Source organism: Seriola dumerili, unplaced genomic scaffold, assembly GCF_002260705.1.
Source record: "Seriola dumerili isolate Sdu_G_001 unplaced genomic scaffold, Sdu_1.0 BDQW01000219.1, whole genome shotgun sequence".
Lineage (NCBI taxonomy): Eukaryota > Metazoa > Chordata > Actinopteri > Carangiformes > Carangidae > Seriola > Seriola dumerili.
In genome coordinates, this window is record NW_019174474.1 from 621,075 (window position 1) to 742,970 (window position 121,896).

Consider the following 121,896-nt stretch of genomic DNA (forward strand, 5'->3'; position numbering starts at 1 on the left):
ATACACTTACTTCCTTTCCTGCGTTCAAGAGCTAGACGGGAAGATCGTGTTCTCATAACTGCACACTTTCATGGAGTTTGTTTAGTTTAGTTTAGTAATACTGGAAAATGCCTGGCTCTGCCTGACAGTTTCTCCCTGTTTCTAGTCTTTCTGCCAAGCTAAGCTAACCAGCTGCTAGCTGTAGCTTCTTATCGAGCCTACAGACATGACAGCAGTATTAATCTTCTCATCTAACTGTCGCAAAAGAAAATGGAAAAGCATAGTTCCCTAAAATGTTAAACTATTCCTTCAAGAAGATGATGAAAAAATGACCCAGTATTAAAGATGGAGAACAAAATGTCACTTTGACAGAGGTCTGAAGTGTAATGATAAATGCACCCATATTTGCCTCACACATGACAGCCGTAAACAGCGTTTTTAGCCTGCAATGCACAGGACAATTGCCCATTGTCTCACTTAATTGATGTCAGAGCTCTGAGGTGCATTAGTGCGTTACAGGATGTGCCCATGCTGGTGTGCATTTGCCCTCTCCGCTGGGCGAGGCACCGGGCCCCGCCCACCAGCTGCACAATACAGCCAGAGCATATTGATTATACTGCTCACAGAGGCAGAATAAAAGCAGAGTGATATTTTTTCTGATTGACCTGTCTGAGTGCTATAGTTGGGGACAATATTGGCCACGGTGGGCAGAAGGCCCACTGTAGAGGCTTCTTCATTGAGCTTTTCCTCAGCCTGCAGGAGCACATGAAAGCAAGACTGATTTATTGCACAGGAGAGGAAAGACAAGCAGGGAAGGAGCATGCACAACACAAATCCCTCACACTGTCTAATCTGCAAACATGGCACATCTCTGCTGGTCAGTTTAAGTTATGCAGTATCACATGCGGCCATTTAAACTCATGCTATGCCATACCACCTGGTGGGCAAAAGATCAATGGAAAGATTTGGTTCATATTAAATTCTCACTTTGCTTGATTAAGTTACCATCTTTTTCATCTTGCTGGCACTGAGCTGTGAAAACGGAGAACTGAGATTGGGTATCTTATCAGATATTCTAAGATCTAATTAAAACTAAATGATTTTCGACATTCTAATTGCTTGAATCCAGAGCCTGTAAACCCCTTTTCGTGTCTCTCTGGATATTTATCACCGCCAGCGGATTTAAACCATTTATCAACCACACAGAGGGAAATGGTGAGATGTTAATAAGTATACAGTATAAACTATCTCATGTTGGACGGAAAAAAAGTGTGCTCACCTCAAGTGAAGGAGAGCTACTGAGGAAGGAGGTGGACTTTCCTGATTACAGGAGACAAACAAACAATCACAATGTGGCACTTGGCCACAGTGATATTACTGCCACAGTGGGGCAGTAGTCCATTAAACTTTAATCCATTACTGTAGAATGAAATATCCTCAGTAGCAGCATACTGCATAATTCACCTGGCAAGAAATAGCGTTGAGGGTTAGTAAAACAATAGCATCAGTCTTTGGAGAATTAAAAAGAAAAACAACCAAGAACCACTGGACTTCACAAACAGTGATTATTGCTCAGAGCTCTCAAGAGAGTCCTCCATTAACAATGCTGCACAAATCAATGTTTATGACCATCATAAAAAAACTGCAAACTAGAAAGCCCCCAAATCCCGACTCATCCATAAAATCCGTACTTTACACACCAGCTTCAAGCTGATTTAACCTGAAACCAGTCCACTGGTCCTTGAACTCCCTGCTTTTACTGACCCTGCATTTCAGTCCCAAGAACAGATGAAGAGGAGTGGAGCACTTACTGTCCACAGACACTGATTTTCTACAATATAATCAGCATCACTGAGACATTCATAGCTATACTGCTTGAAGCGGAATATCGAGGAGAAGGGGGCAAACCTGTGGGGAGTAAAGTAGCAAGTGAAGCAGCTACAGGATGCTTTCTGCTGCCCTTTTCCACGCTGTCCATCTACATAATAATGAAGCACGGTCTGCATTGTCTGTATGTGAAGGAAACAGTCTAGGTAGTGTTTGAACAGAAGTGGTAAAATGAGTCCTGCCCGCATGAAACAGTTGAAAGGTCATTCAACCCATAATACATATTATTACGATCTCTTCCCCTTGGTGATTGTTCACCTTGACTTACTTTCCTGTTAATAGCAGTACCAGTATGTAACTCAAATAAATATAATTAGAATAAATGAGAAATGTAAGTTCTGATATATCAGAGAATCTAAGCAACATATCATCTTTGTTTGTTTCTGGAATATACTTTTAATTGATATTACACAATACATTAAATCTCCAGTTTATGAATTTGTAGATAAGACTCGGATATTTTGAAATTGATATTAAGCTAAAAAAAATGTTTAATACAAATACAGTGGTTAGATATTTTAAGAAAAGGCAACAGAGAATGTAATAGGATACGCATAGTTACACAGGAAAGGGTAAAGAAAGCATGGATTATTCATGTCTATTCCCACAGTGCAAACAGCTCCTTTTTGATGGATTGCGCCCGGGGCACTCCTCCCTGCTCAATACCAACAGTCCCAGGCAGCCGAGTCTCATGCTGCTCCACGCAACCGGGATGATGAGCTCCCCCAGAATCACAGACAGGGCCAGCGGCTCTCATCTCCCCCTCTATAGTCAGACATAATGATGGTGTGTGGTCTGAGGTGAACCTAAATTTAAACTAGAGTATCGAGAGGAGGGTAGTAGAGCAGAGAGGTATAGTGGGAGACAAGTGCTGATGGCGTTTGACTGAGCTCATTTTAGTTTAACTGAAGGACAGGACGTAACGTGGATGGAGCATAACGGTCTGTCATACCAATCAGCTGACAGGTGGAGGTGCAGAGAGGCGGGGGACAAGTACGCAGGCACACTGTCGCCTTCAGCAGAGTGCAGCAACAAACACCAGTTTGTTATCCAGAAAAAGGCTTTGGAGTGTGTGTTTGTGGAGGTACAGTAGGCGAGATCGGCTGGATCAGCTCCAAATGGTAGCAGTAGAAAGGCTGCAGGGGCATTAAGGCAGCAAGATAGTGAAGCTGACGTCAGCCACTTCATGTACCAACACTGCAACATTTCATTAAGGTTTTTAAATCACATTCTGGATCGTTTTTGCCGTATTTTGTGTTAATTAGGTTAAATAACAAATAATAAAACAGAGAACAAGGTTATACAAAAAATTAATCAGCAGTACGACCTTTAATAAATCAGAGATCACACACTAGTTTATCTTTTTAATACCATATAAATAAAGAAATTAAAGAGAAATGGGGAAAAAAAGAAAGAAAAAAATTCTCAGATATTCAGAGGCTAAAACTACATAACTGAACACATACAGTATCTAAGTGAATACATTCAAAGATAACTGGGCTTAAAGAAAGCTCCTGTGACTCTTGCCCTCAATGATGTGCTCAGTCTGCAACACTGAAATAGCTTTCCCTCTACATGAGCTCTGAACTGAGCGTGAACCTGAGCTTTTTTTCCAGCTCCATTTATAAGAGGCCTATCTGTAGACAGCATGAGTCTTTGCCAAATTTCTCTTGGCAGAGGATTTAAAAGACGTTCAATATAAAGAAATCCAAGACGATGTGGGTCAAATCTCAATAACAAATGTTGCCTGAAGCCATCAACACCCCAGACAGCCAGTGATAGAGTAGACTGTCTGGCTCACTGATGAGAAACTGAGTAATCCTGAGATTTCACACTTTCAACACATTCCATACCATCTCCCAGCATTCAGCAGGTGGAGATGGATAGCAAATGAAGCCGTGTAATGGTCAGCTAACCATTCAAAACACCTTAGCAACAGTTACAATCCTTTATGCTGCCGGTCTGATCGTCAACCTGTGACTTTGCTGTCCTCCAATGAGCTCGCTTCGCCGCAAAGGGGAGGAGGCAGCCGTAGGCAAATAAAGCAGGGACTCGAACAAAGGGAGGAGGCTTCAGAAACATTACATTGCCTCTGTTGGACCATCAGTATTCCCTCCACATCCACTGCTATCTCTCCCCACACTCACTGAGAGTGCTATTTAGGCTTGTGTGTAATTATTCTGTCACTTAACAGGCAGAAACCATGCTCCATGACTGAGCGGACCCAATCTCGACAATTATCATCAACACTGATGTCGTTCTCTGGCCCGGTGAGCAGAACAAGGCAAAGCAATTTTACATAGATATACATTTTTGTCGCCGATATTTAGTCTAAACTGCAGAGAGAAATATGCTGCATTAACATTCAGAGTGAGTGTTTCTCAGAAGCATGAGCCCAATTTTTCCCTCCCAAAATTAATGTTCCTCATCCTCAGTGACAGAGAGACTTCAGAGACACATGCAGATCAACACATTGGTCTTCTCCTGATGTTGGAGTTCAGTCAGTACTTGAAAGGTTAGCTCTATCGGCGAACACAGTGATGGGACTTTATGAAGTATCCCAGATTTCCTGAATGCAAATTTCCATCATTAAACCTTGACAGACATATGTCAACACAGAAAATGCAGCTCATATCAATTACAGATTCAGTTCTATCTTCTCTGTGCTAATATGGCCTTTCAAACTGTAGCAATGGCAACATGCTCACAACACTACACACCACAGCTCTGCATTTAGACCAGTTTAATGCATCTTAAACCATAAATACTGACAGATGATGCCTTCCTGTTTCTCCTATGCCATACTCATTACATCACATTACATTTACTCATATGGCAGATGCCTTTATCCAAAGCGACTTACAAATGAGGCAACTTTGGTGTCTTGCCCAAGGACACTTCAGCATGCGGACAGGAGGAGCTGTGGATCAAACCGCCAACTCTGCGATCAGTGTACAACCCACTCTACCACCTGAGCCACAGCCACCCACACTACACTCAATCCCTGGATACTGGATTCAAAGACAAACCTGTTGAGCCTTACATGCCGTAGGACTGCCTGAAGATATTTAAGGCCTTTAGCAAGTCACGTACTAATAATTCATATTTAAAAGTGACTTGCCAAAATTAATCTCATTACATTCCTAATGAGATGAACCACAATAAATCCGTAAAATTTGGTCACTTTCGGTTATTCCTTGCACTGTGCTCTTAGTTCTTTGTGCTGTAATGTACAATCTGAAGCCGAGCCCACACAACATTACCCAATAACTCCATCCTGTTTGGCGGCATTGTACTCTTTGGCTGATTACCTCCCTGTAGGCCTGCAGTTCCTGGAGCTCAGTGAAGAGCTTCTCCTCCCGGGAGAGGCCAGTGTGTGGGCTGGTGGGTGCAATGGGTCACCTCCTGACTCCTCCGCCCACAGGAACTCATCCACTCCACTGTGCCTCTAAACGCAGAGATGCAAACATATGTGATATGCTGGGGAAATAACACTGGGATTTTTTTCTTTTGTTCAAATGAAGCCAGTCTTTCCCCCAAATGTAAATTACACCACTGAGATTCATGTTGTCATGGCGTTTTCAGGACAGACACCTAATTTTAGTTTTACACAGCTTTTAGATTTGAATTCAAAGTATCTAGAAGGGGGATCCCTCACCTAAAGTATATGTACAAGCAATAATACTCTCCTCATTATGAAATGATTTACATGAAAACACATCAAAAATAATTCTTACTGTAGCTTTTACCTTTACCCTAACCTAAACCTAATTCTAACCCTATCCCATAAACCAAGTCTTAACCCTCAAACAGCCATTTCAACTTGAGGGGTCCAGCATTTTTGTCCCCACAAATCTGTTGGACCCCACAAGTATAGTGGGCTGACACACACAGAGTCTCACCAGCTGTTTTACATTCCAGGGGAGACAGAGAGCCAAGCGGACTCTTCAACTGAAATTAAACTGTTGTGTTTCGCAAGATGTTATAAAACACACTTCCACAAAAATCAGGACCACAGCTCAAAATGCCTTACTAATCGCATGAACTGCCCTCCATCCTTCCAAATCTTTGAAAGGGCTAATCAAATATGCTCCCTCTCCCTTCACAGGCCTAATCCCTCTTAGTGAGAACGTAAGAAACGTGCCACCTGCTTCCAGTCATACAGCTTGAGGCCTGACTGCCCTTGTGACACCACGCTGCCCTTAATCTCATGAACAAATGCATATAGCTTCATCTAGCCTGGATAATACAGCTGGACCTGGACTCACTACTGCATGCAAATGTATATGTATTACCACCCTCACTTACCACACTCATGATCATTTGAATTAACTTGCTGAATGGGATTAAGACCCAAAATATGTGTTTATGAGTGTATTTTTCACAAAGGCAAAAGATTATGAAAGGGGGAAACAAAGAACCCCACACTTTCCTTCTACAGATTAAACCCTATCGAACATAATAAATGTACTGGAATGATGCCAAACTGTCCTCTATGAGTCATATGCTCTGGTCAGCATTGAAACAGACATCATTCTTAATTCAATCTGATTTAATTCCATAAAAATGCTTTATCTCCAGACAGAAGTAGTGAGACTGACAACTGACTGCCACAGCGTGGACAAAACGCTTCCCACTTCTCTTCAAATCTAAAGTGGCAAGATAATCCAGGTGTACAGACAAACAGGACACTGCAGCAGAATATGATTCGCGGATTCTCTGGAGTCCGATAAAAGACTTTTTTAAGAGAATGCATGTAAAGATTGATGCAGAGTTTCCAGCTTGTGTTTTGAGCTTGTGTCACTGCTTTCAGTGGAGAGGATGACTACATGTATGTGAAATGTATGAGGATACACTTTGCATGAAGCATCAAACTGGACTGAATTGTATTTGCCATTCTAAATTCTCTAAAAGCAGCATACATAAAAACACTTTTCATGAAATCAAATACATATAAATACTACATATAAAATCAATCTTGTATTTTGTGTTCAAAAGAGCCCAGCACTGTCATCTGATTTCACAAACTGCCTACACAATATTGTCAGGATCAAATCAGACCAAGCTGGGATCTGAGTTTACTGAAAAAGTAGAGCAGCAGTGTTCAGATGGATCTTCATAGTAAAGTTGCCTTTAATTTGCCATTGCAGTAGCCCATTCAGGATAACATGGGTTGTTTAAACAAGGATGGAGATGTCAGGCTGCATTAGCATCCAGACAGACTCTGCACCCAGAGGATTCAGCGGTGCCGGGAAAATCAGTCATTAAATTTGCAGCTGTTCTGCAGAGCTTCACCGTCTGCTTACGGGATGAGGGACAGCGTTTTATGGCCAGGATGCGTTCATCTCAGCACAGGTTCATATTTCTGATTGACCTCACAGATAAAGAGACGCCTGTTGACATATGACACAAAAGCCCAGGATGTTTTAGGTAAAGTGTAGTTGTAAAAATATGTGGATTATATTTTCATTTCTGAACTGTGGAAGAGATGGCATGCCATCTTTGAACAGCAGGGTCTTGAAAGTGCCCATTCAATATTTACAGCATACTAATGTTACCAGCCACCAAAAAGGACTGTGCTAAAAATACACATTAGTCTGTAGGTCATGCTTAGTCCTTGCTTCTATATTGGTTTCTAACTGTCAGTGAGTGGTGTTCACCTCATTATAGGCTTTAAAAACCTGTTTACATGTGCGTGAAATGTGAATTTCAAAATCAAAGCTGGATGCCATTATAAGGCTGTCATTTTCCACAAAATTATTCAGTGAAAATCACTGAACTACCGTGTGAAAGTCTGTGTGACAACAACATGTTTATAGGGTTTTTTGTTTGTAAAAACATTTAGAATATTTTCTCACTAAATAATTTTCAATGTAATGCCTTAGAAGCCTGGTCTCTCTTTTCTTTTAGTGTTCACACTATAAACACTATAAAAAAGATGACTGTAAAACACATTTCCACTTGCCATTTATGAATCTTTTCAGGTTTGTTGATGTGGCAGCCATTATTCTGAGGCATACAGTATTCACAATTGTTGGTCTGTCATTATCTTTTTGATTGCTGTCGAGATATTCGTCACTGCCCGCTGGCAGATTTTCTCGACCACAGCGGCTGAACAGTGACTTTGTTTACTGCTCTTTGCTCATCTATTGTAAACAAAGGATTTTTGTTGTTTCTCATTTCAAGTGCCCTTCCCCCGTCTACCTTTTGTCTCTGAAAGCCCTGGTTTGTTGTTAGAAGCCTTCAATTGGAGCCTGGCTGGCCTGCCCCCCTCTCCCGCCTCAAAGGCGGTTGCAGATGAAAAATTTATGACTGTATGCCTTGAAAACCTCCACATTCCATTTGAAGTGCTGCTGTTCCTCTGATGCTGCCCCCACTGATGGCGACTGCGTCTGCCGTCTTCATTTGACCAGTGCTTTTCCTCACAGTGGGAGTGCAAATCAGGGAGAGAGTGTGGGATGGCGTCCATGGCTTTACACCCCTTTACTGATATTCACTAATCAAGGAGAGATTTCTCTTGGCTGTGTGCAATAAGACATTGATTAGCTGACGGTACACTCGCCCCCACACAGCTCCCTCACAGTACAGCGATTTGTCTGATCTGGCTCTTTGTCTCATTTCTATATAATATCATATTAGAAAAATGTTGTTGTTCATATTATACACATGTGGTGTTGCACCTTACACTCTTAGGTGTAAAGGTTATATTCCCTTGCAGGATGCTCTTTCATTAGAGTGTATAAATGACATGTATAAATTATGGAGGATTACACCGTCCTGCTACCCGCTCAGTTAAATGTGCTCACTGGCAATAAGTACCAGCATATTCAAAACCCTCTCAGGTATATATTGGCATTGTCCTTGAGTTTCATCTATTTCACTACAAAATACATTATTTCAAAGGCCAATAACATGCAGTAATGCTTTACCAATATATATAATAAATAATATTCCCACACTGCCATGGCAGCCTGGCCATTACAAATGGCAGGATTTGTACTAAAGAGTCACTCTACTTAATACAATTCCCATTTGAGTCTATTTAAATCTTAATTCTATCCAAAAACAACAAGAAAAGAAAAGAGAAAAGAGTTTTTCCCTTCAAATTTTGTTTTGTTTTTTCAAAAGTGCATTTTAGTGCAATTTCCCCAAAGAAATGCCACAAATAAAGACAAGACAAAGCAACAAGTAAAAAGGGGCTTATCCTAAACATTGCAACACCAGTGAGGATTTTTTTTGGTGAGTATGCTTTTGTTTTTGGAACCTTTAGCTTTGGAAAATATCATGGGACATGTTTCTTTTATTTTGACAATTTCCAGATGTTGCACATATTGTTCATGTTGTCTATTACTAAGACTGCGTAATCTTCAGATATGTGTATTGAGTAACACTAATAGATGTGCTACTGGCACCGTTTCATATGGCTGTGATCTGTGTTTTTCATTCACTGGGGGGGGGGGGATTTAATCACCATGTATAGTTGCACAGTGATAATAACAACCTCTGTGCCAAGGCTGAACATGTGGGCGTCTGTGCCCAACACCTCCACTTCCCTCAGATCCTCAGTAACCTGGAAGAGATATTTTCCCACATCCCTTTGTTCAGTTGTGAAATGTGCAAATAGAGGAAACAATAAAAACAATATGCTAGGGAGTGAACAAGTAACCATAGACACCCTGATTATGATATTACAAAACAAGAGATTTATCCTGACTTTAGAGTTTCATGGAAATATACAAAGTCTGTGAAAATGAGTGACAATAAAGATCTCTCACACAGGTTGAGAAGAGAATAAGATGGTCAGTTTGCTTTGTAATCTGAGTCCATTTACAGTACATTACATATAAAATGTCAATAATTAAGATTTGATTTAACACAAGACTGTAGAGAAATTCTTGTGTTCAAAGACCTTGGCAAAGCCTGCTCTCATGCATCAAGTCACACTGGTTTCTAAGCAACAGGTAATTTCACAGCGCACACCGCTGTACGTGCAGCAGCAGCTTTTCATAGCCAGGTTTCAAATTTCAATTTAAAGTCACATCTGATGGCAACCTTGAGCCACTCAATACTGTTCAAAGCTCTGTTCAAAGATGGGGGGCATTGTGACAGTTGTCACTGGAATAATTAGTTCAGGACAATGAGGAAGCATTCATCGTCAGCAGCAAGGTCGTCTCCAGCTCCACATGAATCAACATTCCCCTGCACGACCAGCGGTTTCCAGGCGCGGGCTCAGCTTGGAGAGTTTAAACGGCCATGATGGAAACCAAATCACCGCAAGGCGGCTTCCGTGAAGATCAGAGTTAGCAAAAATATTCAGGGAAACTCTCAGACTCCGTTTTAAATGATTCAGCAAGATTGTGTGATAACGTCAGACTGTGAGCGGAGACTATTCACAGGTACTTTGATGCGATTGAGAGTGACGGCAAAAAAATAAAATATTAATTGCATGAGTTTTTCATAACATTGTTTTCGCTGCCTTGAAAGTCAACTGGTGACACACTGATGAAGATGAATCAGTGTAATCATTATTTTTCAATATATTTATCAGGATCAGGAACTGGCCAGAATTATGGTAAAGTTTAAGTCTGGTGATGGCCTTCATATTTCCTCTTATTAATAAATCCTATGAAAAGATGTAAAAAATGTGTTGTTCTTTCTATTTGAATAACATTTGCTGAAAACTACATTACCCAACTGAAAATCTAACTGTGTATTCATGACAAATTTTGAAGGATTTACCTCTTCAACAGACTGACACATCATTGGCTTTGTCGATCTTTTCATGGTATTTATTGACAATAAGAAAATTTTTTGAATATCACCTGCCTTGTCTTTTAGTGTTTCCTGTGTCAATAAGTGGTGGGCAGATAGGATGATCGTCTCTATTGTTTACCGTCCAAAACAGTGCCATATTTCTCAGAACCAGCCGATAGCGTTAAAAATCTATTTCCTGCAATGGATTGACCTTGACAAAGTGCTACTGTTAACACACAAACAAGGCAATCAATACAAGAAACAGAAATTACCCAGTTCTAGCCTTTTTGTCATGGCAAACATTTTGACATCACTCATGGCCACAAAAACAGAGGTGTAAGTAATGAAGCTCCACTCTTTAATACTGTAGGTGTGTCACTTTCCATGAGACGCTGCCATTGTTAATGTTGGATCATTTGGTTAGACTTTTCAAGGAAAAGGGTGACATGTTGGACAAAGTAACATTTAAATCCTCTAATTACATTTATAGAAATGTTTCTTAAACTATATGCAGCATGTAGTGTTCAGTCAGAAAACGCAGTCCAATTCATACACTAAAAATGTATTTATTCATACACAATTCTCTGCCCGTCAGTACAGTATGCAGCTGTTATTATATGAGGAGAAGTGAAATGCTATCCTGACTGAACATGATAAATCCCAGCATGTTTTCATTTTGGTTTTAGGATTCTACAAAAATAAAGCTCTGCCGCTGCTGCTGCTGCTGCTGCTGCTGCTGATGGACTACAACACAACACAAGCCGAGTCTCACGGGATTCCAGACTAGTCAATAATTCAGAGTGGGGTGAGAAATTTTATAAGGAGGCAGAAAGATAGTGGACAGTAAAAAAAAAACAAAAAACAGGGAGAAAAAGCAAAGAGTAGATGTGGGGGAGTGACTCCTGTTTGCCTGCTCCTGACCCAGAGCAATAACACGCCAGCAGAGGCTTTCAGGGATTCTACCTGTCAATCAACAAGATACTCCTTACAGGGGAACGGTCACTATGGAGTACAGGAAAACAACAATTTTTATTCCATTTTCTGTGGCTCCCGTTTTACAAGAGAAATAGAGAATGTGAGATAATACGCCAAGGAATGTGTTGGCCACACAGGTATAAACAGCAGACACTGGTGCTGACAGCAGAGCAGCAGAGCAGGGTGTCTGCAGCGTAGATGCAAATCACTGCAGAGAAGATTTGCATGAGCTGTAGTTAGCAGCTTAATAACAGTATGAGTGATGATGTGAGATATTAAACTGGCCAGTAGCATGTGTACAACTGACAACCAGCCTGACAAATGATACAGGTAATGAACTACAAAAAACTAATTCAACAGGGTAAAGAAAACTGTTTTTTGTACATGACAGATGAGGTGAAGACGGAGGTTAATGATAAAAAAAAAAAAACATGGTTAAATAATATTTATTGAACAGAGATAAAAAAACAAGAAGCCTGGTCAATAAACCACCTTCCTGTTGCTGTTGTGTATCTTGCATTTTCTGTTCAAATTCAAAGCTTATGTCATGACAAATACTCAGCTTGTTTTTTTCAGTCACAATGAGTGGAAACACAAATGCATGGTACACGCATTTCACGACTCACTCCAATAATTTATAAACTCACAATCTGACACCACAGAATAGATGTTGTATCAGTGTTAGAACAAAGTGGCGTGTCTATGGCAGACAAGGCTTTTTTTCCACTTTAAAGCAAACAGCCAAAGGCATGTAACATCTAAATGTGGCTGCCTGCTAAATAAAAGGAGTCTTACAGCGCGGTGCCACTCTTTTTCTCCAGAGGCAGAAATCCCCGGCAGGTTTGAGGCGGATCTTTTTGTCAGGATCCGGGCGCTACTTTGAAAAATAATGACGCTCTGTGGCGTTACGCTTTTGTGTTGTGCACAGTGAGGGTGAGCCGTGTGAAATTCAAAGACAACCTATTTCTATGCCCCTAATGCAAACACAAAGTCATTCTGAAAAGCAACAATATGACATAATAAATGAAGTTTATTCTGCAATATATATAATATTTATAATATATTTTACTGCACAAGTACACTGTCATTTTAAAAAGGGAAACTGGGCACAGTAAATGTATCCACAAGCTACAACACCACTTCTGAACTGACTGTACCTTTGGGGTCTGTTAAGCAAACTGGCCCTGAAGTGCCACTATCCTTCCCCCATATGTGCACCACCTCCCATCTACTCACTGGGGCACGTACATGCAAATGACAATCTGCTGCCGTACTAATTAAGGTCTGGGTCACGTGAAAGAGAGCGGTGTGACTCCTTCAGCTCAAAGAGGCGTTTTTATGATCCAATCAGACAGTGAGCGGCCTACTGATGAAGGCGAGGACCGTGATGTTATGAAAATCGTGTCAGAAATCATCTTTGAAGGAGCATTTCAGGACTTCACAATAAAATAACCGCATTCTGCCCTGCCCATACAATGCCCACAGGGGGTTTCCTCACTGGCTTATCGTCAAACCTCTCCGGGAAACATGACTCAGTTTTCCATGGCGGTCATATGGGGAATCAATACCATGATGTCACTGTGACAGCAGGTGGGTATTAAAACCAATACTGATAATACATCAGGGAAACTATCATCGCAAATGCAGTAACATAATACTGGGCAGATGTTCCAAAAAGTGTCCAAAACCACTATTGCTAAATGTATGTAATATTTCTTTCTTCTGTAAAGAGAATTCAGTGGTGCACTTGTGATCGTAACATCACAGAAATAACATCACATATTGTCAACAGCAGCAAATTACAGAGCAGGTTTCCTTTGAGAAGCAGGAGGTGACATGAATGTTGCTTTGACAATCAACTCCTGTCTTTGGGAATCACCGCCGGCTTTTATCAGCTGCTCCCATCTCTGAAACACATCAGTTCAGATCATCTGAACTGAACATTTCACGTCTACCAATTCAACCAAGTAACACAGCGAATGCTCCAGTTACAGCGTTACACAATATGGTAATTTATAAATTACACAAGCTTTTTTCTCGTGTCAGAACCTGTTGAGCAGAACCTTATTTATGGCTGCTATAGCATTCCTCCTTTAGTGTCAGATGAATACATGTGTCTTTGTTCAGGCAGTGACATGTGGAGAGCAGCCTTTTGCTAATGCAGTTTGGCATGAGTGATCTTTGCAGGGGACCGACACAGTGTGATGGCACTATGGTCTCTATGGGATTGACCATCAGCTTCAGAGAACACCCAGATTCCCGGTCGTCTGGCCATTTGTGCTGCACTGACTTTTACAAATCATCACGCTGACCACTTCCCCGCCTTCAAAGCAACCACCGCAATCCATCTACTCTGACGGGAGTGATCGCATTGGTGTTTAGAAACTTCAAAAGAAACCCAACTCTTAACAGTGCAAATCAATGTATAATCTACACCTTTCTGTATCATATAGCTATTTAAAACTTATGTAAGGAGGCCATAAACATTGAATGTGTAACTATTATCTATAATAAAAGGCATTCACATCAACAGTCTAACATTCCTTATCTCTTTTCTGTCATCATTTGTCTGACTTTTTCAGAAGTAACCAAGCCTTTATCTCCTCGGACAACAGCAGCTTTATGACTGCAGGTCAAAATCCTCCCACCGACAAGAGACCAGGTAGAATCCATTATCTAACTCATGGGAAACTATTTTTCCTATGCTTCAATAACTTTTGTTATGAAAGGAAAACAGATCTGATTGATTTTGTGCCCCATGGAAGCAACGCGATCCTCTATATTGATCCTCTTCAACTATAACACAGTAGTCTCAGACGCCATAATAAATCCTATTGGTAGAAATAATGATAAAGACTCTCTCTGACTTACTTTCACATATACTGTAAAAACAAAACCTCTGATCTCCCATTCATTTCGGCCTGACTAAGGAATACTATTATACTTATGATCTTTATTCTCCCAAAATGTGACCAATACATATACTGTATGTGGAGGACAGAAAACCTTGAACACTATATTATCAGGTCTAGCCCAGGAGGATATACTGCAAAACTAGTATATTTTATTGTATTATGATTTTAATAATATTGTCAACCTCCTGTTATTTCAATTTACTTGTCATGTCAACTTTAATTTATGCTATCCATTAGAATTATGACATAAACAAAATCAAAAATTTCAGATTGGAAACACTAAACATGTAAAACTAGCAATCGGCCACAGTTCTGCCTGTGTGGCCAATAAGTGGGTGTTCACACAGACACCATTATCAAGCCTCTGAAGCCAACATGTAGCCTTCGAAATATCCTAACATCACTGTCTGTGGTGCATACACCGACATATCCGCACAGCTGTTGATAACCGAGACAAGCTCTTGATTCAGCCTCATTCCAGCAGAGAGGTGTGAAAGTCAAGCATCTCTGAGCACACAGTGAGACACGTCGGCAGCTTCAGACTATGAATACATTATTCATCAGAAAAATCTAACGCTTTGCAGATCAGGAGGCATCGTCTCTTATGAAAAACTGGTCAAACTCAGGCCCTCTGGCACAAATGATTCTCTGCTGAAAGGCATGCTAAATAACAACACATTTGATTTTCAAACACTCTGCTTGGAAGAGTCACTTAAGATTTTATTCTAGCAGTGGAGAATACATAAAAACATTAAATTTATTTTCAATGTTCCTGCTTTTTAAACACAGTGGTGATCAGCCACAATACTGAAATAAAGGTTGGATGATTTCCAATTTATACTGCACACATGAAGTCAGACACAGGGTCTATTAATGTGTTAAGAAATGAATCAAGACAAAAAAGAAACCGCTACATACACGCACAAACATGAAATGCGTAATCCTGTGTGCTCAGAGAATCAAACCTAATCAGTATTTCTCTGCCCTCAATTAGCTCTTTTGGGACATTTTGGCAAATCTCTCATTTTGATAGCAATTATGTTGGGCACGCTGTGGTGAATTTTTCATTCCATAATTAAAAACTCAGAGATGTGAGAAATGCAAATCCCCCATCAGGCTGAGACGGGACATGTTGCTTTGACGGGGGAAATCCGTATTCATGGCGCATTATCTCGGATAAATTCTGTGTGTGGATCATTTCAGTGCCTTTCATTTTCTTTTTCCTATATGGGATATTTGTTATGTTTCTCTGATTTAAGAGCCAACTTTAAGGGCTAGTTCGCTCTCCTTTTCCTAACACCTAATGAAATCTCATTCTTAAAAAGCAAAGTGCAAAATAAAAAACAAACAAAAGCAAATCATGCTCCCAATTCAAGGAAAAAAATTAAAGGTTGTGAGAATATGTCAATATGATTGAACTCTGTACCCTGCAGTTTTATAGGTCATAAAATAAGACTGCAACATCCCAAATTCAACAACAAACCAATAATCCACTGCACACACAACCCACTTTAGCACATCGCCAAATCCTTTAAATTTATGCTTACACAGACCACCCAAACACACACACATGGAGAATGACAAAATAGAGGCCATGGCAAGGACGTCATCTATCACACTGACATGTACAACACCCCAACTAAAGCAGACATCAACACACACACACACACACACACACACACACACACACACACACACACACACACACACACACACACACACACAATCTCAAAGAGCAATAACCACCTGATATCAATAACAGAGAGAATCCTTCATCTATTTGCTGCATTTTACCCTTTTTTTATCTCACTGGATCAGAACAACACACAGTGCATACACTGAGCTGCCCACACAGTCTAATGCAGTCTAATACAACAGCTCTGCAATAAACCTCATCCTTGTAAAGCTTAAATTGTTCAGTTTTGGTAACACTGTGTCGGAGAAGTATTATATCATTGATAATTTACTTGTATTGTATTAAAAGGTGACATTTTGTCCAACCCCATTTACACACATGACAGGAACATTAGCTTGTATTGGTGTAACTAATAAACTGGCAAGTCAGTGTAAGTGCACAGCTACTGTATGATGCCTGTGGCGTACTTAGATCAAGTGTAAGTCATTTAAGATAAACAGATCATGAAGATCAAATTAAAGTGTGTGTGCTGCGTTTGCCAAGGTGTTCTCCAAACAGTTATATAAAGAGGATTATTACACCGCGGCTCAGACACGACCCCCCCGCCCCACCATGAATCCAAGGCGCTTGTCAGGCAGGCACAGCAGGAACGTGACAGACTGAGCGCTGTGTCTGCGGCAAAGTGATCATGACCACTTTAATAACTATCAGGAAGATTTGTGGTTGTCAGAGGCTCCTTAGATATAACATCCCATTCTCAGCGCTCATAAACTGGGACATAAATCTTCCCCTCCTGGCCTGCAACAATAACAGTGATATATCACAACAGAAACGACCTGTATGACTGAAATTGATTTTTTTTTTTCCCTAGTGGTCGCTTCGGTCCAATCAGCCTTAGATGTCAAAATGCAATATGGAAGCACATCTAAGACATAACTTGATTATTAAAATCCATCAGACAACACTGTATTAAATCTCACTAATCATGTGTGTTAAATTTGAACTGAAATTAAAATTCATCTTTGCTAAGAAATCTGTTTTCTGGGTATTTAAGTTATGTTTATGTTTTGATAGTGCCATGAAGTCCCCCCTACATTACCCTACTGAATACATTAGTTACTCTGAGTTTGAATCATGACTCACAGGGTAACGTAGAAAGTGCTGAGGTGGGGAGAGTTCTGACAGTCTGTAACAGTCTGTGTGCTGGTTGAAAATAATGTCTTGTATCAATGTTCGTACGGTCTATGGGCTATGATTTGCTCCAGTCAATAGCACTCCACAGAAGTTGACAGTGCGTCTCCTAGCACTGGCATTCAGTCGGTCAACTGCTGCCGTGGAAACACCCCCCACCCAGAGGCTTGAAGCTTAGACACGAATTGAAACACAGCTACTGTTTCTACGCATATGTCCAAAAACTGTTGTGTACGTTTTTTGAAAGATTTAAGAAAAAAAATATGCACTATATTTTATATTTCTATAGACACAAAGACTTAAAATTATAATGGTGAATTTTGTGTGTAATTTTAGTTATGTGTTCAAATCAATCAACTCTTTCTGTTACATGTGAACAGTGCATATGGACTCATTGGCACTATGTGCCCATGTGTAAATTATTAATCAAACATTACAATGTAAATGCAAGACACCTGGGTGTAAAACAGGAGAGGATTGTTGGAATATGCTTATACTGACTGAAATTTACAACCGGCCGACCCAATTCAGCTTCATTACAGCTGTCAACAGAGATAAGCAGTTCTTTCATGTCTGCTCAAATGTACATGTTTTTCCACCTTGAACACACACAAATCCAATTATGTTCTAATTGAGTGTTACAAGGCTCATTGATTATGACAGAAGCATGGCAGCAGACTGAGCGGGAGAAAATATCCCCAGTAATTAGCCACCGGCACCCAGGAGGCCTCCAGGAGGCATGATTTAATACTGAGGCGATATTTCTCAATATTACTCAATTTGAACTGACTTTGCCAACAATGAAATGTTAATGTTTATGGAGAACCAAATAAAGAATAAAAGAATAATCAATTCCAATGGACTCCAATAAATGATGGGTTTGTTTTATTTATTTGAGGCATCTTAGATGAAAAATACTGCATTACATACAAAGCAATGACTAATAAAATGGACAGCTTTCAGAGCAGAAAGCTAACTCAGTACAATGTTTTTCAGAGGAAAAAGTGGAGTCAGCTAGTTAATAATTATGATGGAAAGCCATTCCACATGATTGCTTTGCTAGTCTCAACAGTTATTTTGCATCAGTGTTCAGTTTTAACAAAACAGACCTGGAGAGAGATACTGGGAAACAGCAGTCAGAGGAGGATGTACTCACTAGCTTTTATGGAAAGGTCATAAGAAGGTCAATTTTTCCTGGTGAGTGGAGGAACGAGTCTGGACTCTTTCAGGTGCATAAAAAGCTTCCACTTGGGATTTCCACTTCAGTGTCAGCGGCAGGAACCTGGCCCAAGAGAAGAAAAACAAAGTTTAATTCAAACTAATGCCCATACAGTCACCAGCAATGTGGGCCCTGAAGTGCTGAAACCCACCCTAAACTGTAGTTCATGTTATTCCTGTGAACCAGAGTCTCTATAAAGGCCAGAATCTAAGCTCTGACATTAATGAGGACAATGTCTCTCTCTCTTTCTCTCTCCCTCTGCACTACCCTCTCTAATGAGTCGAGGACTGTGCAGTGAAAGACAGTGGAGTCTTGTGGCTAATATGCATTTGAGAAGGGCGTCTTAGTGCAAACAATCCTGATATAATGATGCCATGAAACCACACGAGGCTAATTTTAGCGGTGACACTTTGTATCACAACTGCTCCGGTTATATGTGGAGGTGGATTTGAACCGGTGTGATTTCCAAACTCCTTTGTTTGGAAAAAGAGAAAATGACATGTCTCCGGTGTTGTTGTAGATGAGCCTCACTCATCTTCCTTAGGAGCCACCGTGCACTCGTCTCCACAAAACAGGAGCTAATGATGTTCTTCACAAGGGGTCTGACTTCATGAAGGGACACTGAGCACCAACTGCCCTCGGTGCATCAACAGTATATCAAAGCAAAGACACAATATAAGTGTGTTGATAGAAATCTTCTCCCTCATCATCAAACAAGTTAAGTCTGGCAAAGAGCCCCTTACCAGCTTTGACATCAACATCTTTATCTGAGCCTCGTACAAGCAGAACCTCGATCTTCAGGTGAACATCATCATCATTATCAAAGGTAATAATGCTACTGTACACAGAGTAAAGACTAACATTATTCTGTGAAGACCCTTAGCTGCACCGGTCTGCACAATGACATCAGCGCATCCAGAGTTGGTCTGAATGATGTCTCCATCGGCATGTTGCGCAGCAGCTAGTTTCCTATTTTAGTAGAACTTCCCGTTCACCATGATGGGACTCCTATTCATTGTGACAAAACTGCTGAAAAATCAAGAGATATGCGTCAGAATTCATGGTGACTGCTTGCAGAGTTGATGCAACTATGACAGGAATCTCCTCCTTAACCTGAAATGTCAACATGACAAAAAGTCCAGCAGTTTGTCACAAAGGTCACTGAATATACAAAACTTTAAGACACAGTTAAAACTCATACACAAACATATACTTTGGGATGAACGCTTAAAACAATAATTTCATCCAAAGAGGCTTCAGCATCGTTCACCTATAGTTTCATTCATTAATATAAATTGCTAAAGGTCAGCATTCTGCAGCCTTGACTTGAACTTGTCCCTATTAATCACATCTATATGTTTCACAACAGCTTTTCCTCAGTTTTCATGCAGCTGCACTTTTATGATGCTCTCACCACAACAAGATAGAGACAGTTCAAAGTCCCATCACCACACACTCGGCCTCTCACATGAGGTGTGGAGGAGGAAAAAAAGGAAAAGTTGCTCTTGAGGTTGTTGTGTTGTTTATGTAATTATTGAACTTCTCAGAGGTGGGTGTCTGGTGGGAAGTGATTAAAACTCAAGTCATCTGAAATTCTCCAAACCAAGACACAGACAGCACGAGATTAACACAAGGTAAGGTCCTATAATATCAACTTGAATTTCAGGGGATTATGTGGAGCTAGTCTGGTGTGACGTTTTAGGGAAATGAAAGTGCCAAACAAAACTTTATTTAAAACCTTGTGCATTGCTTGAGGAAATTAGCTGTAGGTGCTAAAAATCTTTCTTTGACATTAATCAACCCTCAATGCCTACCCGACGCTGCAGCACACCTGCAGGCCGTCGATGAGTAGACCAACATCTTAAAGTCTAAAAAACTGATTAACCAATGTCGGTAATATAAAATACACTCGCAATAAAACACTCTCCTATCGCGATACTTACGACTTTGCCACTGAAAGGCGCACGTGTAGGTCTGATAATGTAAATACACACAAAAAGAAACAGTACACATTCATCTCCTCGTGTGAACGTAGCTAGATGGTTCCACCACATGTGAGGCACAAGTGACTGAGTTACCTGTCATGGCGCTCAAACTGAAGGTCCCTTTGTTGCCAGAAGCTCAAGCTCAACTTCAAAGGCATGAAATGTGTCTGTTTGAAACTGAATCCAGGGGATCCAGAGGACCTGCACGGTTGCTGCAGCTGCACCTCACAGAGAGGAGACAAGCATGCTCGGCTGTGGGAAGTGGGACAACAGTGCCTCTGCATCTGCCTGCTTCACCGCTGTATATTGTTTTAAACAGTGCCAAATGAAAAATAAGTGTGTTTTACTTCGTACATCTAGAGCATAAATGCTTACACATTTAACAGACAATTAATTGAATCAGTCTAATGGCTAAAGAAACAGTTGGGCTACTCAAAAGTCCCTGAGTGATGATGATATGGATGTGTTCAAGTGAGTTATGGAAAATAGAGCACTGATGCGTCATGAACGTTTGAACCACATTCGGGATGAAGAACTTTCAGAGGTAGTGTCAGCATTTTGTTTTATATTTAAACATTAATTCTGAAGGATGCTCTTAATGTCTTTTTTAAGTATTGGAGTTATTTGCAAACTGTTTCCTTTTCACATGTAATTAGTTTGTGGATGCTTGACTTGTTACTGTTGCTGATGTTGCTCTTTATTAAAAATGGATTAGTAAATAAGTAATTCAATTATGTTTGTTTTTACAAGGCTCTGCTTAATATTTTTTCCTACCAAAGGGCTTTTTGAGCCGACTTCCTAAACCTGATACAAGTAAGATGTCTGGCTCAATCAAACTGCCTCTCTGTGATGTAATTATAACTGTTCAAAGCATTCTTTGTTCAGTGACCCCTTTATTTGCTGGGCTGCTTTTTCTTCAGGAGCATATTTGATTTGGTGGCTTAATGTGCTTGAGAAACCATGTTTTCTCAGGAGTGTTAGGAGGGAAAATTTGTTGCTTTTTAAAGTTGTGTGACTGTAATCCCGGCATAATGAGTGTATGCTGACATGGAGGCAGTGTTGCAAAACTGACTTAGTCTCAGCTGGCTGCGGCTGAATGCAGGAATTGATGCAGACATCTTGCACAAGATATATGCAACCTGCTGTGTTGCTGCTCTGTATGTAGTGGTAAACGTAGAAATGTGAATATGTTTGCTGTAGCTTTATTCAACTTGTTGAAGAAAGAAAATAATTGGAGCTAGGTGTTGCTATGACCCTTGACCTTAGTGTGTCTTTGTAGCACTCACATGCTTGTGCTTTTCTTACGTCGGAGGTCCTCTGTGATCATTTTGCCTCTCTTTATACGCTTGTTGCTGTTATTAGCTGACTTGAATTCCTTGGCTTTTCTGTCCCCTAAGAAACAAGTAATGTTGCTGTTTTGAGACCGTCTCTTATCATGAGAAACAAGAAGCAATGGTAGAGATCATGAGGAGGGTAAGCAGGATACAATAGAAAGGAATGAAAAAAAAATCTGATAATTAAAACTGTGATGTCGGGGAAATGAACCTCAAAATCTGGTGTGATGGGACAACTGCTTTTTTTAACCTCTATGTGCTTCTAGACTGTGAGGATTTAATATGCAACAGAGATTTGTTATGAGTCAAGAGTTAGCCATCGCTGACGACAAGATGAAATACGATAAGATAAGGTGCACCTTAATTGTTCCTCAGGGAGGAAATTCCAGCTCCAACCTGGTGTGATGAGATGTGCCAATTCACACTGAAATATAAGACATATAAACAATCTAATATAATTTTCTTTAGGTCTTATTATGGATCAACCAGTAAATTCTTTCTACCGAATGAATGAATGAATCGGTCTATAAAAAATGGTAAATAGTAAAAAATGCCCCTTTTTTCTGACCAAAACCCACACACAAAATTTACAGTGGTATAAAATAGAAAAAAAGCAGAAGATGTTAACACTTGGAAAGCAAGAACCAGTGAATTAATGTAAATTATGTGGCACTTTTGCTTGATACACAACTTAAATGCTGAAAATTGTTAGTGATTAATTACTGTTGCTCAGCTAATAAAGTAATCAACCAATTATTTTGGCAATAATGTTTTTAACAGGAAAATGAGAGGAACTTAAGTGGTCTGTAACAAATTGAGTTTATCCATTAACAACGCAATAGATTTTGCTTTGGTGCTTTTTCATTTTGATTGAAAAAGTTGTGATAATTGAAGTGGTAAGTTGAATTTATTCTCTTAAGGAATGTTTGGCTATTATAAATTCTACTCTCCAATGTATATCCACACAATGGAGAGAGGTCCATTTTTATTGTTGGATATTATTTGCATATGATGAGCTAATAAAAGACACCACTGGAATGAAAAAGAAAGATCTAGAGGAGCTTTGGTTGAATTCCCCTCCTCTGGGCAGTGTGACTGCACATATTGTTAAATCCATTTCATTCTCACATATCGTGTGCTAAGTTTAAAACAGATTTTCCCCTTTTCTCACTATATTTGTACAATCTTAATTAGTAGTTTACATGTTTAAATAACCCAGTAACAGGTTACCTGGTTTTTAAAACTACTTCCACACGAATATGCCCTTGAAAACATTTATCTTAATTTATCTGCTGAAGACAAGGTACTGGGTTGAATGAACCCGTCCTTGATCCTTATCAAGCTGAAGGTGAAGAGGCAGTGAGGTGAGCTGTGGTCTGAGTGTTGTACTGAAACTATGTTTATTTGGTTCCATGTTGTTGTCCTGGAGATTTACCTGGATTTAGTTTTGGTAACCTTTCAGAAATGTACCTGAACCATGACAGAAGGAAACAATGTGAGAATTTCCCTGTTATCAATGTGGAACTCCGCTCTGATAGGAAAGACTCATCCCTCCCAGCTACCCACACAGTCCTGGCCACAGTTTTATAACTCTGCACACCTGACTCCTTCAGTCCACAGGTCCAATAACACAGCTGCAAAAAGTAGATGTAATCCCAGTAAGCCGCAGGTGGCCTTGTAGATTGGCTGCCCAGATCTCCACATTTTTCCCTCCTTTCACACACTGCCCCCCCTCTCACTCTCTTCCCCAGGCTCCCCTTGTGGTGGCAACCCTCAGCTGAAATAGGGCCTTTGCAGGGTGGAGGCAACACACTGCAGCCAGGACCTGTCACATTACTCTCAGCTCCACAGTGGGACCAGGGCACCTGAGTACAGCTTGTGAGGGAGGGTAACAGAGTGCCAGTGAGAGCAGACCAAATACACGGAAACAAGGACACCTCTGCAGCAGAGTCCGACTTGGGACTTGGGAGACACTTTTGCCCCTTGAGTCGAAGGGGATTGCAGCCGTATCGCTACCGATTGTGGTTAAAAGTTCTTCAGCTCCTTTGTAAGACTTTGGATCTGTTTGGAAAAAGAGAACAATGGATAAGGATGCTCTACTGGACTACGAGTACCCAGACCTGGATCCCGTGCCATCCAAAATTGAAGTCGAGTAAGTACATGCTCACATTTCTAAGGACTAAACTTTAGTTCTTTTAGACCTGAATGCCATCTGCTTAGTTTTATGTGCTTTTATTGTCTGTTTGTTGTATTTTTGTTGTATTGTATGTTATTCATAAGATGAATTGGTCCATGCTTAAATGTGCGTTAGTAGTTAATCCAACTTTTGTAAGTCTGAACAGTTCTGCAGTGAGATACAGCTATCATTGAGATATCAAGTGACACTTGGCACACTTCACCAGAGCCAGTGTCAGTGTGTGATCTTGTTCCCATTCATATTATTTGTAATATTATAATAGAGACTGTATCATTTTCATGTTTTGAGAATGTAGGTTGTTATAGAAACTGGTAAGTTTTGCCCACAGAACTTATTAGAAAAAAAGTATAAACAAAACTTGGGTGCATTAAACCCCAAATGACTCATTGTTTGAACATTTTACTGTTCTTTTGTTTTTCCAAACACAGACAATGAAGATGTAGCACATGAAACCATGCAACTTTGGACATAAGATCCCAAACTCTGAATACTGACACTCATTCTTTACTCCTGACCAATCCCACAATGCAACAGGGTGTATGCAATTATTTCCAGTCAGTTCTTTTGGGATGATTTGTTACGTCTGAGTTGCTTTTGTTTTTGGAAAAAAAAAAAAATCCACCATGTTTCCATTGGTACAGAATGACGAACAGTAAAACTGTTGAGTACTGGCCTCAGAAATAGATGGAACAAGTGTCGTTTATCACCAGCCGCCATGTTTAGCTAATAAACCGTCTGGATGTCGTGTAAATGAAGACATTGTGGCGAGTTGTGGTCTGAAAAGCTTTTGTGTGGCCACTACTGTAGCTCACTAAGCTAAGCTATCTTAGGTACAATTCCTCTGCCTTTGTAAACACTCAAATGTCCTGTTGGTCTCTGGAAATGTGAATCTTAACATTGGCTGAAATTTACAAACGGTCTGGTGCGGTGCCGGAGTCTGTGCTGTGAGTGCCAAGTTACAATATCCACACATTGTTTGGACAGGTAAGAGACTGTTGTGAAAAATGTCAAAACATCCAGTCTGGAAGCTGCCATCAACGTGCTTGCAGTCAAATATATGAAGTAATTTTAAAGTCCCCCAACTTCTTTCATGTATGATGCCTTCCCTGTTTGTCAAGAGTTGTAATTACTACCCCATGACCAGGCATTCCTGCTTCTCTAGTGTACAGGAACGTGAACATAGGCATTTGTTGTTTTCCTGTGTCACGCTGATACCAATCCGTTTAAATGCAAATCTCTGCTGCAGGATTTCAGCTACAAAGTTTCCACCCACAAATGGTCCTGACAGTGACGTGTGAAAGGTTTAGGGAGGTATACTTTAGGTCAGCTCAGTGACTCAAAGCCTTGAGTTTTAAGAACTGGATTTATTGTTTTGCTCTCTCTTCCTTTTTTTAGAATAATCCCTCCATGTGACCCCACTGCCGATGACAGGCTCTACCATATATGCATCACTGCGATATCTGTAAGTCCACTTTCCCATTGGATTAAAATAACATAACATATCACACCCTATCCTGCGATCCCTTGTCATTCAGTCATTGGGTATATGATATCAAACAAAGCGTTTGTGCTGCATTGAGAGATCATGGTTTTTGAGATATCAGGTCAGCCCTGTTTAGTTATCTTCACCCAGGAAGTTACTCTATGTTTTCAGCTCCATTTGTTTGTCTGATAGTTAGGAGATTATCTCAAAACGCATGGAACAGGTTTGAATGAAATTTGGTGGAACATGTCCAAGGAACAAATGGTTCTGGACAAATGTTTTTTTTTTTATTGATGCAGACCCAGGTGTGGATCCAGGGCTCAGGAAGGATCAGAGAAAGCATTCACATCACAATATCAAACATTTCTTGCTGGTCTTGAATATAAAAAAAACAGTCACTTGCAGCCCAAAAGGAACAATGAATGTCTTTTTTGATGGAGGTCCTGACCCCACAATGATGACTTAATATATCAAATTAAGACTGGTGCAAGTGATTTCTAGTTACATCACACAAACCGATTAATACAAATACAAATTGAATGTATAATAATTAAGCCCAGAAGATTTACCAGTTTGGTCCTCAGGCCTAAGTCTAATAATTGCACATAATATTTTGTGTGTGGATTTCTCCTCCTCTCATGTTTACATAATGATGTTACTTGGTATTCACTGATTCTCCTTGTGATGTCTGTTTAAAGAAGAACTTAAAAGTTGATCGTCACTGGCCCAATTTAGAGCAAGGAATTCTTCCCAGCCTTGTCTTTCCTGAATGTGTCACGGGTCATGACAGGTCGTTGAACTCTCACCGGTCGGTGATCCTGAGTGATGACACTTGATTCAGACCACATCCACGGGGTGCACTAATGAGACGCTGAGGTTCGGCCTTTTGTGGCATCAGCTCCCCTCACGATTAGACAGAAACAGGGTGATGCCTGAGCCCTGGGCAGTCCACAGCTGCATACTGCTGTGCAGGTCATGCTAACTGATGTATTTCCTCCTCTAGCTTGTTGTAATGCTGATCCTAGCGATCTTAGCCAGACGCACGAAGGTGGGCAACAGACAGAAAGGACTCCCAGGTTTACTCAGGTGAGACTCTTTTCTGTGTAATAAACACCATGGTTAAATGTGCAATGAAATAGCTGCCCACTACTGCTGGATGATATTGGTACCTTTTGCCTCTAGATTGAATTACTATTGATCATTTTTCAAAGATTTATAAATTGAATTCCAGTCTTCCAGGCAGTTATCGGCTTCCATTCATTTTAGTATTGTTTGAAGATCAACATGCAAACACTTCAGCTAAGATAGGAAAATCTGTAACAGTGAACATTTACCATGAGAGATGCATATTGCAGGTGGCATTGTGATTACAAGCTCAGTTTTTGAGAGCATTAGGACACGTGGATTTTTGAAAAAGTCTGAATTTGGAAGTTTGTCACCTCACCCACAAAAGGTTTTTAAAGAAGAGCCCATTTATAACTCAATTATAATACAACAAATCTTATCGGCACTAACTTTGACTGGCTGATGAACCGTTGAGTAATTAACCTCAAAACCTTCTTGAATGGACATGCCCAATGGCCAGCAGATAACACTGGTCATACTGCGTAACTTGTAGGTGTGAGTGTGTTGTTTCTGGAGCTGGGCGCCAATGAAAAAGGATTTTCATGCTCAGTGAAACTTCTGTGGATTAATAGAGTTTGAAAACTGTGATGGATTTTCTTGCCTCAAGCAAAGTGCAATACTCAAAGTTGAGTTTCATATCACACTGACATGAATGGGAGCCAAGGGCAGCCTGGGAGGTAGAAAATCACAGTGAAATTGTCTTATACACTTATAACACTTATGTGGTCCTTTGAAGTGTGATCATTTCTGGTCAATAACTGTTTCATCCAAATGTGAGGCTGCTAACATGTGGACTCTAAATACCTGCTCCTTGATTTCACAGTCCAGTCAACTTCCTGGACCATACACAGCACAAGGGCCTGGCAGTGGCTGTGTTTGGAGTGCTCTTGTGCAAACTATGGGGCCTGGTCATATCGCCAAACCCCCTCCCCTTCACAACAGATTCTGAGAACAAACGTGAGGAGGTCATCTTGGTTCTTCCTGATCCAACATCAGTCTATTCAGTGTTTTCGCTTTCACATTGTAAATCTTCTATAGCTGCTCTTCATCATGATTTTCCTTAAAGTTGGATTTTGGATTTTATCTTAGCAATTAAAATTTCCCTCTTTTGAATAAGTGGACAAGAGAAAGTATCTGTTAGGAGATCAGACAGAGTCAGATGGATAGATATAGCTCTGTAAACAATATTTTTGTTAAATATCTGTATTATGTAATTGGATTATTTCTTTCTGTGTGTCTGTTATTTTCGACTCAGGAGTTTGATGGTAAGCTTCACAAGAAGCTTTTTTTTTTCTTAAATGAAATTACATAAGAATTGACTGTAAGGAGTCAGTCGCCTGCTACTTTACACAATCCCCGAACAGGACAAGCTTCAGAGTAGGAAATATAGTTGTTGTTCAGCATTGTGTGATCTTAAATCACACATAGTTTCCATAGATTTTCTCCAAAAACTGTGCTGAAGTGAAGCAGAATTAGTTGTCAGAGTTATAGCCTCATGTCTCATGTCACATGCTCACAGCTTTCACACACTTGTTTGTATTTGCAGAGAACTGGGTGATTCTGGGAGTATTCTACTACCCCGCGCTATACTACCCTCTCCTGGCATGTGGCACCTTACATAATAAAGTTGGCTATGTGCTTGGCAGCCTCTTGTCATGGACACACTTTGGTGTTCTGGTATGGCAGAAGATTGACTGTCCCAAAACACCTCTGGTAAGCAAATAAAATGATTCCAATTTATTTATAACTAATAGATTGGTGTGGAATCTGGTGTCTAAGGATTGTTGTGTGTGCCATCTGTCTGAGTTTTAAGGATTATTTCAAAGACAAAGCTGAATTGTTTTGGGTCTGGAAACCCATTGATTACCGAACAAAGCTGGACTGTTGCATATGTAAGAGATGATGTGATTTGAAAAGATGGACACATGGTTGGGGATTTAAACCTTTCCCAGTCCCAGATTTTGTGCTACATTCCTGTTGTTTGGGTTTTCTGTGCGATGAATGTCTGCAACTCACAACCATTAGTTCCACTGTCTGTTGGTCTTAATCAAGAAGCTTTTTCATGGTTAATCAGTTTAGTGTGTGTCAGTATAAGAGAGACATCCAGTCATTATGGCACATTGTCATGGTTGTCTTTTTTTTTCTTCTTTTTTTTTCAAGTGATGCCTGTCTGTTTATCCCACTATGAGCTGGCATAGATGAAACACTGCAGGGAGCATTTCAGCTGAACTGAACGACAGAATAAATTTTACTGATTAATACTATTTCTTTCTAAACAAACCAAAATACACAAAGCTATTTGTTCCCACTTTTTGTGTCAATACAAGATAGTTTTAAGATGTATTCCTAATGTGTTTTTCCAAAACTCCCAAAACAAGTTGCTTTGATTTTAAAATCTTCTTTTATTCCTTTGTAGATACACAAACACTACTCCCTTTTCTCCAGCTTGCCCCAGATAGCTTGCTTGGCATTCCTTAGTTTCCAGTATCCCCTTCTTCTATTCAAGGGCTTAAAGGGCACAGAAAAGAACAATGCTACAGAGGTAAGTTTTGATTTTCAGCAGTTCCTGCATGTTTGATTCAGGATGGTTGCAAAGTTCTTACAGCACTAATTGTTTGGTCTGCTTACATAACAGACTGGGTAAAAGTGTCAATGTTAATTAGAAGTTTAAGTTCAGGTAAGCCTGAACTATAAAAAAAAAAAAAAAAGAAAAAAAAAAAAGAAAAATCTCACTAAGACGCACATTTCCTCTCAACCTGTGCACGTGAAGAACCTTTATAAGCTGCCTGCTAATCAAGGGGTTTATCATGCTCATACAGTCTGGGCTGAGGGAAAATGTGAAGTCCAGCGCAGCACGCCAGTGGCCTAATCATTTTAAGTAGATTTGACGTAATTGGTTTATGTTATGTTCTTGATCAGATTATGAAAAGGTTGCCTTGTTTTTTCACCGAGGAGACACAATGCTGTGTTTATTTGATGCTAATCTCAGCATGGGTGTGACAAAGCCGGGGTGAAGCCATTGCCTGACCCCCCCCCCCACCCCCCCCCCCCCCCCCCCCCCCCCCCCCCCCCCCCCTTATTGTAAGGCTTAGCTTGTGAGCAATGCTTTTTCCACATGTTGATGATTACAAAATAAAGTGTAAATTTAAACTACCTAATACCACTTACTCCCAGAGGATTTCAGGAATATGGACTGAAACATTGGTGACCCCAAAAATCACATCAGTTAGTTCAGCGTTGCCACACTATCCCGGCTTGTTTACTATTTTATTGTCATGTGGTTCCTCATATGGTTGCTGTTCTTTTAGGATCTAAGCAGCAGCTACTATAAAGACTATGTCAATGAAATGCTCAAGAAGAAGAAGCCCAGCAAAATCAGGTGAGAACTGCAGCCTGTTATCAGTAACCCTAACCCTGTTACATAGCTATGTTTTTCTTTTGACATCTCTTCAGTTGAGAATTTGTGCAGCTCTGAGTTGGTGTGTTTCCATCATGTACTGATTTCCCTATTGAGTTTATGAGTTATAGTCGAGAACAGACTTCAATGGGGAAACAGCTGGTGGGAAATGTTTAGGCCTACTGTCCTGACCTGGACAGATTGAATAGTGGATGTCAATGTGGGGTGACCATCTTTTCTTGGGAAACAATTAGGACAAGAGTGTTCTAGGAAAAAAGGGGTCAGTTCAGGCCATATTTGTTGTTGTTTTGTTCTTGTATCTCTGCCAAATGGTGCTGTCGAGTGTATAACAAAAGACAGATGATCTCTGTATCAGAATGGGATGTCACTTTGCAAAGATACTGAGTGTTGTTTTACTGTATCTTCCATGTGCACATTAAAAAGAGATTAATGTAGCATTTCACATGATTCACCTCTGGTCAGACTAGTGCGGACTAGAGAGACCAATACATGATGAACTGATGAAGCCGCTTGGATAAGAGGCGAAACGTCTTCCACAGACAAATACAAGTCCAGTTGCCTTCGATTTAATTTGAAAGAGAGATAACTATGACCTGGACGAATGAGAACATTCACAGACAGATTCACCTCTGGGTTTAGAACTATTTCTTTACCAAGTTTTGGAGAGGCTTCTTCCTTTACATTTTTACATTTTAAAGAATGTTCTTGTCGGTATTTTAAGCTTTTATTAGACACAGTTAGAGAGATGACAGGAAATGAGGGACTCACACCAGGGACATTCACAGTCAGGGTCTTGACCCCTTAACTATGTGGCGCCCCGGGATGTTTTAGTTTTTAGCTTACAGGAAGAGGCTGTTTGCAAAATCACATCTGTGAGTGTAAGAGTTTCCCAGCCTGGAATATATCTACTAACTAAATACAGGACTGTCCCATGTGGTGGTGTAAAAAAACATCCACTTTCCTTTGTCTCTTTATTCCATATGAAAAGAAAATTTTTAACTGAGGTCAATGATGTGCAAAGAATATCTATTACAATGAAGTGGCAGGGAGACTAGCTAGAGGAAACAGGTTGCTGCTCTTCCTGTTGTTGTGTCCTAGACACTAAATCCTGATTAAGGAGAATCCACTCACTGGGGCAATTTTTCTACAATGATCAGCATCTGGAGTATTTTTGCAAAGTAATCATATCTGGTGGTTAAATGATTGTAAATCTTTCCTTGTACATTCGATGCAAATGACTAACACAGAGTCACACAGAGCTTGTTATCATGGTGAATTAGCACCAGGAAATAATGCATTTCCTCTCTCTTTTGAAGTGCATGTTTGACTCATAGAAAGACCTTTTCTCTAACTTGATGTATGCAAAGATGGTGGCAAAAAAATGGCTCATTCATTCACAAATCTTTCCTACTCACTTGTGTGAATGTGTGCGAAGCCTTTAAATATGTAACTCTGTTTACCTTTTCACCTCAGCACATCGAGCACAGAGACGCCCAGGCTCCCTCAAAGAATAATTGATACTGTGAAGTCGTACATTTATACACCGGAGGAAGGTAAATATGTGAACTTGGTTTCTTTCATTCCTTAACGTGTTATCTCCTGTTAAAGTTTAATAACAAATTTTATTTTTTGTTTTTTTAAACAGCTTTCCGTTTTCCACTGAAGTTGGCTATATCTTGTGTAGTGTCATTCATAACGCTGTATCAGGTAAATACCGTATCTACTATTAGACTTCATGATCTTTGATTTACATAGATCTATTATAGATCTAGATCTATTATTACATTAACTGTCAAAATTCTGATTCAGGGCAGCACTCCACTCATGCACTGCACAGGTATATTATGTTAACTATAACATAGTACATAAGGTCAAAGTGATAATCGCACTGAATTAACCCCCTGACCTTGGCCCGATAACTCCATACTCTGAATATCATCAGATTATATTTTATGCTCCTAGGCTCAGAGTTTCTCCAGTAATGAGTAAATAATGTCCTTTTTTTCTTTTCTTTTTTTTTGTAGGTGGGTCTCCTACTGATCTCAGCAGTGGTGCCTCCCCTCCAGACCGCCCGTGCAGGAGTCGATGAGGACGTTGCCAACCTTTTAGCTGGCTTCAAGATTATGCTGTCTCCAGACAAACATGAAGTGGTCAGAATCGTGGTTTATTACATGTGGTGTGTAGAAGGTGAGTGAAACCATTAAAGCAAAAGCAGCCATTTAGTGATTGGAGAGACTCTGAATACAGTTTAATCACATCAGACCCTTCTTTTCATATACCACAGTGATATTAACATATTTTCATGAACCACCCAATACAAGCTGCAGTTACTGTACTCTGCATTGCTTGCTGCAAAAAAAAAAAAAATATATATATATATATATATAACATGCGAATTGTCAATGAATGACATCCTCATACAGTGAACAACCTGAAGGTCATGTGCTATGTTTTTCTTGCAGTGTGCTTTGTCTCAGCGATGACCCTATCTGGCTTGGTCAACCTGGCTTTGCTCATGCGGTCTATGGTTCTGCATCGGTGAGTTTAAGAACAAAACAGTGTTGTGGCTCTCTTTATCTATCATGTTTATTCTATTCTCTTCCCAAAGTTTCCAAGAATCATGAATGTGCTTTGCATTCTGGTTCCTTCATTATAATGTAATGGGTCACACTGGAGTTATTATAACATAATGGAGTTCTAATCATCCAGACAGACAGAGTAGCATTCACTCTGCGTTAACTGCTGCTGGAATTGAAAATGGCTATTAAGATAAGACATGAAATGCTCTGCTATTACCATAAATTACGTTGTATTAAAAGAAACGTTTTCCAAGTCGAGTATTGAATTGCATTTCAGCCCCTATCCCCTGCTAAATTACCTCTTCAATTTGCTATATAATTTGTACATTTAACAATAAAGTGATTTATGTATTGCATAGTCCTGCGTTTTCTTGATTGTGTTTTTCTTGCTGTAGGTCAAACTTAAAGGGGCTGTACAGAGGAGACATCTATAATGTTTACAACTGCCAGAGAAGTATCAGGGCTTCCCGGCCAGCACTGGTCTGCTGGATGGGATTCACCAGCTTTACGGCTGCTCACATCTGCATCGGTACAGTCCCTGCACAAACTGAATAGTGAAAGAAAACAGCAAAGATTTTAAAGATTTTTAGGAGATGCTACTAAATGTTTTAAGTTTAGTGTCCTACAGTTGAATACAGTACTGGGGTGCGTATGCACAGTATATCATAGATACTCTAAGGGTAAAACACTAACGGCAGTTCCTCACTTAGGCCAACAGCCATAGTAAGCTTTCATCATTTCCTTTTACATTATTATTTGTAGTAATTCTGTTCACACTACTAAAATGCATCTAAATGCATCTCTCTAGCAACCAAGTGACCAGCTAGAGATGTACCAGGGTTTGTGAGGTTACACAGTGAAAAGAATGATTGTTCGCCCCTCCTCTCAGTGTGACATGAGAGAGAAGTCGGTGTGCCGTGTAGATTTGTTGGATACAGGACAGGGTCTAAGCCATGAGGCCCTGAAGCTCTGATCTTTCCCCTGCAGGCATGATCGTCCAGACCTTGGTATTCTTCCTCTGCCTTCTGATCGCTGTCTTCCTCATCGTCATACCTGTCCTGCACAGACAGAATCTGATTCTCTTTCAGCTCCTGTGGAGCATGTGGTGAGCATCGTTACATCTCTCACTCATTACTTCCTTTTATAACATGGCTGTTGGCGCAACTAAAACCTTCAGTTTTGGTTGATTTTAATGTTCCGACCATGAAAATGCTTCAAAAATTTATCGGACGAACTCAAACGTTTCATGGTCGATGAATAACTGAGGCTACTTTGTATATGTACATGTATGTTCTATAGAAATGACTTTGGCTCTCATGTTTTGAGTGCCTTCTGTCTGGCTTGTATCACCACAGGAGATGTTTGATGGTTGATTTTTGTCCCTTCAGGCCGTTCTGGCTGATGATTGTCTTGGCTGTGTTGATTCAACACATCACCGCCAGGTTTTGCTTCATCAAGAAAACAGCGGGCACTCGAGACCTAGACAACAGGTTTACTATATTTGTTGCTATATATTGTCTGTATTGTGTTCACTTATTTGTGGTTTCTAAGTGTTTTGATTTCCTGATATACGTTCTATCCTATCTCACAGGGGTAATCTGTTCCTGCTGACGTACCTGCTTTTTCCAGTCAATGTTCTGATCGGGGTGCTACTGGCGCTCTGGCGCATGATCATCACGGCCCTGTTCAACATTGTTCACATGGGACGCATGGACATCAGTCTTCTTAACCGCAACGTGGAGGCATTTGACCCAGGTGAGCAAGATATTCTGCTCTCTGTATAGAGCCATATTGTAACTGTCTACCACACTGACCACACCAAGGCATCAGGTCAAGTTCAATGTCATCTGCATAAAAATATTTCTTTATGTAATGAACAGCTTGTAGCGTGGCGGTCTCACCTTCACCAGTTCTAGGTCTATTATATATTTGTTCAAATAAAAACTAGCAGCAGAGCATTGCTAGGGACATGAAAGCCTTACATTACATTGCTCAATTATATTTTACATTTTCCTTTTTCTTTTTAGTCTGACACATGATGTTATTCATTGGTATTAACATCATGCTTTTGCCTTTGTAGATGTCACTGTTTTTTTTTTCACTCTCACTGTGGAGGCTTAAAGAGAGGCAATTTTCTATGAGTAAATGCACTTTTACTGATCCCACTTAGAGGCCAGAAATGCGTATCCTCTCCACTTTACCCCGCTAGCACCTCACTGTAGCTCGTATGATATCTGTATTCTGTGCAGTGCAAGGGACTCTAATTGCGCACCGATTTCTGAGCCGGCTGCAGATTTAAGACATCTGTTGTCAGGAAAAGCAGGTGGTTAAAAAAAAAAGGAAAAAAAGAAGTGTGATTGTATGGCCATTATGTGTGATTGCCTCAAAGCCAACATGGGGTGCAGTCCTATGTGTTTATTGCTTTTGCCCAGTCAGAGTAACCCCCCTCCTCCTCCCTGTGTCTGTCTGCAGCCTACCGCTGCTATGCTCATTATCTGAAGATTGAGGTGAGCCAGTCTCACCCTGTGATGAAGGCCTTCTGCGGGATGTTGCTGCAGTCTGTGGGCCAGGATAGCAATGCTGCACAGAGGTCACGGGATGCTGAAGAGGGTCAGTAACACAAAACTCCGTCCACATCATATTGACATCAGTGGAGGTCTATGGCACAGAGGAATGAGCTATATCAGGCTTTGACTACACAGACAGTACTTGTTAGTGGGATCATTGATGGTTTTTGTGACAATAAGGATGATATTGAATATTGCGAGCCTCATCCTTTAAAGATAAACAGTACATTCCTTTCTATATTAAAGGCATCTTTAATTTCTCCAGAGGGGTTTAAAATTCAGTAGCAGGTCACTGTAACGCAGGATCAGATCATAACACTTTCTTGTGCGCACAGAAGAAATAAGAGCTTGGCAGCTCTGATTTAATATGTCAAGAGCAAATTGAGTCTTGCCCTAGAATAATTTACAGACCTGCTACTGGTCTCAATCAAATCTGTCATAAACTAATCAGCTGTCCTTCTGGCATGCCTACACTCGCGTGAGCCCCTCAGCCTCTGTCACCAAGCGACAGCGTAGTCCTGGAGATTTAACCAATACAAATAAAACCAATATATCATTTATATACAACAATTTACCCAAAATATGAACAGCAACTTCAAAGCCGGCTGCTGCTCTGCAGCGATGGTACTGACTCAAACAGGAGGTGAGTTATAGTCGCCTACACGTTTGGTGACAAGTGAACGTACATCATAGTGAGAAATGCATCAGGCTTCATCTGTTGTTGTGGAATCCAGTTCTGTCTGGCGTATAGTCACAGCTGAGTCCAATTACAAATGCACAGTGGAGATGTTGCCTGTTTGTATCTAGAGAACAATGCATTATCAGGAATAATCTATTGTATTACAAAGATTAGTTCTGGGGTATCTGAATACATATATGAGCTGCGCTAATTGCCTGTTTCATATTCATGTAGCCCAAGGGGCTTAAGCTTTCAGTGTGTTAATAGCAAGCCCAATATGCTCGTACCATGCTTAGAGGATTAGAATATGATTGCTTTCTATTATTACTCTTTCTGTAGTATCTAGCTGGTCCCGGGTGGCCTTCGACAGTCTTTTCCCATTCCAGTTAAGATTTTAAAAAAATCCTCAGAATACATCTTGTGTATATATGACATACCTTTGGTGCTATAATGATGTCTGACTGTCCGCAGGGATCCAGCTAGTCCAGCAGGAGAAGAAACAGCACAAAGTGTCCAGTGCCAAGAGGGCCCGCGGGCACTGGCAGCTCCTGTACACCCTGGTCAACAACCCCTCCCTGGTGGGCACCAGGAAGCACTTCCAGCGTCAGACTGCAGAGAGCTTTCTAAACGGAAGCCTGAACCGCAGCACCAAGGAGGGGAGCAAAAAGGAGGCAGCAACCAAGGAGGCAGAAGCCACTGCCAGAAATTGAACACGAATGTGACCCTGATTAAGGATTTTATTCAAAGTGTCTCTTGGTTTTTGGGCAAATTCTGCAGTCACATTATTTGTCAATCCCTACTGTATATGTGTCTGCATTTGTTGAAATAAGTGCACTTATAGCTCAGTGTCTCGTGTAGAGATATTCAGGAAGCCCTTTTCTGTCTGTCTGGAGATTGTGTGTTTACTTTGTGCTCTTCATGTTCCTCTGGTTGTTTCAAGTGTGAGAGCCACAGTCTCCAGTCAGATGGGAAAGCTTGTGTGGCACTGCTCTCCCAACTAAACACACTCACTACACGTCATTTTCAACACGTTTATGTGCTTATTTTGGGAAAGCACTCGTGTTATTTTTCAACCGGCAGGTTAATCACATGTGTTTTCCAATATGTTGTTATTATCTTCTAGTGCAAATAATGCAGAATGGTAGTTGCCCAAACTAAACACATGGATGTGCAAAACACTGGAGCATCCTTTTTAAAGAGGGTATTTATATTTAGAACTTTTCACTATTTATGACTTTACAGAATGAATTGTTTTCATAGACTGGGTAATGCATTTTCTTTTTTCCATTGTACACATTTTGCGTAATTCACAATAACCTGTGGAATAGGAACTACCAGACAAATGAAACTGTTTATATTTCCTGTAGACATTTAAGTCCTAAACCACTTGCTGCTACCAGTGTAAAATCTTATCTGGTTTCTGATATTCACCAACATTACACCGTCTGTCTCTGCATTGACATTTAAAATTACGACTTTTAAGTCAAATTAAAATATAAAATTTCCCTCCTGATTACTGTGAAAATAAAACTGAAGCTAACGTTTATTTTTTTTCTCCCACTCATCACTTATATTAATATGGAATATTTCATTCTAGAGTAGGTAAACTTAGGCTCCAAATGCATAGTGTGATGCTGATGTGAAGTGATGAGCGAAATGAAATGAACTCAACTGGACCGACAGGAAAATTAAGACAAAGGAGGTCTTTTTTTTTCTTTTTTTCTTTATATCGGCGCTTTCATACGCAGCAGTTTACCTTTTGCATTAACACACTAACGCCTCAAAAATCACACTCTATATATCGTTTCCTCTTTTGTTAGAAAATACACAGGAGAGGGAATAAAAAAGCATGACAAATTCAGCTCCTTCAGAATCCATTTCAAACTTATATTGGTTGTATCAAATTATATTAGCGTGATTACTTTTTTTCATTTCAAATGAATTTAGAAAATAATATAGCTACCTGAGCTCTATTTTTTTTCCTGGAGTGTCTCATTCTGTGTCCGCGAGTTCAGTGACGAATCCAGAAAACGGTCTGTATAGTTTCATATGTTTTATTAATTCCACTTACATAAAATTATATCAAAAAATCTCCAAAGGTCACGGGGTTTCTTGTTTTACAACATAGTTCACAAAAACTCACTATGCATCAAATTACAAGACAGTGAAGCCGTGAGACGCTCACACGCGCCCTCTCTGATGAGGCTTCAGTTAAACTTACCGTCGTAAAAAAGAATAATTTCAATTCACATGGCTTTACATCACAGGTTGACAGTATAACATCTAAAGTCCTCTAGACTACACTAATAAAAACCACACAAGGAAATACGTGTGACATGCCATGGACACGTTCATTGTAAAAAGCGAGAGTAGTATAGCAAGCACCCGTGGATTAAAGAGGTTAAAATCGCACATTTTTTAAAGCCTTATACGTTACGTGAAACAACATGTTGGTAAAGAACCTGGGATGTCCCGTTAAGCACAACACAGCTGACGGTGAAATTTCCCTTTTGGGACTCACAGGACAGCGGGCAGGACGCTGCTGTGTGCGATGTCAGGCGCAGTGACGCCGAAATCAAATATTCTATCTGCATCTAATAGTATCATTTCATCAAATCTCATCATCCAGATTTGTTGGCTTCTGCTCCGTGGACGAGTCAGTGGAGTCGGAGTGCCGACACCTGAGAAGATAATTGGCCCGTGTGAGGTTTCTTTTAGAGAAGGCTCATCCACAGACGCACACAGCTTAGAAAGAGCAAATTTTCCCTGATGCCAGTTTGTTTAAAATGGCTTTGCAATATATGGCACTTTTATTCTTATTTTTTGCTTTGCTTTTTTTGTGCTCTCCAAACCGGCGATTAAATTTTTTTCTTTTTTTGCTTTTAATTACGCATGAACTCCGCTCGCCTCGCCGTCCGTGTCTGTCCTGCAGAAAGGGAACACTTCGTTGTTTTCATGTCAGTCTTGAGGTCTGATAAACTAGAAGTCTGTGCTTGCATTGTAAACGTATGTTACCTATTTTAACCTTACAGTAACGACAAATGTCACATGAATCAATTCACAATCTCAGTGACTGGCGGAGTAATTTCTGAGGTAAAAAAAAAAAAAAAAAAATTAAAAGATCCACCTTTTTTTTTTAAACAGGCGCCGTCGTTTTTCACGTGTAGTAATGGTGGGTGAGTTACCTGCTTGAATGTAGGCTACTTAAAAGTAAAATATTTTACATGATACTCGCAGACATCAGCGGAGCTCAGCGGCTTGGCTGCTTGTAGTTGCCGTTGATCTCCTCCGAGATGTTGACTGCCTCTGCTCCCAGCGGTAATCTGTCACTGTACTCCGAGCCCATCTCGAACTCCTCCTGGTTGGTTTTGGAAGAGGAACCGGGGATGGACTCGGTCACCACGCTCCCCTCTGCCTCCCCCTCTCCGTCTCCCTCCTCTCCCTCGGCCTCTCCCTCCCCTTCGCCCAACTCGCTGGGGTTGAAGGTTTTCTCTGACTCCACAAAAGACGCCCTGGGATCAAAGTCTCCAGCCATTTGTTTCTCCATCTGATCCGGATTGTGAGCCTTCATGATCAGTTTGTAGGTCTTCCCTTGGTACTTGTATAACAAATGGCAGCAGGTGGCCCCCAATAAGGGAACAGTGGCCAGAGCCAGCAGGAAGATGCTGACAACAACGATGATAAGCAGGGAGGGGATCTTCTTCCTAGTTGTGAAGACCACTTGGACTTGGCAGTCCTGCCCCCCATAGGTGAGACAAAGTGTGTAATTGGTGCCAGGCTGTAAACCACGGAAGTGGTAGGCATTAACCCCTTCTTCTATATTGGACCACTCAACCACAGAGTGTCCATTTCCTGTATTTACACAGAGGTAGACCATGTCCAGGGTGGCTTTACCGGATGAAGACTGGTACAACCCCACGGGCTCTTTATTCACTGTTTCCTGGTTTTCAGTTTGACTGAGATGAAGGTTAGATTTGCTGCTGGGAAGCTGCAGCGGATTCAGCTGAACTTTGGCCTCCGTCTCCGACACCTCTAATGCAATAACACCAAAATCAAAGGTGTACTGCTTCAGGTCCTCCAAGCTCATGTTGAAGGCATGGTTGGAGATGTATTCGCTGCTTTCTCTCACACCGCATTTGGTTGCAAAGGTGGGGTTCTTTATAAAACTGCCAGTTGGATCCTTGCGGTTAGTTTTGTCTGAAGCTTCAGGACTGCCCTTTGTCTTTTCTTCAGGCTTGGCCCAGTCGATCACATTGTTTTTAGAGGGCTTGGTCTCTGTGGGCTTTTTAGCAGACGGATGGATTTTGCCATCGGTAGAATCGAGCACTGAGTTACTGGCATGTTTTTGGGTGCCTGCCATAGCCACTCTAACACTGCTCTCTGCTTTGCCCAAATCATTCACTGCAGAGCAGCTGTAATTTCCATCTTCCCTTTTACTCATACGAGGGATGATGAGAGTGCCGTTTCTAAAGACGAGAAATCGATTGTTGGTTGTTTTATCATTAATTGGCGCATCATTAATCTCTGCAGTGGATGGCAGAGGGAACAGATCGTTTTGATTTCCTGCAATTACCTCCCAGCTGACCTGTGGTTTGGGGCTCCCTTTTGTCTCACAATTTAAGATGACCATAAAACCCTCATAGAGCTCTGTGTTCTCAATGTTGGGCTGGTAGGTTATAGTGACAGTAGGGGCCCTACAGTCCAGTTTAGGTATCTTTGTAACCAGTGTGCCTTTCAGGTGTTCAGGGGCCTCACATACAATTGAATTTGGCTCAGGGACAGAAATCTTAGTTGTTGTGATCCACTCCCTCAGCCACTCCAGGCTGCAGGAGCATGTGAAGGGGTTGTTAAAAATCTGAAGGTGGGACATGGAGGAGAGAGCGCTGAAGGTGCCCTCCACAATGGTGCTGAACTTGTTATTGTTAATGCGCAGCGACCTCAAGTCTTTGAGTGTGGAAAAGGCATCCTTTGGAAGGTTCACCATCTCATTGTTGTTCATTTTCAGAAGCTGCAGGGCGGTGAGGTTGTGCAGATCCTCCCATGGAAAGTTCACAATCTTGTTGTAACTTATGTCCAGGTTGCGGAGCTGGATCAGGGGGGCCAAGGTGTCCGTCTCTATGGTAATGATCTCATTGTGGGCCAGCCAAAGAGAGGTGACCTGAGTGATATTGATGAAGCTTTTACTTTTCAGTAAATTGATCTTGTTGGCAGAAAGGCTGACGGTGGTAACATTGGATGGGAGGCCCACAGGTACCACCAGCAGGTCCTTGTAAGCACAGTCTGCAAACTGGTGGGCAAATTTATCCTGGCAGCTGCAGAGCTCTGGACAGCACTGCACAATGCCAATCACAGTAGTCCACAAGGCAAGGAGCTGCAGGAGTCTTCTCGCCATTTTCTGCACCTGCAAGTATCAATTACCAGACATTAGCCAAATGACTTTTTTTTCTTTCTTTCTTCCTTTCTTTTTTTTTTTAAAAATCAGATGCCTACATAACATCCATTATGTCCATTACAGCAGCGGATATGTACTGTGAAAGCTTTTATCTCATATTAATTCAAATGTGTAGGCTAGGTTATGCTTTTTTAAAAGGCTCAACAGCACTTTTCAAAACTGCATTACAAACTAATAAAAGCAAAGACGCTGAAAACAACAACACGATATGAACAATACAACTGCTGCTGTCATATCTGCAAGCATCGCACACAGTTTCCCATTGCCTTTTCCCACAAATCACATAACAAAAACAACATTTATAGCGTTTATTTTAGGAGTTTTGGATATCCATGCACATTTGCTGTGTCTCATCTTTTTGCAGCAATTTCAGGGTCAGGTGGTCTCTCCTGCTCTAAGCGCGTTTCCACAATCCGGTGCGGACAAACTGGCGCTGTCTGTGGTGTTGAAACCATTTAGATTTTTGCAGTTACTTGAAACACTTTACTTTAAAAAAAAAAAAAAAAAAAAAAAAAAGTTAAATGGCAACATGTCCATTTGCTGTACATTGTACCTTTCTACACTTACGCACAGATGCCCTTGTGATTCACTAGAGTTGCAACTGGCCTGCAGGGCGATTTCTTCCACCTCAGCTTAGATTTGGACACTGCTCATTATTTGGAATTTATTTATTTATTTATTTTTTATCATTATTTTCACGAACAGTAACCACCTGAGTAACTACTGAATCGTCTTACCTGTCCAATGTTAACTTCAATTCCTGTGTCTTATAAATCACCTTCGGAGTTCACAATCCTCTGAAACAAGTTTAATGGTCGAATAAACTCGAGTCCTCATGTGTTGTGGATCCTTTCACATGACTTTTGCAGACCTGGACAGCGCGGATGAAGGGCGGTGGTGGGAACATTTTTCCCGGTGAGTCGCTGTTGCAATCCGACGGCGCTTTTTTCCTCTCCAGCGAGAGTGGGATCCACTGCGCGTTCCCGTCGCCGCTGAGCGAGAAAATGAACCGTGAACGCGCAGCCTCTCCCATCTCTCTCCTCACTATTAAAGATACAGAAGCTCCGGGTCCTCCACCCTCAAAGAAAATTCATAATTTAGAATCCCATGTTTAATTTATTACCCCGGCCCAAGCCTAATCTTTGACCTCATTCGGTTTGCCTGTTGTCTATTGTCTTTAAAAACCCAGAGTTTCCAAACGCACTGACAGATTTTAAGTTTAGTTGTGCTGCAAGAAGCAGGTTACAGACACACTTTCCTGCAGCATTATTAGAACTGATCTTCAGTAATTACAAACAAACAAAAAAGCAAACAAACAAAAAAGAAGAGTCTGAATGTCAGCAGAGTACGAAAATTAAAAAGAGGCAAAATCTCGAGCCACATCAAGAGCCAGATCATTTGATGGCATTTCATTATAACACCGTTATGTGACGCCTGAATTCATTTGTAAGCTTCAGTGAATATGTTATAACCGGAAGTGGAATAGAAAGCTATAACAAATTACTTTAAGGAAAAACAAAAAATTGTTATCTCAACCTGAAATATTTGTGATTATGATTTTGTAACTAATTTGTTTTAAATTCATGAGACCGCCTCTGACTTTGAGCATATTGTTATCTTTTTTTCTTCAAATAAACGTTATTATTCATTATGTTTCCTTAATTGTTCAGTCATGTTGATTAGTGTTAGTACTTGAGGAGACTTGTTTCCTGCTAAAATACTGCCATCGTCTGGTGTACTACAGTATGAACTCTCTGTGACATGCAATTCAAACAAAACTCCTCTTGGCCATAACAATAAACAGTGGTGGAAAAAGTAGGTCTAATAGTAATAATGCTATATACTAATAGCATACATATCTATGTACATGTATATAATGTGCATACATGTACATAAACATATATACATATACACATACACACACATACTCATATAAACACATAACAAAGTAACAGCTGTATAATGCACATATTTCACAGAGCACTAGGAAAGGCCATCTTAAAATAGGGTTGGACCTGCTTGCTATGTCTCAAAATTAGACTTGAGCAATGCAATACACAGCAAAACTCAACACAATACACACTAAACATCATTAAACATTAAACACACATTAAACTTCACATTAATTTTGGACAATTCTCACTTTATCTGAATTAACTCGAGCTGCTGAAGCCTCAAACTTTAACTTCAGATAAATTTTCAAATGTATTATTATTACACTGAACAAGGAATCTGGATTTTGCCATCCATCACTTACATCGGAAACATCTCAGAAAATGATCTATTAATGACCAATATGGACAGGACAAATGATTGCAGCAGTTTTAATTTACATATTGAACTTTAACTATCAAAGGTTTGATACTGTAGTTAAGGTTGGGGGTTGTAAATATGTCAGTCCTGTTAGACAACAGTGACCTCTGCTGTCGAAAAACTGCAGTTGCAGACAGAATCTGAATAATTTCTGTAGGTCAACCCACAAACCTCACGCTTACAAATAATAACATTAAGAGTGCTGACACATCAGGCTTCAAGCTAAAGAGTCCTTACAGTGTTGTCTGTACTGTACTTAAGTTCGACGCACCTTTCTGATGAAGACTAATTTAAGATGGAGGGCCTGGGGATAGCAATTTAGTTGACATGGATGTGGTTGGGGTTCTGAATTTATGTCCGTCCTGTTAGACGACAGAAACCTCTGCTGGTACCGTGCTGTAAATACAGACCATGTTCTGAGTATGGTTACAGTATTTTTATACCATGGGGTGTGGTTCCAGTAATGAGCTTTGTTTGGTTTCCTTTCTTGGAAAAAACAGACTGTCATTGTTTGTTTATACTCCATTACTGCATTTATTTTGGCTTCCTTCCAGTTGAATTGACTTCCTTCTAGTCCTGTCAAGCACAACAGGAAAACTGCAAACTGCACTCCAAGGCCTCTGGAGTTCAAAGTACTCATATCAGAGACTGGAAGCTCACGGTCACCATATCGCACAGTTTAGACTGCAGCCTGGTGCCATCTAGACTCAGAGATGGCAACAGTAAAGAGATGTAGATCCTGAAAGTATCTTAAAGTAGGCTGTCAGAAAAATCCTATCAGTGATGCTTAACTATACAGTGTAACACCAAAGGTTGCCAGGAAACCATGTTGTTTTAATCCTACAGTATGAGCAAAGAGGGCTAGGATGACTCATAAAATGACTCATAGACACCAAAGACTAATCATGTGGTGATCCATAACAACATGTTTTACATTTACATTTCAGCTAAGAATACATGCTTCTACCTGGCCTGTAGGTAGACTTAATCATGGGAGGCAATTAGCTGTTAGGTCAGGTGTTGTGTCAGATCCAGCTTAAGCCAGAGACTTCATGATCTGCATGAAAGTGACCCGAGGCTGACTGCAAGACACATGCACATGCAAAACAAAAACAAAATAACTCAACACAGCATGCAGAGCCACATCTCCCTCAGCTGTTAAAAGTCTGTGATGAAACCTCAGATGAAAACAACTGTGAAATTGTGGTGTTAGGTGGAGCCTGTGGGCAGAAAGAATATTTCACTAACTATAGGGCATGTGTTAGTCAATGTATAATAAATGAAAAACATTTTCCTGACAACCCAACATAGCAACAGCAGGGTTTGGTCACAAACAGCTAATCCGCCCAGACGACTGTGCTCTGTGACTTTTGTGCTGTTCATGATATTCTGCCTTCAGTATCACTAAAAGTCACAGCAGTTCACTTTGTAACAGGTATTGGCAGTGTTTGTTTTCTGAAAATAGAAATCGTATTCAGAGATGCTGTGTAGATGTGAATCCTGATGTTTCCCTTGGATTTAGGATAAACAGCATGAAAATCCTCATGCAGTTTCCCAGTTAGTTTATCTGAAAGAATATTTGATGAGAGTCCAGGATTTCCACTCAAGTGGTTTTGGAGTGATGGGAGTTTGTGTCTCTCCTTGTGTAACAAGATGTACTCATTTGGTCATCCTGGGCAGCGTTGAGACTTTGGATCCAGAAACCAGACAGATTAGGTGAAAGATTCTTATAGTGTTGTCTACTCTCTGATTAGGATGCACCTGGTTTACTGAGGGCTGTCTGATGAAGGAATGACCTACTAAGGAAGAATAAATTCAAATTATATGATCTATGATGCATGGATCAACAAAGAGAGTTATGAACGTTATGATTTTCAATTCCATTTTTCTTTTTTTTTAATGATATATATTAATTTGCAAAATATACAACATATACAACAACAGACAGGTTTTGAAATTCTAAGGACCCATTGCTAAGTACAAAAATCTCAAATATGAAAGATTTAGCAATAAAATAAATGTTTAAATCGTACCAGTAGTGTTTAAATAATAAATATATTTATCTTAGTAGTTTATACCATGTCTTGTTTGAAGCGAGACATGTTAAAAAGAATGATCATTGAGGAAATAACATTTTCCTTTTCTTACAAGAGGAAAGTTGAATTGATACACAATAAAACGCAACACTGCTCACTTCATTGTATTCAGCTGTTTTGCTGCTACAGCCTCACTTGGTCTGGCAGTAGCTTTTGGTTGCTAAATGTTAGCTAATTATTAGTTTAGTTATTAGTTAGCCTAGTATTCATAAGCAAACTTTTGCCAGATATTGCTGTGTAATGGACATTACAAAGCAAATTACATTACAAAATTGGTTTAACATTTACCATTACCTCATTTAAAACATCAGTAACAAATGTTTGCACATTGTGTGAGTACAGTCAAAACTATTCCCTTCAACGTCCATCACAAAACTGTTCTACGCAAGTGCAATAATATACATTTACATTTATGTTCATGTATGTATGTTTTATGTGCAAATTTAATTCTAGACGTGGTCTGCTCAGTAGCAAAAACATCTTTCATTGCATATTTTTCAAATAGCTCCCTACCACTTGCTGTTACAGTGGTAAAACAAAACTGAAACATTCAGCGAAGGTCTCTGGGTACTTCCTCCCTTCCCTAAAAACTGTGACACTGAATGAAGTAATCTGAGTGAGGCACAGAGGAAAATCACACGGGAGCACAACAGCTTCTTGACCTCTAAAGACTCAGAGAGAGCCACAAGATACCCCTCTATATGTGCAGGACTTAAAACTACACTACATCTCCTTACTGTATATCGGTCGGTGGCTGTCTGCCTGGAAGCTTACATTTTAACGCTGTGCTTGGTTTGTGCTTGGTTTGTGCTTGGTTTGTGCTTGGTTTGAGGGTTAGAGTCATATACAGACTGAACCCTGTTTAAAGGCATTCCCTCAGATTACTTCTTATACCTCCCCTCTTTTCCTTGTCTTAAAAGAAAGACAAGTACTCACTCAATGAAACATTACAATGCTTCATGCAGGATCAAGATCTAAACAAACTCCACAGGTGAGCTAAGCTGCATCCTGCTGTTGATTGGTCGTGATTTGCTCCTTTCATAATATCAACCTTTTCCTGTTCTAAACTTGGCGACAGCTTGTTCCTGTAGATTTGAAACTCTTCTGCCAAACACCTCTACTATGTCAACAGCTGCACTAAGTTGGTTTGAAGTTCACAGGAGGAGTGTTCCAGTTTGAGTTGTTGTGTTACAGTGGATTTCCTTTAGTGCTGCCTGTGTCCTGGCATGATTAGCCATGGCAGAGGAAAAAGGGCCTGTGAATGCTGATGCTCCATTTTCAAAATGTGGGGTTTGGAGCAACCGGAAGACCTTTCAAAGAGAAAATAGAGGAAAGTTTAAATAATAATTAGATGAAGCACTGCTACAGCCAGTCCAAGTATGATAGATACTGTCTGCGACGCAACATCGTTTTCTTTATAAGGCGTCTCACTTGCGGTCTTTGTGAGGATCCTTTGCTGCGTAAGGTGATATTTTTTCACCACTTTTGTGTAGTCTTTTTCTTTGGAAACACACTCGTAGACGCCATAGTTCTCTTGTGTCATGGCAGGGATGAGGTGCAGGCAGTTAGACTGCATTTGCAGACAAGGGCTGCTCTTGCCTTTGTGCTCCCAGGTGTAGACCGCATGGTAAGAGTCTATGGGGCACGACAGGTAGAAAGGGACACTCAGGGCGACTGAATGAACCGTGCTCAAATGCACTGGTGATGATGAATCTATCTCCCGTCTGGTCCGGTTTACTTGCTTTTGTCCTAAAAGAATTAAAACAAAATAAAATATAGATCTGATCTTAATTTTGTGGGCCTTTAGCCAGTGTGTAGTATGAATAATGGCAGTCATTAGTTACCTTCTGCTGATGTGGGACACACAGTTGTTTCTCCATTCATGACATTTTGAATGCCCCCACTGTGAACAAAAACAAAACATGTTCCAAGTAGTACTTTTTTTTTCTTTTCTTTTAATGTGATAGATGATCTGCTTTTTCTATAAAATGTTTGACTCTCATTGTGCACTAAAGGGTCTTGGTGTGAACAATGTCCACACTTACGGGACAGTCGGGGTGCATCCAAACTTAGTCCAGGCACAATATGGGTCCCGGGCCAGAACACATGTTTCACAGGAGGAGTTGTATTCCTGACACTTCTGGAGGTCCAAGGTGGAGATTTTCTCTGAAAAGCCCATGACTAACTTTTTCTGAGCAATGAAAGACAAAAACACAATTTCCCTTTAAGCCTGCATTAATAGCTTTCTTTTCCAACTTGAGTGCGGTGCAATAAGCAAACCAAAACAGTATTCAAGTCAAACAGAGAAGGGAAGCAGCACTTTTTGGAAATTTGCACATGTGCATTGAGCATAATCGTGAGATCTTTGACATGGGACTAACTATAGCCCAACTGTGCTTTACACATAGTCATTTGAACCATTGTTAATATTCAATATTGATATCTTAAAATTCACTTATGTGGCGAATTGGCGTTTTAAATGAGCTGTACCTTTTTGGAGTTGAGTTTCATTGATTGTATGGATGAACTGTTGGAGAGTTGAGTTTCAGAGATGATGAAAGGTTCAGATCCGGCCTCTAAGACTTTATGGATCTTCCCAGAATCTGTTGGAACAACACACAGAGAGCAAAATGAAATGGTGTTATTTTGGGAGTGCTACCTAATGCTATATTTTTAGCCCATTGTTTCTAGCAGAGATTATAAATAATGCATGATTACAAGAGAGGTCAATGGGGAAACACACAGAGATTCCACAGTTTACCAGTGGCTAGAAGCAGGATGTTATACATGTGCTGGTCCACTGCTTGAACTCGGTCCACAACTATCTTGGTATAGTTGTTGCTGCTTATATAAAACGGAGCTGTGTAGTGCATGGAGTGAACCCAGTCAGTCATTTCAGGGTTATCCTTCACCACATTGACTGTGGCCGGTGGCAGTCTCCTGCTATTTGGAACGCACTGAGAGATACATGGACACAAAACTGAATATTTGCAGGTTAAGCAATTCTGACGTCATCAGGTATACAAAGTACAAGTATATACAAAGTTGTATAAAAGCAAATTCAAGACAAACTCCTCCAGCTGCAAACTGAATAGCTGGAACAAGCAAGTGGTTTTCTCTACAATTTACTGCATAGAGAGGAAATTCCACCCATTTATGTAACATGTCTGAGTTTTTTTTTTTTTTTTTTTTTTTTTTAAATCTACACCCAGGCTCTGTAACTGCAAAGCCACATTGTAACAAAACAAGTCCTTACCGTTCCTGGCCTTGGTGTGGGGATGTCTTTGTTGTAGCCTTTGAAAGTTGAGGTCTCAAATATTTCTTCAATCATTCGTATAGAATAGATGCAAACTGCTGTAGAGTTCCTAGCAGTTAAAAAAAGACAACCGAGGTTAGCATGGATAGCACAATACCTCAAGAGTAATGATTGGATTTTTACAAAAGTTTTGTGGCACAGGGCAGGGCACAGAAGAACTGAATAACTTTTCATTGATTAGCCAAATTGAGTGCAGTCCTCACAAAATAGATCATACCAGATTCATGCAACCCCATCAATCAAACTTTGTGTATCTGACAGAATAAGTGGGAAATCCTCCAAACTTATTGACAAATATTCAGTTTCCACTTCAGACACAAGGGCCCTGTCAGTTTTCAGAGGCTTGGTTGAGTGCTAGAAGGGCAGCTCCCTTGGCCATCGAGCAAATACAGCACATGGTGTGAGAATCTGCTCAGGATGGAATTCAATGAGGCATGTCCCACTGAATTTACACATAATGGTCAGTTTACTTGTTATGAGAAGTACCACTCAGCTGGTTTCATATCTTATGAGGCTCTGGGGGAGCTTTGTCAAGTCTGACGAGATAGTCCCGATGATATGTAAATTCATGCCTCGCAAACAGGGGACATTAAGTTTGAAAGAGCCTCCTACTGGGCGGGGCCAGTCAAATGAAATGATGGTATTATAGCACATGACATAACGTTATAGTGCATAATGTTATTCTTATGTGTGGGTCTAATCTTGAATCCTAAACCCACTCATAAGACATAGTGTGTCAACATGTAGCCTCAGGGACACATATTAGATCATATCAGATTTAGTTTTTTGATATCTGTTTATGTTTTGGTCACGTGGAAAACCCGCTCTCCATGGCGGTTGTTATTCATGACAAAGCTTGTTCAGTAACACACTGCGTGGGTCCAGACCTACAGGACAAGGTTAGTTTTGTCTCCAAAACATTTCAAAATGCTGAGCTTTCAATTTAAAGCAAGAGCTATTCTGTGTTGCCCAATAAGCGCTTTACTCATGTTGCTGCCTAGTTGCTGACAATAAAAAGGAAGGAAAAGTGTCGAACCAGCTACTCGTGAAAAGGGCATAGATTCTGGTGTCGTGCCAGTCCTCGGCATGCATCACATAGATGTCTTGGAGACGGCTGAAATACAGCGACTCTAATGGAAATCCACAGACAAGTCGGGCCTTGAGAAAAGATGTCCACATGTTCTGGAAGAATCGTTTTGATCCTCCTTCATCTACCTGTAAAATAATACAGATGATTTACACCGGGAAGACGCTCTTTCAATTTTCTTGCTAGCTGAAATTCATCAACCAAGCGTTATTTGATAGGACTGAGGTGACATGGGCCATGATAAGACAAGTCTTGTTTTGCAGGGATGTCAAATAACAAGGGTGAAAAGACAGCAGTTTATCAAGGAAGAGGAAGGCTGACTCTTGGATAGTGGGAATGAGACCACCCTGCAACACACCTTTGTACTACTACATTAATCTGCTTCAATACTTTAATTATGTGTACACTTGTCAGACCCTGGCACTGTATTTACAAAACCATGGCATATCACCTTTCCCACTATAATTCCATCACCCTTTGTTTTTTTAAGCACAGTGCAAGCCAATAATTAATTTCCAACAAGGTTATCATATAATCTTTGATGACAGCTTGAGCCCTCAGTATGAACACATCCATGTGCCATAACTCTTCTGATAAACCTGTAAATAGTGGTTGACCTTAAACATGGTTCCCTGAATGAAACAAAGACTGACGTCAACATCAAATAACACTGCTTTGACAGATGGTGGCACTTCATCTCCTTTGACTGGCAAAGCAGGAGACGCACTGACAGAGCATGAAATTATTATTGCATTTCACTGAGCGTTCTTTATGAGTCCTATAGGCATATATCAATATCAATGTATTATACAGTCTTGTTCTCTGGAAGTATTTAAGCGAGCTGATCAAATTTCCTGAATGCTGTTGAAAGGAGCTTCAGTGCTTCGTATCGTATCTCCTTTTGCATAGAATACACCGGACTTTCTTTATGAAAGGAAAGGAGATAATGGCATCCCACAATTCTGTGCAGCAGCAACATTTATGTGGTGCACCATTGTGCAATAGTTTCACCAGGGTAGTCCCATGTAAATGTAGAAACAATAGAGCATCTATTTTATATTTGTGACACGATGCAAAACTTCTTCCTTGTGTGATTGGCTGAGCTCCAAATTCATGGATATAGATCTCTACTCTCTCAAATCTAGTTAGGAGTCGTCATGATGAGCAAGCATATTGAATTTATAGTTAACAATATCATCATCATAACGAAACACTATATACATAAATGTTTCACTAAATACCCCCCATCATGGAATGCACTGAAATTAACTTTCTCTACTTAACAAATGTAAAAAAAAAAAAAGGTCAAGAGTGCCTATGCCAGGAAACTCTATATACTTAAATCTTTCTTATTCTATATTTCTTTCATTTTATGTTATATCAGCATTTTAATCCTGTTTGTTTTGTGCTTAGAAAGGAGTATTTACGCTCTATGTTTTATAAATAAAGTTGGTTTAATAAAAAAAAGTGCAGTCAGATCCTCTCAGCGCCGCAGTTGCCTTATGAATTCTCCCTCATATTTCTCCTTGACTTCATAATATTTTCCTTTGAGGTCAAGGAAAGAGGTTAGCCCCCCCCCCCAGAGGTAATACTAGTCTTTTTCATCCAATCAATGTTGTTTGAACCATAGGTGGACAGATTGATACCTAATACTGATAGTACCCATACCAAGTCCTATTTGAAGTATCGACGCTAGCACCAATAGGATTGGCACCAATAGGACTGATCCGTGGCACATTAAATCACATTCTTAGTGCACACTCTCTTCTTCTCTGCTGCTGTTGTTTGTTTGCATGCAGTGATCATCTTGTTAGTTCAGAGAAGTACTAAATGTTTGGTATATTTCTCTCTGATAATAAAAATGTATTCAGAAGTAGCCTATCAATGATGCATTGAAGTCAGAATTGATAAATTGCTCTCTCCTAAATGACAATACATTTGCTGTTTTTAATGATAAAAATTGTCATGCTTGTAGCTGCACCCTTACAACCTTATTTTTCATATGAGATCACATTGACATTTAATATGAATACTGTATCATCAAAACTAACAACAATAGAAATGTTCCAGCATCAAGTAATCAATTCCTATTGACCTTCCATGTTACTTGAACTAGACTTGGATGACTATTAGCTTGATTACTAAAGCTGAGCTAATGAGGTTTTTGAGAGCTTAGTGGTTTAGAAAGGTGTGAGCTTCACTGACGTAAGCCAAGTGCACTCCAGTGTCCTGCGTACCTTACAAACTCTGGCAACCCTTGATATCCAGGGGTCGGCCTCTGGGCTGTGGTCCGAGTTCTTTTCACGGAAAAATATGTATATTTTATCATTCTCAGGATCTTCCTTTCGCTTCACCCAGGACGCAGAGATGAATGTGGGCTCTGTGAAAAGAGGAGGAGGATATGTTTATCAAACTCCACTGTTTACAGTATAGTGCAGGATCAGCACACGTGTGACGCAAAAGCTTGGCATGGAAAAATCAACACGATAATCACTCTGCACTGAGGAGTGAACAGTATGAGATAAATCGTTGAAGTGTTTCTGGAAAAAACGCCCCGATTCACGTTAAATGATACTCAGGAATCAGATCAGAAACATTAATTATTGCTTATTTTCCCTGTTTATGGCAGCATTTTGTATTGTCACATCAGAATACTGCAGTGTAATAATCATCAGACATTTCCGTCCTTTCCTTTCCCACCTGAGACCCAGTTGTCATACATCCACACATTAGTTCTGCTGCCAGCTTTCCTTCTGAATTGCAATGAACTTCTGTCAGCACCCAATGGCGCTGCTGCATATAGGTCCCCATCTAAAAATATCAGAGACACATCACATGAAGACGCAGAAATGTTCAATTATTGAGAATATTTATGTGAAAATGCACTGGCTTGCCAACTCAGTACTGTCACACATGACTTGTTATTGTTACATAAGTCTGCAATTGTGAGCCACACTATTTAAACCTTCAAACACATGACCTACAGTAATGCAAGAAGCTGTACTATACTGTACTGTACCTACCTACTGTGATTGATAGGGAGTTCTGGGTGTACACGAACGGGGAGATGCCCGTCCCCTCATAACTCTCCACTATTTCATGAGACTGGTTGTTCACTGATGAAAACTGTGGAACCACAGACAGCCAACAAAATGTTAGGATAGTTCTATAGACAAGTGTGATGGAAAAAACACCGAACCACCCAACACCAGCCACCCATCACCCTACCTAAATTATAAAACAGGGTTGTTTGATTAAAGTTTAATCAGAACCACAACTGCAGCTGTGCCCCGCTGTTACCAGAATAGCCACAAAAAAAACTGCAGTGTCTCAGACGGATATGATATCAAAGGACCAGTGTGTAGGATTTAGGGGTATCTGTTGTTGGCAGAAATTGAATATAATATCCATAATTATGTTTTCATGAGCTTATAACCACCTGAAACAAAAAAAAAAATCATGTTGATGTTAACCTTAGAATGAGCCCTTCACAGAGCCCACCATGTTGCACCGACATGTTTCTACAGAGCCCAGAATGGACAAACGAAACACTGGCTCTAGAGAGGGTCTTTTGCGTGTTTACATTTTATCAACATTCAGTTAGTTGCAATCTGCAGTCTCACTGGTCATTTGAGTATAACGTGTAACACTCACAAGTTTCCAGCACTGTGGTTTGTGTCCATTTGTCCCACAGACAAACAAACTGTCCTGAAACTTCTCAATGACAGTGATGACATTTTCACAGGGACCCTATGGCAGAGAGGCTGTTATTGCCAAGTTGTTACACAGAACAGATTGTATATTTCATTTTAAAAATCCATTACTCAGCATACTTGTTGAATAGTCATTTCTGATAACATAAATCATCATTCTCTAGTCACCAACCTCTTGGCACTGCTGTTGCCCCGTTGTTTTCAGAGTAAATTTCTGTGGGAGAAATAAAATGAGGCATTATAAATGGAAGATTAAGATTTTTAAACAGTCCTTGTCAGTTGCTAACCAAAAATAATATTGCTCTAAAAGCTCTGCCCAAAAATCTGGTGCTTTTAGTGATTACTTGATGTTTGAAATAGCTGGAGGATAGATAAGAGTAAAAAGTATGGCACCTATCTGAGATTTTCTCTCTCAGGTTTACTTTCTTTGACCAAACTTGTTTCACTCAAGATAATGTCTTTGAATGGTTTCAGTTGTTCCTGCCACAGACTGGTATCCATCAGTGAAATGAAAATCTATGTGTGTCTTACGGTCAGAGCTGTCATCTGCTCTAGTTTAATGGACAACAATCAATAGCCCATCCTTCATTCATTCTTAAGAGTGGATGAATTAAAGTGGCCTCATGAAAGTGTCTGGCATAATCTGAATTTTCTGGTATACATGTGCAATACTATGGAAACTCTTGTATGTTGTATGTCATCAGGGTCTGTTTGTGACGTGTTCACCACCAGCTGCACTTAATCAGGAGCTTGAAGCCAGAAATGGCTTTGAAAGGGAGTACCTGTCAGTGGATCACTGAAAGACCAAGAGAACAATGGGTCTGTCACAGCCATCTGTTACAGTAATATCTAATTATGACCAGCTGCACTTCCACACAGATATCAAGCTGAGAGTATACATCAATAAAATATGAGACGACTTGATAAAAACTACATGCAAGTGCATTTCTGCAGGTGATAAAATACATGAAATAAAAAAAGATGAAAAGCAATGGTTCACCCACCTCTATGACATGATAGTCATCCATGTCAAGTTTTAACACAAAATCAGTCCCCCCGATATACATCTCCTCAGAGTCCTCATGATGGAATAAGACACTATGATTCTGATAGACTTGATATTTAAATCCACCACTGACTGTATCTGAGGGAGGGACAAAAAATGAAGGATCACATTGTCATATTTTAGACTTGGGAGGATGTAAGTGAAGATTCAGACTGAACAATGTCAATGCCCGCTTTGTGCAGTCACATCAAAAGATCTACTGTCTGTTTGATCCGATGAACAAAGTTAAAATAAAAGGTCTTGCTGAAAAGCTCAGAAAAAAGTAGTAAGAATCCAGAAGTATCCAAATTGTTTCAAATAGTTGTGCATCTAGCAGCGGTAGCTCCCAGTACAGCTCCCAGTAAATTCCAGTCCGTTATTAGTACTGCTCAAAGTCTGTGTGATCAGTTCAGATGTACAGAACTTTATTACAGAAACACCAAGAGAAGGAAGAAAAAGCCACTACAATTGAAATAAGTCTGGTGCTGTAAAGTTTGACTTCTAATCTCTCTCTCTCTACTGTAGCTGTAGAGTTCTATGGTCATTTTTGAGACTATATTGTGGTTTGTCATATGCAATGACAAACCACAATGTTTCTGAAACTGTTTTCCCTCTCAAGCTACATTAATAAAATCATCATTAAATTTGTAATTGAATTGTGTGCATAACAATTATGACTATAATATTACAAAATTATTTAAATATCATGTATGTGCAGGTGTTAGTGTTTCATTTAAATGTATACAAATTATCTTAGTAAATTTAACCTCTGTTTACTGCATGATTCTTGTAAAGTGTGACATGGGCTGTATGCGGTGGTATGTCTGCAATTTTGATTCCCTCTCCCGGTGTTACCTGTTTTTTGGAGAGTAAAGATGATCATCTATCTAAACTCACGTATATGTTGGCGAGTTTAAAAGGGATCTGATGACAGGATTGACTGCAAGCCTGTTTCTAAACAGCTACACTTATTCGAGACATTAATTTTACATGGATACCTACATTGCCAACTAATTTCTCAGTCAGTTGTTCAGAAATGAGAAATGAAGCTTACCCTTGCTCAGAAGTCTTGGAGTATTTTTAGATCCAAGAATCGGCGTGTCCTTCAAATCGACACTAAGGACTAGCTGAAATTCCCCGGCAAGCCAAATGTAAATGATGACAAATCGCTTCATTTTTGTGCCTTATTTAGAGAGTATGTATTGTGCCTGTATGTATCAACTCTACTGAAGCTGCTCGCAGCTTATCGGAGCAGACCGAATAGGCTAACCAACAGAGACTGTGGCTTTTGCTGCTCCTCCTCCTCCTCTTTCTCTTCCTCCCTCCCCTAGGCTGGAGCCTATCCCAGCATCCTTTGATGCTGGGATTTGAGAGGCGGGGTACACCCTGGACAGGTCGCCAGTCCATCGCAGGGCAAACACACAGACAGACAACCATTCACTCTCACAGTCACACCTATGGTCAATTTAGAGTATTCAATCAGCCTAGTCCCCATTTGCATGTCTTTGGACTGTGGGAGGAAGCCGGAGTACCCGGAGAGAACCCACACAGGCACGGGGAGAACATGCAAACTCCACACAGAAAGACCCCGTGTCCGAGCCGGGACTCGAACCCGCCATCATTTTAAAGTTAAAAAATCTAAAAAAAAAAGGCTAAAAGGGGTCAAAAGTGTCAAATACTGTTTGTTTCTTTGCAACTGTGAGACATATTTCAGCCCAGTCACACACACACACACCCTCTCCCTATTCTCTTGACCTCATCTGTAAAGTGCAAGAATGCAGGTGTTGTTGTGACTTTTGACGGGAACCTTTTCTGTTCCCGTGGGCAAACTCCACCCACATTGAGTGGACACTCAGCAGGGGAGGGGCAAAACATATAAAGATTCTCTGCAAGGGAGTCCTACCAACATTACACTCTGCAGCTACATATGATATACTCTCTGTCACAGCTTTACAAAATGAGCAGCAGAAGTAAACAGGTGACAGCCCAGGAGGCTCGTGTGACAGACATCAAGTCAGCTTTTGAGCTGGTCATGCCCAACTCAATACAGAAAATCATTATCGAAATGGCTAATCTAGAAGGAAGGCGTGTTTTAGGGGAGAAGTGTAAGGAGCAGGATGAAATGCATTTAAATGCATATCTGGGGGTCCTCATCCTGGCTGGGGTCTATAAGTCAAAGGATGAATTAACAGCCAGTCTGTGGGATGCAGACACAGGCAGGGCTATATTTCGTGCCACAATGTCTCCGGAGACTTTTCATATTTTCTCCAGAGTAATCCAATTTGATAATCGAGAGACAAGGGCTGTCAGACGGGAGAGAGACAAGCTGGCAGCTATTAGGACAGTGTGGGACAAGTGGGTAGAGCAACTTCCACTACTCTATAACCCAGGCCCTAATGTCACACTGGATGAACAGAAGAGGTGTCTCGTGTTAATTTATCAACATCACTCAATAAAAAAATTTCAAAATGTAAAATAAAATTAAAAAAAAATTAATGTCATGTAAAAGTCTTGTATTTTATATGTAGGTCTTTCCAAAGTACATTAAAAAAAGTTTTAACATGCATTTTTTGATGAAAAACGAGTGAATTATCCTCATTGAATCATGATCTGTGAGAGGTAAAGAACACCATTACACTAAATATTGATTGAAATGGTTAGTAATGCAGTTAATAATGAGATATAAACAATGTTTATTGGGATTTTTTGGTTTCTGACACTTCTGGATAATTAAACATGCCCCGGGTCAAATTGACCCAGGAACATCATTGCTGTTCCTGAGAAACGAACATAACAGGAGGGTTAACAAAACAAGAAGCTTACACACAACATTGGTGAAGCACAGGGAAACACAGGAACTTAAAATAGGAGACAGGGAAACATGAACAGACTGAGGACAACCACACATGAACAGGCATGTGAATCGACGAAGACAAAATCAGAAATCAACAGACGAACCGACACAGACAAAGGGGAGCACAAAGACTATATAGACAATGGAGGCAAAGGTGATTGCACACTAACACACAAGGAAACCAATTACAAAATAAAACAGGAAGTGAGAAAAGTCCAAACAAAACTAACAAAAAGTGTCTGCCATGGCAAACTATGACAGTTCCATAGAGAGACAAATAAAATAAACCTTAAAAAAAAAAACTCTGACTCATCCGAGCTTTTCATCAGACAACATTTCCACTGGATATTTCCATTTCCACTGTAGCCCACTAAACCTTCCCCTATTTTTCCCCAGTAAATATATATATATAAACATTGACATCAGCTCGTGAAAGCGAAGAACTGACCAGATACATGATGCTCTTTTGTTTTCAGCTTTTTTCACCGACTTCTTTTCAGCCCAGTCCTCGGATCTCTTGGCATGTTGCAAATGATCTTCTAACATCCAACCTGTCCAGAATTGTATGCTTAACTTGCATTTGCCCACGTTTGTCCCACAACAAATTCTTAAACTTTAGATCTGATCATAAGATCAATCTTCCTGCCTATTTGACACCATTAGGAGAGCACACCTGTCATTTGGCTGAAGGCAGCCACAGGCAAGCAGCTGGCATCTGAGTTACTGCCCCCTACTGGATTTAACTAAGTCTGAAGATGTATACTTTTCAGTCCTGTTCCCTTTTGCCCCCTCTACATCCTTGTCATCCTGTCCCGTCTTTCTGCTACATGTCCTACAAGTAATGAGCACATGTTCTACTGTTTCTGTTTGGTGACAAACACCAGCATAATTGTTGCATTTTACTAAACCCTGTAAACCGGCAATAGAAAATCAGGGAGGCACTTGTTTGGTCCCAAATTCATTCTGCAGCTCAAAAATGACCTCACATATACAACCACAGCCATAAAGAACTACTGTATCTTCAGTGTAGCACAAAGAGCTTTGCAACAGATGGTATGGCCCCCACAGAGCCCTGACCTCAATGTCTGATTGGACGATACAGCTTAAATCCAAGCTCTCCAAAAGGCTTGGAGCAAGCTACCTGCCAAGTACCTTGAAAAACGGTGTGCAAGTGTACGTGAGAGAACTGGTGTTGCAAAGGCAAAATATGATTGCATCAAATTTGATTGAGATTTTTTCTGTTTGCTGCACCAAGTATAATAAATAAAAATTATAAATGGCCTCATTTACAGCATTTTTTCACAAATGTCTAAAGGTTTTGCACATGACTTTTCCTTCTTTGGCCTTTAGGTAGCATTAGACAGGGTTTCCACAGGTTTCCACAAAACCAGTAGTTCATTGTCTGCCTCCCCTGTAGACTGATAGATTCAAGCTGGCCCAGTACCCAATAACAGTTGCCAAGGTCTTAAAGATATGATAAAGTCATAACAAAAGGGACCTTCAGTTGCTAAACCTTGGGAAAGTACTGCCTGGACTGCTGACTTGGAAATGTAGTAAGTTTTGTATGCATTTAGATATGCCCTGCAAAGAATGTGACCTTCAGAATTTGGTGGCACATAGTGTTAACTCTTTTTTTTTTAAAAACTTGTATTGCTCATCTCTTCTCCTCAATGCATTGAGCTTCAATAAATGCTTCTAAGACATCTGGGTCTCCTGAAACTGCTTCCATCACAAATTAACCAGATCACAAGATTTCAATCACAGATGTATCCCTTTTGTTTGTCAAAAAGCAATTCACAGACAAAGAAATAATATTATCCTACATAGCAACACTAACTTCTGTTTGGGGTAAGTTCATTCTGTTATCAAATTGCAATAACAAATAGATCGAAATAGATTTGTGTGATGTTTGAGAGAGATAGTGTTGCTCTGTCAACACCACTCATACATATAGATCATATTCAAATCTATTGTATTTAACCATGTTTTACAACTGTAATCTCTGAGACCTCAAACAGAAGTATTTTACGATTTTCTCAAAAGCAAAGCATCAGTTCAAAATCATGTTCATAAGCCATTAAGTACATAAGTAGGAAAAGTCAAGGTGACTCAGCAATGCAATGTGTGTTTTATTTAAGATGTGACTGGGCCCAAACAGAAGATTCAGCTCAGGACCATGATCTTTTCAAGCTGAAAAAATGCCACGCCCCGCCCCGCTCCCCCATCGTCCAATCAGATGAGAGGAAGCAGCAATACTCTTCCTGTTCATATTGTTTTTATTTGCAGCTACTCAGCTGACCGACAGCCATGGTAAACACGTTTAACAATCGTATTATTCAACAACTATTGAACTCGTTTGCTTCTTTAGAAGTCCTTTTATTCAGATGACGTTTTAGTTGCATGCTTTGTAAATGCTTTACGTATTTATTTAGTTCAACACTATCAATGTTTAGCCCGGGTTTCAGGTATGGCTAGCAGAATGGCTAGCTTAGCTAGTAGCATTTAATGATGGATGGCTAATGTAAATGCTCACGCTGCAGTGTTTGAGGTGATGCTTTTGTTGCAGTACATTATATGACACATTTATTATGTCTTGTCTGATGTAGCGGTTCCGTTTCTGTGGAGATTTGGATTGCCCAGATTGGGTGCTTGCCGAAATTAGCACATTAGCGAAAATTGTGAGTAGTTGCAAATTACATATACGTAATCAATACAGCAATATTATTTTTCAGTGTGAGTTTATAGTTTTTTTTGTAATAATACGTGTGTCTTCTGCCTTACGATCTGTGACAGTCAAGTGTCAAGATGAAACTCCTGTGTGCTCAAGTGCTGAAGGATTTGCTTGGGGAAGGCATTGATGTAAGACTTTGACACATAGTTGAAGTTATACACACACATTTCACCCACAATGATTAATATTGCTTGTCTCTTTACATTTTTAGTATGAAAAGGTTGCAAAGCTTACTGCAGATGCAAAGTTTGGTAAGTCTCCCTTCTGTGGAAAAAGTATTTAGATCTTTACTATACCTACAAGTGCAATAACGGTATTTTAAGATACTAGACACGTGACACTTTACCCTCCACGCAGTTTCATTCCTTATAGTGTAACTTTTGTATTTGATTTTCTTATTGCAGCTTCCTTGTCTTATTTGTTTCATTTGTACATAGCAGATGCACATATACAGTGTACTCGTTTTTTAGTTACTTCTATGCATTTGTTCCTATACTTCTGCTGTAGTGACATTTAAGTTTCCCTGCAATCAATAAAGCTTATCTTGTAATTTAAGTAAAGGTATGTAAGTACTCCTATACAAATAAAAGTCTTGCACTGAATACTGAAGTAAAAGTACATATTATTGGATTGTTACTGATGGTGTAATGTAGCATTTTGCTGTTGTAGTTGGTCAAGGGGAAGCTACTTTATGTATGATGTAGTGAAAAACAAGTATAAAGAGGCACAAAAACTCACATACAACTACCTCAAAATTGTTCTTAAGTACATTATTTGAGTAAATGCTCTTACTTACATTGGTACTGCCTTTAAATCTGACTCATTTACCTTACACACAAGCCCATAACATTATCACACTTGCATTGTATTGTTTTTTTTTTTTTTTTTTTTTTTTATAAAACATGCATTCGTGACATCATTCCATTTTGCAGAGAGTGGAGACATCAAAGCTAGTGTGGCAGTGCTCAGCTTCATTTTCTCCAGTGCAGCAAAGCATGATGTTGACAGTGAATCTCTATCCAGTGAGTTGCAGCAGCTCGGTCTGCCAAAAGGTCAGTCCCCTGTGGTTCTCCATGTTTGGTATAAAAATGCTGATTATGTTATGTAATCTATGCTCACACATGCCCAAAACTCTTGCCATGCTCCCATTTTTTGCCAAAAGGAAGGATAGTAGAACAAATGTGTAAAAACACCATCTGACCAATTTTTTAAACTACTTGTAATATTTCATTGCTATTCTGCATTAAATGGAGCTTATTTAGCAGAGCCATATAGCTGTCAGACAACCAAAGGCTACTGAATACAGATATTTTCAAGATTTGCACATTTGTTATGAAACTATGCCCAGAATATGAGTCCCAGCAGGTCAAATATAAATTGAAAATGGACCTTAGTTCAGAGAACACAAACAATGGCCTCATTTCCAGAAACATGCAGGTCATAAATCACAGCCTATTGTGTTATTGTTTGAGATTATTGACTATAATTGCCTATTGTGTAATATATTTGGTACAACGTGTATTCAGCTGGTACTTGAAGGGAACATTGTACAGCAAGGACAATGCACTGTGGTGTTGTGGGTGGTGTGGTGCATTGTGACTTTGGTGCCCCACTAGTATTAAGCACTCCCAGTTGACTCCGCCAGCTTGAGATTGTGTTCTATTTTAATGCTGTTTAATTGAGTCAGTTTATTGAGTCTTAGTACTGCTGATACAACATTAAAACACTTTTATGTGAATATGCTTGAAATAAATCCTGACTATTAATTATGCACACCTGACCTTTTAGAACACACAACAGGACTCTGCAAATCATATGAAGACAAGCACTCTGCACTGCAAGACAAACTCAGGGAGACGAGCCTGAGATGTAAGTATTTCTGTCTGTCTTGCCCTCTTCAAAGAGGAAGACAAAAACTATTGATGATGAGCGCTGCTATTTGTGAGGCTGACTAACTCATTCTGCTCTGTCATGAATTTCAGTAGGACGATTGGAAGCAGTGTCATGGCGCATTGACTACACCCTGAGCTCCAGTGAGCTACGAGAGGTGAATGAACCTGTGATTCAGCTTAAACTCCAGGCACAAGGAGCAGAGTCAGGCTCCACAGAGACGACTGTTGTCTCTGTCTCTGCTGACAAGTTCAGAGTCCTGCTTGCAGGTCAGTTCTGCATTAGTCAAATCACAATTTTCTGATGGTTTTTCCTTTTCAAATGAATTTTATTATTTATTTTGTTTATTATATTCCTTTGTGTGTTTCTACAGAGCTCAAACAAGCCCAGACAATGATGAATGCACTATAATGAAGTCTGACCTCAAATGTCTGATCAAGAGCTGAATCGCGTGCTGATCGACTGCCAAAAGTGCCATACCTACATCTTGTACAGCCTAATTTGTTTGTATGAATGCAGTTCAAAAATTTTAGGTGAAAGGGTCATTCCTTATTTGGAATAACTGATATTTAATTGTATTTTTCTGCCACATTAATTGGTGAGAATGTTTCCAGACTGGGTGATTTGTCACTGAAGCAGAAGTACCGATTTGACCATTTTTGTAAAATATTGAGTATTACTTAACAAAATTTGATTAGAATGATGTTGATAATTTGTGTGTTGTCTTAATATGCTCATATATAAATAAAACAAATAAATAACATGTAAAACACTGAAATATTTCTATCCTCGCCCAGGATCCGTAACGACTACATCGCCCATCATGCATCGGGCTGCTCGGTTTTCTCATGCTAGGTTACTACGGTTGTCTACCGTGCATCTAATATGAACCTGTTTCAATGCATCATTAGAGAGTATGACAAAAACATCCACTTAGATCAGAAATACCTGAGAATTACTCGATTACAAATAACAAGCGTAAGAAGCGCGGAGATCTCGCGATACTTTCAAAAGAATGATTGGTGAACGGTGATGTTACACAAGTTGTTTGGTAACAAGCATGTTGTGAAAGCTTTGTGGTTGGTGACATGTGCCCATTGCTGCAGCGCGGTGTAGAGTGGAGGAGCAAGACAACCTCTGTAGGTTAAAAAACTGCACTTTCGGCTTGATAAATTAGCAAGTTTATCAACAGCGAAGTCTCTTTCCTGGTTTGGGTAAGTTATTTGAACCGCCGTGCTCTTTCACCTGAGTGAGCACGCCAGTTTTTACCTGTGTGTGGTTCCTACCGGTACTCTCTCCCCTTGTTATGGAGCAATGTAGAAACTGGATGTTTTTTTTCAGACTGGGTGAAATGATTAATCAACAATACATTCGGAACACGCATATTACAGTGGCTTCAAACAGCCTGAGACCACATTGAAAATCTGTAGTATTTTCACGTAAAACTAAATAATCAATATGTTTGAAACACTTAAGAATACATGAAGTTATATAATGTACTACACTAGTGCATTTGATCATGTACCCATTAGAGGCTCATTAAAATAATTACATTTGCAGACAGTGTTCACCTGTTATAAATAAGGCTGTGCCTCAAGCTTCCAGTAGGTCATTGCTTACCAAGTAGCACTGTAGGGAAAATGACATCAGAAGAAAGCGAAAGTGTTGGAATACATCAAGGGACGAGGCCAAATGCTGGGCTAAGATATACCAGCATTTAACAGTGGATGAATGGTCCTATTTTAAAGTCAGATTTACTGATGAATAAAAGTTTGAGATTTGTGTATGTAAGGAGGCAAACAGTAGAGAGAATGATACCACAGTATATCAAACCGACAGTGAAACATGGTGGTGGGAATATTCAAGTCTGGGGTGTTTTGCCTACTCCGGAGTTGTACACCTGCACCAAATTGACCACATCCTGGCTTAGGAGAAGTACTAGCCCATTTCTCAGAGACTGCATTCTTCCACTTCATACTGCAGCAGGATAATGACCCCAAACACACCTTAAAGCTGTAATGGAAGCAGAAGTATTTTGAATGGTGGTCTCAGACTTTTGGACCGCACTGTATGTTGTATAATTACTTTTTGATATTTAATTTATTAAGTTAGTTTAATTAGTTAAGTAGTTCATTGTAAACACATTGAGTGTTCAGATACTGAATTAACTTCAAAAATAGCTACCATGTGTAAGTTTTTAAATTGTATAATGTAAAATATCTCAAGCTCACTGAAAACAGATGACATGCCCTCAGTATTTTGTGACGTTATCTTTGCTCAGACACTTTTTTTCTCTGCAGTTGTAGCACAGCTTCATCTGTTCCATCAAAATGCCTGAGGGACCAGAGCTCCACCTGGCCAGCCTTTATGTAAACAAAATGTGTCAGGGAGTAGTGTTCACTGGACCGGTCAGAAAATCTGAAGTCAGCAAAAGTCCTGATGTGCCCTTCACCTGTGAGGCCTATCGCATCACAGCTGCTTCCAGAGGCAAGGAAGTGAAGCTCACGCTGACACCCATGAAGAGCGATAGCCCTAAAGAGCGGTTGAAAGCAGGACAAGAACAGCCCATGGAAATTGTCTTCCGCTTTGGAATGTCTGGCTATTTCCGTCTCACCACAGAGGATGAATTGCCCAAACACGCCCATTTACGTTTTTATTCCAACGAGACACCCTGCAGAGTGCTGAGCTTTGTGGATGCACGCAGGTTTGGCAGCTGGCATCCCAATGGAGCGTGGCAGCCTGACAGAGGGCCCTGCATCATGTTTGAGTACAAGAGCTTCAGGTTAGCCATGTTACGAGTGTCACTTGTGTCCCATGTTCAGTGAAAATATCACTATCGCACTGACCTGTAAAACATTTTGCAGGGAGAACGTCGTGTCGCACCTGTCTGACCGTGCTTTTGACAGGCCCATCTGTGAAGTTCTGCTCAATCAGAAGTACTTCAATGGTATCGGGAACTATCTGAGGGCTGAAATCCTTTTCAGGTGATAAACATACGCATCCTGCACAACTATTCAAATGACACATTATCCATTTGTACATTATTATTACAGATACTGACCTTATTAAATGGGTCGGTATCAGGTTTGACATGAAAATCCATTTTAATTATGGTTTATACAGATGTCAAATTTGGGGGAAAAGAGAGCACTGGTATCAGATCAGTACCCTGCGTTGAGGTATCGGAATCTGATAGAATCTGATCCAACAGAAAATGTTGGATGAGTTCATCCCTGATCAATATTACAGTATTTGCTTGTTTAAAGGGGAGACTAAAATATTACTGTAGATGTATTTGTATGTCTAGTCTGCAGATGGATATCCTTGCCAGATATAACCAGTGGCATGCACATTCACAGGACAGAGAGCCTGGCACTCACAATAGGTTTATACATCGCTACATGTTTTCCAAGGTCTGTTTCCTTCAGATATGAAATGAATGGTTCCTTTCACTTTTCATTTTGTTACTCTCTGTGGGGAGCTGTGCTGATTCAAACACTGAAGACAAGACAGCCTTATTGTTTTACAAAAGAAGAGGCCTTTAAGTACAGTTTTGTTTTTTTAAAGGTTGAACATTCCGCCCTTCGTGTCTGCCAGGACCGCGCTGGAAGGCCTTGAGTCAGAAGATTTATATGAAAGTGGCAAGCCTGTGAAAAATGAGATTGCTGACACAAAGGTGAAAGGGCCCAAAAAGGACAACCACATTTCTCAGATCATCAGACACTCAACCACAATCACTCTGCATTTTCTAACACTGCCTCTCTGTTTTCCTTCCAAAAGACCTCCGACAGAACTAAAAACAAAGGAGTGAAAGTGGAGATGGGGGACCTGCTCAGACTGTGTCATACAGTACCTCTTGAGGTGGTCAACCTAGGTCAGTGATCACGTGTCTCAAGGATTGTTAGCTTTCCTTTAGAGAAAGGCTTCATCCTTACAGTTTCATTTTTCTGTGAAATGTCTTTGATTTTTTGAAACCTTTTATGACTTACTGTAGGTGGAAAGGGCTATGACCCTGAGAAGGCAGACTACTCTGACTTTGAGGCGTGGCTGCAGTGTTACTACGTGGATGGAATGAAATCTATCCGGGACCACAATGGCAGAACAATGTGGTTTAAAGTGAGTTCAAGGAACAGCCTATATTTTAATCTCTGGCTCAAGATTATGTATATCACTGACACTAATACATACTGTTCTACCTCCAGGGGGACCCAGGCCCCATGGCACCTAAAGGTGTGTAATACTTGAATACATAAAACACCTTAAATGTATCTGAAACAGTCTCACTGATCTGGTGTCATCGATTTTGCTCATCACAGATTCAAAGTCCCCCAGGGCAAAAAAGAGAGCAAAGAAAGAAGATGACCATGATTACACAGACAAGAAAAAGGTATTAACAGATTAACAGTCTTTATTTTATTTTGTTTTTTTTGCTTGGCTTGTATTAAAGTCTACAGATGTACCTCTGAACAAAAGTTTGATTTCATTAGTTGGCCAGGAGTCGCTCTGAAAGCACAACGAAGAAAAGAGTGGTTAAACGGGAAACTGTGACCAAAACGCCAAAAAAAGAAAAGGATGGACGTTGCAAGGAAGCCAGATCCAAGAAAAAACTGACCGAAAACAACCAGGAAGTAAACACACTACAGCACGAGAAGCGATCAACTGCACATAGGAGGGCGAGCAGCAGTGCAGTGCCAACTGCAGGTGAGCTCTTCATATTCTCTCAAAGTGAAAAGTTGTTTCAACTGAGGGAATTTTAGAACCAATTTTAATCTAATGGATTCCTCCTTGTTGCAGGCTCACTGAGGCGGAGCAGCAGAGTTACCAGACAGAACAAGTAATAAAAATGGGGGAAAAAAGGGAGGCATGTTTTTAAGTTTTTATACTATCAACTATTTTTTAATAAAAACACACTTCTACAAAATTTCTGCAAGTGTTTGATTTGAAACAAAAGTATTTGGGGCTTTTTGGCAATAGTGCGTCCCTCAAATAGATGTGCTGCACTCAGTTTCAATCAAGTCTAGACTCTAAGTCCCCTGACAGACATAATAGACTGTAAACAGAGCAGCACCTGATGATTAATTTCATAGTTACTGTGAAACTACTAAATTCTACCTTCAGGACCAATGTCTATATTGGTCTGACTGTCATATAGTCTGAATTCTTGATTTGTACTAAATTTAATTCTCTCCATCACACATACATTTAATCAGTATTCCAGATGTGATCTCCCCAAGACTTGATAATCACAAGATGAGAAGAAGTGACACAATTTGAAAGGGGCTGAAGTTCAGAGTAATTCCCTCTGATGTAATGTATGCTGGTTGGGTGTGTCTCTCCAAGAGGTCACAACTGAAAGAAGGGAGGGGAAAAATAATAAAAAAAAAAAAAAAAAGTTAGCAGACTATACGACATAAATGATGCCAGACAGCAGTTAACACCAGAAATAGAAATACTCACTGCCATGCCTCCTTCATTGAAAGGGTGGTGCAGAGAGTTGCAGTCGCACTGCTCCCATGTGACTCGTACAGGCGGACTACAAGTGCTCCCTTCCGGTCCTCGGCCTTGTCATGCATAATCGTGCAATTAGAGTAAATAACATTTAATGGGCTGAGTGGATTAAGTCAAGCTAGGTCAAGCTGAGTGCTCTGGATACCTGCTTAATGGTTTCCAGGACGACTGCTTCAGTGCTGACAGAAAAGGCACTCCAGGGCACAGTGTCAGGAGTGCAGTGGATTAACCTCAGAGGGAAGTTGAGGTTGTACGAACACTGGATCACAGAGGCGTCTTGGAAGGATCCTATACAAAACACAGTATTATCACGTTACACTTGTGTTTCACATATGTCACAGTAACAGTTTTAAATTCTAATGAATATGCTTTATTTTCAAAAATGCATCTGAAACACAAATAAAACCTGTATGTGGCATGATTGCATAGGTGAAATGGTGAGTCCCCATGTCAGCATTGGCATCTGGGGCCTTAGGTGCTCTCAGTCTACAGTAAAGACATCCACTGTTAGATGCAAGGTTTATTTAAAATAGCTGTAAGTGAATTGTACTATTTGTAGAATTTGTTGTATATTAACAGTGGGAAAACTCACAGGGACAGCGTCATTGTGTTCTTGTGGACTGAATAACCGTATTTGCAGTCATTCAGCAGTGCAACTCCGAAGTTGTGCTCTGACAAGTCAGCCCACTTGTGACCCCAAACCTAAGACAGAAACCATGATGTAAAACAGGACATTACAAAGCACTTCAGCAGCACTACCGTCATTCTAACAACATCACTGACATCTGTTGTCCGACAATTTCGGTGTGCAGGACCAAAACAAGCCACAAGGTTCGGCTGTCAAAATACCTGTGGGGATCAGGGAAGATTAAAAAGAAAAATCACTACTCATTCACTTGACTCCACAGTGGCGTACCTCAAATCTGGCCCAGTCCCATGAAGTGTTCCTGTGTGTTGGTCTCTGCAGATGGCCAAACTGGATCTCGTATGTTGCATTGGGGTTGTGCACTCGCACCGGGAATTCCACCTTGAGAAACTTGTGTGACTCTGCCCACTTCACCTGAAAGTGGAGGATTCATCATTGGGGATTTCTTGGGTACTGAAGAATTCGTCTCAAAATTTCTCCAGATATCATTGATGTTGTAAGGTACCTCTGTGTTGAATTTGATGTAAGGACACATGGCGTCCACGACAATCTCCTGTGTGACGGTGCTTTTATCACTGATCCTGAGGGTGAAGCTGACACTCCCTCGTAGCCCACCTGAGGACACCACATGGACAGGCTGCACCACCTCCAGCACCGGCTTCCTGTAAGGTCACAGTATTCATATCTACAATAACTGCACACACTCTCATGAGTTTCGTGGTGTCATAGGATGGATGTAAGAGTAATGACTGACACCTTGTCTGAAGATGGTAGTCCATTACATCCCAAGCATCCCAGTACAGTGGGACATCATCAAACATGACAAACTGGTTCCCATGGCAGCTGTCAGAGATGGCTTCTCTGAAACCAATAAAGGGTGAGACAGGTGTTTATTAATGTTAATGTAGTAGTAGACACAGAGAGATGTTTCGCATGTGGTTTCACAGTACCTGTTTGTATTGATTAAACACAGTGAAGCCAAAGTGCCATCTTTGTTTACAACAGTCCGTAAAGTCTCGTTCTCCATGAGGACGGTGCCATCGGCCTGTAATGTTACACAGCACCTCAGTTGTCCAAATTAAATTATAACATACAGTGGCTAAATTAATTAAATTATCTATACCTTATATAGTACGCACCTGAACAGTGACAGAGACTGGAGTCATCGGCTGTGCGTCTTTGACAGGAGATAAACCGACACTGGGGACTCTCACCAGAGCTGCAGCAACACAGATACCACATAACATCAGATATAAAGTTGTAGTTTCATAGGGCAACAACTTAATCGTTATGAGTATCTAACATACCAAGATCAGGTTTACCAGCACCATCTTGAATTTGGATGACTTCATGGCGCTCCCATGGCAGAGAGTTGAACACACCGACACCGTTTCCTTTGGACCCAAGGGCTCCACACGCCTCATGCAGCAGTGCAGTACCATCACTACGGATATCTAAGACACATTGTGATGTAGTTTTAATTTTGGAAAATTCTATATAACAATATGGCTCTGATTTTAATGGACAGCTGCTGTAATGAAAACTGTACCTTCATAATACCTGAGTGCATCCTCCACAACCATCTCTATGCAGCTGCCAGGGATCACATCATGGAACTGGTTTAGAAGCAGCAGCCTGGACGACAATGAAAAAAATCAAAAACATCAATGAAACAGTAACAACAGAGACCAGTTATTTATCTATCAGCATCATCAAGCTTTAATGGGTGTGTCTGGACCTCCAGAGCTCCTGCAGTTTTTCCACAGGATACTTAAATGTCCTCTCCCGACACAGGGCCAAGCTGCTGGCTACCTCCACATCATGAAGGAGGCTCTCACACTGGCGGTTCCCTCGTTTAATCTGGAAACAACAAAGCAAGCATAAAGATAACTGCATTTTATACAGCACAAACATTTTTAATTGTTTTAACGCATAATTAGTTGGCAGTGTTTTTATCTTTTCATTGAGATCTCCTTATCTACTCCCTGCATGACCCTGCATAAAGTATGACCCTTTTTTTCCTATTTTGTGGTGTTGTGAGGGACTGTCTTATTTTGTAAGATACTAGTGGATCTTAGTAAATATATATATATATACTAAGATTGGTAAATGGTAAAAGGTAACAATCCGAGTAAATCCATCATGTAAATAATCTATACTATTCAAAAATATGCATTTTATAATTTTATAATGCACAATTCTAGTTATTCTGATTGTTCTATCCTATTTTTGTTTTTTTCTCAGAGGAATCCTATTAGTTTTGTTTCAGAAAGAATAATTTCATTTTACAATGAGGACTGTGAACAGATTTCTATTCTACCTGTGCCTGTGTGGTGTAGGTGCCATTGTGCAGCTCCAGAAAAAGTTCTCCGGTCCACGTGCACAGCAGAGCTGAGTCAGCCCGAAGCTGTGAGAAAAGCTCATCAGGACTGGATATCTGGACTCTGAGAAACACACAAGGAAGTGATGGAAGTGAGCAATGACCTCTCTGGTTAGACATTCGTCATTCATTCTAACCAAAACATGACTGTATGAAGTATTATTCTGAAACAGCACCATAAAGACATCAGTAGACATCACTCATATCCTTTAGTATTCATAAATTATGGCGTGGTCTCTTGCTTACGTCCTGACACACCCTTTTGATTCATAGAAATCCCACGGTACAGAAAAAGAAAATATAAATCTACTGACTCATTCATTTTGATTCCTGCAAAGTTTGGGCTTGGTCACTCTGGCTCACGAGTGACCGGAACCTACTTGGGAAGCCCATCTGTGTCCTGAAGCCGGTGCAGTCTGTCTAGCATCAGCTGTGTGGGTCCGCCTCCGCCATCACCAAATCCAAACAACAACGCACTGTGGTTGGCTCTGCCTTTGTCTTTGTTACTTTTTATTGTTTTCACAAGCTGTGGGCAGAGAAAAACCCAGATGAATGGAAGCTTTTGTAAGAATTGTAAAAATTCTCTGCACAGACTTAATTTATCACATTATGTTTACAAGGAACCAAACTCACGTCTTCAATCTTTCCTTTCATTTCGTAGGAATTTCCGGGAGGGAAATGTGTTAAAACCTTGGATCCATCCAGACCTTCCCAGAAAAATGTGTTGTGCTTAAAGAGAAATCAAAACTTTAAAATCAAAACCTGTCACATTCTTTTTTTAAGACAGTGTTTACTATCTACTTACAGGAAAGGTGTTGACCAGATTCCAGCTCAGCTTCTGTGTCAAAAAGTTGGAAATGTCACAACCCTGCATTATCTGAGGAAGTTGAGCGGAATAGCCAAATGTATCTGGAAGCCAGAACTAAAGAGTAAAGAGAAAAGATCCTTATATTATGTGCTCAATTACATACGAAAAAGCCACAAGTATAGCACAGATTTTATACAGAGGTTAGCTCAGGTTATGTAGACATGTTTTATGAATCCCCACCTCTTTGCAATGCATCCCAAACTCTTGGTTAAAGAAGCGCTGGCCCTCCAGGAACTGCCTGACCATGGACTCACCTGAGGGCAGATTGCCGTCCTGACAGGCAAACATGTCATAAAAAGGGCTGAATGACAGCAGGCCAAATAATACAGCTAAATTCATAATATGTGATATGTGATTTACTTATTCCTGAAATCAGGTTTACCATTTCCACCCACGTTCCTCCCACTGGAATGAACTGGCCTTTCTTCACGTAATGCTGGATCTGGGAGAAGAGTCCTGGGTACCAGCTCTTCACCCATTGGAACTGTTGGGCCTGGACAAAAAGCAAAAAGGTCTAAACTGAAGAGGACTGCTCTTGTTTGGAGAACCTTTATGGCTCATAGAAAACTATACCAGTGTGGAATTACCTGAGAGCAAGTAAACACAAACTCTGGGTTCTTCTCCATTAAACGGATCACCGTCACCCAACTTCGGCCACATTTGCGAATGGTCTCTTCATAAGGCCACAGCCAGGCTACAAATAAGAGAGTCACAAAAATGAACTAATTTGAAACATTTTTCAAATATTGCATGATTTTATGTACATTTTCTATTTGTTATTCACTAAAGTAATACGGGTGGGTGTCATGTGAGAATGTTCTATAGCTGAGTTTTGGTAAAAAATACTAAAACAATACTTTTTTGAAACATGTTTTTCTTTCTTTTCATTTAACAACAGAGCCCAGTTCTAAAATGCTTGATGCCGCATAAACACAAGGAGTCTTATGAGAAATGTACCTAAATAAAATAGTCTAAAATTGGCAAAATTATGATTTAAATCATGAAATACCTAATTCAGAAATAAGTAACAAGATTACAATCTGACTGCACTGTTGCTGCCAAGTACAGATACAATTCAGTCAGTACCAAAACAGTATTGTGATTTGAAAAAAAAAAAAAAAGGGACCTGAGTCTATGTGGCAGTGACCCATTGCATGGACAATGTGCTGGCTTTCCCCGTTTCGTTGGCTGAGGAAGTTATGAGCCAAACTGCGTGTTTTCGAGAAAGAGCCGTGATCAGAGGGGTCACATAGGTTGACCATCTCATTCACAGTGAAGAGTGCCTGGTAGCCTCGCTGCTCTTCCTCTCCTAGTTCCTGTGGCGGAAGGGCAAAGAATGGAAAGAAGTGTATATTTGAAATTCCATTTAATTTAAGTAATGCTTCGTCATGCATTGTTCTGTGTGAAAATACCTTCACAATGTCAATAAGCAACTCAAAATCTGTCAGCAGCTCCCTTACAGCGCGGTTAAATACCACCAACTCAGCTCTCTGCACAGAGAACTTCCTGTTCGGATCTGGACCTGCAATCATGGACCCTTGACCAGCTCCAAAAAGCCCATTACAGGCCATCTCTACATAAAGGGTGACACTAAAGAATGAGACAAGCTTTAGGTGAGAGGTGCCCAAACCTTCAGTAAGCCACGTTTGTTACAGAAACAGCACTGAGCTCATGTTTTGCGTAACTGACCTGTGTGGCTCCTCATCATTCAGACAGGTAGATAGGATGTAACTCGTCTTTTCACCCTCTTTAGTCAGCCCCTGCAAATCCATACAGTATGTTACACATGGCAATAAAATCTACACGTTCATCTAAGCATAGCAATTTTACCACTTTCAGCTCATCTGATGTGAATTCCACTGCTGCTAGGTTACCTGTACTGGCTGTCCATCTCTCCATACCATTGCTTCCCCATCACATTCCCACAGAAGATGAACCTCTTTCCCTCTCCAGGATTCAGGGATTTTCAGGGTCACCTTAAACCAGCAAGTCCACCACCTTGAAAAAGCATCATCGAGCTTGGTTTAGTGCCAAGATTATAAATAAAAATAAAAGATACAACATTGATAAAATCAGACAATATCTCTTACGTCGGTCCAAAGGTATCGCCAACTTTATAAGGGGAAAAGTTCTGCTTGGAAGCTTCTGTGAATGTGATCCGTTTAGGGGACAAGAGGGAGGTGAGGGATTCCAGTGGGTGAGAGTCTCCATAGAGCCTGCAGACAATAATCATTCATAAAGCAGAGGCAAACTTATTTCTCAAAATCATGAATAACACTTTAAATTTCACTCAAGGGCCTTCACTATCCCTCTAATGTTACACCCTAAATTAAGATGAGCAACAAGTCAAACCAAAGAAATCCTTTCACACTGCACATGATGTTCTGACCAGATCTGATCAATGTGCAGTTTGCAATAACATACACATCAACTACAGAGCATGTGAGCAGATGAGCAAATGTGGACATCATGTGGACATTTTTTTTTATAGCTGTATATGATCATTTATTTTAGAGCCTAAAAAATCAAAGGAAAATTAGCATTAAGTATGACAAAGGCATTAGTAATTTACTTTTTAATATTAGAAATGACTCCCTTTAGATTTATTTAGTTTTTTTTCTTCCACACTATCTTGCAGACCAGTGTCCAGCTGATGAGAAGCACTGTGAGCAGCATGATGTGCGGCCGTGATTTACATGATCTGGATGGATTTGATATTAAACAATCCTCTGCAGAAACCAGCACAAGAAGTAACACAAATATGTTTGGTCTGTCGCACATGATCGTTCAATTCAATGTAGTACAAGTCAGCGCAGCTGTGTGGAAGAAGCCTTACCGTCCTCTCAGATTACAGTCTGTGAAGTAAATATCAGAGACAAATTTCTCTGCCCTCTCGAGAAGAGTGCGCCTGTTCTTCAGCACAGGCTGGTGATACATCACAAAACTAACACGCAAACACCTGCAGATCTGCAAAACAGCGAGCACTCATACCAATGACTGTAACTCAAATCTGCTGACAAGACCCGGAAGTGAAACCTTTTGTTATTGCACTTAAAATAACAGGTCGCTAGATGGCAGCACCGTTCGACGACTGGCAACAATGCAATACAGTACTTCATTCATGAAAAGATCAGAAGGGGCAGGTGAAACGTGCCAGTGCTACCAGTGGATATGTCGGTGTCTTTAACAGAGTGGATTGATGAAATCATGGAATCCAAGAGACCTTATTTAATTTATTTGGGGGGGTTGGGGGTTGAGAATACACATTTAAGATCAAAATAAGTCACTAATAGCATGATTCACTGATAAAAGTAAACACACTACACTTTTAAGTCATTCAGAGTTACAAAATACAAGGGAAAAAAATGCAATGAAAATGAAATTTTATTTAAAAACACATAAGTATTTATTTATTTATTTATTATGTATTACTGGAATGACATTTATTCAGTTATTTACTATATTTTATCATACACAAAGTAACAGCTGAAAAACACTATGGCACAACTAAAATTTACAAAACAGTTTAACATACGGAGTGACACGGGATGTCAACAGTGAAATGACACCACAAGCAGCAACAAGCAGGCAAGAAAGCCTTGTATTGCAGGACTAGTAAATAACACTTTGTTGCGGAAGATCAATGCAACACCATAAGATTTTATTGTAGAGAAACCTTCCCCCTGTGCTTTTTTTTTTTTACAATTCAATCATTTCCTCATTTTATCAGGTAGCCTGCTGAGAAGTATCTAATGTTTGGGCTTACAGTAAAAGTGCAATAAGCATGCAAATATATTGAACATACATCCAGGAACATCAAGAATGATCCAAGAGAAATGTATGGATATGATAAAAACAGAATAAATGATAAAATTCCCAAGAGAAACCCTGTGAGGATGACATGATGATGTAATAACTCTCCAGGGATCCTGTGGTTAACTTCACAGGCTACAGTCAAACTGAGGAGTGCTGGGAGTTAATCTCGTGATCAGACGGGGGACAGGGGTTAGGGGTCAGCCCACATGCAGTCTGAATATACAAAAGCCTTTTTTTTCTCTCAGCATTATTCACAGGGAAAGAGCTGTGTGTTTCTGTATTTGTACGGAGCTGAGTGGCCTTTTATTATAAAATCCATAGAGCAGCTCTAAGTAGAGGGTTGGTGGAAATGTGGTATAGCCCATCCCTCTCAGGCCACCCTACCATCAGGGATGTCTGTCGACTCCTATCCCCCTATTGTTTGGACTGTGGTTGGGCTTTCCACCATGCCAAGACAGCCCAAGGGAACGGGTGCCATGCTCTAACTTGACCTGAGATTCTCACCAGTTCAGCTCTGGCCTGACTGTGTTTGCCTGGAAGTGTCCTGGAGCTCTTCTCCAGGAACTGACCACATCATGTCAGATAAATAAAAGGGGATTTGAGAGGACAGATGTTCCTCTTGCTCTAAGGAAGTAGTCATACAACATAAAACAACCTTTTAAACGTCCAGCATGGAGACCTATCATGTTCTGCCGGCCACAACACAGTAGAGGAAGTCCAGACTGTGGCTTGAGAAAAAAAAACAGTACTTCCCAAAACCCCAGAGCTGCTTGCAACATTCATCAAGTGATCTACTCAAACCTTGCGTGCTTCCACCACATGTCCAAACTGACCCATGGGACAATTTCACAAACAGTAACAGTACGAGTGGTGCGAAAGGACAAATGGTTATTGAGTTCATTTGAATCGAGGTCCTGGGAGCTATACTCTTGAGCTGTACTCATCTCTCTCGCCAATGTTGTATCCAACACCTTTGGCTTTGTCCTGTTCAGCAGCGGATCTAAGAAATAAAAGAACCACAGGATATTCAGAGTTTAACTGAATCTTTAAATACGTGCAACTTGCAGTCTCAAATGAATGTCAGCTGTCGGTTTATTTAATGGCCATCATGTTGGTGAGGTTTTCTTTCAAGATAATGTTTGTTATTTAGTTCCATAAAATATGAGCAAGATGTTGAAGTGATTAAAAGCTAGGACCATTTTTTTTCCCCCACAACTCTTAATTTGTCCATATTTTCCACTAAAACTGCCTGTTCATGAAAGGATTTGAGGTTTTATCTACCTCATGTCATAATCTACTAAAATGTTGGGTGTACTTGAAATATCAAGTTTAATTGTGCTCAACTAATCAGTTCAAACACAGAAGTTTCAGCAACAGGTTTCTTAGTTGACCAATATGCTTGGCCTCTGCAAAAATACATAGGCAACCACTGGTCCACCTTCTACAGCACCATGTGCCGTAAGAAACTTCCTTTTTGGATCAGGAGTTCCCAAGTTAAAGACAGACTTTAACCCTGTTTGTACTTACCAAAATGCTAGCTCAAATTAATGTTGAACAGGTAAACTATAGATAAATACTGCAATGCTTAATGTTTTTTTTGTTTTTACTTATTATTACTGTTTTCATATAGTTGGTGCGTATATCAATCAAAACACACCTTTAAAAGGTACATTTATTACAGTGACTCTTCATAGTTTTGGTATATGAATGACAGGAAACAACGAAGGGGATTGTTGATGGTGAGTCTCCTGTGTCTGACACTGAAGACAGACTGCCAGCATTATTCTCAGGAAGACAGGGAATTGTTTTGTAAAAATTCTTAATATATATATTTTAAATTCAGATTTACAAATATCAAACTTTGAGGCATCTAAAACTTACATTTGAATATAGTTTTTCTGTTTCAATATCAGAATTTTGTGTGTTTATTGATTCAGGAATTTGTTTTACTTTTCGTTTTTTCTTTTAGTCAATTTTCCCAACTGCAGAATTTTACATTTTAATGGCCTGTAAGAGCCAAAACCAACCCAATGCTGACCTGTTTGCTCAACCTAATATACTTATCTACTGACCCTCTGCACTTACCTTTTCCCTGGATCAACCAACTTCCTTTATACTTACTGTCATACTGACCTACAGAAGAATCAAAGAAAATCCTAATGCTTTACTTAACTTTTATTACACGACCCAATCACTAACCTTGCTTTCCATGGTCCTAAAGGACTCTATCATGTTTTTTTCATGTTGTAATATGTATGAAGACTCTATTGATGTAACACAAGGCTGTACTTGTGTATTTGTATTTTATAAATGTGTTTTATGTTATAAGGAAACCACTGACAAGTCCTTTGTTTTTTTCCTTACAGACTAGTGCACAGTTTAGCCACCTAGTTTCTACTGATCTTGCTTTGATGGACTTGACAAGTGCTCAGAGCGTGATGTAGTAGCAGCTCTGGCATGCACAGTCAGCCCCATGATGTACAAGTCATCATAGTCTGATTTTATTCTATTCTTTGATCACAATCCCTCGACCATCAATCAAAAATAACCTTGTGTCATTTGTAGAAATAGTGTCAGTCATTGTCAAATCTAATGTGATGAAAAGCTGTTACGGTCATTAGCTTAACTGTACTTAGGGTTTACTGGGTCATTAAATGGACACTTAATTTCCTGGAGAACTAGACAACTGTAATAATGTGTATGGAATAATCCACTACTTGGCTTTACTATACATGGAGGTCTATACAGAGGTGTATATTGTGTTACCTGCCAAAATCAAAAACCATTCCTCTGTGACATGCATGATAGTAGTTAGCATTCAGTTAGCAGCCCTTGATTGCACACTTGTACTTGTGCTTGGTATTTTACAGTTAATCATGGGATATTTTGAGTCTGTTATTTATGGTGTAACAACTCTCACTAGACATCTGGACAACACTACTAAATGCTCGCCACACTATATAGTATAATGAGTGATTGTTGACACAGCACAGATCCTTAACAATGACTCATCCTGCCCCAGTGAGTGGGAACATAAAAATCTAATCAATAAAACTATCACAAAGTATTGCCGCACTTTTGCCCCACCTATCAAATCAAACAGCTCTTCTCTCCTTAAGTAATGCTGTTAATATTGTTCTGCAGTTAAGATTTTTATTATATTGTGTTAACCTAATAAAAAAAAAAATGATAACCTATTTCAACAGGAGTATTATTATATAAAGCAGGTTAGGCCTTTCATTGCTCCTACATCATATGTCCAGTCCAGCTGTGGCTGAGCAGACAGAGCATCCTATATTTCCATTGGTCTGGTTTTGTGATGAGGGATACAGTCTACTATTAGACTTACAATAAATTACACTTAAATATCTATTGTCTAATAATTAATATGAAGGAGTCTCAAAGTAAGATTTTTCCATTTAAACAGGCACCATGTCATTTGGTGTAATGCATAATGTATCATAATGCTGCCTTTGTTGTGATTGTGTCTTTCCCAACATAGGGTAGTAAATGAAGGTTGGTATAGTGATGGTACATGCTCAATCACTGAATACTTCATTGTGTTCTTTAAACTTCCAGTTGGGCAGAGGAGTAGACATTGGCCTTGCCATTGTTACAGAGGAGGGTGGAAGAAAGAGTCAAAGATTTGCTGACAAAAGAGACTGTCGATGCTGCTGTTGTACTGGAGGAGCACATCACTCTGCAGATGTTCCTAATGCCTTTGCAACACTAATGGGTCTTCTTTACTGCCTTATCAAAGACTATCCCAAAGGACTGAAATATACATTCGAGCTAATAAAAAAATTTTCATGGGCATCAGTAGTGGCAATTGTTCAGGCAGAGTTCAGGGACTCAAATATAGTAAAGTGCAAAGCGTAGTGGCAAGCTGACTAAGTTAACGGCAGCTACAGTATCACTGTTTCAGTTGGTCTGCTCGAATTTTACAAATGATTCTACCCTAAAACTACATCACACTCAGTTTTGCATACCAAACACACCACCATGCCCACATACACATCACATGGTCACAACACTCAACACAAGGCCTGTGATAACAAGAAAAAGGCCTGTGAGTCACAGAAAAAATGCTTCATGCAGATGTTCTAAAACTGTTATATTATAGACTATATGTTAAATATAGAATATTGTAGTACGTTATTTGTTCAGTAAAGAGATGATGTACTACTTAAACGTTTGTGCAATTTAGCAGCACAAGTTAAGCAGTAAGCTTTTATATTTCATAATTTCTACTTTTGTACATTGATAGTTGTTCTTGTATAGTAAAAGCACAGTAGGCTAAGGCTATTTCACACACAGTTTTATTAGATAAATGTTAATGGCTATTGAAACATGTCAAATATGTGGCATTTTCCATAATATGCAGCTATGCCTCATGGAAGTGTTAATACTAAGTAGATTCATACCAAAAAGGCCACTGTCAGTTTTGAAATGAGATCAAATAAAATTCTGAATGTTTTTTGATGAATTCATTTTATGTAGGCTAGTACTGTTAGAAAATAGAAACTTAAGCTCTGTGGGCAAATTACACAGTTACATTTTTTGAGTGAACTTAACATTGCACCTGAACTATACTATACTGAATAAGCAAACTGCTACCTTAAAAAGATCAGTTAGTTCAACAAGATGCTTTATTTTCATGTTTGTACAACTCAATAAATCAATACATACTGTATTTGTTGGTTTCATGGAACTTTCTATGTTCTATCAATAAAGATTTAGGTTTGTATGACTGTGTTGGTATCACAAAAAAAAAAAACTTCCTGATTAAACTTAAAGTTTAAAGTTGGTCAGCTCTAACTTAAGTTTCTTAATCTGCCTAACTCAACATTTAAAGACAGCCAGGTTACAAATTATTTTAAATTGAACCAGCTTGTTCATTTTTACAGAGACATTAGCCATGTATAAATAGAAAACTGCTGTTGCTGATAATTTGCTGTAGGGAAACATAATTACTTCGGAGGTTGTGAAGAAGAGAGTACAGGTGGAAAATTTGAAGAAACAAGAAACATTTGACACTGTTCAATGGAGAAAACCCATCTATGATGAGACTGTCACCCAGTCTGTCACCTCCAAAAGCAGATTGTGCATCATTAACATAAAGATATAAAAGAGGGGAAGTGATATCCGCTACAGTACGTCTTCTCCTCTCTTATTCTTTCTTAACTTTATGAACGGCCATTTCATCTTTGGAAACCTTTATTGACTGATCTGCTTGTCAGGCTTTAATGCTGGTAGGAAACAATATTTTAAATGTTTATAAAATATTCATAATACTTTCAGTTTTTTCTATTAGTCACTAAGGTTTTTGAATGTTTTCATTTCCTTCAGTTTTAGTTTCAGAACCAACTTATTTTCTCAACGAACTGAAGTTTTACATATTATGGACATTATACAATTTTTAAATTCTCTTTGCATGTGTTTCCTCCTGACAGCAGAAGTTATTTAGGGTTACAACACAGCACTATCATCAAATGTTCCTGTATAGATTCAGTTCCTCCCATACTAAAACCTGAAAAAATTAGCGCATGTCTCATCTTGTTTCCTCAGTTGTTAAACAGTTCTGAGAGAACCAAACATTTTCAATAATCTGTTTACCGCTAGGCTTTTTAATAAAAATCACCTTCTTAAAAAAACTGTGCACAAATACGCAGTATATGAGTGTTAATATATGATTCAGTGTAACTGTTACACTTTCTTCAAAAGCTTTTTTCTCAAATTAATTTCTCAAGTTAATTCTCAAATGTATTCTTAACTATGTACCATAAAAAATCTCTAATTACACAGCAACGCAACCCAAAGAAAATATTCTCCAGGGTACCACTTATCTTTTATAGAAAACCACAATTATACAAAATGGGCTCAAAATTTAAATGTCACACTGTCATGGATGACTAAGAGCGGCACAAGTGAGTCTACATTCCCAAAAATCTCAACTAATGAGGACACAACCCCTGTAAACTCCATCTCTCCTTTTTTAAACCCTAGATGTATGGCTCAATTAAGTTTGCCATTCTCTTGAAATATCCTCTGCAATTGTCAACTTTATATATATTTATATCTCACCCTCTAAAATCAGTCATGGAAAACACCAAATTTGCCCACTAAAATAGTTCAGCTCTTTCAACTTCAGTTTTGGGAGATTCAGACATACAGACATCTTCAAAAAATGTGTGAGCCATCTATCAAACATCAAATTCAAAAGCTCTCATCTCAAGTGTTAATGATGAAAATCATCAAGTTGACCAGCTATGATTGGTCAAGCTTAACGAATAGCACCTTTTATATGTATTATGTACACAACATGATTTCAATTAGCATAACTGTGGTCTTGTTTTGTTGTTTTTGCCCTTTACTTACCTTTTTTGCCTTAATAGACAGCAAATTAAAGAGACAATGAGAACAAGTCCCAGTGCAGAGCCCACCACAATGGTAACCAGTAGACCTGCAGAGTATGGGGGCAACAGAAGCAGAAAGGATTATGTGATGCCTGGACTGTTTTCCTCCATGTGTTCATTTGGTGCGTGGGCTTCTATATCTGTATACAGTGTTTTATTATAATTAAAACAATTACTTGTTAAGGTGTAGTTTAAATGGTAAAATAAATATTTGTTATGTTGTAACGTTCTATAGTAATTACCAGTGGTGTATCATATAGGCTAGTCTATGCAACATACTCTACATTTATTCTAGTAATGATTTAGTTTGGTAAATGATTACCTATAAATTTAAAGCCATGATTTTGATGTTGGAGCAATTATTCTTTTCCCTTATTAACTAGTTCACTGAATTAAATTCAGACAGAGAAAAGGTCATTTTAACTACTGAATTGCTTATTTATTAAAATTCCACAAGAGAAAACAAGATGTTTGTGGCTCACAAAGGGAGGATCCCTCAATGCTGCCCAAGTGTAAGATGAAGATGAAGACAACATATGGCAAAAAGGAAAGTGTAAATGTAGAAAATGCACAGAAAAGCAACATACCAGTGTTCATCCAAGATGGATCAGCTAAGTAGTGAAGAAAAACAGAGAGAAGAAGGTGAAAATGAAAGACACCCTAGATATGGTACCATTCAAGGACAAGAAGAGTTAAAATTTAAAGGGGTTTTCATGACAGATAAAGAAAACAAATCACATAAAAAAATAAAGTAAATCAATTAAATCATCTTCAAAGTCTTTTATATGAGAAACAAGCCTTTTCATGACACAAGCTCACAGTTTAGACTCACTCAAATTCAGACACAATGAACTGTTGCAGAAAAGTTTTAAGGTCATTTGATCTCGATGTCCTGCTGTTTGGCAATCAGCTCTTAGCATCATTTAACAGTAAAAATCTTGTTCCTGGATCCAATCATATTTTTTTATAGCATTTGCGTAGCACACACACACACACACACACACACACACACACACACACACACACACACACACACACACACACACACACACACACACAGCTAGTGTAAATGTCTGTGTCTTAACTAGTAATATAATATACGTAGATAGTTGATTTAAAGGTGCAGCATGTGAGTTTCGCAACATAGCCAGCCTTAAACTTCATTCCAAGAGCTGTCTCTAGCAGTGGAAACCAATATTTCTATCACTTCTTTTCTTCTACTAAAGTTAGCAAGCTAACCAGTTAGCGCCTGTCCAACTGGATCGTCACATCACTTTCTGATAGCGAATCATTGTAGTGTCCAGTCTGCCCTGAAGAAGTGGCACTGCTCAGGCTATGTCCACACTAATATGCTTTCATTTTAAAACAGTGTTTTAAAAACACACGACTGTTTTAGCTGAATATCATCAATAATCTCCATCCATATGAACACACATGAAAACACATATCGAAGGATCATTAATGTACATGTGCGTGTTGTTGTAAACAGGAAGCAGATTGTTTACTCTGCAGTTGGTTAGTTACAGAAAATACTAAGAATGAGGAACAGCAAAGGCAGTTGTAGTGTTATAATGCAGATTTTAACTGCACAACAGCTGGTAGCAAAGACAACAAGGTCAGCAACGCTTGTTATTTGTTATCCATGTTGCATTCACCACTGGTAGTCATGACTGATAAGACCCAATCACTAGGCAAGGCAGGTGTGTGTGTCATTGTTTCCAAAGGTCTCGACCTGGACCTGGACAGTTTCAATGTAAGACACAACACAGCTCGCTTCCATGACATGGATGTACACCAGTAGATTAAAACCTGGCTCAGACAGGCACAGGCAGTTTCTTCTATTCTGGTCTATGCTTATGTTCAAAAATGTGCAGCTCAGAACCTTACATGTTTTACATACTCTACTGTATAGATATAGAAGATAAATGTATAGAATTTAAATATCACAGTGTGTTTCTATCCCTGTGTTTTGCTCTGCATCTTTCTGTGACCCTGAAGAAGACTAAGATGGCAGAGAAAATACATTCTAATAATACCATTTCTATAAGTTCAGAGTGAAAGGTGCAAATGCAGTCGAGAAGAAATCTACCATGTGTGATTTAGGTATAATGCTTTTATTGAAAAGTTCCCTATCTATTGTACAGTAGCTGTTTCCTTACGTATTGGAAATGGCAATTTGAACAGATGTACAAATTGTCAAAGACAGGGATGTTGTGTAAAGCGCTTAAGCTCTTGCAAATTCTTTTGGTTTAGCTGCATCTCTATTTTGTGCAAGACAAAAATTACTAGTTAGCTTTCACAATTACCATACTATAGAAATGAACTTGGCATACAGTATAACATTATAAATGTTCCTTGCCAGATATTTTGTGTACTACATGTAGCTTGATGCGTACAGTTTTCCAAGCACAAAATATGTGCTTCGAAGAAGTTTATTATAAAGCATTGTATGGCAAGGCAACGTTTTGCAAACACACCTATAGGCCATTGTGAAAAAGAAGCCATTTCTTATTTTTGCAAATTTCCATGACAAAAATCAGACAACATATTCAGATTGGCTTACAGTACTGAGCACAGTCACTGGTGATAAGTGGTTATGCGTATGAGTTAAGTGTGCAAAAACAATAACTACAGTAAATGAACTCATACTAAAGTAGTTTTCTGATAGAACTCATAATTATGTGCACATACTGGAAAGAATAATTTAAATATTAAATAGGTTTGTGAGAAACATAAGTCAAAGAAATGCAGGGCGTGGCTTGAAAATTAGTCTTTCATTATAGGACACACGAATGATGTCTGCTACAGAAAGTGACATAATGTGAGTCTCAACTATGTCAGGAATCTAGTCTTCCCACTCCATTGGCAGAAGCCAAGGATGTGGATAACCCTGGCTGTGTGGCTTCCTGGGAACAGTAGCAGGGGAGAGGCTACCAGAGTTTGTCATTGGCACACTTTGCTTGATTACTGTGGAAGTCTTCTTCTGATTCATCAAGGCTTTTGTCAGAGAGCGATCCAACTCAAGCACCTCATCTGTTGGCCGTCCACGAAGAATATGTCTGATAGTGGGGAGGGCTAAATCAGATTTACAGTCCAGGTAGCTTTTGAGGTTGAGCTCAGGGAAAACTACATCTCTGAGAGCGTGAACCAGCTGGTTCTCAGTGTGAGACTGTTTGAGCTGATGGAAAACTCTCTGCTCCAGCGAGACGTAGCAGAGTGCGTCTTCAGCCAGTCCTAACTTTCCCACAGACCAGTTGGTCTGGCTCTTCTTCCGCAGGGATGGATTCAGCGTCTGTTGTTTGGACTTGGACAGAGTCTCACTCTGGTGGTTCTTGAGGTCTTTCTTCTTGCCAGCATGGAGCTTCTCTGAGCCACTTGGAAGGAGCTGATAGAGCCCTTCATCAGCCAGGTCTGCTAGGTCGCCAACCAGCAGCTGCTGAACGATTCGCTTCCTCGTGAGCGGAGATGTGAGTGAAAGAGTACCATGCAGTCCTCTGCCTACACCAGACACAGAGCCAATCACAACTTGTTAAACATCCCAGCTCGTGGAACACTCCTTGGAACGACGTTGGGCCTTCACACCCAGCATGCAAAAGCACTGCCTGTAGCGATAAACTAAAAGCACAAGCCATCACCTGCTAAATGCCGCTCATGAAAGCTAACAGCAGAAGATTCCACACTGCCATGTCCAAACAAATGTGCCATTAGAAAAGCATAGCTCTGAGTGGGAAGCTTTGGAATGAAGAAAGCATGCACATTAACACAGCACTATATGGATCTAAATACCATACAGTGTGGTAAGCCAGTCAGCCACATAAAAGTAAGCCTTTAAATACAAATTTAAAGGCTGCAGACATTCTCAGTATGTCAGAGAGAGAGAAAGTTAATTTGTTGCGCCTTAAAAGATGGCCTACTTTCTAACAAGCTCATCAAAGTCAATCAAATTTGAAGATGATTGAGAATGATATCAATACAAGCTCAACCACAAGCAGGTGAAACCATACAAGCCAAAGCCCACATGACAGCCCCCTGTGCTTTGCGAATAAAAAAAAGCCCACACATCATCCAAACCTCGTCGTTTCCCCAAGCAGTGCAGTGGCTATGTCGTTTATGTGACCTTTGCACTCATGCTCCAACAATAAAGCAATCCCATTTTGAAGGCCATACTTACCCTCTTTAAATGATACCAGGACAACTCGGCTGTCAGCGAGCTGTGGTTTCCTGTAGTTGCCATTCAGTGGCACAGGGGCTGAGTCCTGGGCATGGGAGGAGTAGAGGGCTGTTGCCAGGGCAAGAAACTGTGAAGACACAACAAAACAAAAGCACAGAGATTTTTCCACACCAGTTAAGGGACCTACCATATTAGGCTGTTTGAAAAAAAGAATTGGCATTCATTTTTCAGTGGCTTATTTATCCTAACATCAAATCTGCTTAAAAAAATAATTCTAACTGATGAAGCACCTGTTTGCGAGATATTGTCACATGATTCCTGAACACTGTCCACAGTACACTTGGATAGCACGGAGGAGTTGTCAGGGACCCGTCGTAGCGATAGTACTCATCCAAACGTGCAGGCAGCAGCGCTCTGATGTTGAAGCCGGGCACCTGCACTCTCTGATCTGCGGGTTAAATAAATAACAAAAGTATCTTGTGACTACTTAACAACAATTTATGTCAGAATAAAATACAATAATAGCCACATGAATGAGGTGATGAAGAGCATGGAGATTCTCACCCCAGAAAGAGAGGAACCAAAGCTCTCTGTACATGTGTCAAAAGCTGACAGTAGCCCTTCCAGTGAGTTTTCAATCTTTTTAGGTGGATGAGATGTCTAAAACAAAGCCTGAATACTGCGCTTCATATTGTGAACTACCCATGCTCATGACTTATATTTATTATTCATTGTGTCTAAACTGCAAAAAGGAAAACATCACTTTAGACTTACCTCTGTATTTGATCCCATTGATGAACTTTAGAAACTGTTCAAAGGCAGGACTGAACTCACCAACCTGTACAGGAAACATAGTTAGATGGTTCTGCTCCACAGATACTCACAGGTCGGTGCGACAGAGTCAGCAGTATCTCACCTCAATCAGGACACCCAGCACTGCCAGGCCATCAGATTTGTCTACGGCCATGGACATATTGGGGTACTTATCTGAATTGAAGTGTACCACATGCATCTGTGAAGAAAAAAGAGAAATAAGTCAAGACATAGTGGAACAAACAAAACAATGTAGAATTAATCAAAAGTTAGTTAGCTGAAAAATATAATTTGTTCTTTTATTACACCCAAGGTGAAAAGTATGCGGTACATAGATGTCCAATATGTTATTACAGAAGGTCCCTCAGTCTGAGTTGTATGTTACTATATATCTGTAACTTCTCTGTAGAAAATATAATGTGAAGCAAAAAAAAGGGAGAAGAAGTAAAATGGACATCTGACAGAGCTTACAAATTTCAGTCTATCAACAGGACTGCATGGATAATGGGAAAACATCTTTAATGTATTTTTCAAATTTTTTAAATTCTGTATACGTTTTCATCATTTGAACCCCACGCAGTGTAGACTCAGGGATCATGCAGCAGTGATAAAAGATTACACCTTTATACCATCTGGCCTGTTTAGATTTCTTTTAAATGATCTTTTTATAAAAACAAATTTGACGCTAACTATTGTCACTATTTATACCATGGCATCCACGCGCCATAAGTGTTCATTGGATTAGAAATAGTGTGCGGTATTCAGGGGATGTGATATTAGTGAAAAGTCTATAACAAAAGCAAACGAGAAACACTGGATATTTATTATTTCACTGGGTGGCCTATTACAGTACATACATAAATACCAGACTGTCAGTTGTTTTGGTGACAGTTTTGCTTATTCAGTGCAACACAGAGGCATGTAGGTCATTCCAGTCAAATATGAAATTAAATACGAAATTGTATTTACAGTCTTTGTTCTGTCTTGGGAATTAAGGTAGACATTTGCACTATTTTTGGGAAAAGTTCAATTTCCCATCATTCCATCCCTCAATAACAACATGTCATCAAGGAGCTGTGGTTCTGTAGTCTGGAGAGACTTGAAAAGATGCATGCTCCCGATGTGTCCACTCAGAAACTCAGGTCAAACCACAGCACCTTATATGTGGCTCTGACGCAGCTGGGACATGGTCACATAAAAGCACACAGGTTGTAACCATTACAGCCTCTACCCACTGTAATTCAAACGATACCAAATTATATAAAAAAGACTCCTATTTTTGTTTATATCATAAAACAGACTCTTAGATGCTTTCGGACGTTACAGTCAAATCTTCTGCTTTACTTAAAGCGCCGATGTAAAAAAAGCAAACTAGTGTGTGAAAACTGCTTACAGGGCTTGACACATTAAACAGCACAGACAGCCACTCCTTACCAGAGGTGGTTGAAAACCAAAGCATATAATAGTCTGGCACTCTAATCCCTTTAAACCCTTCAAAAATAAGGCACGCTGTCTGAGGCTGACTGAGATGATGTCTTTTCCTTTTAATGTGAGAAACTGAGTGACAAAACATGCTAATTTGCTTGGTAAAGGGATGAGTTATAAAAACAACAACAACAACAACAACAACAATTTTGGGCTTAACGCTTTATAATCTCAGTAGTAGAGATTTTAAAGACCTACAGCTTTTTTATTGTTCAAAACTTCTAAGTGTCTTTAATTAGAATAGGTTTACATAAGCATTCAATTGTTCGTTACGGTGGAATGGAAGAGGCACTATAAGCATTCTCTGACACTGTCTAATGGGTAGATATAAAACTGGATGCCTGTCACAGTGTTGAGTAACTGGAACAGTAATATGCAGACGCAGAACTTTGGAGAGTTCCTTAAGCTTAAGCAGTGTCTGCAAGTCTTGAAGTACGTCAGTGGCTCTGATTTCTCCGCCAGTCAAGTGTCACACGTTTAAGTCATGAAGTATTAAATCATTTGTCTGGTGGTCGGAGATGTTGTTGTCTGACGCTGCAAATAAGTGAGAGACCTATGAGTGGATGAGTGGACTGAGCTATGTTATTATCAACACAATGTACTCTCGCAAAATGGCACCATTCAGAGTGTTTTATATATATATATATATATTATAGATTAGTAATACTATGCATCAACCAACAACTTTATGCTTTGTTGGGTAGTGTATTCACTAACAATGCATGACAATGTATAAACTGTTTTACATGTAAAATCTTCATCTGCAAAGTACATGTATTAACTATGTTAACTACAAGTGGCTGATAAATGTAGTGGAATAAAAGGTACAAAATGTATAAAGGTGCAAAATAAAGGAATTATTAAAGAAAGTACTAATACCTTGAAATTGTACTTAGGTGCAGCACTAGAGTAAATGTATTTAGTTAATTTCCACCTCTGTCTTTTACATCAGTAGAGGGAAGTATTAGGTAGTGATGTATGTTTTGTTTACCTCTGCTGCATACTGCTTACTGTTCACCGTGTGCTCGGAGCCGGCAGCCCTGTTGGAGGAGCCCCAGTGGAAATGAAGCTGAGCTGCAGTGTAATGATGAGGCAGGCTGGAGATGTGCATCTTAGAGGGCAGGGAGATTTGCACTGTGGGTCAAAAGAAGCGGATTCCCAGCACACATAAGAGAGCAGGATAGGGGGGGTTACTTGAGTTGACATGAGGGTATCGAGAAACATCAACTTCACCTTTATCTACACCGATGAAGTCAGCGTGGTGCGCTCTGTGCCGTCAAAGTACTTTTGCAAAATCGATGCAGCTATGTTTAAGTCACTGTATGGTGGAGTGACGCAGGGCGCTTTCTACATTTTTGTAGGTGTATGATGAATGTTTACAAGTGGAAAACGTTTGTCAGCTTATTTCAGACACACGTCACGCTGATGATGCCACTGATGTGGCGTTGGGACCCATCGGGTATGCATACATAAGCAGTTTACTTAAACAGATATCATAACAATCACTAACACAGGGCAGACATTACATGTATGTTATGCTATACAGTGGCTGACACTGAAATCCCTCATATATAGCAATTTCTACATTGCACTTAAATTAACATGTAAGTAATCTAACCAGTTGTGCAACAGACGTTTTAGTTTACTTTTCTCTGACTGAAATAGTTTCTTTCTTTTTCTGCGGCACAGTGGCATACTTATCTATGTTCTAATTGCTGTATTTAAAGATTAAATTTATGACCATGTTATAAATAGATATCAAACATTAAACTGAAGCGTGGCTCTTTTGTTAAGATGCATCAGACCCAGTAGTTGCAGAGCAGATGACTAATCCCAGCTCATATTTTCCCAGACTAAACATGGAGCCCTTTCTTTGGGTAAAAGGACAGTTAAGATAATAAGAGAGTGATTATGGAAAATTGCTGTGGCAGATGTAGAAAGAAGATACTCCTATCATTTTCGTTAGGGATGACCTCTACGGCAAGAACAGACTCCTCCAAGTTTATGTGGGGCCATCTCTAATGAATACGTTGACTAGTGCATCACTTTGATTTAAAGAACGTAGATCCCGAGCCAAACAAAACATAGCGTTGTTAAATATTTGCTTCGTTTGATACACAGTTTTGTTACCTGAGATAAAATGCGGTTGAAGTTATATTTAAAGTATTGTACATAATAACATGTTTTGTGGACAACACTGATGATTTACACTCACCAGAATGTCCATTATTCCCAAGAGTGAGCTGCTCATTGGGTGACAGGTTGTAGTTCTGAACCTCAATCGGACGTAAAGTCGGGTCGAACCTCAGCAGCTCTGACTTGATGTCTATTGGAGACTGGAAAGTTCCACCACAATATGGATAATTCTTAGACCAGTGGTGCTCTCCCTCTGGCCCTGCAACAACATCAATGTAGATCATAATCATAATCATAAAACACCTTTGATTTCAACATGATATAGCCAAATTTTCACAATTTTAATATACTGCACAGTGGTATTTCATATAGTCTAAGTCATCCAAAAAGTGTGTTTCGTTTCATCTGTTCTTGGGAGACGTTGCATGTCCTCAACAAATGTTAAACTGTTCTATTCTAAAGGGCAAATGAGCAAATGTACGTGCCCCAGAGTGAAACTGAATAGGGGATGGCTGCAAAGAGGACCAGGGCTTGTCCTGGCTTACCAAACATTTTATCTGCAATCAAAGTGAAGTATTATTATCTATGTCCAAGGCGGCATGGGAGAGGCCCATGGCTCTGCTCTTGGCCCTTTCTAAAGCAGTGAGAGTGAGAACCAGGCTGTTGTTTGCGGGGAGAGCCAGTGAGAACACTGTCTCTCTCCAAATGAGAGGTTTCTATAAAGCACAGGACAGTGAAAATGGCCACATTTGCAAATCAAGTCATGCAGTTTACTCAGTGACCTCAGCTGCATGAGGGTGTCTCTCAGTGTGAAGGCGATGAGGCAAAAGGGCTTTGAAATACTTCAGTAGAGAAGAACATGGTGATACTAAATTGATTGACAAGAAAATCAAGAAGCTCTTCATTTCTGATGTTTTCATTCAGTGTGTTGACTGAAGTGCAATCATCCATACTGAGCTTTTCAAACATGATGCTTAGTATACAGTGAGGATAATAGTTTGCAATGAATGGATCCTATCAGATCTGAAATAACATAACTGTAGTGAAGTAGAAAAAGGCATGAAAGGCCCTGAGTGTACCAGTGCTCTCATCCCTACTGCACATTTACAACTAATTCATTATCTGTCCAGAATTAATCTAAAAACGCACCATTCACCATATGCCAGCAGACCGTGGTTAAATATGAATGATGCAGCATGAAGCCTGCCCCCAACCCCATTGTCAGTTCCCAGTGGATTGATTGTACAAGACATGCCAAAAGGCATCAAGTGAAGCTGTGAAATCACTGAATACTTGTTTGAAGCAAAAGTCATAGTTCAATCGAGGCAAACACTCCCTATAATAAGAAAGAAAGTTTTAATTAGACCCAGCCTGCCCTTTAATAATGGCCTTCAGTGGCCTTTGGTGGCCCCTTGGCAGTCCTCGGTAGAACATACATGACTGGGTAATTTCTTAAATATGGGGCCGTTTCTATGTAAAGGCAATGTTAAATGAGAAGATTTATACTAGGTTTTCTGCAAAGTAAACCACTGAAGATAACATCAATGGTAGAGCAGGTTGACAAAACTACAACAGTCATCAACAACATCACTTTTTTCTACTTCCACGTTAAGGTTCACTGTTTGTCCTTTGCCAGAGGGTGGAGTGTTGAGGTGGAGATAAATCGTATGACTCAGCTGTGCCCCCGTCAACAGAAAGTGCTACCAGCCCTGCAGACTACTGACTACTATGACACGGCCTCTCCAGTGTTTGACTGTAAGTGAGGATGAAATCCACTACACTGCACTTAGGAGGAGGCCAGAAGTTTTATATATACAGTATATACATGTATACTCACATATGTATTACTACATCAATTCTTCTTCTCAGTAGTCATCACATACATTTCCAATTTAATTTCTAATTAATTTAATGTGTTATCATTAAGGTTTGTGATGATATGATTGTTGTATTTATTCTTGTAGTCTAAGCATTTTTGGAAGGATCCAAGTGTTTATGTTTACATGGCTTTGACCAGAACAGGATGAATCACCAAGGTATTTTGCCACATTTTTAAGGTATTCCCTGTACTGTCACTGATAAATTAGAAATTTTTCCAATTTCCCATTGTTTGTTAAGGTGTTGTTCCTATTTTCTAAATGTGCACAGGTAGGAGATGAACAACTGTGTATCTACAAAGGGCACCCATTAATGCCAAGCCACCGCTATAATAAAAACAGAGTGGATCAGGCTGTGTCAGAGGTCTGAATTAAGCAAGTATAGTTTCCTCTAACTATAATCATTTGACCATAAATTACTGTGCAGAGAAAATAACTCTTTCTTTATTCATCCCTGATGTGTCTGTGTAAGAGAATTTGCAGGCAATAGTTATTTTAAAAAGAGGACAGTAAGTTTGTCCCCAATGACTGTAGTAGTCAAAATTATTAGTAAAAAAAATTGGAAGAATAATGATATTAAGTTGATTTGCTGCACCTGTCTTGGTTTTAACATTCAGTCCCTGAATGCCACAGACTTTTGAGTAGCAATGACACAATCACAAGAGGTCATGCTCTGAGCGCAGTTTATGTAAGAGAGAGTCATGGTTCAAGAAAAACCCTGCATATAGAGCTTAAGGCATGAGGCAAAGGCAGTCAGCCACTTACGAAATGTTGTGACTAGTCTGTAATGAACTCTACAATTACATGAGGTGACAGGAGGGTGGTCAGCACTAGCTTTGTTTGGGGGTCAAAGAGAGGCCACAGAGGGTTTTTTTACTTTTGATCAGAGAGCACTGCATTTGACGGTGTTATCACTTCTGTTTTATTATTTTGTATTGCCAGCTCAAAGCACTGCTGTGGGGGGCATAACAACAACATCTTCTCTGACTCAGTTATTGCCTATCAGAGAATTGCAGCCAATTGAATTCTAACACTCAATTAGTTAACGCTAGTTTAAGGGTAGAATAGCACTGTGAGTGACCAAGGCATACAAGTGCACATGCACTGGGATTGCAAATGCACCAAAGGTGCACATTTCTATCCATATTTGTCTCTTATGACAAAATTATCAGACTTACCACTGTATGTCCATTTGGCACCTGAAACAGATGGAAAAAATGGTCCCACTGCATATTAAAAATATAATAATCAGACATGCAAGTGCACATATGCAACAGGATGCAATGCAATATTTTACAATTTTCCATAGAATAAAATTAATTGAAAGCAATATATCTGGAACAAACATTCAAAGTTTTAGTCTCAGAGAAAAATGGTCACTTTTCATGTCACCCTCATGCCTCAGAAAGAGCATGTGCAGGTGGATGGAGACACCTGCCATGAAGCATCCCTTCTGCTCAAGACCTATAGTGCTAAACGGCCCAAATAGCTTGCTTTAAACAATTTTCTTCTTCTTCTGTCTACTTAATACAAATCTAAAAGTGCATGAAAAGTTTTTTAACTGGCTACTTTATGCATTCATGAACGATCTTACCATGCAGTACAGCGCAGAAAGCCAGCTGTAGTAAAACGGCGGATGTGAAGCTCGGAAAGTGCATCTTGGTCCCCTCAGCCCACGCTCGTGCGGCAGCCTGACGTTAACCCGGTGGCAGAGCAGGAGCTTGGAGCACCAGAGCGCGAGCCTTCAAACGAGCTTTTATACTCATGTTGTCAGCTTCATTGTAGCTCACACTGACGTCAGAGCAACAACAAAACCAGCCTCCAGAGTCATCTGGTCACCGGAGAGTGACAGCTCAACAGAGGCGACCGCATCCAAGCGAAGTCACTCATTTAGGGTTCAGGCTCGAAATCTGCCGACGGATGAAAGGAACAGCTGAGCGGCATGCACGTGCGCCGGTGTTACGCAAAAATGTGCGAGCCTTCAAATTCTGTGACGTCAAAAGACTGATGGGTTGACCAGATACTGGCAGGTGAGGTGCGAAGGCTCCATACCTACTACCTGTTTGTGCTGTCACTATCAAAACGTGTGATCCTGTCGAAACACTATGGGGTCACCATTTTTAGTAAAAGCGACCGAAATTCAATATGACACTGTGCACCCAGTGACTCTGCAGGCAGTGCACCTTGCAAAACATAGCTATATATTAAATGTTTTCCTTCCCTTTCTCCCACCTTCCTGTAAGGTGGAAAGTTGTTTCCCCCTATTGTCTCTAGTTGTTTGGGGTTTTCTGCCCACTATGCAGCCATGCACTGAAGTCAGTGAACATGAAAATTTTAAAATTCACCATTCCACCCATGGGACATTTTGGCCTTGGTAGTGCTACTTCAGATGTGTTTTGATTTGAACAGGTCTTGTGTCAAAGTCTACTGCCCCTTTAAATGGGGTTTACCTCCCACAAATTATGTTTCCCATTATGGTTAAGCATAGGAGAGATAATAACTGCTTTGGTCAAGGGGAAGGTTGGGGTCATGTTAAGCATCACTGAAAACAACTGGTTGGGTGAGGTATAAGGTGGGGTTAGGTTAGAGTTAAGGTAAGGGGAAACACATATCACACATATTGACCGGGAAATAGACTTTGACACAACACCAGAATAAATCTTCATGTAACCTTGACAAATTATAGGTTGTTTGAAAACTCTAACTGTGCACAGCATTTTAGCATCTGGATATCACTGCAACAGCTGTCGACAGAATTGGTTCAGACTTGTGGCTATGGCCTCAAAGTATTTCCCGTACTAGCCTACTTCAGGCCTTATGGAGCCTCATTATACCCAAAACCCCCACACAAAAAACTTACATTTCTACCATGTTTGTGTCTCTGCATCTTTGGTTTAGTGACTCCTTCTAACTTTTTGATTATAAAATGAAAGTTGTCTTTCAAAAGAGACCAGGGTTATGACTGTAATCAAAAGGGTTGATGAACAGTAAGCTTTTTATTTTTGGGGGCTTGATCACAAACAGGGTGGTGACTGGTGACAGGTCAAGTTACATAGATATAGGGGAAAATAAATGACAATTAATAGAAAAATAATGCCTTACATGTATACTCCATGCATAAATAGCCAAGTGTTCTGTGCTCACCCTAAATTATTTTTTTCCAGATTTTGTGACCTATCATCTACCATACTAAAAAAACATTTTATGAAAGCATTTTTTCTTATACCTTGGCTTACGATGACAGTGATCACACATTACAGATCAAAGTCTTACACCATGACAATTGGAAACTGATGAGTGTTTCATCCAAAGTGACAAAATAAGAGGATAGAGTAACTCCCTGAGGTAACTCCTTGACAAGGGGATTTGAACTCACTAAAAGTACTCCATAGTCCTGCCCTTTGCAAAAGGTTAGGTTTCATTTGCAGTCATTTTTGCTTATGGTTATCTCAGTTTTGATGCATAAACTCTCAACATGCTCCATAAAATGACAAAAATACGCTAGTGTAACTGTTCTTCTATATACTGACCTGTCCCTCAGTCTACCTACACAAATATGGAGAGGTTTCAAATATAACACTCAACAAATGAAATTTTATGATACACTATTTCATATTAGGCGCTGTACATGCTTGTTATATCTGGTTATGTCACAATATAAGAAGTTGCAACTTAACTTACAGTAAGAGTATAAAAGGATGAAGATGTCTGTCCCTATTGTTAACATTAGTGTCAGGTTTACACTACCTAAGACATTTAATACTGACACAAAGAAGAGGAAGACAAGAGCATTATTTCTTACTCGCGAGGAGAACGGACAGAGATATGCTCAGTTACAATCTCCAACCTGCTCTGAAGCATATTCCGCCGAACCCTTTCTTTTTATTGTCTTTGGGCGTTCCCTAGTTACATGAATGTTGCTGCTCTAAAGGGTAGGGGTCACACAGCAGCAACATGATGTACACTCAAATACATTAGCATAACGGTGCATCAACTTTGCAACGTGTGAGGTGAAACTAGCCTAGACTGGGTTCACCTTGGGTGCACTTCCCGTTTTCTCCGAAATAGCTCATACTCTGGCTGACTTAACAGCCTGCAGACACTCAGCTGTGGTTTCCTGTAAGATAGCTCAAACACAAAGCAGACTACACACACACCGTTAGTATGAAGTAGTTAATACATAATGGTAGACAATATGGCATAACTTATGTACAATTATTCTATCAATTAGTTTCGATTGAAGGTGACACCATTAGGGAAATGACTGTCCAAAGGTCAGTAATGACAACCCACTCCCGCTGTAGTTTACAACCTTCACTCACTCCAGGAAAGACAGCACAACGACAAGCAGCAAGATGAAGCACCTGTTGTTTTGGGGAATGGTTTTTGCTGCAATCCACATCAGCCATTCAGCAGTTCCAGGTATATCATACTACTTTCTTCTTATAATACTCTTCTTTTAAAACCATAACCAAAAGGTTTAGGCTACTTTTCAGAACTGGCCAGGCTATCAGCACATAGGCTCATATTTAGCCTCATGTATTGCTCCCTTTTTGAAATTGCTTTATTTACTGATTGCGTTATTTAAAACATAATTGCAAAAAATTGTGGTTTACATATTTTGTCTATTATTGATTCATGTTTTTCACTTATATGTAATGTTTTAGTTTCACTGAAACTGAATCAGGGAGATAAAACTTCACCTTCAGCCCTTTCAGAGCAACATGGCGGTTATATTGGCGCGTTGATCTTTCAGTTTTCCTGTACCGTGGGGACCAACCAGGGACTAAATAAACTAGGCTTAATTTTACACAGTATCAGTGATGCCTGCATATTTAGACGTGATAGAAAAAATTGTTTTGGTTCATTATACAAGTCTAGATTGCATCTCTCCGCAGGATATAATTTTTACTGACTTTACGTTTATGTTGTAACTTGCAACTGAAGCCAACAATGATTGTCTTTAGCTGTGACCAAAAAAAGGAAAGCTCCATTTACTCTCCTGGAAATGTTATTTACACACTTCTAATGATTGCACTAAGATGACTGGACAATTCCTTCCTCTATAATTCCAAACTTTTAAACACAGAGATTATTTCTGTCTGAGCCAACTGAGCATAATGAGATGAGACTATGTCAACCTGCACTTCGTCTTGTCTCACAGCTGTGTAAATTATTGGGAAGGTCCAAATTTTGAGCATCCAGACAGGAGTTGTCAGTTAGTTAGTTAGTTAAAATCCAGTGTATTTGGAGTAAAAAGAACCATTTGAAACCACTTCCCTTTAGTGAAATGTGTGAAGGGTGGAAGGAAGAATGCCATTTTTTATTGCTGTCATAAAAACAGGGAGTGGGTCTCTGGTGATGAGGTTAGTTAAACATTAGTGATCAGTAGTATCTCAATAATTTCTACTAAAGCATATACAGTATCATACAGTAACTGTGCAATGGACTCCTCACCAAGCCAACAGTACTTCTCACCTAAATCCTGTGTATTCATTGCTTGAAAACCAAAACATCACCATAGACTCTGTGCTAATAAAACTTTTCTAACTTGCAGTTTATTTTTTTTCATCCAACAGAATTCTGTCAGTTGCCCCCTAATGAAGGTGAAGGCATGTCCTTCCTGTTTTTTGTGTATTATGATCCCGTCAAAGATCAGTGCAATCCTTTCATATACAAAGGCGAAGGAGGAAATGGCAACCGTTTTGTAAATGAAAGACAGTGCATAAGAAACTGTTCCACCAATGCAGAGAGGATCTACCCCATGGTTGGTAAGATGATTTTATGCATTTATATATACAGAAGTCTAATGCAATCATTCATTTTGTTTAATTACTTATCCTCAGTTTTAAATGTGCAAAATGTATCTTCAAAAACTGCCGAAAAGAAGATGAACCCAGACTAAAAGAACATGTCCTTCTTGGCTGTTTGAGGACTTTGGACCATGAACTTGCAAATAAGGTTGAGGTTTATGACGCAAAGGATCATGAAAGGAAGGAAGCCCTCCATCAGAACTGAGAGAAAGAGAGGGAGAGAGGCCTTCTTGAGTCACATGTCTCAACCAGATTTTAGGCAGGGATCCCTGTGCTTGAAGAGCATGTTAATCATTACTGCAAAGCCTACATATTATATGTGGCAATGCTATTTTGTGTGTCAATTTAATCAACCCAAGTAATGCATGAGTTTTACTGTTTCATAATTTTTTCTCAAGGAATTACTGTATTTCTTCAGAGGCTCTAGGAAAGACTCGTCAAATTGAGTATAAGCGATACGCCTCCAAGTGGTGAGAGAGCAGGACTACTTTTGACAGACAAGTGTGAATGAATACATCCGAGGCTTTTACAGCCTGCTTAATAAAGGTTTAATCATCTAATACTAAAATCAATCAATCGCATTCGTGTTTTTTATATTATCATTATTATTATTATTATTATTATATTATAAACTGCAGCCACTGCTACGATTATACTTCTAATGAGGATAATGTTTTCTCTTCACAGAATCTGAAGCTTGCCACTTCAAAAAGGCCATAGGTGAATGTAGTGGTCAGTATTTGAGGTATTATTACGATTCTGTTCATAACAAATGCAAACGGTTCATTTGGTCTGGCTGCATCGGAAATGGAAACAGATTTTTCGACTATAACAGCTGCAATGCCACATGTGCTGGCATCCACGGTGAGGGCAAATCTCTCTTTTATGTACACAGTTGCTGATAATTATATGTTATATGTTATACAATATCGATGTGAATATATCAATATGTCAATGCATAGTTTAACACTAATGATCATAGTGATACTATCAAAAAGGTGACACATTTTATCATGTTTTTTAACATGTTAATTGCCTTGAAGATGAAGGTGATGAACTGGAAGAGGACGAGCCAGACACTCCTATTGGTGAGTGGACACACAATGAATTCAGTGTAAATTTTGCTTAAAGCCTTCACATGCTGCAGTCTTCATTTACAATATACTATAAATGATTTCTTCTTTTTGGTTTGCTTTAGTCCAAACTCACTTACTGGTTACAACTGTAAAATATTGTTTTCTAGTTAGTTTATTTTTAGAATCTAATCTAATTACAGATATCCCCATTATTACAATGTTGTCCTCTTCAACAGCGATCATCTGTGGAGTTTTGCTTGCTGCCATTGTTTGCTCTATCTTAATAACTGTGATCGTCTTGACCGTTCAGTCAAAGTAAGACAATTTTTCTTTGTCTTTAGTATTACATAAAAAATGACTACAACTATAAAGCAATAACATAACTTACAGTTAATGACCACTCTCCTTTTCCATTTATTGTATTTCTTTAGGAAAAAGGTCTCAAAGAAGGCACAAGGAAAAAGTAAAGAGCCCAAGTCTGAGTCACCTCTTCAGGGGCACGGAATTGAAATGGCATAGATGATCATGTCACCTCGACATGTGGAGTTTTTACCAGAGTGATTTTACATTATAGCTGTACTAGTCTTGAAGCCAAACCTATCAACTGATTATAACATTTAAGTCCAATTAAGATTTTTTTAATGACATATGTAATAGCAATAACAGTTTTGTTCAATTTTGTATTTTGGTTCACCTCAACGACATGTGCAAAGTGATGTCTCTTAAGTTGTATTTTTGGCTGGGGGCTTTATCCTATGCTTTTATTCAGTAATCCTAAATAAATCTGTTTAGTCAAAGTGTAATCAAAAAGAAAACAGAACTTAAACAATTTGCTAATTTATCCATCGATTGAACTGATTAATCACTAACTATTTTTTCAAGAAAAAATGACAGCCATTCCCTTTGTTTCAGCTTGTTAGAATTTCCTGCTTTTCTTTCTCTTATGCGCTAGCAAAGTTAACATATTTAGTTTTGCATTGTTGGTTGGACAGAACAAGCAATTTAGGACTAAGGAAATTGTGAATCCTTATGAATTTCTGATTTTATACACCAAACAATTAATTGAAACATAATCAGTATATTAATTATTAATAAAAATTAATTGTAAAAGAGACATCTGTCAAACACATCCATCATTCATGCTGGAAAACTTCTATTTCTTATTCTAATTCTGTTTAAGACATACATTCGAGCTCAGGAGCAGAACTACATCGTTTCAACTTCAGACACTCATGCTCATCATGTGCACTGTTATCTGTTGTGTTTTTAGCTGTGTGATCTCATAAGAATTTCAGTGTTTCATTTTACCCAACCTTATGAGTGAAATTAACTATGATGCTGGGCTGCTGCTGCTATTACTTCTACTACTACTACTACTCATATAATTATTATTATTATTATAACAGCATTCATACACTGTTAATGTGCATTTGATGAAATTTTACAATTTTTCTGCCAAAATGTGTTATTATGCATATATAATACAAATGTACATAATATACAAAACACCACATGCTAGAGAGGCTCCCAGAAGAAAGCCCTGAAACAAACATCTACAGCCTCCACCAACGAGTCTGTTTCGATGACGTGAGCTGAAATAATGGTGAAGGCCTGGCCTCTCATCCCCAAGGCACAAAATGTGTGGGAACAGATGCATTTCATTTCATGTTGGCGTCCACCTGTTAATTACACATCACTCAGTGTTGCAATATAACTGACATTTAAATTATGAAGTGTAAGTATCAAAAACACAGATCTTACAGGCATAGTGTTTTAGTAAATACATGACATTGTTTGGAAGCTCCTATTCATTAATACACAGCACATGATGAACATCCCTGGTGCTAATTAGATGCTGGCAGGTAAACTAATTGTCACTGTTTCATTTCACATCAATATTGAATTTGATGGCCAGAATTAGCAGCTAAAGCTACTGTCACTTTTTCATATTCACTTGACATTAGATTATTGGAGGCCAAACTTACGGGCTGTGCGCATTTCTCTGTGGACTGAGCGCTTTGATACTTTCACAGTAATGATACAGCATCACCTAGACCTGCTTTATAATCAAAAAAGACATGGAAGTCTCATCTTATACAATATGGGATCTTTAATATTAATGTACCAGATATTCTGCCCACCATGTGTCATGCAAATGTCTGAAAGCAAGATGGATCTAGACAGTTTGACGATGGCCAAGTGAGAAAATTAATGAACGAGAGCTGCTCATTCAAAGTAACCCAACCAGCTGGTCAGCTGCGAAAGAATCCCTTAAATCCGCTTTAACCCAGCATGAGCAACCTAACAGTGTGTATTCATAATACCCCAAACAACCCAGAATTATGAACTAGCATAATTAACCCAACAATCTGCAACAACACAGCATTTTTTTTTGAGTGTACGACTTCCTGCTCAGCATTTGTGAATCTTACGTTTTAGATTGTAAGGTCTCTAACTTTAACATTTACTCACATTCATTCAAGGTGTATGGCTGTAGTATCATTAAAAGTTAATGTGCATGCTTTGTATTTGGTATATTCATGATATTTTGGAATAATCATTGGAATGCTTCATTTTGTGGGTGTTGTGCTTGTGGGGTTCCAATTTTTTTTATTATTTATATAGGTGGTGTAAATATTCACTAAAAAATAAGATAAAATAATCTCTTATCAGTCTCACAGTGGCGAAATTTGCAAATTTAAACATTTTGATTATCTTTGTGTTTTAGTGCTAAATTTGGTCTCAGACAGTGTTTGCATTTTAAAAAATGCCTGTGGTTTTGTGCCCTGCCACATGTTCACCTTTCAGTAAATTAAAAGCTGACTTTCTTACCCTTAAGTTGAGATGCCATGTGTAAGAAGATGGTGTTGAGCACAGTAATATTTTATGTATTAATTAAATATATTAAATCATTATTTTAATGTATAAGGGTGACATTTTGTCAACTCTGATCAGAAATGTTATCATTCATCATATATGAAGAAAATTAAGTTTTATCATTATAAAAAAAAAAAAATGTTGTTAGTATTAGGTGGTTCGGTCAACTGCAAACTGTCAGTTTCCAAACACTTTAAAGCTGATACATTGTTAAGTTTTTAATAGAAAATGTAATTTTGGTCACTTTATTTGATAGATTTATTTCTGAAACATGAGTGAATGTACTTACCTTGCACCAGTGAAAAGTGTTGTGCTATGTCATATAAAGTAAGCGTGCCTACGCACAAAACACGGATATAATTGCGATTTATATTCATGGTAAAACTCTTTCAAAGTTTAAACATTTTTTAAATCACGTTACAGATGATTCACTCTATTCATTTTGTTGAACGTGCCATCAACAAAACTACGCATGCGTGCGACTGCCAAACAAACAAACCTCACAATATGGCTGAATTTGGTTAAATAGCAGAGCCTCCAAATGCCAGTGGGTATAAATTTGACAGAAAACAATGGCGACCCAAATATGAAGCACCTGCAGTATTTCTAAGCGACCTGGAGGGTGTAACCGAAGCAGGAAGTAGTTCAAGGCTACCACAGATTTTTTTTCATCTTTGTTTTCTGTTTGGCAAACGGCCGAGCCGGCAGACGCTACGTCACTTCCTCAAGTTATTTCCATTTGTTTGTGACAAACGCCAGCAGTCATCTAGTACTTTTTACACCAAAGATAACGTTACCGTTTTATTTTACAATATGTCAGGGTGAAAACAGCACTACCATTTTTTTCTGTTAACTGCTGTACTCTGAAATTATGCAGGAAATCTAGTGGCTACCAAACGTATTAGCGTTAGCAAAGACAGGAAAACGTGCGTCCGCGAACAGAAGTAGTTGGCCAGCTAACGTTAGCTAGCTAGTTTAGGTTAATTGGCTACCTATTGTTAGCTGCCTTGTTCCCGGTGTCGCTGGTGTTGTAGTGTTGGATAACGTTAGCTGACTTATTCACTTGTAAGCTGATGGAGTGCCCTCATCTGAACTCAAACGTGTGCTGCGCTGTCGATTCATCCAGGTTCCCTAACGGCACTCCGTCCTCCTGGTGTTGCAACGGTAGGGGAAATGTTTGTCACCTTTTAATGTTAAAATAAATTACATCTGTTCATATACTGTTTGGGATCCTAGCCTCTGGTCAGGGTACTGACACTGCCACATGTGTTTCAGCTACAATAGACACTGTAGCTACAAGTCAGCACAACAGCTATCACAAGGGCAAATTAAAATTCACAAGATAGTGTATGTCCTTGTCAAACATGAAAGAATGGCCTATTGAAAGACAAATCACAGTAGTATTGTCTCATTAAAGTGTTGATTTCACAAATAAGACAGCTTCCTTTTTCATCTCCAGTTTGCAGGTCCAATAAAAGTCCATGGATTTGCCTTACCTGTCAGTTGGTCCATTGTGGAAGGTAAGTTGGTGTCTGCTGTTGTTTTGTTGGCAACTAAAGCTGCATTCAAGAGTGGCAAACATAGTCCTTTTGCTTTTGGTGACCATTTTGAACCAGTAAATCAATTATACATGCACATAAGCGCTGCAAGATGTAAATTAAGGTTTGTAGTTTACAGAAGTCAGACAGTGGTCACTGAGATCGCCCTGTTTAAATACAGCCCTCAAAACCAGAGGTTAAAAAAATATGTTTAGTATTTGTGTTAAATATTCTCACAGAGCTGCAATTGTATTAGGATAGGCCTGGTTAGCCCCATTTGTTGCCTCGGGTGAATTATAATTTTATTCTTGAGACACAGCTAAGTTTTAATTTTTCTCCTTGATGGACTTTGACAAACCTAGAGGGTTCTTTTACAACACATACAACTGTTTGTAGAGATAGATACAATACATAAAGGTTTCCCAAGTTGGAACTTTATTTTCTAAGACAGTAGACAAAAATGACACATTTCCTTGCTTGGTTTTGTACATCATAAGAATATTGTAACACGTTGTGTATATAAATCTTGAATAATGTAAAACAAACATTTATAAATGTAACAGGTGATAGCTGTTTTAAATTTTTGTACATGTCCCATGAACCAAGCAAGAAGTTATTTCCAGTTCCAGTTATTTCCACTTTGTTTGGACAAGGAATTGAGTGTCTGAACTTGGAATGTAGGTGAAATATCTATTTTATTATGCAGCAGACAGATTATGTTTTTATCCAAATGGTTAGATGAGTTTTGAAGATTCTGGAAGGACTCAAAACATCAGGATGTGTTGTTTTCTGGGTTTTCCAAAGATTGCAAAGGATTTTTCTTTTAGTCAAATAGATGCATAGCTCTGTTACTTGAATGTAATGGTAATACACAAGAGGTATTAACAGTTATTGTCTGGTAGTTGAGAGGCAGCATAGTTGTTCTGGAGAGCATTTTGAGCATAAATCAGGCCAATACATGTTGATAGTTGTGTTCTAAAATAATCTATTTTTATCTAGATATGTCAATGGACATGCAAAGAAGCACTTTGAAGACAGTCAAGTCCTTGGCATTAGTCAAAGGAAGGGTGAGAAACAGGAGAAAGAGAAATCCCATCACTCTGTCTGCATGGACTGCAGTAACTACAGCGTATTTTGGTGAGTGTCCTTCATGACAAACCTATCTATGTCTACAATCTGTGACTCACCATGGGGCCCTGCAAAAGTACAGTCATTAAAATGTTTAAGAGTCAATGGATTGTTATTCCATGGTAATGGGAACCAAATGCCTTTTTTTTTTCTTTTTTTTTTTTTAAACAATCTTCAGTAATGTATTGAGGCTTGATCAGTTACTTTGCAAGTGATCCAACATTCTTCTGGCTACATGACACAAGCAAAACAGTTATTCAAATTTTATAAACTATATTAGGTATTTAATGAAAATCACTCATGCCACATATACACCTATGTATCAGTGCTACACTGTGGTTCGGTGCTAACAGAGTGAAGCGCGACGCAGATATATTTATTACTACTGTGTTTGTTATGCAAGCTTTTGATTGTTTCAAAATCTTATGTTTAGGTTTATTGTGTTATTTGTATATATATTCGTGTTAAGTATGTATATATCTTGTCTAATGTGGATTTTATAGTTACAGATGTGATGAATTTGTTGTCAATGACACCAAACCTGGACAGGTGCAGAAGGTGAGGGAACATCTTCAGAGTTTAGAAAAGTAAGTACTAATCTCAAGAATTAGAAGAAGTCTTTTTGTGTCATTGTGTTACTTCATCTTCATTAAGTTTTAAAAAAAAAACCAAAAAAAAACCCTGGTTTGTCAGGAGGATACCCATAGAACATGTTTCACAACACTGTCAATAGAAGATCAGTATCCAGATAAAATATTTTTCCGTCTTCCAGCTCAGCATTGATGGGTGACAGACAGAGGAAAAGAAAACTTCAAGAAAGCCCAGCTCCAGACAGCAAATTGTTAAAAGACAATGTAAGTGCCTGAAAATATTATGATGGCTTTCTTTTGTAAGAAGAAGCAAAGTTGCAGCCACTCAGCCTCTGTGCAAATTTTAAATTAAATTTTAAAAAGTTATTGCAATATCTTTAAATGTTAGTGTAGATCTTTAGTTTTTTGTCCCTCAGACATTTGAATATTGATATATATATATATATATGTATGTATAATAAATCTACATATTAATGTGTCTCACTTTTCCATTTCAGGATGGGGTAGCCTTAGGTGCTACAGGCCTGCGGAACTTGGGCAACACATGCTTCATGAATGCCATTCTGCAGTCCCTCAGGTAAGGCTCTGCACTGAGGATGAGGTATGTGGGTGGTGAACTGGGTTTGCAGCATGGTTCAGTAGCTCAGCCCCTGTAGACCCGGGGCCCCACAACCAGTCATCCTTTATTAATACAGTCTGGGGCACAGTCAGGGGGATTACATGGGCTGCTTGGAAACAAGACACAGTTAAAGGCCAGATTTTCCAACTAATTTGCCTGGTCCCTAAAGTATTATACTGGTGTGTTTGCACATTTTCTTTGTGTAACGTACATCTGATATGACTGCTGACCATTTGCCAAAGCATGCCATAGATTAAAAACAATCTGGTTTCCTACTTTCCAGGCACCCATTCCTTTCCATTAATTTCAATATGGTGTTAAAATCCATTTGCAGAACCTTGAAATGTGCTTCAAGAAGCTAATTCATCACTCTGAATATACAGTTGTCTTTGTTACATGTATATTATCTTTGCAGTGCTAACCTTGGCTGCCACCTTCAAGTCTATATAAAAATGCAACTTAAAAGCTTCATCAATTTTTAAAAAATCTATTTATTTTTCTTTTATCATTATTTTTTAAAACACAGAAATGAATAAAAATGATGACAAATAAAACATAAACACAGTGGAGCAGAAAACAACATAACATCATTAAAAGGGAGTGCATGAATGGTATAGAATTTCTTGTAATTCACTGTGTACAAGTAAGAAGGCATTAACATAGCATTAAAAATAGAATATAAATGCAGGAACTAGTGGCACATAAATAGGACGTTGATGAATGGTAGAACAGAACTGTTGAATGAGATTTAATCTGGATTTCTAAAATCCTTAGTTAGATGTAGCCGTTGTGGCAAAGCAGTTTTAAGTGCACTGATAAGAATATGCTTCAGGATGTTATGTTTATGGGCCGGTGGGAAGCTACAATGGCTTAGATTTGACTAGCCAGCTGAAAAGCATGGCTGTGCTGTAAGAAAATCAAATCCAGAAAAAGAAGTCATAACAAGAATGACATAACTTTGCTAATATTTAAAAGGTTGTTGTTTGTTATTTGAATCTACAACTTTAGCTCTGTAACCAAAAGTACCAGTAAATTAATAGTAACTAATGGCTGCTTGGACATTTGGAAAACATTTTAAATCTAAGAAAAGAAAAAAGAAAACTGACATAGTTTGGAGGAGGGTCAGCAGTAAATAACATCAACTTGATTTATCTGCGATTAAAATGCAAAAACATCCATATGATCATTCAGCAGAGTTAAGGCAAGCATATATAACTAACCTAGATCTTGGGCAGTTTACTTAGTTGTTGATAGTTGTTCTTGCCTGTTACATTTTTTGCAAATTCTGCAAATCTCAGGTGTCAAGTATCTAATCACTAAATGTGTGTTTCTTTGACAGCAACATCGAGCAGTTCAGCTGTTATTTCAAGGAGCTGCCTGCAGTAGCTTTACGCAGTGGTAAGACAGCAGGAAGAAGGATGTACCACACCCGCAGCCAAGGGGACAACAGTGTGTAAGGTCCTCTTCTGGAGGGGGGAGGATTTATGGGCTGAGTGCATTGATCTGAAATTAATTTCAGCAAGTATGAAATTGACAAATTAGTTGTTTGTGAGTGATCATGGGAGACAACCTTCTCAGAAATCTTTTCTTTTTAGGATCTTGACAACAGTAATTATGTCAATGCTGCTGCAGGGAAAGATTCAATTAGTACACAAATAGTGTTATACAATGAATGACAAGAAAAATAAAAATCATTGTATATAGTATTGCAGTTTTTGACATGTGTTTATGTGTTAGGCTTTGGTAAGTCTTTTGCATTGATAAGTTTTCTTAACTTAGAAGAGTATTAGATATGCTTTAGGGTTTGGTTGCGTCATGTCGTGCAGTGTTGTAACAGGCTTGCTTTATGTTGATCAGGTCTTTGGTGGAGGAGTTCAGGAAAACCCTTTGTTCCCTGTGGCAAGGGAGCCAGACAGCCTTCAGTCCAGACTCCTTATTTTATGCCATATGGAAAATCATGCCAAGTTTCAGGTATGCCAACACTGTACAGAGTATTTTTCAGAATTAAGCTCCTAATACTGAGCAGTGAACAGTTTCTTTTTCAGTTCAGTTTTCTGTCTCTGTGCTGAAGTGTAACATGTTAGAGTCAAAATATTGTGAGTTATTACAGTAGTGTAATTTAAAGCTGTGTTTGTGTGTCCAGGGGCTATCAGCAGCAGGACGCCCATGAGTTCATGCGTTACCTGCTGGACCACCTGCACAGGGAGCTCCAGTACAGTCGCAATGGGGCGTCTCTACAAGTCTCACCTCAGGATGGGGTGAGACTCTCCACAGCAGAGGGCAAATGCTGCATGTAGGTCCATCTAACCTCACAATTATTTTGTTTTTGCCAGTTTACGTATGTGTTTTTGTGTTTGTGCTGTTTTCCAGCTGAATTTATATCGACCAAGTACACATTTAGCACTGTAATAGTCATGCTATCCACCATCCATGACTTGGCTCATGAAAGTGTCTGTTTCCTTTTTGTTGTTCCAATAACCCATTTAACGATGGCATATTGGTATACTGTGCTTAATTTTTCTGCTTATTTCGCATTTAAAGCAGTCTAGTTTTAAGTTTCATTTTTTTCACTATTGAGTTACTTCGCACTTATAAAATGTTGTGTACCATTTACTAGTCAGTACACATTCTTTGATCCACCTTATGATCATGAGGTATTCCTTACATATTCCTTAGCTTATACATTGATTGAACACAAGAAGATTTTAATATATACTCATTAATGATTAAAACTGCTTTATGTTTGCCTTTTGATTCTTTACAGAAATGGGAATGCCAGTGTTGTCACATCAATTTTTGGTGGAATACTTCAGAATGAAGTCAACTGCCTCATATGTGGGACAGAATCTCGGAAGTTTGATCCATTTCTTGGTAAGGCAATTTTTGTTAGTGACAAACCACATACAGAAAGTTGAAGAAAAGTACAGTATTTTTTTTCTTTTCAGTCATTTTGTGACCTGGCAAAGCCATTTCTACTGCAAACCTCTCACCATTAGTGTTGCTCCCTATCACAAAGTGAAATGTGTATATTTTTTCTCTACATGACAAAGTGAATGAAAAAATGTAGACTCACTGTCACTTTGGGGTATATAAGTGAAGCACGATACAGCCTGATGATGTATGATATCAGAAAATGAATATCTTTTCCTTTTCACTCATAGATCTGTCTTTGGACATTCCCAGCCAATTCAGACAAAAGAGAAGTAAGGACCAGGAGCCAGGGCCAACATGCACCTTACGTGGTAAGTTTCCCACTGGTAAAGGCAATGACTCATAAGACATGTTTTTTTTTGGCAGTATTAGTTTCTATTTATGAACTGCTGAGTTTAATGACAGCATTTTATATTGGCTTGGTTTTGTTTTAGACTGCCTACGTAGCTTCACTGACCTGGAAGAACTTGATGAAACTGAGCTGTACTATTGCCACAAGTGTAAAAAACGACAGAAGTCCACGAAGAAATTCTGGATCCAGAAGCTGCCAAAGGTAGTAGACAGAAATCCTCATTTAATTTATTACTCCTTACTAATTTGACTGATTATTCTGTGAAAGTAAAGTACTGGGGAAAGTGGTGTGCTCTGGTGTAACTGGAGGTTTTATTTCCAATTGTAGGTTTTGTGTCTGCACCTGAAAAGGTTCCACTGGACAGCCTTTTTGAGAAACAAGGTTGATACCTATGTGGAATTTCCACTGAAAGGCCTGGACATGAGGGGGTACTTACTTGAGGTGAGCTGAGATGCTGATCATGCAGTTTCACAATATAGTTTTTTCAAAAGTTATATCCCAGCCAAGGCATTTCAAAGAATAGTAGACATTCTTTGGCAATCGAGGGGTTTTTACAAGTTGATGTCAAATCTTCTGAAAATGATGAAAAAATAAGGAATAATAAACTCATGAAAATGAAACTGGTGCAGCTTTGTTGGACAAAGTCAACAGTCATGTATCAATAGCCACAGTAAGTACCATAACAGGTCAGAGGTCAACTACTCATTCAGCCCAATTCTCTGATAATCAGCTGCAGTTCTGTGGACTCCAGAAACAATGACTGTGCCTATACACCAGTATACAACATAAATAAACAATTTCATAAATGCTTGTATTAATAAGCCATCCTTGTTTTTGTCTGCATGCACTCTTAGAGAAGATTTGAAGAGAAAAACAAGTTTGCGGAAGTGGTCATTGTGGAAATTTTTATTGGCTTTACCTCAGCCGTACTTGTAGGGACCATCAAAATACCACAAGAACCTAGTGTACTTGTGCCAAATTTAAACCTTTTGTAATGAAGGGGTAAGGTTTGGTAACCTTAAAAAGGAGCCACGAATCACACTATGGAAAAATCATCAGCAAAATGCCAGACAGCTGACTTTGGTAAAACACGAAATATGAGTGTAATGACTGCATTGTAAGTTGAGCAGCCACAGACAGCATGAAGAATAGACAATTTGAAATGTAGATATTACAGAAGGCCTGTTTATATGCACAAATTACAATAGCTCATTTGCTAAACTAGTAATTTAGACTGAAATTTTCCTTTTCATGGTCAGCTGATGATGGAGGAAAAAAAATATGTCTTGCCATGAGATAATTTTTGGCCTCTGCCTGACCAGAGATGCGCTGCATCTGGAAAATGATGGAGATTTGTGTACACACTAATGAATTGGATCTTTAAAAATGTACCAAATTTATATTTTAAATGACTTATTAACAGTAATGGGCAGGCCTGTGTTGTTGCAGTACCACTTATAGTGTGTTTATTGTTTAGCAGTAGCATCACTTGGTGGCAACTGCATTGGTGGCAGATCTCCAGCCTGCCATGTAGGATGAGTCAAGAGCATCTGTTTAGTGTTCAGGAAATCAGAAGGGCTGTATTCAGTGTTCGCTACATTTGTGCAGATCTCTGAAATATAATGTACTTAGATCATTCTGTGTCAAAGACCAGTTAAGTGTGTACCCTCTTAAGTGTCTGAATGTTGAGTTGCTCCAGGGGGCACTATTGTAAAGCAGTTCTGTTTCTGGCTGATTTCACAATGGGTACAAAGGAAAAACGGGAATTTCCCTTCAAATTATTCCTTTGTTGTTGCTACTGTCCTTTAATTTGTACCATTTTTGAGTCAGTGAAGCCTCTTGTCCTTGTATAAAAACACCTGTGAGTCCTCTATTACGCTGCCTCTGTTACCGCCCAGGATGTTTGGTTTTTGAGACTACCACTATTTTCATGTGAAACTTGTCAGGCTTATATGTGTCTACCAGTATGAAAGTTAGACATTTGGCTTGAATGCACATTCAGATGCTAAGCTATCCTTCTACCCTCTGTTGTAAATCTTTGGGGCACAATGGTGTGAGTGGAACTGAGTCCAGAGAGGACATTCTCATCTTGCTCTTTTACGTTTGCAGCCAGAGAACGCATTACCAGGGAGTTGCCTGTATGACCTTGTTGCTGTCGTAGTGCATCATGGCTCTGGGTGAGTAGATGTTTAGCATTTCTCAGGTTCGATCTTATGATTTATTTCAATGCCTAAACTGTATAAAACTGTTATAATTGTGAAAATGTGCTTACCAAAGAAGTATTTACTTTAAGTACACAAAGGGAATAGTTATAATTGATACTCAGTGCTTCTGGATTCAAGTGTCATATGTGTAATTATAATTTGCTGTTTTAATGAGCACTTAAAACAGCCACAAGCTGCAGCATCTTGATATCAGATGCATTTGTGACCATGGTAGCAAAATTAACAGCTGTGTCCCCACATGGAAAAAATAAAATCAACACTCAACCGTAAATCTATACATTATCATCTGCTGACCAGTTCTGCCTACCGCAGTTGGCTGTCAGTCACTCCATTGCTGTAAAAACAATTCAGATCCAGTTTAGTTGTAAAGCCTTGTGGACAGCTGCAGTTTAAAAATTCATGAAGCCACTAAACGCTGAAAGGCATTAGGCTGAGAGTCCTTGAAAATGCGTTTAGATATGCCAAGAGCTACTGTTGATTGAAGTGCTGCTGTTTCTACCTTTGGCCTCTGAGTGGTGATGTTGCACTGCTGCCGTGCTGCGAAGCTGAACACATCCCTCTCTCTTCAGCAGCAGTAAATGAAGTCTTGTCAGACGCCACAGATCAGAACGTAATGTATATGTCTGTGTTCACAGGGTTGGATCAGGGCATTATACAGCATATGGCAGCCACAAGGGCGGCTGGTACCACTTCAATGACAGCACAGTAACTCTGACCAATGAGGACACAGTAAGGAAAGCCAAGGCCTACATCCTTTTCTATGTGGAGAGGACTGTCCAGGTGGCCTCAGACCAGACTGCCACAAACAGCACAGCCACAAACAAACCTGCTGTGGACACGGCAGCCGTGGACAGTGTTTCTTCGGAAGCAGTTGCTCAGGACATGGCTGCAGCAGACACAGTAGCCACAGACAGTGTTTTGATGGATACGTCAGCCATGGACGAGAAAGCCCCAGATAGTGCCACCCTGGAAAATGTGGGCAAAGACATGGCTGCACTGGATGAAGCTGACATAGCGTCAGTGGAGGCCGCAGCAGATAGGGATACCTCAGACAAGGCCGCAACAGAGGGAGCTAGCCAAGCTATACAAACAGTTGCACAATGATTGTCTCAGACTTCACCGCCTCAGACCAGCTCCTCACTCCATTTTGGCTTCACCTCAGCCACATCTCTCACAGTGCTTGATTATGATAGTTAATTTTCACGTTTAATATGTGCAACTATTTTGTTTTTATGACCTGCATGAAAGCATCATGTATAATTTGCTGCTTGATTTTTGTTTAGAATGACTTTCTGCATTTATTTCCTTGATGTTGTATTCCTCAGTTGAGGTAGACTTCTCCGTACCTAATAGATTCCAAAGGTGATCGTTTAAAGTAATGAAGTAAAGCTTTAGCCTTGGAAAACCTCAGTTGGTCCAATGTTTATCCTAGACTGATGAGATTCGTTGTGTGAAGACAGTGTGTCATTGTAACAATATTTGGAGTCTTTATTGTTTTTAAAGTTTCTAATTTTATATTTTCCACCTCTTAAGAACCTCATAGTTCTCTTTTCCAGGTATTAGGAGAGATTTTAGGATTTAGAATGCAATGCATTTATTGACTGACAAGTGCTCATTAGGGCTGTAGAAAGTTGTTTTAACCTCTTGACCAGAACCAATGTGAAAGAAATGATCATTCTCAAATTGTTTTGTTTGTCTGTATCGGTGCTGGAGAATCTTTTAACATTTTATGTTGATCTGAAATGGGCTTAGACACGGGCCCCAATGAAATTCTCTTTTTAAAATATGTATCAGGCAAAGTGAACATGACAAAATACAAAAGGAGAATCTTTTTTCAAATGTTTGGTGTTCTTTTTTTTTTTTATCCTTGGGGGGGAAAAAAATAAAAATTCACCTTTTTCTGAACCCCACTCCCTTACTAATAACCCAGAAAATCCATTGCCACAACCAGACAAATTGTAGCAGTGACAACTAAACGGGCAGATAAGGTTATTTATCTCTACCATTACTCTTTTAAGCAGCTAAAATCTTCTCTCTCTATCCACTAGGTGCTAATGTTGAACCATAAAGAAAAATGTCAGATTTTAGATCAAGATTGAGTTTATTTGTGCTTCGGTTAGTTTGTAGTTCAGTTAGTTAAACCACAGTTGAACGATACTGATGCTTCATGAGCTGTTAAACATTTAATTTGTGTTCACAGACGTAAGTTTGAAGTGTTGGGAAGATGAAAAATAAAACTCCAGGACAGACAGTCTGGGCAGAGTTGACACAATTGGTCAATTGACAAAATATTAATCTGCAACAGAAAACAGATTAATTATTTAAATTCTTGCTTTTCAAATGTGAGATTTTGTTGCATTTCCTCATCTGGCATTATAGTAAACTGATATCTTTGATTTTTTTTGGACAGAAAGTGATTTGAAGACCTCATCTTGGACTAATTGTGTCCCATCTTTCACCATTTTATAGTGATATCTAGACCAAATGATTTATCAGTAATGAAAATAATCTATAGTTGCTGCCTTCAAACCCAAAAAAAAATGTTACTATGTTTACCTATAATTTGTCCAGCATATTCTGTTGCTGGATGTTATATTTTTTATACATTTTTATGTTCTTAGAAAAAGTTTAATATCAAAAATCTAAATAAATATAGACTACAATTACAATTTTTCAAATGTAAACATAAAGTCTTCATATGTTGACTTGTTTACCTATGATGTAATGTGATTTTGTTGGCTGGGGACATGCACACAGGAAGGTACTTTATATGCCCAACACCCTTATTATGGCTTGTAATGGAAAACAACGTTTGATATGTTCAAGTATGACCTTAGAGGAGAGACTGCAATCTTTTTTTTTTTTTTTTTTTAGCATGCCATTTTTTTGTTGTTTTTTTTCCTTCCCTCTAGTGAACATCTCCACCCACCCACGCACACACACACGCACATTCATAAGAGCTCCCCTCGGGACACGTGCCAGCCAGCCAGCCTTCTCGCTCAGGCAGAAACAAGCGCTCCTGTATGTTGATGAACAGCTGCTCTTCCTCGCCTGCTCACAGGTGGCTGTGGGCTCGCTACTCTGTCACCATTAATGACACAAGTAGCCTTTTTTCCCCTCCTTTTTCTTATCCTCTCAAAGGCTAGATCACAGCTGCTAATAATGAGCTCACATTGCATTGTGTGTGTGCTAGTTTTTTAGATCAGAGGTCTGGTAAAGGACATTATGACACGGTGAGTCACAGTACAGACTGAATTCAGCTTCCCAACAGTGGCATTTCCCAGTGTCCCTGTTTTTTTTTTTGTTTTTTTTTTTCAGAGGTTGGTGATAACTAGTGGAACAGAATGTAGCTAGCAATGTACCGTGGAGTGATGACATAGATATAATGGTATTTTTCCTTTTGCCATCTCAGTATGTCCTCTGCGCTCCAATTGAGCAATTTCAGGCACACACTGAGTCATAGTTCACCGTGTTCCTTGAGGCAAAGTCCTACGTAACACTGTTTGTGCTCGTGACTTTCACTCACATGAAGGGTGTGCCAGGTTTAGGTGAGGTTGAAATTATGAAGGCTCTGTTATTATTGTGAATATAACAAAGGAAGGTTCTGTGGTCATAAAATGGGTCATTAAAATCGTGTTGTTAAGCATTCATATAATACAGTGCAATAGGTGTCTGCTACTGTAAAGGCTACCTTTGTAAAAACTAATTCCACTAAGTAATTTGTGTTGTGTTTTGCTCCACCCAATATCACGTGGACAAAAGTATCTTTCATTTTTTTCCACCACCTACAGTTCATCTTTAAACGTGATAGAATTGAAACATAAACATCCCCTCCTGACAGGTTTGAAGACTCGTCTTTAGATAATGCTGACGTGGGTTTTTCAACAAAAATGTTTAATTGCCTCCTTAAAAAAAATTACATCTACTCCTTCTCCCTCGTTGAAAAAATGTTGAATGTGAAAACAGCCTTGTGGTGTCCAACTCGTACATCACTGCACACCGAAGGTTAAACATCACTGTGAAGGAACAACAAAACATTTTGGAGCGGATTAAATGTCTCAACAACAGCTGCACATTTTAACTAGAGGAGCATTCGTCGCAGTTGCAGGGTTATTGTATTACAGTGCATTTTGGAGGTGTTTCTCTTTTTTACGTGTCAGTCTGTCTATCTGTATCTGAGAATTAGGCCAGGGCAGTGTAAACATCTGGCTCAGTCCACTGCTTGCTGCCTGTTGCGAGCCATGACAGATGGAAAGGGAGCGTATGGCTCAAACACTTCCATCTTTGACTGCACCGGCAGTTGTCTTCCCAAAATAGCCCGCACTCCACAGCCTTATATGTGCAGGCCTGCAGCATGTGCCTGAGAAGGCATCATGTATCTAGGCCACACAATACAGGCTGTAGGCTCATTGTTGCTGCTTGCCAGCAGGCCTATCGCTGCCCCAGGGACAAGGCCCCTCTTTCTGTCCTGGGACGGCTCACCATGCACCTCACCCAGCTCAACCATGAGTGTCTCCTCCACCTCTTCTCCTTCTTGGACAAGGACAGCCGGAGGAGTTTGTCCTTTACCTGTCAGCAGCTGCGTGAGGTCTTCCTGGACCCCCGCCTCTGGAATCTACTCCACTTCAGCTCCCCGTGTCAACTGAGGAGAGACAACTTTGTGCTGGGACCCTCACTGCGTTACTTGACTATTTGCTGGTATTCCAGCAGGGTCCTGCAAGTGTGCAACATTGAGGACTGGCTGAAGAGTTCGTTTCAGAAGGACATCTGCAGCAAACACGAGAGCCTGGTCAGCACTTTCCTGGCCCATGTCTGCCACATGTAAGTGCCTGTGTGTGGTTCTCCCCTGCTTTGTCATGTATTTTAAAACTGACAAAATCATTTTTCTAATAGTCAGCGACAAAATACAACAGAGGGTGGCACTAGTGAGTTTATGGCTTGTGACCCCTTTAACAAAGTGACGTCTATTTGTAACCTGTCATAACCTGTGCCTGCAGGTTGTGACTACTCCAACCAAAGAGTGATTTATTTTACTGTGTTTGAATCACATTCAGCAATAAAATTATCCTGTGATTCACATCAAAAAAAGGTGTAAAAATAGGTCAGAAAAAATAAGCAAAACATGCATTTTCTGATTTAATCTTATTGGTTCTCTTGTGACCTCTCTGAGTTATCTTGTGACCCCCCTAGCTTGGTCTCAAATGTGACCGTAGAGCTGAATTAACATCACTCTAACACATCCTCCATTAAAACTGGGTGGATTTTTGGGGGGTTACACTTCATTGTAAGGTGCTCCTGTCATGTTGTCAGTCCTTGTAGCTGCTTTTCACATGGCAATGCAAAAATACTTTCAGGAGCCTGTGGTTTCACTGTTTTGTGCTACACATGAACATTTAAAATTTTGTCTCGAAAAAAAAAAACTATTTTTTTAGGTCAGATGCATGATCACGCAATTTATGTGTTTTTCAGGGTCGTTCACACCCACCACAAGGAACAAAATAATTTTCATTTAGAGGCACATGGCTTACTGAATCTGCCATGTTTAGCTGTAGGCAGCAGGCAAGAAAATCATTAGAAACAGATGGTGTATCCGGAGCTGGCTATAGAAACAGAAAAATGACACATCTGTGGGACACAAGCCTGATTCTATTAACTAACATAACTGTGGTCAGATATCAAATTATATTTATTGAATGATGTGACAGTTGGATTTGATAGGTCTCTGAAACGTAGCTTTATTGGCTTTTGGCCTTGTGTGCGTGGCTGGCTGCAAGCAGGAGTCAGCCTGGAGAGGCGTAATGAGGTCTCTGGATAATTTTTTCGAGGTAGCCAGTAATAACCGTTGATGTGAGGGAGCCAGGCCACCGCAGCTGGCTGGGAGAAGAGGAGGGAAGAGGAGGGAAGAGGGGCTGGCTCATGCGCTCAGTGTATGACCCTGTGAGGATTTCCTGTATTGTGAAATTTGAGACGCAAGACATGCGAGCTGCGAGACCAGTCGAAAGTAGAACCACCTACTTTGTCTGGGTCCTGTATCTCAACGGGCTCAAGGCACACTCACTGCATACTGATAAAGCCTCCCAAATAGTCTGAGGGAGAAGAAAGCAAGTGCACGTGACAAAGTGGGAGGGGACACGGACAAGCTGTGGGGGTGATAAAGAGTGATTTGGCTGCAGACCCTCCCAGTCAGCTGCAGACTGGAGATTTACGCAGGCAGGTGGAGCCTACAATTGGCTCTTTGTTGCTGTCAGAGGAATGAACATGTGCATCTGTCTCTGCCTGCCTCTTCCTGGATAAGACTCCACGCAAACTCTGACGCCAAGCTCATGTCAGTCTTTTTTTTTCTTTTTTTCTTTTTTTATCTTCATGGAAAAAACTTTAAAACATCGCATGTCAGCGGTCCGCTTTTTAGTTCAGTTTCCAGTATAATGATCCTCGAGTACAAGACGACTACACTAAATCAGTTATCAAGGACGCAGTTATTTGATTTTGATTTTGATCTTGAGATCACAGCATTAGAGTTATGGAACATGAATTAACATGCTAAGCATGCCATGTAGTGTAGGTTGCACAGTGGGTGGCACAAGAAGCTTTGGCTTTTATGGTTAAATCTTTCTGAGTAGTTTAATTTCAAGATGAGCACCATTCGAATAAATTGATGCGTTCTCTTAGACTGCAAGCACATCTTGAGTGACTATTTAGGTTATGAGTTATGACTTCTGCTCATAAAGTGCCCACAGTTTCAGCTGACAGCTGCTTGAAAATATTCACTACTGAATTTAGATAGTAAAAGACTTAGAAAATCTATTTAGCATGTTTGAAAGGAACCCTTCCACTTAACAGAGCAAGGGAGGGGAATGTTAAATATATGTCTCAGTTCCTTTTCAAGTTCACTGGATAATTTGACCAGACAGAATAACCATCAGGAAACCAAAGAGGTCATTAGAGAGATGATTACAGGTTGGTGGTGTGGTGCTCTGCTTCTGCTCAGCTCAGACCCGACTGCCCTCTATGTTGTGTGTTTTAATGGGGAATACATCATGTCTCAAACTTTAATGGAAACAAGGAAACACACGCAGACATTTCTGCGGCGTACAGTATAGATAGAAGTTGTTAATGGGCAGTACAAAGAAAAAATAAGGCAAGGGAATTTGAAGAGGACAGATTGAGACAAGGTGGCCTGGAGATAATTACATGCTTTTGTGCGAAAAACAACAACATCAACAACACTCATGAAAATCTGCGCAAAGTGAGGGGACGGAGAGGGTGGATTATGTAACAACATGAAGTTTGTATACCTATCATGTTTACCACCATCCTGTGCCTTCAGTTCTGAGGCACACTAGTTATCAGAGAGCAGCTGAATCTCTAAATGCCACCAGCTTTGAGCTCTTGTCATTACTCTGCTCTACCTCCTCCTTGTTTCTTTGGTTAATGTCAATACTGTGCAGTCACATCCGCTGATAAAAAACCCCACATTGGCTGTCCCCCTCCCACCCTCCATGCAACAATGAAACGGGGCACGTGGATTGACTATGCTATCCCATGTTCAGAGGTTACTGGGGCAGCAGCCTCAACACTTGCAGGCAACTGGAATATGTTTGGCTCACATGTGGTAAAGTGGTAAGATTATGTAAGTCTTTATGTAATCTGCATCAGTGAACGTGAATGACATCCCCGGTCCGTAGCCATCAGAGTGTCTGTCTTGCCAGCTCTGTGCTGCCAGCCTGCCAGTAGGTTGCAGTGCACTCCTGATACTGGGTGGAGACATGCAGTAGCACATGCATTTTCACAGCAACATTCATTTGTAGAAGTAATTCCTCCAAAATATAACATGAGAATTTTTTTTTTTTTTTTTTACCATGCTGTCATTCATCAAACATCCTGTAATTGTTCTGTGCAATAGCAACATACTCTATTTATTCACAAAAGCTTGTTAAAGGACGGAAACACATAAGCCCAGTGGGACACAGTGTAAAGAAAAGATAGCTTGCTCTGGGTGTTGAACTGCCCTGTAGTTAAAGAGATCATGTTGCTGCCTCTCAGTGGTGGTGGTTATATCTAATTCACCGATGGCTGACCCCCTGATCTACAGTATACTGTATGTTTGCCTCTGTTATTTGATTCTATTCAAGAGATCTGAAGAGTATTCATCTTCACACACGCCAAACAGCATTGCTTACTCAACACTAGTCCTTCTCCAAACAAACTCATCCTGCCCTATAATATATGTCCCCAGGTGTGATGAGTAAAGATGACTCAAAACAGATCTTAGGTACAAGTTGTACTCTAATCACGAGTGTGGAAACCTGTCATTGGCTAATAACGTCACTGCCACTGTCTGTGCACGTAGGTGTCCCAACCTGCTCCAGCTAACCCTGTCTGGCTGTGGACACATCACCGATCAGGATGTGATCTCCGTGCTGCAGAGCTGCAGGAAGCTACGCCGCCTCTGCCTGGAGAACTGCGTCCGCATCACCGACTGCAGCCTGCGGGAAGGTGTGGTGGCTCATGGAAACGGTCTGGAGGAGGTCAAGGTGGACTTTTGCAGGAACGTCACTCAGGCGGGGCTGCAGGCTGTCAGGGGGAACAGGCCGAGGATCCAGCTGAGTGCAGAGAGGAGCGCTGATATGATCCCTGACAGCAAGCCCGAGGAGAGGGTGCCGCTCAGGAGGACGCTGCAGAAAGTCCTGCAGTTCTCCTGAGGGAAATGCTTCACATGCTTTCACGTGGACCACAAGGGGGAAAAAAAGACGTGATTTAAGGACTTGTCTTTGTTTGTTCTGTTTTGTATTTATATTTAATAGAAGTGTTTTTTGCACCCTTTTGATATCTTTTTATACAACATGTGCTGAATATGAATCTTCCTTATGTGCCTTTCAAGCTGTCTCTATTCCATGTTATTTTAATCAGGGAGAATTCCACACACACACTTACAATAAAGTCTTATATACACAGGTGGCCTCATTGGTAAATGTTAATCAATAAACATTGAAATGCTTAAATGATTTATATTTGTCATTATGGGAAATGTGCTTATTCACTTTCTTATTTAGAGTTAGATGAGAAGATCAAAGCCTATCTTTTGTCAGTGCAGTAAATATGAAAATGTTGCCAACAGCCACTTAGTTTAGACAGAGGGAAACAGCTAACCTGGCAGTATGCAAAAGTAAAAATAAATAAGTCACCCAGCACCACCTCTAATTCCCTCACTATTTAACATAACATTTATATCTTCTTTGTTTGCTGTTTCATGGAGATGTTAAGGAGGTATCAATCACCTCAAATAACTCTCAGCAAGAAAGTGAATAAGCATAATTCCCCCCAAAAAAGACAAACCATTCCTTTAACAGCACATGCTAGTTTAATTAAAACATCACTTCCCCCGAGGAAGTTATGCCCACCTACATGGTACAAAAGAACAGAAGTCGCATGGTTGCACTGTGCTCTGTGTCTGTCATTCTAAGACATGTCAGCGCTGGGAGGAAGGGTTCTCCTAGGGCAAAGTGGCCCTGCGCCTGAGCTGTGATTGGAATCATGTTATATAAGACTGTGAGACACATGAAAGTAGGTTGATTAGTGGAGTGTGTCTGTCTGTAAATGCCATGTGACAATTTTATTGCAGGCTGCTGGGGCGCTCCCATGCCTGTCCAATGACTGCATCTCTAAAGAATAACCATACATTGTCACAAAAGGTCAACTTAATAAGCTTTGTCCCCCATCCCACCAGGACATGTGCTTTTATGATATAATACTGTATGTAGCAAAATACCCGTTTCATTTTGCTGTTGAAGAAAGGTCACAAAACTATATTTGTTTGTTTGTTTGTTTGTTTACTTACTGTTTGTGTTGTTGTTGTTTTTTACAATACTTCTAATTCAAATTTGAGATGGACAAAAATAATGCACAATTTTCTGAATGTAAATGTAAATCTCCATAGTGATGAACCTACAGAAATCAGACCTGTTACAGTTTTCAGCTTCATAAAAAAAAAAAAAAAAAAAACTTCCTGGTGTTAGTTTGTTGCTATGAATCAGAAACAGATGTTTATGTATTTCATATAAATTTATATATAAATGATTATGACTCCATGTAGAATCACTACTGAGGCTAAATATTATCTAAATATACCAATTGAAATATATCTATATTGAGGTATTATTGCCGAACTATAGCACTGATGATTGTAAATTTTCTCTCAGCTTCATTATACA

The 121,896-nt window shown here is 39.6% G+C and overlaps 10 protein-coding genes across 16 annotated transcripts; 6 read left to right on the forward strand and 4 right to left on the reverse strand.

The window, feature by feature from the left end:
- Nucleotides 1-20,051: 20,051 nt before the first annotated feature.
- stra6 (stimulated by retinoic acid 6) lies at nucleotides 20,052-37,891 on the forward strand. Its single transcript, XM_022754280.1, has 18 exons — nucleotides 20,052-20,190; nucleotides 23,627-24,027; nucleotides 25,468-25,534; nucleotides 26,559-26,641; nucleotides 27,504-27,637; nucleotides 28,227-28,393; nucleotides 29,097-29,222; nucleotides 29,989-30,059; nucleotides 31,572-31,651; nucleotides 31,744-31,805; nucleotides 32,123-32,285; nucleotides 32,561-32,636; nucleotides 33,073-33,206; nucleotides 33,665-33,782; nucleotides 34,066-34,167; nucleotides 34,269-34,432; nucleotides 35,150-35,287; nucleotides 36,395-37,891. The coding sequence occupies exons 2-18, from the start codon at nucleotides 23,957-23,959 to the stop codon at nucleotides 36,631-36,633; spliced, it is 1,995 nt and encodes a 664-aa protein (XP_022610001.1). The 5' UTR covers nucleotides 20,052-20,190; nucleotides 23,627-23,956; the 3' UTR covers nucleotides 36,634-37,891.
- A 70-nt stretch (nucleotides 37,892-37,961) lies between these two features.
- On the reverse strand, nucleotides 37,962-42,356 carry LOC111228416 (immunoglobulin superfamily containing leucine-rich repeat protein 2-like). Its single transcript, XM_022754279.1, has 2 exons — nucleotides 42,113-42,356; nucleotides 37,962-41,324 (listed from the first exon to the last, which is right to left on the reverse strand). The coding sequence occupies exon 2, from the start codon at nucleotides 41,313-41,315 to the stop codon at nucleotides 39,174-39,176; it is 2,142 nt and encodes a 713-aa protein (XP_022610000.1). The 5' UTR covers nucleotides 41,316-41,324; nucleotides 42,113-42,356; the 3' UTR covers nucleotides 37,962-39,173.
- A 3,282-nt stretch (nucleotides 42,357-45,638) lies between these two features.
- On the reverse strand, nucleotides 45,639-56,188 carry sema7a (semaphorin 7A (John Milton Hagen blood group)). Of its 2 annotated transcripts, XM_022754477.1 has the most exons (15): nucleotides 56,000-56,188; nucleotides 54,905-55,044; nucleotides 54,073-54,114; nucleotides 53,842-53,937; nucleotides 53,211-53,313; nucleotides 52,888-52,998; nucleotides 52,425-52,567; nucleotides 50,137-50,315; nucleotides 49,041-49,149; nucleotides 48,546-48,741; nucleotides 48,275-48,387; nucleotides 47,830-47,975; nucleotides 47,629-47,687; nucleotides 47,216-47,533; nucleotides 45,639-47,094 (listed from the first exon to the last, which is right to left on the reverse strand). In XM_022754477.1, exons 1-15 carry the CDS (start codon nucleotides 56,118-56,120, stop codon nucleotides 47,063-47,065), a joined length of 1,908 nt encoding a protein of 635 aa, XP_022610198.1. In that variant the 5' UTR covers nucleotides 56,121-56,188; the 3' UTR covers nucleotides 45,639-47,062. The 2 variants fall into 2 exon arrangements, with proteins under 2 accessions (XP_022610198.1, XP_022610197.1); XM_022754476.1 differs by having other exon boundaries at nucleotides 45,639-47,533.
- A 3,858-nt stretch (nucleotides 56,189-60,046) lies between these two features.
- Nucleotides 60,047-63,183, forward strand: LOC111228608 (COMM domain-containing protein 4-like). Of its 2 annotated transcripts, XM_022754593.1 has the most exons (8): nucleotides 60,047-60,109; nucleotides 60,406-60,477; nucleotides 60,593-60,658; nucleotides 60,742-60,781; nucleotides 61,463-61,582; nucleotides 62,319-62,399; nucleotides 62,513-62,689; nucleotides 62,794-63,183. In XM_022754593.1, the coding sequence occupies exons 1-8, from the start codon at nucleotides 60,107-60,109 to the stop codon at nucleotides 62,829-62,831; spliced, it is 597 nt and encodes a 198-aa protein (XP_022610314.1). In that variant the 5' UTR covers nucleotides 60,047-60,106; the 3' UTR covers nucleotides 62,832-63,183. The 2 variants fall into 2 exon arrangements, with proteins under 2 accessions (XP_022610314.1, XP_022610315.1); XM_022754594.1 differs by lacking the exon at nucleotides 60,593-60,658.
- A 298-nt stretch (nucleotides 63,184-63,481) lies between these two features.
- On the forward strand, nucleotides 63,482-67,667 carry neil1 (nei like DNA glycosylase 1). 3 transcript variants are annotated; one of them, XM_022754672.1, is made up of 10 exons: nucleotides 63,482-63,634; nucleotides 64,721-65,202; nucleotides 65,285-65,404; nucleotides 65,988-66,096; nucleotides 66,201-66,294; nucleotides 66,415-66,536; nucleotides 66,623-66,650; nucleotides 66,737-66,807; nucleotides 66,908-67,121; nucleotides 67,215-67,270. In XM_022754672.1, the coding sequence occupies exons 2-10, from the start codon at nucleotides 64,751-64,753 to the stop codon at nucleotides 67,256-67,258; spliced, it is 1,254 nt and encodes a 417-aa protein (XP_022610393.1). In that variant the 5' UTR covers nucleotides 63,482-63,634; nucleotides 64,721-64,750; the 3' UTR covers nucleotides 67,259-67,270. The 3 variants fall into 3 exon arrangements, with proteins under 3 accessions (XP_022610393.1, XP_022610392.1, XP_022610394.1); XM_022754671.1 differs by having other exon boundaries at nucleotides 66,908-67,667; XM_022754673.1 differs by lacking the exons at nucleotides 66,623-66,650; nucleotides 67,215-67,270 and having other exon boundaries at nucleotides 66,908-67,055.
- On the reverse strand, nucleotides 66,821-74,830 carry man2c1 (mannosidase alpha class 2C member 1). The gene is made up of 27 exons (XM_022754669.1): nucleotides 74,659-74,830; nucleotides 73,913-74,038; nucleotides 73,697-73,820; nucleotides 73,512-73,582; nucleotides 73,235-73,412; nucleotides 72,949-73,138; nucleotides 72,410-72,516; nucleotides 72,205-72,315; nucleotides 72,003-72,095; nucleotides 71,760-71,876; nucleotides 71,588-71,683; nucleotides 71,335-71,480; nucleotides 70,895-71,018; nucleotides 70,313-70,434; nucleotides 70,124-70,209; nucleotides 69,882-70,028; nucleotides 69,714-69,793; nucleotides 69,525-69,619; nucleotides 69,331-69,435; nucleotides 69,080-69,236; nucleotides 68,845-68,988; nucleotides 68,521-68,630; nucleotides 68,335-68,414; nucleotides 68,074-68,216; nucleotides 67,878-67,981; nucleotides 67,621-67,769; nucleotides 66,821-66,923 (listed from the first exon to the last, which is right to left on the reverse strand). The coding sequence occupies exons 1-26, from the start codon at nucleotides 74,757-74,759 to the stop codon at nucleotides 67,664-67,666; spliced, it is 3,063 nt and encodes a 1,020-aa protein (XP_022610390.1). The 5' UTR covers nucleotides 74,760-74,830; the 3' UTR covers nucleotides 66,821-66,923; nucleotides 67,621-67,663.
- Nucleotides 74,831-75,258: 428 nt separating this feature from the next.
- ca12 (carbonic anhydrase 12) lies at nucleotides 75,259-94,407 on the reverse strand. Of its 3 annotated transcripts, XM_022754447.1 has the most exons (11): nucleotides 94,131-94,407; nucleotides 93,715-93,735; nucleotides 90,739-90,918; nucleotides 89,515-89,657; nucleotides 87,142-87,237; nucleotides 87,000-87,063; nucleotides 86,516-86,673; nucleotides 86,226-86,352; nucleotides 82,642-82,665; nucleotides 82,017-82,101; nucleotides 75,259-76,638 (listed from the first exon to the last, which is right to left on the reverse strand). In XM_022754447.1, the coding sequence occupies exons 1-11, from the start codon at nucleotides 94,192-94,194 to the stop codon at nucleotides 76,560-76,562; spliced, it is 1,041 nt and encodes a 346-aa protein (XP_022610168.1). In that variant the 5' UTR covers nucleotides 94,195-94,407; the 3' UTR covers nucleotides 75,259-76,559. The 3 variants fall into 3 exon arrangements, with proteins under 3 accessions (XP_022610168.1, XP_022610169.1, XP_022610167.1); XM_022754448.1 differs by lacking the exon at nucleotides 82,642-82,665; XM_022754446.1 differs by lacking the exons at nucleotides 75,259-76,638; nucleotides 82,017-82,101; nucleotides 82,642-82,665 and adding an exon at nucleotides 84,166-85,552.
- A 2,263-nt stretch (nucleotides 94,408-96,670) lies between these two features.
- Nucleotides 96,671-100,800, forward strand: LOC111228599 (inter-alpha-trypsin inhibitor-like). Its single transcript, XM_022754582.1, has 6 exons — nucleotides 96,671-96,958; nucleotides 98,116-98,307; nucleotides 99,037-99,213; nucleotides 99,393-99,437; nucleotides 99,662-99,740; nucleotides 99,857-100,800. The coding sequence occupies exons 1-6, from the start codon at nucleotides 96,892-96,894 to the stop codon at nucleotides 99,942-99,944; spliced, it is 648 nt and encodes a 215-aa protein (XP_022610303.1). The 5' UTR covers nucleotides 96,671-96,891; the 3' UTR covers nucleotides 99,945-100,800.
- Nucleotides 100,801-103,041: 2,241 nt separating this feature from the next.
- On the forward strand, nucleotides 103,042-113,527 carry usp3 (ubiquitin specific peptidase 3). The gene is made up of 15 exons (XM_022754502.1): nucleotides 103,042-103,466; nucleotides 103,762-103,822; nucleotides 104,840-104,977; nucleotides 105,472-105,555; nucleotides 105,741-105,822; nucleotides 106,056-106,135; nucleotides 107,517-107,630; nucleotides 108,035-108,148; nucleotides 108,321-108,470; nucleotides 108,942-109,048; nucleotides 109,339-109,419; nucleotides 109,543-109,661; nucleotides 109,788-109,901; nucleotides 111,570-111,637; nucleotides 112,321-113,527. The coding sequence occupies exons 1-15, from the start codon at nucleotides 103,376-103,378 to the stop codon at nucleotides 112,787-112,789; spliced, it is 1,872 nt and encodes a 623-aa protein (XP_022610223.1). The 5' UTR covers nucleotides 103,042-103,375; the 3' UTR covers nucleotides 112,790-113,527.
- A 2,546-nt stretch (nucleotides 113,528-116,073) lies between these two features.
- fbxl22 (F-box and leucine rich repeat protein 22) lies at nucleotides 116,074-121,639 on the forward strand. Its single transcript, XM_022754749.1, has 2 exons — nucleotides 116,074-116,506; nucleotides 120,036-121,639. Exons 1-2 carry the CDS (start codon nucleotides 116,169-116,171, stop codon nucleotides 120,385-120,387), a joined length of 690 nt encoding a protein of 229 aa, XP_022610470.1. The 5' UTR covers nucleotides 116,074-116,168; the 3' UTR covers nucleotides 120,388-121,639.
- The last annotated feature ends 257 nt before the right edge of the window (nucleotides 121,640-121,896 follow it).

Excerpts from the sequence above, each read along its gene's own strand:
- stra6 (XM_022754280.1), top strand. The coding sequence starts at position 23,957 with ATGGATAAGGATGCTCTACTGGACTACGAGTACCCAGACCTGGATCCC. Across the intron at positions 24,028-25,467 it reads CCATCCAAAATTGAAGTCGA|AATAATCCCTCCATGTGACC; the intron begins GTAAGTACATGC and ends TCCTTTTTTTAG. Across the intron at positions 32,286-32,560 it reads TTACATGTGGTGTGTAGAAG|TGTGCTTTGTCTCAGCGATG; the intron begins GTGAGTGAAACC and ends TTTTTCTTGCAG.
- LOC111228416 (XM_022754279.1), bottom strand. The coding sequence starts at position 41,315 with ATGGCGAGAAGACTCCTGCAGCTCCTTGCCTTGTGGACTACTGTGATT.
- sema7a (XM_022754476.1), bottom strand. The coding sequence starts at position 56,120 with ATGAAGCGATTTGTCATCATTTACATTTGGCTTGCCGGGGAATTTCAG. Across the intron at positions 52,999-53,210 it reads CTCCCTATCAATCACAGTAG|ATGGGGACCTATATGCAGCA; the intron begins GTAGGTACAGTA and ends TGATATTTTTAG. Across the intron at positions 48,388-48,545 it reads CATCCTGCTTCTAGCCACTG|ATTCTGGGAAGATCCATAAA; the intron begins GTAAACTGTGGA and ends TTGTTCCAACAG.
- LOC111228608 (XM_022754593.1), top strand. Across the intron at positions 61,583-62,318 it reads GCAGCTCGGTCTGCCAAAAG|AACACACAACAGGACTCTGC; the intron begins GTCAGTCCCCTG and ends CTGACCTTTTAG. Across the intron at positions 62,690-62,793 it reads GTTCAGAGTCCTGCTTGCAG|AGCTCAAACAAGCCCAGACA; the intron begins GTCAGTTCTGCA and ends GTGTTTCTACAG.
- neil1 (XM_022754671.1), top strand. The coding sequence starts at position 64,751 with ATGCCTGAGGGACCAGAGCTCCACCTGGCCAGCCTTTATGTAAACAAA. Across the intron at positions 66,097-66,200 it reads ATGAGATTGCTGACACAAAG|ACCTCCGACAGAACTAAAAA; the intron begins GTGAAAGGGCCC and ends TCCTTCCAAAAG. Across the intron at positions 66,808-66,907 it reads ATTACACAGACAAGAAAAAG|TTGGCCAGGAGTCGCTCTGA; the intron begins GTATTAACAGAT and ends TGATTTCATTAG.
- man2c1 (XM_022754669.1), bottom strand. The coding sequence starts at position 74,759 with ATGTATCACCAGCCTGTGCTGAAGAACAGGCGCACTCTTCTCGAGAGG. Across the intron at positions 73,821-73,912 it reads GGCGATACCTTTGGACCGAC|GTGGTGGACTTGCTGGTTTA; the intron begins GTAAGAGATATT and ends TGCTTTTTCAAG. Across the intron at positions 72,517-72,948 it reads TCACTGCCACATAGACTCAG|CCTGGCTGTGGCCTTATGAA; the intron begins GTCCCTTTTTTT and ends TCTTATTTGTAG.
- ca12 (XM_022754446.1), bottom strand. The coding sequence starts at position 94,194 with ATGCACTTTCCGAGCTTCACATCCGCCGTTTTACTACAGCTGGCTTTC. Across the intron at positions 87,064-87,141 it reads TGCTGGGTGTCCTGATTGAG|GTTGGTGAGTTCAGTCCTGC; the intron begins GTGAGATACTGC and ends TTTCCTGTACAG. Across the intron at positions 86,353-86,515 it reads TGACAATATCTCGCAAACAG|TTTCTTGCCCTGGCAACAGC; the intron begins GTGCTTCATCAG and ends GTGTCTTCACAG.
- LOC111228599 (XM_022754582.1), top strand. The coding sequence starts at position 96,892 with ATGAAGCACCTGTTGTTTTGGGGAATGGTTTTTGCTGCAATCCACATC. Across the intron at positions 99,214-99,392 it reads CACATGTGCTGGCATCCACG|ATGAAGGTGATGAACTGGAA; the intron begins GTGAGGGCAAAT and ends ATTGCCTTGAAG. Across the intron at positions 99,438-99,661 it reads CGAGCCAGACACTCCTATTG|CGATCATCTGTGGAGTTTTG; the intron begins GTGAGTGGACAC and ends CCTCTTCAACAG.
- usp3 (XM_022754502.1), top strand. The coding sequence starts at position 103,376 with ATGGAGTGCCCTCATCTGAACTCAAACGTGTGCTGCGCTGTCGATTCA. Across the intron at positions 109,049-109,338 it reads GAAGTTTGATCCATTTCTTG|ATCTGTCTTTGGACATTCCC; the intron begins GTAAGGCAATTT and ends TTTCACTCATAG. Across the intron at positions 111,638-112,320 it reads GTAGTGCATCATGGCTCTGG|GGTTGGATCAGGGCATTATA; the intron begins GTGAGTAGATGT and ends CTGTGTTCACAG.
- fbxl22 (XM_022754749.1), top strand. The coding sequence starts at position 116,169 with ATGCACCTCACCCAGCTCAACCATGAGTGTCTCCTCCACCTCTTCTCC. Across the intron at positions 116,507-120,035 it reads CTGGCCCATGTCTGCCACAT|GTGTCCCAACCTGCTCCAGC; the intron begins GTAAGTGCCTGT and ends CTGTGCACGTAG.